Genomic DNA, 144,179 nt, shown 5'->3' on the forward strand with positions numbered 1-144,179 from the left:
AGTGCGTGCTGCACGGACTGGCGGGAGGGAGCCGGGGCGGAGGGGCGGCCCGCGGCCAAGCAGAGCCCCCGAGTCGGGCTGGCAAAAGCGGAGGGGTCGGACGGACTGTGTTCTGACAGCAAGCGCGACTTAGCGTCTGGGAGGTCATAAGTTAACAGCTCTGCTCGGAGAGCGGGAAGGCTGGAGGACAAAGGGAGGGAGAGCTGCTGAGCCCCCAGACGACAGAGTTCAGTTTGGTGGGGAACAAAGACGCTCGCCAGCGCCATTTCCCCTGCCCATCCCCCAGCCAAAATCCCAAAGGGAACCAGTTCCTGCCAGGGAATTTGCTCCCTCCGCACAAACACCCAACTCTGTGCTTCTGCGGATCCAAACCTCCGGCAGCGGATCTGACTCCCTCCCGCTGCCACAGGGCCCCTCCTGAAGTGGATCACCTAAGGAGAAGCGAGCTAAGCCTGCCCCTCCTGCCTCCGTGCACCTTGCCTACCCACCCCAGCTAATACGCAAGATCCCCAGCACCACAAGCCTGGCAGTGTGCAAGTAGCCCAGACGGGCCACGACAACCCACAGGGAATCTCGCACCTAGGAGAGGGGAAGAGAAGGCACACACCAGTCTGACTGTGGCCCCAGCGGTGGGCTGGGGGCAGACATCAGGTCGGACTGCGGCCCCACCCACCAACTCCAGTTATACACCACAGCACAGGGGAAGTGCCCTGCAGGTCCTCACCACTCCAGGGACTATCCAAAATGACCAAAGGGAAGAATTCCCCTCAGAAGAATCTCCAGGAAATAACAACAGCTAATGAACTGATCAAAAAGGATTTAAATAATATAACAGAAAGTGAATTTAGAATAATAGTCATAAAATTAATCGCTGGGCTTGAAAACAGTATAGAGGACAGCAGAGAATCTCTTGCCACAGAGATCAAGGGACTAAGGAACAGTCACGAGGAGCTGAAAAGCGGTTTAAACGAAATGCAAAACAAAATGGAAATGACAAAAGCTCAGATTGAAGAGGCAGAGGAGAGAATAGGTGAACTAGAAGATAAAGTTATGGAAAAAGAGGAAGCTGAGAGAAAGAGAGATAAAAAAATCCAGGAGTATGAGGGAAAAATTAGAGAACTAAGTGATACACTAAAAAGAAATAATATACGCATAATTGGTATCCCAGAGGAGGAAGAGAGAGGGAAAGGTGCTGAAGGGGTACTTGAAGAAATTATAGCTGAGAACTTCCCTGAACTGGGGAAGGAAAAAGGCATTGAAATCCAAGAGGCACAGAGAATTCCCTTCAGACATAACATGAATCGATCTTCTGCACGACATATCATAGTGAAACTGGCAAAATACAAGGATAAAGAGAAAATTCTGAAAGCAGCAAGGGATAAACGTGCCCTCACATATAAAGGGAGACCTATAAGACTCGTGACTGATCTCTCTTTTGAAACTTGGCAGGCCAGAAAGGATTGGCACGATATCTTCAGTGTGCTAAACAGAAAAAAATATGCAGCCGAGAATCCTTTATCCAGCAAGTCTGTCATTTAGAATAGAAGGAGAGATAAAGGTCTTCCCAAACAAACAAAAACTGAAGGAATTCGTCACCACTAAACCAGCCCTACAAGAGATCCTAAGGGGGATCCTGTGAGACAAAGTACCTGAGACATCACTACAAGCATAAAACATACAGACATCACAATGACTCTAAACCCGTATCTTTCTATAATAACACTGAATGTAAATGGATTAAATGCGCCAACCAAAAGACATAGGGTATGAGAATGGATAAAAAAAACAAGACCCATCTATTTGCTGTCTACAAGAGACTCATTTTAGATCTGAGGACACATTTAGATTGAGAGTGAGGGGATGGAGAACTATTTATCATGCTACTGGAAGCCAAAAGAAAGCTGGAGTAGCCATACTTTTATCAGACAAACTAGACTTTAAATTAAAGGCTGGAACAAGAGATGAAGAAGGGCATTATATAATAATTACAGGGTCTATCCATCAGGAAGAGCTAACAATTATAAATGTCTATGCGCCGAATACCGGAGCCCCCAAATATATAAAACAATTACTCATAAACATAAGCAACCTTATTGATAAGAATGTGGTCATTGCAGGGGACTTTAACACACCACTTACAGAAATGGATAGATCATCTAGACACACGGTCAATAAAGAAACAAGGGCCCTGAATGATACATTGGATCAGATGGACTTGACAGATATATTTAGAACTCTGCATCCCAAAGCAACAGAATATACTTTCTTCTCGAGTGCACATGGAACATTCTCCAAGACAGATCACATACTGGGTCACAAAACAACCCTTCATAAGTTTACAAGAATTGAAATTATACCATGCATACTTTCAGACCACAATGCTATGAAGCTTGAAATCAACCACAGGAAAAAGTCTGGAAAACCTCCAAAAGCATGGAGGTTAAAGAACACCCTACTAATGAATAAGTGGGTCAACCAGGCAATTAGAGAAGAAATTAAAAAATATATGGAAACAAACGAAAATGAAAATACAACAATCCAAACGCTTTGGGACGCAGTGAAGGCAGTCCTGAGAGGAAAATACATTGCAATCCAGGCCTATCTCAAGAAACAAGAAAAATCCCAAATACAAAATCTAACAGCACACCTAAAGGAAACAGAAGCAGAACAGCAAACGCAGCCTAAACCCAGCAGAAGAAGAGAAATAATACAGATCAGAGCAGAAATAAACAATATAGAATCTAAAAAACTGTAGAGCAGATCAACGAAACCAAGAGTTGTTTTTTTGAAAAAATAAACAAAATTGACAAACCTCTAGCCAGGCTTCTCAAAAAGAAAAGGGAGATGACCCAAATAGATAAAATCATGAATGAAAATGGAATTATTACAACCAATCCCTCAGAGATACAAACAATTATCAGGGAATACTATGAAAAATTATATGCCAACAAATTGGACAACCTGGAAGAAATGGACAAATTCCTAAACACCCACACTCTTCCAAAACTCAATCAGGAGGAAATAGAAAGCTTGAACAGACCCATAACCAGCGAAGAAATTGAATCGGTTATCAAAAATCTCCCAACAAATAAGAGTCCAGGACCAGATGGCTTCCCAGGGGAGTTCTACCAGACGTTTAAAGCAGAGATAATACCTATCCTTCTCAAGCTATTCCAAGAAATAGAAAGGGAAGAAAAACTTCCAGACTCATTCTATGAAGCCAGCATTCCTTTGATTCCTAAACCAGACAGAGACCCAGTAAAAAAAAGAGAACTACAGGCCAATATCCCTGATGAATATGGATGCAAAAATTCTCAATAAGATAATAGCAAATCGAATTCAACAGCATATAAAAAGAATTATTCACCATGGTCAAGTGGGATTCATTCCTGGGATGCAGGGCTGGTTCAACATTCGCAAAACGATCAACGTGATACATCACAGTAACAAAAAAAAAGAGAAGAACCATATGATCCTGTCAATCGATGCAGAAAAGGCCTTTGACAAAATCCAGCACCCTTTCTTAATAAAAACCCTTGAGAAAGTCGGGATAGAAGGAACATACTTAAAGATCATAAAAGCCATTTATGAAAAGCCCACAGCTAACAGCATCCTCAATGGGGAAAAACTGAGAGATTTTTCCTTGACATCAGGAACACGACAGGGATGCCCACTCTCACCCCTGTTGTTTAACATAATGCTGGAAGTGCTAGCATCAGCAATCAGACAACAAAAGGAAATCAAAGGCATCAAAATTGGCAAAGATGAAGTCAAGCTTTCACTTTTTGCAGATGACATGATACTCTACATGGAAAATCCGATAGACTCCACCAAAAGTCTGCTAGAACTGATACATGAATTCAGCAAAGTTGCAGGATACAAAATCAATGTACAGAAATCAGTTGCATTCTTATACACTAACAAGGAAGCAACAGAAAGACAAATAAAGAAACTGATCCCATTCACAATTGCACCAAGAAGCATAAAATACCGAGGAATGAATCTAACCAAAGATGTAAAAGATCTGTATGCTGAAAACTATAGAAAGCTTATGAAGGTAATTGAAGAAGATATAAAGAAATGGAAAGACATTCCCTGCTCATGGATTGGAAGAATAAATATTGTCAAAATGTCAATACTACCCGAAGCTATCTACACATTCAATGCAATCCCAAGCAAAATTGCACCAGCATTCTTCTCAAAACTAGAACAAGCCATCCTAAAATTCATATGGAACCACAAAAGGCCCCGAATAGCCAAAGTAATTTTGAAGAAGAAGACCAAAGCAGGAGGCATCACAATCCCAGACTTTAGCCTCTACTACAAAGCTGTCATCATCAAGACAGCATGGTATTGGCACAAAAACAGACACATAGACCAATGGAATAGAACAGAAACCCCAGAACTAGACCCACAAACGTATGGCCAACTCATCTTTGACAAAGCAGGAAAGAACATCCAATGGAAAAAAGACAGTCTCTTTAACAAATGGTGCTGGGAGAACTGGACAGCAACATGCAGAAGGTTGAAACTAGACCACTTTCTCACACCATTCACAAAAATAAACTCAAAATGGATAAAGAACCTGAATGTGAGACAGGAAACCATCAAAACCTTAGAGGAGAAAGCAGGAAAAGACCTCTCTGACCTCAGCGGTAGCAATCTCTTACTCGACACGTCCCCAAAGGCAAGGGAATTAAAAGCAAAAGTGAATTACTGGGACCTTATGAAGATAAAAAGCTTCTGCACAGCAAAGGAAACAACCAACAAAACTAAAAGGCAACCAACGGAATGGGAAAAGATATTTGCAAATGACATCTCGGACAAAGGGCTACTATCCAAAATCTATAAAGAGCTCACCAAACTCCACACCCAAAAAACAAATAACCCAGTGAAGAAATGGGCAGAAAACATGAATAGACACTTCTCTAAAGAAGACATCCGGATGGCCAACAGGCACATGAAAAGATGTTCAACGGCGCTCCTCATCAGGGAAATACAAATGAAAACCACACTCAGATATCACCTCACGCCAGTCAGAGTGGCCAAAATGAACAAATCAGGAGACTATAGATGCTGGAGAGGATGTGCAGAAACGGGAACCCTCTTGCACTGTTGGTGGGAATGCAAATTGGTGCAGCCGCTCTGGAAAGCAGTGTGGAGGTTCCTCAGAAAATTAAAAATAGACCTGCCCTATGACCCAGCAATAGCACTGCTAGGAATTTATCCAAGGGATACAGGAGTACTGATGCATAGGGGCACTTGTACCCCAATGTTTATAGCAGCACTCTCAACAATAGGCAAATTATGGAAAGAGCCTAAATGTCCATCAACTGATGAATGGATAAAGAAATTGTGGTTTATATACACAATGGAATACTACGTGGCAATGAGAAAGAATGAAATATGGCCTTTTGTAGCAACGTGGATGGAACTGGAGAGTGTGATGTTAAGTGAAATAAGCCATACAGAGAAAGACAGATACCATATGGTTTCACTCTTATGTGGATCCTGAGAAACGTAACAGAAACCCATGGGGGAGGGGAAGGGAAAAAAAAAAAAAAAGAGGTTAGAGTGGGAGAGAGCCAAAGCATAAGAGACTGTTAAAAACTGAGAACAAACTGAGGGTTGATGGGGGGTGGGAGGGAGGGCAGGGTGGGTGATGGGTATTGAGGAGGGCACCTTTTGGGATGAGCACTGGGTGTTGTATGGAAACCAATTTGACAGTAAATTTCATATATTAAAAAATAAAAAAAAATTAAAAAAAATAAAAAAAAAAATAAAAACTGAGAACAAACTGAGAGTTGACGGGTGGTGGGAGGGAGGGGAGGGTGGGTGATGGGTATTGAGGAGGGCACCTTTTGGGATGAGCACTGGGTGTTGTATGGAAACCAATTTGACAATAAATTTCATATATTAAAAAAAAACAGCAAAAGAAAAAAGAGAGAAACCAAGAAACAGACTCTTAACTATAGAGAACAAACTGATGGTTACCAAAGAGGAGGTAGGTGGGGAGATGGGTGAAAAGGTGATAGGAATTAAATAGTATATTTATCATGATGAGCACTGAGTAATGTATAGAATCGTTGAATTACTATGTTGTGCACCTGAAACAAATATAACACTATATGTTCACTATACTGGAATTAAAACTTAAAATCCTAATAGAAAGAAAAAAGAAAAAGCAAGCATCACTTTAAAACTAAAAAGAGAGAGAAAAAGATAAAGATCTCAAATCAATAAACTAACTTACTTAAAACAGAACTGAAACTGGGGACATAACTATTAACCTTTCAGAAATGGAAAGGATTATAAGAGAATACCAGGCACCATTATATACCAACACATTAGACCTCAAATCAATAACCTAACACATTAGACCTCAAATCAATAACTTAAATTTATACCTTAAGGAACTAGAAAAAAGAGAGTAAATTAAACCAAAGGTTGAAGAAAGGAAGAAATATTAGAGAGGAAATAAATAAAATACAGAATGAAAAAAAAATTAATGAAACTAAAATATCAATAAAATTGACAAACCTTTATCTCACCTAACAGAGAGAGAGAGAGAAGAGTAAAATAACTAAAATAAAAATGAAAGTGGGGACATTACTACCAACCTAACAAATAAAAATGATTATTAAAAAATAATGTAAACAATGGTAGGCCAACAAATTAGATAACATAAATAAAATGGTCCAACTTCTAAAAACACACAAATTAACAAAACTGACTCAACAAGTAATAGAAAATCTGATCAGACCTATAAAAAGTAATAAAATTGCTACGATATGTTGACTATTTTAAATAATACTGCAATAAGCATAGGGGTGAAAAATTCTTTTTGAATTAGTGTTTTCATTTTCTTTGAGTGAATACCCAAAATGGAAATACTGAATCATATGTTTTTCTTTTTCTTTTTTTTTTTTTTTTTTTTTTTTAGGAACCTCCATACTGTCTTTGAGTGTCTGCACCAGCTTACATTCCCACCAACAGTGCATGAGGGTTTCCTTTTCTCCACATCCTCACCAACACTTATTCCTTGTCTTTTTGATACTAGCCATTCTGACTGCTGTGAGATTGTATCTCACTGTGGTTTTAATTTGCATTTTCCTGATTATGATTGAACATCTTTTCATGTGTCTGATGGACATCTATATGTCATCTTTAGAAACATGTCTATTCACGTCCACTGCCAATTTTTTTTAATTTGATTGTTTAGGGGTTTTTTTTTGATGTTGAGTTGTATAAGTTCTTTATATATTTTAGATATTAACCCCTTATTAGATATATCATTTGCAAATATCTTCTCCCATTCAGTATGTTGTGTTTTGTTTTGTTGATGGTTTCCTTTGCTGTGCAAAAGCTTTTTATTTTGGTGTAGTCCCAATAGTTTAATTTTGCTTTTGTTTCCCCTGCTGAGGAGACATACACATATAAATATGTTGCTAAGGCTGATGTCTGAGAGATTACTGCTTATATTTTTGGAGTTTTATGGTTTCACATTTAGATCTTTAATGTATCAATCAATAGATGACTAGATAAAAAAGACGTCATACACACACACACACACACACACACACCACAATGGAATATTAACCATAAAAAAGAATGAAATCTTGCCATTTGTGACAATATGGATGGACCTAGAGGGTATTACACTAAGTGAAATAAGCCAGACAAAGACAAATATCTTAGAACTTCATTAATATGTATAATCTTAAAAAACAAAACAATTGAGCAAACAAACACAAAAACAAACTCAAATGTAGAGAACAAACTGGTGGTTGCTGGAGTGGGGGGTCTAAATGTTAAGGCAGCACACTCCCAGTGAGAATCGGGAGGAGGAGGAGACTACAAGGATAGGCCCAGGAGCAATGGTGTCCAAAGAGGAACAAGCAGTAAAAAATCTCAACATGGAAAATGCCAACCAGGAAAATGAAAAAAGGATGAAAAGAAGCAAGTTGCTAATTAAGGACATCCCATAGCCCTCCCTTTGGAAGCTGGTGAATATTGTGTGCCTAAAGTAAATTGTAAGTGGTTCCGTGTTAGTCAGCCCCTGATTCAGAGGCTTAGGGAGCCACAGGCAAGGAGAGAGAATATGGAAAGGGTTGGGGAGGAGGTGAGACAGTTGATAGAAAGGCTGAGGGAAAAGCAATTCAACATAGTCTGCGGGCAGTTAGCACTGACTCTCCTAACTATGACCATCATGATGAGTTTTGCATTATGCCTTGAATCCTAAATTCAATTCAGTCCTTGAATTCTCTGAAGTTAATAGGAAGATACACCTACTTCCTAAACTTACATGTTCTCAATGTACATTGGTTGTAACCCTTTTGGTGTTACATGTCTCTTGTGGGTCTCCTATTACCAGCTTCTAATTGAATGTTGGATTTTGACCCAATTTGTAAGATTTTGTTAGCAGGGGAGTTTTACCCTATTGAATGGCAAGAAGCTCATTATATATTGTGAATTTAATAAAGCAGTTTAAAAGGAAAAGAAAAGAAAAGAAAGAAAAGAAAAGACTTTCTAACTCATTCTATCAGAACAGTACTACCCTGATACCAAAGCCAGCAACAACACCACAAGGAAAAAAAATTACAAACAAATAAACCTTCTGAGTATAGATACGAAATGCTTCAGCAAGTTCCAACATAGTAATTCCAACAGGATATTAAAAAGAATTACACACAGGGGCACCTGGGTGGCTCAGTCAAAGCATCTGACTTCAGCTCAGGTCATGATCTCACAGTTCATGAGTTCAAGCACCACATCAGGTTCTGCACTGATAGTGCAGAGCCTGCTCGGGATTCTCTCTCTCCCTCTCTCTGCCCCCCCCCCATTCACACCCTCTCCTTCTCAAAAATAAATAAACTTAAAAATATAATTACACACAATAACTAAGATTTATCCCATAAATTCAAGTGTGTTCAATATACAAAAATCAGTCAATGTAACATACCATATGAATAGAACAAAAGAAAAAAATTCATGATCATCTCATATGCAGAAAAGCTTTTGACAAAATTCAACATCCTTGTATTATAAAAACAATCAGAAAACTAAAAATAAAAGATATCATCCTCAATATGATAAATAACATTTACCAAAGTCATATTAATCATACAGCTAACATAATGAATGACTGAAAGCTCTCCAACTCAGTTCAGGAATTAAGACAAGGGTGCTCATTTCTGCTACATTTATTCAACATTATACTAGAATTTCTGGACAGAGCAATTAGGCAAGAAAATTAATAAAAGGTTTGCATAAATTGAGCATAGTTTCAGGGTACAAGATCAGCATACAAAACTGGTTGTATTTCTATAACAGTAGTCATAAACAATCTGAGAGAGAAATTAAGAAAAAATTCCATTTACAGTAGTATCTAAAAAAAAACAAAATACCTAGTAAGGAATATAATTAAGGAAATAAAAATCTTTTACTGGGAAATCAACAAACTTTGCTGAAATAAATTAAAGACCTTGAAATGTAAAGACATCCTGTGTTCATGCATTAAAACATTTGATATTATTAGATGGAAAGATATCTTCTGTTCATTTATTAGAACACTGAATACTTTTAAGATGGCAATAGTACACAAAGCAATGTACAGATTCAATGAAATCTCTAGCAAATTCCTGTAGCCAGTTTTTTTCAGAAATGTAAAAGCCTATTCTCAAATTCATACAGAATTACAAGAGACCCTGAATAGCTAAAACAACTTTGAAAAAAATAAAAGTGACAGGACTCACACTTCCTAGTGTCAAAATTTACTACAAAGTCACAGAAGTAAAAACAGTGTGGTACTGGCATAAGTCAGGCATTTAGACCCATGTAATAGAAGTGCAAGGAGAGGCCAGAAACAAGCAATACATCTGTGACCAATTGGTCTTGGATAAGGGTGCCAAGACCAGGCAATGGAATAGCCTTTTCAATAAATGGTGCTGTTAACAAAGTTGGACCAGTACATCACACCATATTTAAAAGTTAAATAAAAGTGAATCAAAAATATATTTGTAAAAAAAAAAATTTAAACATTTAGAAGAAATATAAGGGTAAATCTTCATGACATTGTATTTGGACTCTTAGATATAATACCTAATCCATGAGCAACAGAAGAAAAAAAATAGATTATTTGGACTTCATCAAAATTACAAAGTTTTTGCATCAAAGAACATTATCAAGAAAGTAAAAGACAACCAATAGAATCTGAAAGAAATATTTGCAAATCCTGTATCTAAGGGTCTAACATGCAGAATATATAAGGAAGTTTTACAGCTCAGTAAGACAAATCACTTAAAACTTGGGCAAAGTACTTGGTTAGACATTCCCCCAAAGAAGACATTCAAATGACCAAGAAGCACATGAAAAGATGCTCAACATCATTAGTCATTAGGAAAATGCAAATCAAAACCAATATCAGGTACCTCTTCACATGCATTTAGGATGGCTATAATCTTAGAAATGGAAAATACAAAGTGTTGGAATGAATATGGAGAAATCAGAATCCTCATACATTGCTGGTGGGAATGTGAAATGGTTCAGCCACCATGGAATAGTTTGGAGGTTTTTAAAACCTAAATGGATAAAAATCAATTTTCAATGTTTATATATTTATGTGTGTAAAAGTCTTACATGATAAATTCAGTCTAACATTCCAATCTTTACCAAGGCAGTTCTACCATTTCTACTTCATTTCTTGTAGGCCACCTTTTGGTACATGGTTCAGCCACCCAACCAATTTGTCAGAGCCCCTTCTAATCCTTCAAGTTAAAACAATGAATCCAGAATATCTGATGAGTGTGTCCATACAAACAGTTTAAGCCTGATAAAACTTTATGTTCATTCCACCATTATTCAGCATCCTAAATATCCATCTCCAAACATATTACTCGGACTTTTGTCTGTAAAAATCAGAAAACCACACAGTTCTCTTGGTGTCTAGTATACCTCCTCCTGGATCATACTTTATTCTTTGGGGACTGGTGAGACCTGACTCTAATTATAGGTTTAAAAGTTAAGAAAGGTGGTAGAGATAGGTCCTGAGAAGAATCAGAAGTGTCTTACCACACAGTTACCTAAGAGGAGGCCTGAGGATCTTCAGGAAACGCAGGATTACTGACTCAGATAAGGTTGGAAAGAATACATTTACTGGCAAGAAGATGCCACAGAATTTAGGGGTTTGATGTTCCCAGTATCATTGGGATTTTCCCCATATGTCTCCATCCCAAATTTCCTGTTTCAATTTCTTCCCAATTAATGTCTTCCCAATTTAAGATACCCTGCAAGACTGCATTGTTATTACAGGATGAAACTTTGGGATTAGTTTTCAGAAATCTCAGCCCTGTGTCTACAGTAGATGAAGATTGCTTTCAGTTATACACAGGTTTTCAGGTTATTTATGAAAAGTTTGACGTGGGAATTTGAAGCCCTGAGCTCATCATGCTTTTTCCACTTACTCCAGTGCCATTAGAAGCAACAAGCCAAACTCACCACGCATATTACTTTGAAAGAAAATGTTTTTAACTATCAATGACACAGTGACTTAGAACCTCACTTTTTACTAGCATTTGATTAAGAGTTTCCCATGGTGATATTTTGCCTATCTCTATTGCCACATCATACCATGGATTTTAGTACCCTCTTTACCACTGAAATAGAGTCATTTCCAGTAAACAAAAAACCAGTTTAGGAAATTCATCTTCAGTTCCTGATCATTTTCAGTACCAAAATATGTGTCAGGGTTTTGCCAGACAACTATAAGGGAAATAGGTAAATGATAGATGGTAGATAGATAGATAGATAGATAGACTATATATATATATGATATATATATATATATATAGTCTATATATATAGTCTATAGACTATATATATATATATCATATATATATGATAAAGAGATAGATATATATAGACAGAGACAAAGAAAGAGTCTGAGAAACACAATGAGAGAGATTATTGCAAAGAATTGGCTTATATGATTTTGGTGATAGGCAAGGCAAATCTGAAATCCATAAGACAGGATGGCAGGCTGGAAATTCTCAAGCAAAAACTGGTACTGCAGTCCACAGAAGAAATTTTCTCACTAAGGAAACCTCAGTTTTTATTCTTAAGACCTAATCTCAAAAGCCTAAAGACATACAAGACTTGTTCACTGAAATTTAAAAAAAAATAATGTTGAAATAAATTTTAAAAGACATAAATCAATGGAAAGAAATCCTGTATTCATGAATTGAAAGCTTTAATGTTGTTAAGATGTCAATATGACCCAAGGCAATCTACAGATTCAATGCAATTTCTAACAAAATTTCAACAGTATTTTTTAAACAAAAATGGAAATGCTAATTCTCAAGTTCATATGAAATGGCAAGGGGGAACAGCCATAATAATCTTGATAAAGAAGAAAGTTGAACTCTTATTTCCTTATTCCAAACTTACTGCAAGGCTACAAGCAATCAAAATAGTGTGGTACTGGCTTAAGGGTAGAAAAAATGTTCTGCCATTAGATAGTGGTGATGGTTGCACAACACTATGAATTCACTGAAGGCCACTGAATTGTACACTTTAAAATACTCAATTTTATGTTATGTGAACCTTATTTTGTGATGGTTAAATTTGTATTAATTTGGCCAGGCCATGGGTGCCCAGATATTTGGTCAAACATTATTCTGGGTGTGTCTGTGAGGGTGTTTTTAGATAAGATTAACATTTGAATAGTTAGACTGAGTAAAGATTGCCCTCCATAATGTGTAGCCCTCATCCAATCAGTTGGAGGACTGAATAGAACAAAGAGCTTGACCCTCCCATGAATAAGAGGAAACTCCTGCCTGCCTACTGTTTTGAGCTGGGACATAGGTTTGTTTCTAACCTTTAGATTTGAACTCAAACATTGACTTTTCTTGGATCTCAACCCTTTTTGCCTTTGGACTGAAACCTATATCATCAGTGCTCTTGGTTCTCCAGCTTGCTGACTATAGATATTGGGACTTCTCAGCCTCCATTATCTCATGAACCAATTCGTTATTAGAAACCCGACTAATATATATTTTGATACTGAGAGTGATTACAGAGGAACAGAATTTTAAGGATGAGTTTTCTGAATTCGTTCTGGGGTTTCTGGAATTGGGTCTCTGAGTCAATTATATTCTGAAGTGCTAATGACTGTATTCCAGTACTAAAGAGAACACTGGTAATCTTATGTTTTAGCAATATAGAGAGGAAAAACATACAATTTGGCATTAATAAACCATCTATCAGAAGGAGCTGGTTGACTGCGTATAAATTTTGAAAATTGTTGGCAAACTAATGAATATGGTGAGACTATCTAATTGCTGTTAATGTCACTGGACAAATTGGGGAAAGAAAATAATGAGCTCAGAAATCAGAATTCCCAACTTAAGTGCTACATAATGACATGAAAGTTTCTATATGTACCCTGAAAGAGACCTTGAATTTCTATAACCACAGGGCTCAGATTACTGAAAATCAAACCTGGAATTTCATCTGGCTAAATTACAACACAAGTTGAACTCCCAACTTCATAGGATGTCTAATGTTAATATGAGGGCATTATTAGGAAGGAATGAGATCCTGAAAGTTGGAATGGAGACGTGTGGGAAGACCCTGATGAAACCAGGAACATTGAGCCCATAAATTCTGATAAGTATTATTGGCAAGTGGAAGAGGCCACTTACCCCCAGTGGAAGCAGTTTCTTTACCTCTGGTTGAGGGGATAAACCTACACTGCCTGAGGAAACATTAATGACCTCCCCTGGGGATGTTTCTGTGCAAAACACTGCTGATTATTCTTAGGACCTACCCCCACCACTTCTCTTTGTTTCTAGACCTATAACTCGATCATGTCCCAGCAGGTTGCAAAGGATGAAGTACAAAGTGTGACCCATACGGAGGTTCACTACACTCCAAAAGAACTACTTGGGTTTCTAATCCACACAGACAGCAATCCAAGGAATATGTGTGGGAATGGATATTAAGTGTGTGGGATAATAGTGGAAGAAACATAAAGCTGGATGAGGCCAAAATTATTGATGTATGCTCCCTAAGTGGAGATATTACTTTTAATGTTGCAGGTCAGGAAGTTATAAAGGGCTCTTATAGGTTTTTTTTTTTGTTGGTTGTCTGAAACACGGACCAAAAAGTGCACCAAAGTGTGAGTTTGTAATAGCAAACCTGCCTTGGTTTTAATGTAGAGGAAAGGATAAAAAGGTTTAGGGAGATTGAAATGTTACAGTAGATTTGTCATTTGAAATCTACTCACCCACCCCTGTTTTTGTTTTGTTTTGTTTTTCTGAATTTCTTTATTTTAGTCCCTAGCATTCATTTCTTTCTATTTTAATTCCAGTATAGTTAACATACAGTGTTATACTAGTTTTGGTATACAATACAGTGATTCAAAATTCTAGACATTACTCAGTGATGAGCAAGATAAGTGTAGTCTTAATCCCCTCATCTTTTTCACTGCCCCCCATCTCTCCTCTGGTAACCATCTGTTTGTTCTCTATAGTTAAATGTGTGGAATTTTTTTGGTTTGCCTCTTTTTTTTTCTTTTTTAATTTGTTTCTTAAATTCCATATATTAGTGAAATCATATGATATTTGTCTTTTTTGACTAGGTTATTTTGCTTAGCATTAAACTCTCTAGCTCCATCCATGTCATTGCAAATGGCAAGATTTTATTCTTTTATATGACTGAATAATATTCCACTATACATACATACACACACAACACACACATACACACATGCATACATCTCACATCTTCTTCACTCATCTATCAATGGACACTTTGGCTGCTTCCATAACTTGGCTATTGTAAATAATGCTGTTATAAGTATAGAGGTTATAAAAGGGGGAATGGGCAAAACAGATGAAGGAGATTAATGGATGGTATGATTAACTGTGACAACCAAGGAGAAATTGGACTACTACTCCACAATGGAGGTAAGGAAGAGGATATATAAAAGCAAAAGATCCCTTAGGGCATCTCTTAGTATTACCATGCCCTGTGATTAAAGGGGTGCAAGGTGGCAGAGTAGGAGGACCCTAAGCTCACCTCTCCTATGTTTACAACTAGACATCTTTCACATTCAAGTAAATAAACTGGAGAGCTATCTGACGACTAGCAGATCAAACTCCATAACTAAATGTAGAGAGGAAGCTGCATCAGAGAGTTTAGGAAGGGCAAAAATGGACGTCAGGAGCTGTGCACAGGAGGGAAGGAGCTGTGGTCATGGAGAGGGAAAACCACCAGGGAGTCCCAAAAGGGAAAATGAATCCTCATAATATCTGGCTTTGAAAACCAGAGGGGCTGAATTCTCTGAGTATGTATAACCAGTGGACTTAGAGCCTGGAGCATCAAAAGTCAGTTGACTCAGCAGTGGGCAAACCAGGAAGGCAAGGGAAAGTTGGGTCTCTGCCCTTAAAGAGACATCAGCCCACAGAAAGGTAATATAGAATTCATAGCTTGCACAACAGGAGGGAGATCTGTTTATACTTATTTCAGAGCATGTTAGGGGATTCTCTGGGAACAAAGGAGCTATCAGTTGCCATTTTCCTCCCCTGCGACTCAGCATAAACACAGAGCCACCTATGGAAGGTGGCACTGCACAGATACTTAACCAGTTAGCAGTGTACCCTGACCATGAGTTCTCCTGAGGACTTGCCTACTCCAAGCCTGCTGGTCTCTGCCCTGGGCTCAACACAACTTTTGTTAATGCCATGAGCACCCAGCACAGCTGCTGCCTCTACACACCATGCCCCCGTGGCCAATGTGCTTTGGGGGATCCCGCCTAGGGCTAGTGGCTCAGTGCAAATTTTACTAGCTCCTCACATTCCACACCCAGACACCACACACACAGATGCCATGGTATGCCTAGCCCCCTTGCACACAGATGCCCTATGTTGTGCCCAGCCACCACATGCACACAAGCTGTAACCCAGGCTGCAGCCGCTGCTGTGTGCCAACTGCCACTGCACTTCAGGGAATCCAGCCTAAGACTAGCAGCTCAGTACAAATTTGATAATGCCCCTTGCATGCCCTGCCCTGATACCACCCACACAGATGTATCATTCTCTAGACCACCACCAACCCCACGACTGCCACCACACTCCATGAACTTGGCAGACACCATGCTGTGGGGAATCCACCCTAGGACTCACAGCTCAGTACAAATTTTCCTAACACTGACACCCGTCAGAAGTGTTAACACTTCTGCTGTCGTGTCCCCTCAGACCCTGCCTGACTGGTCTCACTAACATCACAGAGAGCAAGCAAGAGGATAGAGTATGGAAAGCAGTCAGAGTGAACAGGGACAAAAAAAACACTGCATAATAGAAAGCTCAGTGATATCATCAAGCATAAAAACATTTGCATTATAGGGATCCCAGAAGAAGAGAGAAAGGGGGTAAAAAATGTATTTGAAGAAATAATAGCTGAAAACTTTTTGAATTGGGGAAGGAAATAGAGTTCCAAATTCAGGAGGTACCAAGAATCCCAAACAAATTCAACCCAAGGAGGTCCAACAAGACTCATAGTAATTAAAATGGTAAAAAAATAGTAATAAAGAATTTTAAAGGTTACAAAGGAAGACAGTTACATACAAAGAAATCCCATAAGTATATCAGCTGATTTTTCAGTGGAAATTTTGCAGACCAGAAGGGAGTGGCATGATGTACTCAAAGTGCTGAAAAAGGAGTATCTTCAACCAAGAATACAGTATATCCACCAAGGCAATCATTCAGAATAGGAGAGATAAAGAGTTTCCCATGGGCATCTGGGTGGCTCTGTTGGTTAAGTGGTTTAGCATCTGACTCTTAGTTTTGGCTCAGGTCATGATCTCATGGTTTGTGGGTGTGAGCCCCATGTCAGGCTCTGTGCTGGCAGTGCAGAGTCTGCTTGAGATTTTCTTTCTCCCTCTCTCTCTCTGCCCCTCCTCTGCTTGCTCTCTCTCTCTCTCTCTCGACATAAATAAAACTTTTTAAAAAAGATTCCCAAACAAAAATGTTAAAAGATTTTATGACTACTAAAAGGGAGACATTGGGAATAGAAAATAAAACAATAAATAAGTGTAAGAAAAATAGGGAGCACAAAAGCAAAAGAAAATAAAGTATATCTGTCAAAACTAGTCAAGAGAAGTACAAAGTAAAAGGATGTAAACCATGATATCAAATATCTGAAATGTGGAGAGAAGAGTAAAGAATGAGTTCAAACTTAAGTGAACTACAGCTTAACATAGACTGCTATATGCAGAAGATGCTATATATAAACTGAATTGTTGCCACAAATCAAACAATGTTAGTAGATATGCAAAAAATAAAGAAACTTCAAAAACAACTACCAGACAAGTAACAAAATGGCAATAAATACATATCTATCAATAATTACTTTGAATGTACATGGACTAAATGCTCCAATCAAAAGACATAGGGTGAAACAGTGGATAAAAAGACAAGACCCGCTTATCTGCTGCCTACAAGGAACTCATTTAAGAACTGAAGAAACCTGTAAAGTGAAAGTGAAGAAATGGAAAAACATTTATCATGCAAATGAATGTCAAAAGAAAGCCAGGAGAGCAATATTTATATTGGATAAAATAGACATTAAAACAAATTCCATGAAAGAGACAAAGAAGGACACTATATAATCATAAAGGGAATAATCACTCAAGAAAATATGACAATTGTACATATTTATGCACTCTGTATGGGAGAACCCAAGTACATAAAACAGTTAATAACAAACATAAGGGAACTAATTAATAATAATACAATAATAGTAGGGGACTTTAACACCCCACTTACATCAATGGACACATCATCTAAGCACAAGATCAACAAGAAAAGAATGGCTTTGAATAATACATTGGAACAGATGGATTTAACAGATGTATTTGGAACATTCCATCCTAAAATAAAAGAATACACATTCTTATCAAAAGTACACGGAACATTCTCCAGAATAGATCAAAATTAGGCCAAAATCAAGCCTCAATGAATTAAAATAGATGGAAGACTTAGATGCATCTTTTCTGACCATAGCACAATGAAATTAGAAATCAACCACAAGAAAAAATCTGGAAAGACCAAAAACACATGAAGGTTAAATAACATGCTACTAAACAAAGATTGCGTCAACGAATAAATCACAGAAGACATACAAAAATTCGTGGAAACAAATGAAAATGAAAACACAACAGTCCAAAACCTTTGGGATGCAGCAAAAGGGATTCTAAGAGGGAAGTTTACTACAATACAGGCTTACCTCAAGAAGCAAGAAAAATCTCAAACAACCTAAACTTACACATAAAGGAGTTAGAAAAAGAACAACAAACAAAACGTAAAAACAGGGCAAGAAAGGAAATAACAAAGATTAGAGCAGAAGTAAATAACATAGAAACTAAAAAGATAATAGAACAGATCAATGAAAGCAAGAGCTAGTTCCTTGAAAAGACAAAGAAAATTGATGATCCTTTAGTCAGACACATCAAAAGAGATAGAGAGAGAGAGAGTGAAACGGAGAAAGGACTGAAACAAAACCACAAATGAAAGGAGAAATAACAACCAACATCACAGAAATAAAAACAATTGTAAGAGAGTATTTTGAAAAATTATATGCTAAAAAATTGGACAAACTAGAAATGTATAAATTCCTAGAAAAAGATAACGTATCAAAACTGAAGTAGAAGAAATAGAAAATATGAACAGACTGGTTACCAGTAAGGACATTGAATCAGTAATCAAAACACATCAAAAAAAAAAAAAAAAGAAGGAAGATGGCGGCATAGGAGGACACTGGGCTCACCGCGCGTCCTGCTGATCACTTAGATTCCACCTGCACCTGCCTAAATAACCCAGAAAACCACCAGAAGACTAGCAGAACGGAGTCTCCAGTGCCAAGCACAAACAAGAGGCCCACGGAAGAGGGTAGAAGGGCGGCGAGGTGGTGCGTACTCCACGGACTGGCGGGAGGCAGCCTGGGTGGAAGGGCAGCCTGCCGGCCAAGCAGAGCCCCCAAGTCTGGCTTGCAAAAGCAGAGGGGCCAGATGGAGTGTGTTCCGAGAGCAAGCGGGACTTAGCATCTGGGAGGTCATAAGTTAACAGCTCTGCTAGGAAAGCGGGAAGGCTGGAGGACAAAGGGAAGGAGAGTTGCTGAGCCCTGGGACCACAGAGCTCAGTTTGGCGGGGAATAAAGGTGCTCATCAGCTTCATCTCCCTCGCCCATCCCCCAGCCAAAATCCCGAAGGGAACCAGTTCCTGCAAGGGAACATGCTTGCTCCGCGCGAACACCCAACGCTGTGCTTCTGCAGAGCCACCCCTCCGGCAGCAGGTCTGACTCCCTCCCGCTGCCACAGGGCCCCTCCTGAAGTGGATCACCTAAGGAGAAGTGAGCTAAGCCTGCCCCTCCTGCCCCCATGCACCTTCCCTACCCACCCCAGCCAATACGCCAGATCCCCAGCACCAAGAGCCTGGCAGTGTGCAAGTAGCCCAGATGGGCCACACCACCCCACAGTGAATCCCGCCCCTAGGAGAGGGGAAGAGAAGGCACACACCAGTCTGACTGTGGCCCCAGCGGTGGGCTGGGGGCAGACATCAGGTCGGACTGTGGCCCCACCCACCAACTCCAGTTATACACTACAGCACAGGGGAAGTGCCCTGTGGGTCCCCACCACTCCAGGGACTATCCAAAATGACCAAACGGAAGAATTCCCCTCAGAAGAATCTCCAGGAAATAACAACAGCTAATGAACTGATCAAAAAGGATTTAAATAATATAACAGAAAGTGAATTTAGAATAATAGCCATAAAATTAATCACTGGGCTTGAAAACAGTATAGAGGACACCAGAGAATCTCTTGCTACAGAGATCAAGGGACTAAGGAACAGTCACGAGGAGCTGAAAAATGCTTTAACAAGATGCAAAATAAAATGGAAACGACTACGGCTCGGATTGCAGAGGCAGAGGAGAGAATAGGTGAACTAGAAGATAAAATTATGGAAAAAGAGGAAGCCGAGAAAAAGAGAGATAAAAAAATCCAGGAGTATGAGGGGAAAATTAGAGAATTAAGTGATACACTAAAAAGAAAAAACATACGCATAATTGGTATCCCAGAGGAGGAAGAGAGAGGGAAAGGTGCTGAAGGTGTACTTGAAGAAATTATAGCTGAGAACTTCCCTGAACTGGGGAAGGAAAAAGGCATTGAAATCCAAGAGGCACAGAGAACTCCCTTCAGACGGAACTTGAATCGATCTTCTGCACGAAATATCATAGTCAAACTGGCAAAATACAAGGATAAAGAGAAAATTCTGAAAGCAGCAAGGGATAAACGTGCCCTAACATATAAAGGGAGACCTATAAGACGTGACGGATCTCTCTTTTGAAGCTTGCCAGGCCAGAAAGGATTGGCAGGAGATCTTCACTGTGATGAACAGAAAAATATGCAGCCGAGAATCCTTTATCCAGCAAGTCTGTCATTTAGAATAGAAGGAGAGATAAAGGTCTTCCCAAACAAACAAAAACTGAAGGAATTCGTCACCACTAAACCAGCCCTACAAGAGATCTTAGGGGGGATCCTGTGAGACAAAGTACCTGAGACATCACTACAAGCATAAAACATACAGACATCACAATGACTCTAAACCCGTATCTTTCTATAATAACACTGAATGTAAATGGATTAAATGCGCCAACCAAAAGACATAGGGTATCAGAATGGATAAGAAAACAAGACCCATCTATTTGCTGTCTACAAGAGACTCATTTTAGATCTGAGGACACCTTGAGATTGAGAGTGAGGGGATGGAGAACTATTTATCATGCTACTGGAAGCCAAAAGAAAGCTGGAGTAGCCATACTTCTATCAGACAAACTAGACTTTAAATTAAAGGCTGGAACAAGAGATGAAGAAGGGCATTATATAATAATTACAGGGTCTATCCATCAGGAAGAGCTAACAATTATAAATGTCTATGCGCCGAATACCGGAGCCCCCAAATATATAAAACAATTACTCATAAACATAAGCAACCTTATTGATAAAAATGTGGTAATTGCAGGGGACTTTAACACCCCACTTACAGAAATGGATAGATCATCTAGACACACGGTCAATAAAGAAACAAGGGCCCTGAATGATACATTGAATCAGATGGACTTGACAGATATATTTAGAACTCTGCATCCCAAAGCAACAGAATATACTTTCTTCTCGAGTGCACATGGAACATTCTCCAAGATAGATCATATACTGGGTCACAAAACAACCCTTCATAAGTGTACAAGAAATGAGATCATACTATGCATACTTTCAGAACACAATGCTATGAAGCTTGAAATCAACCACAGGAAAAAGTCTGGAAAACTTCCAAAAGCATGGAGGTTAAAGAACACCCTACTAAAGAATGAATGGGTCAACCAGGCAATTAGAGAAGAAATTTAAAAATATATGGAAACAAACGAAAATGAAAAACAACAATCCAAACGCTTTGGGATGCAGCGAAGGCAGTCCTGAGAGGAAAATACATTGCAATCCAGGCCTATCTCAAGAAACAAGAAAAATCCCAAATACAAAATCTAACAGCACATCTAAAGGAAACAGAAGCAGAACAGCAAAGGCAGCCTAAACCCAGCAGAAGAAGAGAAATAATAAACATCAGAGCAGAAATAAACAATATAGAATCTAAAAAACTGTAGAGCAGATCAACGAAACCAAGAGTTGGTTTTTTGAAAAAATAAACAAAATTGACAAACCTCTAGCCAGGCTTCTCAAAAAGAAAAGGGAGATGACCCAAATAGATAAAATCATGAAGGAAAATGGAATTATTACAACCAATCCCTCAGAGATACAAACAATTATCAGGGAATACTATGAAAAATTATATGCCAACAAATTGGACAACCTGGAAGAAATGGACAAATTCCTAAACACCCACACTCTTCCAAAACTCAATCAGGAGGAATTAGAAAGCTTGAACAGACCCATTACCAGTGAAGAAACTGAATCGGTTATCAAAAATCTCCCAACAAATAAGAGTCCAGGACCAGATGGCTTCCCAGGGAAGTTCTACTAGACGTTTAAAGCAGAGATAATACCTATCTTTCTCAAGCTATTTCAAGAAATAGAAAGGGAAGGAAAACTTCCAGACTCATTCTAGGAAGCCAGTATTCCTTTGATTCCTAAACCAGACAGAGACCCAGTAAAAAAAGAGAACTACAGGCCAATATCCCTGATGAATATGAATGCAAAAATTCTCAGTAAGATACTAGCAAATCGAATTCAACAGCATATAAAAAGAATTATTCACCATGATCAAGTAGGATTCATTCCTGGGATGCAGGGCTGGTTCAACATTCGCAAATCAATCAACGTGATACATCACATTAACAAAAAAAAAGATAAGAACCACATGATCCTGTCAATCGATGCAGAAAAGGCCTTTGACAAAATCCAGCACCCTTTCTTAATAAAAACCCTTGAGAAAGTCGGGATGGAAGGAACATACTTAAAGATCATAAAAGCCATTTATGAAAAGCCCACAGTTAACAGCATCCTCAATGGGGAAAAACTGAGAGCTTTTTCCCTGAGATCAGGAAGACGATAGGGATGCCCACTCTCACCACTGTTGTTTAACGTAGTGTTGGAAGTTTTAGCATCAGCAATCAGACAACAAAAGGAAATCAAAGGCATCAAAATTGGCAAAGATGAAGTCAAGCTTTCACTTTTTGCAGATGACATGATACTCTACATGGAAAATCCGATAGACTCCACCAAAAGTCTGCTAGAACTGATACATGAATTCAGCAAAGTTGCAGGATACAAAATCAATGTACAGAAATCAGTTGCATTTTGGGGCGCCTGGGTGGCGCAGTCGGTTAGGCGTCCGACTTCAGCCAGGTCACGATCTCGCGGTCCGTGAGTTCGAGCCCCGCGTCGGGCTCTGGGCCAATGGCTCGGAGCCTGGAGCCTGTTTCCGATTCTGTGTCTCCCTCTCTCTCTGCCCCTCCCCCGTTCAGGCTCTGTCTCTCTCTGTCCCAAAAATAAATAAAAAAACATTGAAAAAAAAATTAAAAAAAAAAAAAAAAAAAAAAAAAAAGAAATCAGTTGCATTCTTATACACTAACAAGGAAGCAACAGAAAGACAAATAAAGAAACTGATCCCATTCACAATTGCACCAAGAAGCATAAAATACCTAGGAATAAATCTAACCAAAGATGTAAAAGATCTGTATGCTGAAAACTATAGAAAGCTTATGAAGGAAATTGAAGAAGATATAAAGAAATGGAAAGACATTCCCTGCTCATGGATTGGAAGAATAAATATTGTCAAAATGTCAATACTGCCCAAAGCTATCTACACATTCAATGCAATCCCAAGCAAAATTGCACCAGCATTCTTCTCAAAACTAGAACAAGCCATCCTAAAATTCATATGGAACCACAAAAGGCCCCGAATAGCCAAAGTAATTTTGAAGAAGACCAAAGCAGGAGGCATCACAATCCCAGACTTTAGCCTCCACTCCAAAGCTGTCATCATCAAGACAGCATGGTATTGGCACAAAAACAGACACATAGACCAATGGAATAGAATAGAAACCCCAGAACTAGACCCACAAACGTATAGCCAACTAATCTTTGACAAAGCAGGAAAGAACATCCAATGGAAAAAAGACAGTCTCTTTAACAAATGGTGCTGGGAGAACTGGACAGCAACATGCAGAAGGTTGAAACTAGAAACCTTTCTTACACCATTCACAAAAAGAAACTCATAATGGATAAAGGACCTGAATGTGAGACAGGAAACCATCAAAACCCTAGAGGAGAAAGCAGGAAAAGACCTCTCTGACCTCCGTCGTAGCAAACTCATACTCGACACATCCCCAAAGGCAAGGGAATTAAAAGCAAAAATGAACTATTGGGACTTCATGAAGATAAAAAGCTTCTGCACAGCAAAGGAAACAACCAACAAAACTAAAAGGCAACCAACGGAATGGGAAAAGATATTTGCAAATGACATATTGGACAAAGGGCTAGTATCCAAAATCTATAAAGAGCTCACCAAACTCCACACCCAAAAAACAAATAACCCAGTGAAGAAATGGGCAGAAAACATGAATAGACACTTCTCTAAAGAAGACATCCGGATGGCCAACAGGCACATGAAAAGATGCTCAACATCACTCCTCATCAGGGAAATACAAATGAAAACCACACTCAGATATCACCTCACGCCAGTCAGAGTGGCCAAAATGAACAAATCAGGAGACTATAGATGCTGGAGAGGATGTGGAGAAACGGGAACCCTCTTGCACTGTTGGTGGGAATGCAAACTGGTGCAGTTGCTCTGGAAAGCAGTGTGGAGGTTCCTCAAAAAATTAAAAATAGATCTACCCTATGAGCCAGCAATAGCACTGCTAGGAATTTACCCAAGGGATACAGGAGTACTGATGCATAGGGGCACTTGTACCCCAATGTTTATAGCAGCACTCTCAACAATAGCCAAATTATGGAAAGAGCCTAAATGTCCATCAACTGATGAATAGATAAAGAAATTGTGGTTTATATACACAATGGAGTACTATGTGGCAATGAGAAAGAATGAAATAAGGCCCTTTGTAGCAACCTGGATGGAATTGGAGATTGTGATGCTAAGTGAAATAAACCATGCAGAGAAAGATAGATACCATATATTTTTACTGTTATGTGGATCCTGAGAAACTTGACAGAAGACCATGGGGGAGAAGAAGTGGAAAAAAAAAGTTAGAGAGGGAGGGAGGCAAACTATAAAGGACTCTTAAAGACTGAGAATAAACTGAGGGTTGATGGGGCATGGGAGGCAGGTGAAAGTGGGTGATGGGCATTGAGGAGGGCACCTGTTGGGATGAGCACTGGGTGTTGTATGGAAACTAATTTGACAATAAATTTCATATTACAAAAAAGAGTACACTTATCTTACTGAGCACTGAGAAATGTATAAATTGTTGAATCATTATATTGTATACCTAAAATTAATATAACACTCCTGTTAATTATACTTGACTAAAAATTTTAAAAACATATATAGCATGCAAACTGTAACCAAAAGAGGGTGAAGGTGGCTATACCAATAATAAACAAAATAAGCTGTAAGTCAAACATGGTTGCAAAAGACAAAAAGGAAATTATATATTGCCAGTAGTCAATTCGCTTAGAAGTTATAATAATTAAAAACATATATATAGCAACTATCGAGGCTCAAAATATATAATGCAAACATTGACATAATTGAAAGAAAAAATGGACAGCCCTAAGTATAATAGTTGGAGCCTTTAATACACCACATTCAGAATGCATAGAATAATCAGACATTGTGTAAGTAAGGAGATAGAAGGCTTGAAGTGCACAGTAAATCTACTAGACCTGGCATATATATAACACTCCATGAAACAACAGCAGAACACACATTCTTCTCATGTGCACTTGGGACATTTCCCGAATAGATGTCTTCTAAGTCCACAAAACAGTATTAACAAATTTAAAAGGACTGCAATCATGCAAAGTATTTTTCTGGTCACAAAGGAATGATAATAGAATCGATAGCAAAAAAAAAAGTGAAAAATTTTCTAATATATGGAAATTAAATAACACTGAAATAACGGGCAAAAAAAGACAACACAAGAAAACCTTTTAAAATATTTTGAGAGAATCAAAATAAAAGACATGATACAAAAGCTTAGAGGATGTAGTGAAAGCAGTATTCATTCACAGATTATGTAAATTTATATGTAGAAAATCCTAAGAATTTTACAGACACAGGCACAGATACATACAGACACAAAAAAACACATACATTGGAACTAGTAAATGTGCTCAGCAAGTAAGAGGCTACACATCAATATACAAAAACAAATTGTGTTTCCATAAAGTAACAATGTGCAATCCAATAATGAAATTAATTAAATAATTCCATTAACAATAGTATCAAAAATAAGAAAGACACATAGAGATAAATTTAACAAAAGAATTGCAAGATTTGTGCACTGAAAACTATAAAACATTATTGAAGGAAATTTTTAAAGCTTTAAATAAATGGCGAAATATCCCATGTTCAGGATCAGAAGACTTAACATTGTTAAGTTAGCAATATTGCCAAATTTATCTACAGATTCAATGTGATTCCTATCAAAATTCCAGCTGGTTTTTCTAAGAGAAATTGATGATATGATCCTAAAATTTATGTAATAATGTGAAAGATTCAGGGAGGTCAAAATAGTAGTCAAAAGGAGCAAATTTGGTGGATTTACATATTCCAATTTAAAAACTTACTACAAAGCTATAGTATTCCTGATGGTGTGGTACTGACATGAAGATAGACCTAGAGATCAATTAAATAGAATTAAGAGTCCAGGAACAAACCCATAATTCTGGTTAATTGATTTTCAACAGAGGTATCAAGGCAATTCAATTCAGGAAAAGGACAGTCTTCAACAAACGGTGCTGGGACAATTCAACAACCACATGCAAAAATGTGAATTTAGGCCCTTATACATACCATAAACAAAAACGAACTCAAAATGGATCACAGACCTAAAAAATTTTTAGAAGTAAGCATAAGAGCAAATCTTTTTGATATTGTGTTAGGCAAAAATTTCTAAGATACATCATTAAGGGCACAAGAAGGGGTGCCTGGGTGCCTCAGCCAGTTAAGTGTTCAACTTCAGCTCAGGTCCTGTGGTCCATGGGTTCGGCCCCATGTCAGGCTCTGTGCTGACAGCTCAGAGCCTGGAGCCTGCTTTGGATTCTGTGTCTCCCTCTCTCTCTCTGCCCCTCCCCTGCTTGCTAATGCTCTATCTCTCAAAAATACATAAACATTCAAACAAAAGGCACAAGCAATAAAATTTGATGAATTTGATTTCATCAAAATTGAAAACTTTTTCAGTTCAAAAGACACCATGAACAACATAAAAAGGCAAGCCACAGACTGGGAGAAAATGTGTGTACACCATATATCTGATAAAAGACTTCTATCTAGAACATGTAAAAAGCACCTTGTAACTCAATAAGTAGACAATCCACTTTTTTTTTAAGTAAAAAAGCTGTACACAAATGTTCATGGCCATTTTATTTATAAAAGCCAAAAATTAGGAAAAAAACCAGATGCCTGTCAGTGGGTGAATTGCTAAATAAACTGTTGTACATCTGTACTATGAATACTATATGGCAATAAAAAGGAATGAACCATGGATACACCCAGTAATGTAGATGATTCTCAGAAGTATGCTGGGTGAAAAAGGCCAACTCTCAAAGGTTACATACCATATAACACAATTTACATACTATTCATGAAAGTGCAAAAATTATAGATCATAAACAGTTTAATGGTTGTCAGGGATGGAGGGAGAAATTGTTATAAAAAGATAACAGGAGGGGTGCCTGGGTGGCTCACCCGGTTAAGCCTCCAACTCTTGATTTTGGCTCACATCATGATCTCACAATTGAGCCCTGCTTCACTTGGGATTCTCTCTCTCCCTCTCTCTCTTTCTGCCCCTCCCCCAATGGTTCCCCCCCCCTCAGAATAAATAAATATTTTTTTAAAAAGACAACAGGAGCAATCCTTGTGATGATGTAACCATTCTTTATCTTGTCTATAGTGGTAGACATATAAACCTACACCTGTGCTAAATTTGCATAGCACTAAATTCACACACACACAAATGAATACATGTATGACTACAGAACTCTGAGTAAGTTGGGTAGATTCTATCATGTCAGTTTTGTGGTTGTCATAATGTACTAGAGTTATGCAAGATTTTACCATTGAGGAACACTGAATAAAGAGTAAATAGGACATCCCTGTGTTATTTTCTATAATTATATATGAATCTTGAATCTATGTATAATTATCTTGAAAAAAAGCTTAAGTTAATAAATAAGACAAAAGATTTGAATAGACATTTCATCAAAGAAGGTATATAAGTGAAACAAGCACATGAAAAGATGCTCCACATCATTGGTCATTAGGGAAATGCAAAATAAACCTACAATGTGAGATATTTCATACCCAGAAGAATAGCTATAATAAAAATGAAAATAACAAATGTTGGAAAGAATGTGGAGAAAATGGAACTCTCATACATTGCTGGTGGGAATGTAAACCGATTGATCCACCTTGAAAAAGTTTGGCAGTTATCTTAAAATCAACAGTCTTACCGTATGAGTAATTCCACTCATAGATATCTACCCTTGAGAAATTAAAACATATGTTCACACAAGGACATGTATGTGAATTTTCATAGAAGCATTTTCATAATATCCAAACTGTGGAAGCAGCCCAAATATCATCAATTGGTAAATGGGTAAACAAAATGTGATATATCCTTACAATGGCATACTATTTATCAATTAAAAGGAATGAAGTATTCATACAAGACACAACATGGATAAACCTCAAAAATATTATGCTAAGCAAAAGAAATTAAACAAAAGACCCCATATTGTATGATCCACTTTATTTGAAATGTCCAGAAAAGAAATCTATAGAGACAGAAAGTAGATTAATTATTGCCTGGGGCTAGGGGTCAGAATGGGGAATGACTGAAAATGGGACAGTGATTTCTTTTGGGTGTGACAGAAATGTTCTAAAATTAGTTTGTGGTGATAGTTGAACAACTGTAGATTTACGAAAATCACTGAATTGCACACTTAGAAAAGGAAGAAAGGTATCTTTTAAGCTACAGTCCCTTTCAGCTGTTCTAGATTGTAACCCCCTCAGATGGCTAAACCTGTGACCTCTGGCTTCAGATCCCCATTCAGACAGGGTAATTATACCCATGCCCTGCTTACTTCATCAGATGGAAGGTTATATGGCCTGCTTTCTTCTCCACCCACTGCTAGCTTTAGTATTCTTGATGCTTGCTAAAGTATCATTTAAAAAGCATGCTGTTCCTTGTGTTTACTGATAAAACGTGTTTTTCTTGGCTTCCCCGATTCCAAATTCTCCGTTTAGAAAAAAAAAATACTTCTGGAATTATATATGCATTTTCAGCACACTGTATATGCAAGAAAGCAGACAAGCAGATTTGACTAAACTTGTGAGTTTCTTGAAGCATAGCACTCCTTTGTTCTTTTGACATCTGACTAAATGTCAGAGACCTGTTTCCATTTTGACAGTGTAATTTCCCCCTCCCTATCCTTCTCTCCATCCCCCACACCCATCATTTCTTCATTTTTACCATAGTTCCAATATTTCACTTGCACTTATCACAAAGTCCACCCCTTATATTCCTTTCCCTTTCTCCCTTTCAAATATCCCTTCCTAGCCTAATCCTAACTGGTGAAAAAGAGAAAATACCATTTAAGTCGTAATCAGCAAAATACTTCTTTCTAGAAAGTAATTTAGTGGAACTTTATGGATAATATAGTATGTTTGGAAAATTTTTAGTATTTCCTATGGCTTTTTTTGCTGTTGTTTCAATGTTTACTTATTAATTTTTGAGAAAGAGAGAAAAAGAGAGCACACACACAAGCAGGGGAGGGGCAGAGAGAGAGACACACAGAGTCTGAAGCAGACTCCAGGCTCCAAGCTGTCAGTGCAGAGCCTGACACAAGGTTTGAACCCACTAACTATGAGATCATGACTTGAGCTAAAGTTGGACACTTAGCCAACAGAGCTACCCAGGCACCCTAGCTTTTTTTGCTTTTTGAAAGGGAAGAACTGGTGTGAAATACTGATTTGATCTCAAGTCTAAGGTATTTCATTTCCATAAAGGACATATGACATGTTTTTATTAATATCCAAGAAGACAGACATATTTTATCTGTCTTATCAGAAGGCAAAATTATTATAAAAATTTTTAGGCTAGCAGATTAAGTTCTCTATACTATGAAAACTAGATTTTATTGCTTATTGATAGTGTTTCAGCTTATTTTTAAGGTTTCTAAATAAACAAGGTATGGAATACAAAATATTTTCTTCACTTTAGTAACATAAACTTGTTGATAATGATCATGGTTTGATCGGCGCCTCTTACAAACTCATTTCTTTGTCCTTCATACATCCTAAATGCTTTGTTTATATTGCTATACTGCTAATGTAATGCTTATCTTAAAGTGCAGTTACGTCTGTTTCCTCGGTCTCACCATCTGATGGGGATGGAGCTGGGGCATAGCAGTCAGGATTTTATTAATTAGCAGCTATGTGACTTTGCTGTCTTAATGATCCCTGAATTATGACATGGATTTCTGTGCTGCTGCTAAGTATTAAGTAGTTTGGGACATGGATTGCAAACTCAAATATGTGATCTCTGCAACGTTTTAGCAGTTGTGGAGAAGATAGGAAAAATATTTGAATGGAAACTTTTGGACAAAATGTTACCACAGACCTTAACAAATTACTTAAACTTCCTGAGACTCAGTTTTGCCATCTATAAAATGGATATGATAATGCTTACCTCGTAGGAGTGTTTAAGGGTTAACTGAGATATCATCACGTGAAAGAGTCTAGCTCAGTGTCTGGAAGATGGATTATATTAATTAATGTTTCTTTAGGTTGGAATTTTCCCTGCATCTCCTCCATGCCCCTCTCACCTGTAAAACAAACAAACGCCCTCCGAACTTCAAACATCTTTCAAGAAACATCCCCAAATGCACCACACTACAAAGCCTTTGCAAACGACTTCAGGCAGGGTAGCCCTTTGTTTAAGAGCACTGAGCTTTTAAAATCAGAAGAGATTCCCAAGTTTAAAACCAGGTCTGCCAAATATTTAGTAACTCCGTGACCTTGGGCACGTTACTTATCCTCCCTGCTGCTAAGTCTCCCATCTGTCAGGCGAGATCATCCTGGTATGTAACCTCATGCAGTTGTGAAGTATTAAATGAGATATGCCCAAAGAGTGCTTAGCACAGTCTCAGACACTTAGTAAATCCTCTATTTAAAGTATTACATAGTAGGCATAGAAGTAGTAATAGAAAAATTTCCACTTCAGCGAAGTGTTTATAAAAATGCCTCCCAGGGTTGCAAAATTCTGATGCAAAAGTCTTTTAAACTCTAATGCTGAACAAAAGTAAGGGATTGGTATATACCTTGCGATATTTGAGGCAAAGTTCTAACCTCACGTTATGGAATATGCATTCCCTGTACGGGGTGTGGGGAGGGAAATGATAGCTACTACTAATTAATGGGAAATAAAACCAGAAAATGCGTCCCAGGGCACAAGCAACAGAAGCCCAAAGAGCAGTATTAACCACTGCACCCGCAAATCGGGCCTCAATAATTCCCTGGAGTTCACCTCTAACGCCCCCCTTCCTTTGGAGCCGCGCAAGCGTACACAGATTTTGTGCCTTTCCCCCTCATGCCCCCGCCTCCAACCCTCATCGTCTGCCCCAACACGCAGGCGCATCTCTTCAAATCCTGTCCCTTCCCCCGTCCGCTTTCTCTTCATTTCGTTCCCCCTCCTCTTCCAGCACCTCGGTAGGTTCAAACTCTTCTCCGTGAGGGTGGCGGCGTTCGAGAGGTCACGTGATGAGCATCCTGCTGCCCAACATGGCGGAGTTCGACACCATCTCGGAACTAGAGGAGGAGGAAGAAGAAGCGGCAACGTCGTCGTCGTCGCCGTCGTCGTCGTCGTCGGTATCGGGGCCTGACGACGACGAGGAAGATGAGGAGGGGGAGGAAGAAGAGGAGGAGGAGGAAGAAGAGGAGGAGGAAGAGGAGGAGACGCCGCCCCCACCGCGGGTAGTGAGTGAGGAGCATCTGCGGAGATATTCCCCCGATCCTGTATTGGTGCGGGGAGCCGGCCACATCACTGTGTAAGCAAGAGGGGGCCACAGGGTTTGAAAACGTTGAGATTTGTCGACAGAGTAATGAGAAGGTGATCGAGGGGCCTGTGGAGTGGGGGAGGGCCGACTGAGGCATACAGTTAGAAAAGGACACTTCGTCTAAATGGAGAAACCGAGGGTGGTAGGTGCAAAGGGAGTGAGGAGAATGCAAATGTGATGCACTGACATCAGGTAAAGAGTATATATAGGATGGGGAAGTTAGAGGTTTGAGAGCCAGAGGGATAGGAGTAAAGGTGAGTTTACTTCTTTCTGTGTTTGCTGGCAAGTAAATAGTCTTTAAACTGCAGGATGTACCAGAGGATTCTTTACTGCTAAGATTGGTGTGTAGTGGAACACAGTGACTGCTGTGACAAGTGACAAGACCTAGGCTTTCTTCAAAACAGAAACGTGATATGTTTTGTGAATAATATTATAGAATATCCACCTACCCATACATTCATTCATCCATTCTTCCTATCTAATCCGTATATGAATGAATACCATTATCCTTTCGATGTCTTGATAATTCCTCATTCTGACGTTCTGTAAATATCACAGAGGTTCATATTAAGAGGCAGTTGTGAAAAGTAAAAGAGCAATGGATTGAGAGTAGGGACTCTTGGATGTTAGTCCCAGCTTTGCCTCTTACTGGCCCTGTGACCTTGCTCAGATTACTTCTTATTTCTGGGCCTTAATTTCTCCATCTGTAAAATGAAGGGTCGGGATAGGTGGCTTCCGAAGCCTTTCAGCTCTGAGATAATTTAAGATACCTACAGGAGATTTTGTATGCCCAAATATTAAATATGCAGACATTAAATACTTATGGAAATGAGTCCCCCAGGAGCTGAAGTTGATTTTTTGAAAACTTATGCAGAGTGACTTTTTTAAAAAATTGAAATCTTGGATCATATTTAAGAAAATAAAAGGAGGAGCAATCTCATAGCATTGTGGTTGCAAAGCAAAAGAAAATTTTAATGGCTCTCTGGGCTTTGGAGACTGCTTTTTCTTTTTTATGTGCTTGGGCTGTAAATACTTGGAAGTTTGAGTGTGTGTCATGTTCATCCTCTTAATTATGCTGTCTTTTACTGCATTTTCCTATCATTGCCTCTAATTTTGATAATGGTTCACCTGGTCCCTTTGTCTTTCAATTGAGTTCGTATCATCAGAAATCATATAATATGCAACACCTCCCCCCATCATGTTAGCTTTTAATTTTAACATGTCACTTGTTTTGATTATAATATACTTTTATGATATTTGCATAAAATATGTTAAGAAATGTTTTGAAATTGTGGAAGGGGAGATTTTTAGACCTGCTTTTTGGTAGGGAATTATTTTAACACAGTTTTTCTTGGTCCAAGAGTTTTGCAGATAGCCTACAATGATCAGATGCCAGTTTACTGCACTGTTTTACTTTTATTCCTTTCATTACTAGGGAGACAATTCATTACTCAAACTAATTATAATTCTGGCACCAAACATTACTTTCATGCAGATTATTTCACATGACTGAACAGAAAAAGGGTTTTTATTCCAGTCTATAATTTTATATTTCAACATTCCACCCCCTCTTTATTTTCTAACATTCAGAAAACAGAGGAGGGGCAAGAAAACAGAATTTAAGTTACCAGAAACTTATTTGTGGTTCCATTCTATTCTTCACACAATCATGGTGAAGCACTTATCAACCAACTTTCAATTAAAAGCAAAGCACTGACACTTGCCATATCCAAGCCCTTGTGATGGTGTAATGTCCCTCCCAGCTTAAAAATTCTGGAATTGGGAGTGTGAAGTAGTGGTGCTGGTAGTAACTATTGGTATTAATGGAAGCCAAAACCTGAAAAGCAGCAAACCAGTACTTGAATCACTAACCCATGTATATAGTTTGAAAAAATTGTTCAGTTGTATTCTATAAATTCTCTCAACTAAAAAGCACACTTAATGTTAAATGTCTGGGATTCGAAAAAAATTAAATGTTTAGGAGAAAGTTTTGCTGAATCTGAAGAACTGGCCTTTGTATAGTAGTAAACCTTTCCTTATATCAGGTAAATTAAGATCCTTATGAAATAGTTAATCTAATTCTGAAATGTCTAAAATAATCAGCTTCTGTTAAATTTTTTCTGGCATGAGAGAGTTGTCCTGTCTGAATGACACTATCCCACCCCTTTTTTTCCCCCATTTTCTGTGCAGTCGTCTAATCTCTAGAGAACTTTGTTTCTTTTTCAAGGTTCAAATTTGAGAACCATTGCTTCAAACTCAATATATCTTAAGCCATGATTTTCCCTCCCCACATTGGCTGTGCATTCCACTTGCCCCTTTACCACCACTCTAATCTTTTGGGGTAGGTTTTCAAATCCTGGTGTCATTTTAACTCTTCCTTGTCCTGACTTTTCCAGTGCTACTCTGTCCCAGAATTATGTCATATCTTTTAAAATGTCTATTAGATTTTTCATTTTCTCCATTTCTACCGGTACCACTCTAGTTTAGGTTGCCATCATCTCCACAGTCTGCCAACTCTCATCAATTCATCCTGCATGCTTGTGCCAAACTAATTTTCTTAAAACACAGTTTGATCATGTCACTTTCCTGTTGAAAAACCTGCACTAGGTCTTAATTAGGTCTGAATTCTTATTCTGTCTTCTTCCAGCCTCAGAGGTCAAGGAGTTCCTTCACTTGTCCAAAGCTCACCACTCCACTTGTACCTTCTATACCCTTCTCTTCCAGCCTCCTCCCAAATCTTGCTCCATCAGGTAGCCCCATCTCTCTAATATTACCTCTCTCTGCATCAGCCTATAGACATATTCAGAGTCTCTCTCATTCTTTAAAAACAAAATAAAACAAAGCCTTCCTAGACCTATGTTCCCTTTTAGCTACTGTCTTGTCTTTCTTCCTTCCCTCTCCAAATTTCTTAGGAATAGCCACATTCACTATATCTATTTACTTTTCACCCCTCTCTAACCTGAATTTTGCCATCATGACCACAGATGGGGGTAACTATCCTTGTTAAGATCACCACCATGACCCTCTGTTGCTACATTAGTGGGCTTTTCTCATTCCCTGTCTTTCTGGTCCTCTCTGCTGTATATATGACACTTAAAATGACTCCCTCTTTTTTGGAGGCTTCTATTCCAGGGGCCACAAACACACAAGCCTTCAGAGGTAAGACAGGCCACAGAAAATGGTGCAGCATGAGTAATAATGGGGCTTTAGTTGAACTGGAAGATGGTATGTGTTTTGCCTAAAGGTATTCAAATTCTGATTTTGTAAAAACATTTTGCCAAACAAACCTAGGAATTCCTTGGCCACTTGATTCTCCTGGGCTCCCTGTATTTTTCTTGCTATTCTTTAACTCTCTTATTCACGGGCTTCTCTTATTCTGTTGACCCTTGAATACCAGTGGTCTCTGAGGTTTTGTTTTCACCTTACTATTCTTCTCATTCCTCACTGTGCTTAGATGATCTCATCTTGATTCTCATGGTTTCAATTATCTGACATCTCCCAAATATGTATCTCTGTGCCAGACTTTGCTCAGACTTTCACCTGGGCTTTCTCACCTGACAGCCCATCATCATCCTAAGTTCAACATATTCATAACAGAACTCATCCCCCCCCCCAACGCCTCCTTATACCTCCATCCCAACCCTTTAAAAAAATCCCTTCTATATCTGTTTTTTCCATCTCAGTTAAATGTACCTCCACCTATCCCGTTATTTATCCTTGGTTCCTCTTCCTCACTTACACTTATCAGCAAGTAAAATAATATTTGACCTAAATTTTTTTTCTTTTCCTCCCTACTGACACTTCCCTGATTCGGGCCCCTTTCACCACCCTAACTAATCAACTTGCCTTCATTGTCATTACTTCACATCCATTCCGCAGCCTGCTGCTAGATTAAGATACCACTTTACTGCTTAAAACTGTCCTGTGGTTTTCCCCTTACCTGCTGGATAGAATCCAAGCTCCATAACACGGCATATAGAACTGGACCTTGCCTATCTGTCAGCCTAATCTTCTGATATTTTCTCTGTGGCTTGTATTTTCCTCTTTTTAGCATGCTGTTTTTTTTTTAATGTTTATTTATTTTGAGAGAGATAGAGAGAGAGCAAGGGAGGGGCAGAAAGAAAGGGAGAGAGAGAATCCTAAGCAGGCTCCACACTGTCCATACAGAGCTCACCGCATGGCTCAATCTCACCAACCGCGAGATCACAACCCGAGCTGAAATCAAGAATCGGACTCTTAACCGACTGACTGAGCCATCCAGGCGCCCCTGTAGCATGCTGTTTCTTATCTCGTTGCCTCTACTCAATCTAGGACCTCCATCTAGAATTCCAGTACCCACCACCCTTACCTCAGCTCTCCATATGTCACCACCTCCTGCAAGTCTTCCCTGCCCCCACTAAATTGTAAGCTGCAATAGCAGGAACAAGTTTTAGTTCCCTCTGAATCTTCATTGCCTAGCACAGTGCTTGCCCTGAAGTAGGCAATCAATAAAAGTGAGTTGAAGGAATATTGGTTTGCTTTAGTAACACTCAATATGCCTATCATAATGCATGCTGTATTATAGGTCCTCAACAAATACTGGTTACTTGACTCACACTGTAGAGAGTACTTGTGATTCTGAGCAAAGATACATATGGCTACAGTAATGTCACCAGTCCCAGTGATGGGTGTTATGGCATGGCCTTACCTCTGAAATCTTTGTTAAGATGTCAGAATACCCCTGTCTATTTGTATCATCTTAACGTATTGGCTTTCTTATTACTTTAACAAGATACTAATTTTTTAACATGGAATTAATTATAATTTCTTAAGAAATAGAATGAGCTAACCACACTAATTGTAATTCCAATTCTCAGAGGATGATGATGATGAATGGATATTTGGGGATTTTTTTCCCAACTAAAAAATTATATAACAAAATTAACTGCACAGATTTGAGTTTATAGAAACAGACATAATGAAATATCTCTTAGAAATATTAAGCGTTTTAGAAATAATATACATCTGAGGAATATAACTTAGTATCTACCAATTTACTTCTTGATATTCTAGGATAAATGTTTGGATCCAGTATTTTGAAATAACAAGGAAAATTCTATCCCATGAGATCTTTTATTTTTAGGCATTATCACACTGTTTATATTACTTAAAACATAGAGATATTTACCCTTGATAATATATCTGTATAGAATTTAGTAGAGAGTTACCAATTCTCAGGGACTTATAAAATTGTCTCATAAAAGTTAATTTATTAAAGCTAGAGTTGTTGCATATAGAATTGAAAAAAAATGGCCACATTTGCCAAACAGTGCATTTCTGAAAAAAATTAAACAGCACTACAATTATTGATACTTCTCAAATCAGTTAATGGAATGCTTTTTCATAAACAGCTGTCTTTGAGGAATTACAGTGATGCATTGTTAATACGTATTTGTATAAGGTAAATATTTTATAAGATTTTAGGCTTTCAGAATACAGAAATATGGTAACTTGCCATTTTACAGTGTGGCAAGACATGATTCTTTTCATATAAAAGATTAAAGAGATTTAACTATAATGTTTTTGAAAATATCTTTGAATTTTATGGCATAGACTTTTCTTTTTCATGGTATAGTAAATAAAGTTCAATGCACACACTTCAGAATTGTTACTATACATGCAAAGTTTTCTAGTGAAATCATGTTTCTTGTTGGCAGAATTTTACTAGCTTGATCTGTTTCCTTAAATAATCTGAACACATAAACTTTAATTTGTATAGGGTTTTCAAAGGTTGGTATGTAGCCATTTCCAAAAGGATTAAAAACAGTGAGGGTTCTAGAGAGGGAGAGAAGAGGGAAGAGCAACTAAGAGGACCCATCCTTCTTTGCCTCAGTTTCCTTTACTCCAAAGAATCATCCAAGAAATTAAAATTTTGAAGTATTGAAGATGCTTGACAAATAAAATATGATCATTAGAAACCATCAACTAGGACAGCTTCAAACACATAATAGGTTCTATATTTAATGAGGCTGATAAAATGGAAAGTGTGAGAAGTTCCCAAGTGCCTATTTGTCTAATGCTGAAAACCCCACATCTTGACTAATGCCTATCAGTAATCAGTAATGGGTAGATGATCTTGTGGATTCACAGTTCTTAATAGTTTGTTTATGAAATAGAGCTGAGGTGTTTATTCAGCAGCAGCCATTTCAACATTTCCTAGTAGCTATCAAGTGAAATGTTGTGCCTAAGATTATTTGAGTTAAGTATTCTTTTTAAGTGCTGGGCCTCTTAATGAAGAAAGATAAAAGAAATTCCTGGTAGACAGGAATAGGATTGCTACTGCCTTTTAGCCAAAATTATGAGAGTATATCAGGCCTGGTTTGCCTGTCTTTATACATTTTTATATATATGTGTCATAAAGGAGTATTTTAAAAAGTAAAATTATATTTCCTTACCATTTTTAATATACTTTTTATATTTTAGAAAAGACAATCCCTTTATATATTAAAGAAGAAAATTAGTAATGAGAATATAGCAAGTATATATTGAGAACTTGAGCACTGGCCTAAGTACCACAAAAAAAACACAGAAAATAAAAAAATAAAGTACAAGCCATGCTTTACAAAACTAATAGGAAAATTGCTTTTAAGATACTGATATAGAGCAGCAAAGAATAATGGAAAATATTTTATTAGCTGTTGAATTGTATAGTATGGATTTGAAGTGGCTGAGAGTATTCAGAGAAAGGGGGAATCCATGACAGTTTAAACATTCAAGGCATTACAGCAGGGGTTGGGACTTGACTTGAGCCCTGAAGGTTGACTAGGATTTAAACTAGGGAGGGGAAGCAAGGGAAACCACCTGAGCAAAGACAAGAGCCAATATGGCAGTTGCAGTGGAAAGGAAGGAATCATTATGAGAATGATTTCAAAGGAACAAATAACAGGACTTGGAGCCACCTCAGAGCAAGCAAGGTGCAAAAAATAGGAGAAGGAAGGTGCAAAACCAATACCAAGGTCTAGGTTAAAGGGAATCAATGTGCCACTCATAGAGACGAGAAATTTGAAAAGGGGTCTAGTTTCCAATGAAAAGATAACATTTAATTTTAGACATGGTTTACTTGAGGTGGTATTATTTTAGTAAGATATCCAGGTGGAAACTTTCAGTATGCAATTAGAGATGAGGGACCAAAGAATGTTGGAAAATATAGAACTAGAGGTATAGATTTGATGGTCATCAGCATAGAAGTGATGTCAAAGCTATTAAATATAGAAAAATTGTTAAAGCTCCCTTAGAAAGACAAGCAGTTGACTAAAAGGTAAATTTTAAGAAAAGGCAAGAATGTTAGAGAGTGAAAGGATGGGAGAGTATAAAGCTGCAAAGTCAAGGGAAAATTTTCTAAAAAGAGGACATAAAATTGGCAATAAATAATACTTGATGAACTTGTCTTTCTGAATAAATTTACTCAGATTATTTTCAGTAAAGTGACAGCATCATAAGACAAATTCTGAACGGTTAAGAAAGGGAATATTAAAGAAATAAAAACAGGAAAGGAAAATCCACTTGCCTGGTGACAAATGTAACAAGAATAGCAAAACTCAGAAGTTTTAAAATAATAAAAATATTCCATATATTTCAAGGGATACGTCTGTCTATATCCTCTACTTATTTGCCAAGAATGGCAGCTTGGAAAAGCTATAATGGCAGCAATCTCTAATGAGGTAGGAATGTGGTTTTTTTTTTTAATTGACATATAATTACCATACATTGTTATATTAGTTTCAGGCATACAATACAATGATTCAGTTGTTCTGTACATTCTCAGTACTCACCAAGGTAAGTGTACTCTTAATCCCCTTTATTCATTTTACCCATTCCCCGCCCACCTCCCCTCTGATATCCACCAGGTTTTTTTCTGTGTTTAACAGTCTGTTTTGGTTTGTCTCTTTTTTTCCATGTTCACTTGTTACGTTTCTTAAATTCCACATATGAATGAAATCATACGGTATTCTATGACTTATTTCACTTAACATTATATCCTCTAGGTCTTTCCATGTTGTTGCAAATGGCAAGATTTCATTCTTTTTATGGCTGAGTAATATTCCTGAGAGAGAGAGAGAGAGAGAGTGTGAATGAGAGAGAGAGAGAGAGAGAGAGAGAGAGAGAGTGCTTCCTTAGCCATTCATCTATTGCTGGAAATGGGTGCTTCCATATCTTGGCTCTTGTAAATAATGCTACTATAAACAAAGGGTGCATATATCTTTTCAAATTAGTGGTGGTTTTATTTTCTTTGGTCAAATACCTGCTAGTGGAATTACTAGATCATATGGTAATTCTATTTTTAATCTTGTGAGGAACCTCCACACTGTATTCCACAATGGCTGCACCAGTGTGCGTTCCCACCAACAGTGCATAAGGGTTCCTTTTTCTCCATATCCTTGCCAACACTTGTTATTTCTTCTCACTTTGATTTTAGCCACTCTGACAAGTGTAAAGTAATATTTCATTGTGGTTTTAATTTGTATTTCCCTGAAGATTAGTGATGTTAACCATCTTTTCATGTGTCGGTTGACCATCTAATGTCTATTCAGGTCCTCTGCCTATTTTTAATCTGATGATTTGTTTTCCTGGTGTTGAGTTGTAGAAGTTCTTTACATATTTTGGATATTAACCCCTGATTGGATATATCATTTGCAAATATCTTCTCCCATTCAGTAGGTTGACTTTTAGTTTTGTTGACAATGTCCTTCACTGTGTAAAAACTTGTTATTTTGGTATAGTCCCAAAAGTTTAATTTTTCTTTTGTTTCCCTTACCAGAAGAGACATATCTAAAAAGCTGTTTCTATGACCAATGTCAAAGAAATTACTGCCAATGTTTTCTTCTAGGAATTTTAAGGTCTCACATTTAGTTCTTTAATCCATTTCGAGTTTATTTTTATGTATGGTAGAAGTAAGTGGTCTAGTTTCATTCTTTTGCATATAGCTGTCTAGTTTTCCCAGCACCATTTCTCAAAGAGTCTTTTTCCCATTTTATATTCTTGCCTCCTTTGTTGGAGATTAATTGACCATGCAAGCATGGGTTTATTTCTGGACTCTGGTTCTTTTCCATTGATCTATGTGTCTGTTTTTGTGCCAGTACCATACTGTTTTGATTACTAAAACTTTGTAGCATATCTTGAAATCTGGGTTTGTGATGACTCCAGTTTTGTTCTTTTTCAAGATTGCTTTCGCTACTCAGGGTCTTTTGTGGTTCCATACAAATTTTAAAATTATTTGTTCTAGTTCTGTGAAAAATGTTATTGGTATTTTCATAGAGATTGCATTAAATGTGTAGATTGCTTTGGATACTACGGACATTTTAGCCATATTGGTTCTTCAAAGCTGAGCATGAAATATCTTACCATTTGTTTATGTCATCTTCAGATTTCTTTCATCAGTGTATCAGTTTTCTGAGTATAGGTCATTCACCTCTTGGGTTACGTTTATTCCTAGCTATTTTATCCTTTTTGGTGTAATTATAAATGGCATTATTTTCTTAATTTCTCCTTCTGTTACTTTCATTACTAGTGTACACACGCAACAGATTTCTGCTTATTAATTTTGTACCCAGTGACATTATTGAATTCATTGAGCAGTTCTAGTAGTTTTTGGTGAAGTCTTTAGGGTTTCAGTATATATAGTAATGTATCATCTGCAAATAGGGAAAGTTTTAAGTCTTCCTTACCAGTTTGGATGCCTTTTATTTCATATCTGATAGCTGTGTGTAGAACTTCTAGTACTATGTTGAATAAAAGTGATGAGAATGGACCCTCTTGTCTTTCTTGTTCCTGATCATAGAGGAAAAGCTCTTAGCTTTTCACCATTGAGGATGATATTAGCTGTAGACCTTTCATATATGGCCTTTATTATGTTGAGGTATATTTCCTCTAAACCTACTTTGTTGAGAATTTTTATCATGAGGGATGTTCTCCTTTATCAAATGCTTTTTCTGTATTTATTGAGATAATCATATAGTTTTTATCTTTTATCTTGCTGATGTGATGGATCACCTTGAGTGATTTGCAAATATTGAACCACACTTACATCCCTGGAATAAATCCCAATTGATTGTGGTGAATGATTTTTTTAAGGTATTGTTAGATTCAGTTTGCTAATAATTTTTTGAGGATTTTTTGCATAAATTTTCATCAAAGATACTGGTTTCTTTTTGTTTTGTTTTGTTTTGTTTTTTGTAGTGTCATTATCTGGTTTTGGTATCAGGGTAATATTTGCCTTGTAGGATAAATTTGGAAACTTTCCTTCCTCTTCTATCTTTTGTAATACTTTGAGAAGAATAGTATTAGCTCTTCTTTAAATTTTTGGTAGAATTTACCTGTGAATCCATCTGGTCCTAGACTGTAGTGTATTAGAGGTTTGTTGTTTTTTTTTTTTTTTGATTACTGATTCAATTTCATTGCCCATAATTGGTCTGCCAAATTTTCGATTCCTTCCTGCTTAAGTTTTGTAGAGTTATGTGTTTCTAGGAATTTTTCCATTTCTTCTAGGTTGTCCAATTTGTTGGCAAATAATTTTTCATAATATTCTCTTATAATTCTTTGTATTTCTGTGGTTTCAGTTGTTATTTCTTCTCTTCATTTCTGCCTTTATTTAATTATACTCTCTCTCTTCCTTTTTCAATGAATGTGGCTAAAGGTTTATCAATGTTCTCGATATTTTCAAAGAACCAACCCTTGATTTCAATGATCACTTCCATTATTTTTTTAGACTCTATTTTTTTTTCACTTCTCTACTCTTTATTATTTCCTTCCTTCTACTGACTTTGGACTTTGTTCTTGTTTTTCCAGAACGTTTAGGTGTAAGATTATGTTGTTTATTTGAGATTTTCCTTATTTCTTGAAGCAGGCCTATAAGAGCTATAAACTTCCCTCTTAGAACAGCCTTTGCTGCATCCCAAAGATTTTGGACTATTACATTTTCATTTTCATTTCCTCAGTGTATGTTTTTATTTCCTCTTTGATTTCTTGGTTGAACCATTCAGTGTTTAGTAGCATGTTATTTAGCCTCCATGTATTTGTATTATTTCCAGATTTTTTTCTTGTGATTGATTTCTAGTTTCATAACCTGTGATTAGAAAAGTTGCATGATATGATTTTAATCTTTTTTAATTTACTGAGACTACTTTGTAGCCTGCCAAGTAATCTATTCTGGAGAACGTTCCATGTGCACTTGAAAAGAATGTGTTTTCTACTGTTTTGGGATAGAATGTTTTGAATATCTGATAGGTCCATCTGGTCTGATGTGTCATTCAAAGCTATTGTTTCCTTATTGATTTTCTGTCTGGATGATCTATCCATTAATGTAAGGAAGGAGGTGTTATAGTCCCCCACTATTGTATTACTGTCAGTGTCTTCCTTTATGTCTGTTGATTTTTGCTTCATGAATTTAGGTTCCTCCACATTGGGTGCACAAATATTTACAATTGTTATATTATCTTGTGGCATTCCCTTAATCATTATGTAGTTTCCTTTTTTGTCTCTTGTTACAGTCTGTTTTAATATCTATTTTGTTCAATGTAAGTATTACTACTCCACCTTTCTTTTCATTTCCATTTGCATGGTAAATGTTTTTCCATTCCTCCACATCCAATATTCATGTGTCTCTAGGTCTAAAGCGAGTTTCTTGTAGGCAGCATATAGATGGGTCTTGATTTTTTATCCATTCAGAGACCCTGTGTCTTTTGATTGGAGGGGCTAGTCTATTTATATCCAAAGTAATTATTGATAACTATGTACTATTTATATCCAAAGTAATTATTGATAAATGTGTACTTACTGCCATTTTTATTACTTGTTTTATCGTAGTTTTTGTAGTTCTCTGTTTCTTTTCTTGCTTTCTTCCTTTGTGGTTTGGTGGCTATCTTTAGTGATATGCTTGAATTCTTTTCTTTTTGTTTTGTGTGTATCTATTATAGATGTTTGATTTGTGGTTACTGTTAGGTTCATATATAACATACACATAGCAATCTGTATTAAGTTAATGTTTGCTTAAGTTTGAAGCCATTTTATTTATTTTTTTTCAATATATGAAGTTTATTGTCAAATTGGTTTCCATACAACACCCAGTGCTCATCCCAAAAGGTGCTCTCCTCAATACCCATCACCCACCCTCCCCTCCCTCCAACCCCCCATCAACCCTCAGTTTGTTCTCAGTTTTTAAGGGTCTCTTATGCTTTGGCTCTCTTCCACTCTAACCTCTTTTTTTTTTCCTTCTCCCCCATGGGTTTCTGTTAAGTTTCTCAGGATCCACATAAGAGTGGAACTATATGGTATCTGTCTTTCTCTGTATGGCTTATTTCACTTAGCATAACATTCTACAGTTCCATCCATGTTGCTACAAAGGGCCATATTTCATTCTTTCTCATTGCCCTGTAGTACTCCATTGTGTATATAAACCACAATTTCTTTGTCCATTCATCAGTTGATGGACATTTAGGCTCTTTCCATAACTTGGCTATTGTTGAGAGTGCTGCTATAAACATTGGGGTACAAGTGCCCCTATGCATCAGTACTCCTGTATCCCTTGGGTAAATTCCTAGCAGTGCTATTGCTGGGTCATAGGGTAGGTCTATTTTTAATTTTCTGAGGAACCTCCACACTGTTTTCCAGAGTGGCTGCACCAATTTGCATTCCCACCAACAGTGCAAGAGGGTTCCCGTTTCTCCACATCCTCTCCAGCATCTATAGTCTCCTGATTTGTTCATTTTGGCCACTCTGACTGGCATGAGGTGATATCTGAGTGTGGTTTTGATTTGTATTTCCCTGATGAGGAGCGATGTTGAGCATCTTTTGAAGCCATTTTAATAGCAGTAAATTTGTACTCCTCCCCCCATGTTTTATGTATATGATGTCATATTTTACATCTTTTGATTTTGTGAATCCTTTGACTGATTTTTATTGATAATATTGATTTTACTGTTTTTGTCCTTCAACCTCCATAGTGGTTAAAATACTTTTATTGTGTTTGTATTTACCTGTGAAATTTTTTCCATTCACAATTTTCTTACTCCTGATAATGGCCTTTTCTTTCCATTCAAAGAATTCCCTTTAATGTTTCTTGTCAGGCTGGTTTCTTTGTAATGAATGAACATCTTTGAGTTTTGTTTGTCTAAGAAACTGTCTCCTTCTATTCTACATGATATCGTTGCTGGGTAAAGTATTCTTGGTTGCAGATTTTTTCCTTTCAGCACTTTGAATATATCATGCCACTCCCTTCTGGCCTGCAAAGTTTCTGCTGAAAAATCAGCTGATAGCTTTATGGGGTTCCTCTTGTATATAGCTCTTTTCTCTTTCTTTTAAAATTCTCTCTTTGTCACTAGTTTTTATCATTTTAATTATTATGTGTCTTGGTGTGCACCTCCTTTGGTTGATTTTGTTCGGGACTCTCTATGCCTCCTGGATCTGGATATCTGTTTCCTTCCCTAGATTAAGGAAGATTTTAGCTATTATTTCTTCAAAGAAGTTTTCTGCCCCCTTGTCTCTCTTTTCGCCTTCTGGAGTCCCTATAATGTAAATGTTATTATACTTGATGATGTCACTGAGTTCTCTTAACCTATTCTCATTGTTAATTTTTTTTTTCTTTTTGCTGGGCACCTTGGTTGCTTTCCATTATTCTGTCTTCCGGGTCGCTGATAAATTCTTCTGTCTCTAATCTGCTATTGATTCCCTCTAGTGTATTTTTATTTCAGTTATTGAGTTTTTCATTTCTGATTAGTTCTTCTTTTGGTTCTGATTGGTTCATTTCTGATTGGTTCTATCTCTTTGTTGAAGGTCTCACTGAAATCCTCCACTCTTTTCTCAAGTCCAGTAGATATTTTTATGACCATTACTTTTAACTGTTTGTCAGGCTTATTGCTTATCTCCTTTCATTTAGCTCTTTTGTCCTGTTCTTTCATTTGGGACGTATTCCTCTGTCTCCTCATTTTGTCTCTCTGTATTTATTTCTGTGCATTAGGAAAATTAGTTATGTCTCCTGATCTTGAAAGTAGTGGCCTTATGAAGAAGACGTCCTGTTGTGCTTTGTAGCAATGTCCCCTGTTTACCAGAACCAGGTACTTCAAGGATCTCTCCTATGTGGACTGCGTGCAACCTACTGTTGTTTGTGGCTGGATGAGCAGCATTTGCCTTCAATCTACTTGGCCACAGTGGCCCGCTTTGCCTGTTGTGGGCACACAGAGGGCAAGGTTTGGTCCCTATGCTGTTAAAGGACCAGTCTGGAGCTACTCTGGGCTTATAGTTGGTTGGTGTCACCAGTAAAACCAGAAATCTGCCCTCAGCTTGTTTGCTGGTATTGTGATCACACCAAACTTCAGGATACTCTCCCTGTGTTATCCCTGGAGAGGCTTTTGTTGGTAGGAGGAGCCTGCATTCAAACCAAATGCCTGCTCCAGTCCATGTGTTGGGGCTGCAGTGACCACAAACTACAGGACTCTCTCTCTGTGCTACCCCCTGACAGGTTTCTGTTGGTGAGCAGGGCCAGCAGTCAGATCAGATGCCTATTCCTGGTTCATCTGCTGGGGCTGCAGAGGCACTGATCAACAGAGCACTCTTTCTTTCCTGCCAGTTACAAGGTTTGGCTGCTGGGGCTACATTTGAACTGGTGTGTGGTTATCTTTCCCTCTCCTCAAGCAGGAGTCATTTTGGAGTGCAGGTGGTCCCTTCCAGGGCTGCTTACAGGATAAAATGTGGCAGGAGCTGCTTTGGAGAGTAGCCCACCTAGTGGGGCAGGTTGGATGGGGGTAGATCCACAGGAGAACACAGGCGCAGGGTGCGTGGTGTTAGTAAGGTAGGTGGAGGACGTTCTCACTGGTTCCCACAGGTGTCCTGCTATCTAGGCTGGGGATAGGGTGGGGGTGGGGATGGCACCCACCAGCTTTTTTGTTCTTGGAGAAGTCTAAAGATCCCTGCCCCAGATTAGTAAATAAATCTTCTTCCTGTATATCGCAGGTGCTTTTCAAACTTCTGTTTCAATGCTTTATCTCAACAGGGTTTTTTGTTATGCTATGCTTGTCTCTTTAAGGGCAGGAAGTCAGTTTCCTATTGCCTTCTGGTTCCCTCAGAGCTATGCCTGCTGATTTTTAAAGTACCCAGAATTAAGCCCCACTGTGTTTCAAAGCCAAATATTATGGGGGCTTCTTGTCTTACCAGTGTAGTTCCCTGTGTCTGAGGTGTTTAGTATGTGTTCTGCTCCTCTCCCTTCTCTGTGCTTGTGGTGTCCCTTCCATTTGTGGTTAGTTTCACTGGGAGTTTGGTTCCTGACCATGTGTCTGCCCTTCCTACCCTTTCCAGGTGTGACCTCTTCTCTACAGTTAACTGTGGAAAGTTTGTTGTGCCAATCTTCTGGTTGTTTTCTGTGTTCGTTGCACTGATATGGCTGTTATCTAGGTGTATCTGTGCGATGAGGAGGGCTTAGGATCCTCCTACTCCGCCATCCTCCTGGACTCTAAATCAGGAACATATTATTGACATTGCATTACATCTAAAAGTGTTCAGAGAAGATATGGAAATAGAGCTCTAGTTTAAAATGTATAATATCTCCTTTTAAAAATGAAAGTGTCTATTTTTGTGTTAAACAGTAAGAATTTACTCTTTGTGGAATAATGAATTAAATTACATCTTTTTGACTAGTGATGAGGTTACTATTTAGCTAAATGTAACTTAAATGAAGTATGTTCCTTGCTCTATTATATATTTGTCATGTTATTGATTGGTGAGTTAGTAGATAGTTGAAAATATATATTTAATACTAGACTCAGTTTCTCAAACAGCACATGAAATTTGCCATAAAAATTCATGTACAGGGGTATAGCATCTTATTTTCAAGTTTGGCTATATTCTATGTCTATGTATAGATTTAAAGAAAATGTTATTATGAGAATATTATGTTCTCATTACATTATGTACTGATACCTGGAAAAGTAAGTAAGTATTTTTAATAAAATTAAGGCCTTTTTACAGTTGCTAATTAATTTTCTCAACTATTTTAACAATAGAATTTGTTTTAAAATACATTTTAAATACACAAAGTATATGTGCAGATGTATACCTTGCTACTAGCTCCCAAGCATAGAGAATCTTTGTGTTTAAGATGGGCTTGTGTCCCAGAAAAGGAGCTATTAGCATAAATGATACAAGGATTACATGGTATTCCCAGATAGAGTTTTAATAGGACATTGGATTCCTGACATGTCTTTAATGTGACCATAAGACCAAAGTGCCATAAACCTGTTGAAACAGTGTAACAGCTTATTATTCACCAAACTTTCATTAAATACCTACTAGATTACATTATGCTACTAATAAGCAAAATGGAAGATAACAAAATAAATAAGCCATAGTTTCTGTTTTCAAAGAGCTTAATACAATACAGAAAGAACTTAGGGATCAGAATTTGAATTTTGGTCTTCCCCATCTTATTAGATACATGACTTGGGGCAAAGTCATTTAATTAGTTTTTGGAAAAAAAAGTTCTGAGTGTCAGCTTCTTTGTTTATAAGAGGGGGATGACAATACCATTCTTGCAGGGTTATAAACTTTAGAAGTAATGTATTTATGTAGCACAGTGTCTATCTAGCCCATGGTAAGTGGATAGTTAATGGTAACTGTTACCATTATTAGCTACCTCACCAGGAGTTCCCAATAAATATTCCTGTTTTTTTCATTTTTGCTTACAACCCATCATCCACTAATATTCTGTTTCATTCCATTCCATACACTATACTCTACTCTACTATACTATACTATAAAATTGTAGTCACCATGATATATCATCTAAGATGCAGAACGTGACCTTTGTTATCCCTACTGAAATCAATCAGTAGGTGAATGATGGCTCATAAAATTCATCTTGACTTCTTAAAACAGACTTCAGTGGGCTTACTTGAAGAGAGAGCTTTCAAGACTGAGACCTGTTTTTTTGAAAATTAATTGAGCATTTGTTTACATGAAAACCATTCATAAAGATCAAACTTTGAGTATCTGAATACTAACTGATCATAAGTTTTCAAACTATAGTTCCAAAGGTTATTCACTTTTGTTAGGAAAATTCTCATATATACATAAAAGTAGAAAGAATAGTATAATCCACTCCTACATACTACCAATCAGCCAGTTCTAATAGTTATCGACTGAAATGGGGTTTAACAGAAACATTTTAATCAAAAATTTTGGTTCCATGGGGTGCCTGGGTGGCTCAGTTGGTTGAGCTTCCGACTTCGGCTCAGGTCATGATCTCACAGCTCATGAGTTCAAGCCCCGCATCGGGCTCTGTGCTGACAGCTTAGAGCCTGAGCCTGCTTCAGATTCTGTGTCTCCCTCTCTCTCTGCCCCTAACCCACTTTTATTCTGTCTCTGTCTCTCTCAAAAACAAATAAACATTAAAAAAATTTTGGTTCCAGTTTGTGTTATTATTTAATCCCATAATGTGCATGGATCTAGTTAGAATCCTACTTTAAGATTTGCACCTTAAGTTTCTTTTACTATTAATTCAGATTAATAGTTAAACATTTATATTCTGTAAGTATCACAAAGTTATTTTTAGGACACATTTTTAAATCACAGCATCAAAATAGAAGTGCATGGCTTTGTAACTTAAAAAGGGAGGGGGTAAAAAGTTAAATATGCTGGGTAGAATATATTTTTTTCTTTGTTTTTAAGGTTTGGCTTGAGCAACAAGTTTGATACTGAATTTCCCTCCATTCTAACAGGGAAGGTAAGTGGGAGTTTGCTTTGAACTTTTCAATTCTAAAAGCATTGTTTTATAGCTTATTCAGTGTTATGATAAATGCTTTGGCTCACAGGTAATGAAGTCTAATAACGAGGCCAGAGTACCTGGAGACTGTGTCATTAGTGACTGAAAGCTGTCACCATGACTACTAGTCTATCTTGTTCATTGTCCATTAATGCCAGCCATTATTTATTAATTTTTCCCAGTTTTGCCTTTATTCTCAGCACTAGTAGCTATAATTCTTCTCATTTATGTCAGTAATCCCAATGTTTTTAGAGTTAACTAAGTTATCATTGTTTAACTTTGTATCAATCTATTATTTTTAAAGTGTCCTGCAGTATGATTTGTTACTATCAAAAGAATCAGATGTTTGGTTAGACATTTTTCTGCCTTTTAGATAGTTTGAGTTTCTAAAATTGGGCTCACTGCAATAAATTACTACCTTTCGGTTCCCTGGCTTTTCTATATTCAGTAGTATGTTCAAGCTTGAGGCTCAGTATTCAAAGACTTCCTAGGATTTAAAACTATGTTTAGAAAATCCTCTTACAATAGTAATGCTAACTTGTAGGTCCAAAGGAAAAGGCTCTAAGGCAAAAAGTTATTTTCACATTTGTTACTGGAGGGAATGTAGATGAAAGAGAAAGGCAATTATATTACAAAATACTCAATAATTTCCAAATGGTTAATAGCTGAATGCTTGATAGCTAAAATGATGATTTGGGGTTAAAAATAAACTAACTTTTTTGTATTTTGAAGCCTGTGATTTAATACTGTTCTGTTCAGTTTTAGTACTAGAACAGTGCTGTTTGTCAGTGTAGATTTGGGTCAGATTTAAAATCATTCAATTCCCTAAAGGGCTTTTATTGTTAATTTGTGTTTTTATTGTTAATTTTTCTCATATTGTTAACGAGAAGAGCAAGGTGCAAATCAGCGTCTACAGTGTGTGTAATAAAGGAGAGAAATAAACACATTGATAATTGTATAAAGAAATTCTAGAAGGGTACACAAGGAACTAAATAAAAGTGGTTACTTTGATGAGAGAAAGGGAATGAGATGGATGGAGGCAAGAGTAAGGATCAGACTATTTTTCGAGTATCTTTTAGTGTTGTTTTGATTTTTGAACTATGTTACTATATTACCTGTTCAAACCCTAACTTACTTTAATTTGTCCTCTCATTCTAAACTCTCTGAGAACAGGATACAATACATCTAATATTGGCTGCTTTTAATCATGATACGTTTTCCAGCTGCTTACTTTTCACTTTTGGCTGAATCCCAGTCTTCTCCCCAGCCTTATTAGAAGGTGGACGGGGAGAGAAAGACAGCAGACCTACTTCTTTCTTCAAGGGTTATCACTAAAATTATAAGAAATTCTATTTGATTTAACCCTGAAAGGTATTTTATACTTTATTTTCTTCCTTTACCCGCTGAAAAATGGGAGCTAGTGAGAGATGGTATAGACTGGTTAAACTTTGACATCAGATCTGGGTTGGAATACAAGTCTGTCACTTTGTTGCCTTGGGCAAGCCACTTCTCTGAGCTTTAGTTCTTAATGTGAAAAATAGAGATGATGATAATAGTACCTCAGTTCTTGTCGTAAGGAGTAATTGAAAGAGCATATATAAAATTTCTAGTATGTCAGGTACTTATTAGCTTCCCAATGTAAGTTTGTGGTTGTTGTTGACCAGTTTTTAGCAGTGTATCCCAATTTCAAACCTGATTATTTCTCCATTTTTTTTCTTACCAACTTTCAATTTTTAACTGCTTTTGCTACTTTTACATTCTTTATTTGAATAATAGTTTATTCACTGGTCCCACTAATAATCTGCCCTTTTAACTGTTGACTTTTTCTATTTCTCCTGAGGTATCAAAATTAAGCGGGTGGAAATAGTCCCTAGCCAAGTTAACAGAAATTATGTATCCTTTTACCTTTTTAGGATAAAAGAGCCCTTTGGTTTGAGGTTTTGGCCTCACTCTATAGAATGTTCTACCTTCCTATCCTGATCATTTAGAATAATTTGCCAATTGAAGCAGCAGTTCAAACTTAGATTTGTTTTATATGAATTAATCATAAATGTTTTCTCTAAAAAATAGCTGTGGAAAAATCTCTTGAATAATAATATATTTGTGGAAAGATGACAAATTCAATATTAAAAAACTGTGAGTTAAAACATCTCCAATGGAAAACTTGTTCTTTATGTTTCTCTGGTGTTGCTGCATGTGTTGTCTGGGCAGTTACATCCAGTTTTATTACTGGTTTGGTTTTTAAAAGCTTGAATTACAAGTCAAAGGAATTATAGAAGATGAATAATCAAAAATATGTCAGAGAATGGAGTTCCCAGGCACAAAATTAATCCATCTTTGAAACTGGCCAGTTTTATGTGCTCAAGCAATCTTCTGAATATTTCTTCACACTTCATTTTTTTCCAAGCCTTCTAAAACTACAAACTCTGCCATCGCAAAAGATAGTCTAGTTTTTCTTCTTTAAAACTAGAGTAAGAATGTTAAGCTGCTTTTAGTATTCATTTACAAAACCTAAATGATCTGGACATGAGCTGTTCTTAAAGATATCCTCTCTTTTCAGGTGACCGTTTTTGTAGCACATATCAATGATTGGATATTTATTCTAGTGTGCATTATTTAAAACATCCAAGATTTCTCATATATTAGATGAGGTATAAGTGATACTGTGATGTTTTTTTCTTGGTTTAGTTTTTGGTGATGAAAACAACAGTAAAAGAAATTCTGAAAGTCTGATTTTTAAAAGTCACATGGTGATAACATTAGCTGTATTCATTTTCCCTTTAATGAGACCATTTTTGTCCCGTAGGTACTATTGTATTTGTATAGGTTATTATGAATTATCAAAATGCTTCTCTGATAACTGGAGGAAGAGGCAAGAAGAATTATATGAACCAGAAAAAAAAAACTAAAAGGATTATCTGAATTTGAAACTTAGTAGTCTTTGTGTAAAATATTTAAAAATGAATAAATTGCAGTATTTAAAATAGAAAAATAAATCTACCTTTTACAAAATCAGTCTTTTGGGGTGAATGGGATTCTAAATAGCTTTTATGCCTAAACTAAGCAAAATTGCAGTTAATTCTGAAAACCTAAAGAGTCATTTTGACAAGCTTTGTGACTCAGTATTAATTTTGTACTTATGTGTTAATGCTTCTAATACAAATAAAAAGGTAACCTTATATTTTAAGTTCAGAAAAGATTGTTTCCCCTGTTTCATTTAAGATAAGTCTTCCTGTCATGATAGGACATACCAAACAGGTACATACACACAAGATTATGGTGACCAGAAAATGAAAGAACCACAGAACTTTGGAAAAGAAATAAAGCTTCCAGCCCTCAGCTTGAAACAATTAAATGGTACTATGGGGAGATTAGTGTGTGTGTTGGGGGAAACCTAAGCCATAAAATCGACCATTGCCATTGTGATCCAATATGACAAGTGAATGATAGGGTTGTGTTCCCCATGGTTGAAGGAGGCAAAACAGTCTTGCTGGGTTTTGCTTATATTGTCTTCTGTTTGCAGAGTCTCTTGCATCCTGTTATAAAATACTATGACCCTTTCCCCCAACTTTATGATGTGGTTTTCTTTTTTCTTTCCACGAAAGTCAAAAGGAATCAAATATTTCTTTACAACCTGCCGTTCAGCTAGAAAGTAAATGGCTCCCATCTAACCTTCATTACTAAAGGTTCTCAATTATGTAGAAGTAAATGAGTAAAACTCTGATTCCACACAGTTAACTAAACCTTTTTTTCACAATGTTTAAAATTGAGCTAACCAATTCTCATTTCCTATGCCTTTATCATTTGTTTTATGACTTTTACTGTTATTCAAATGCAGATTTTTTTTTCAGAAAGAATCCTAGCATTCTTTTAAAGTCAAAATGCAGATTTTATTTTATTGTTTGAAATTCTGGTAAAAGTTTTCTTTTGAATATATTTATCTTTTGACCTCAAAAACTCTGAATTCTCATTTGTAGTAACTTCAATATTGTAGTTTTTAGTTTGCCCATGGTAACAGAGCACTAATGGATACTATTATGTGTTAAAGGTGGAAACTATTGGCAGGAAAGAAAGAAAATTACTGCATTTTTTAAAAAGTTTTGGTTAATTCGTTTACAGAAGCATGTAGTAAAAGAAAATTTATATAACAAATGTTATATACCTTGGCATATAATTTATTCACAATATTTTAAACAAAAAGCAAGTTTTACATTTTGGACTGAATCATTTCTGGGTTAGGCTTCATGCTTTACTTTTATTTTTTTATCTGTGCTTATACACTTCTAAATAAATATCTTAAGTAAAAATTTTACTTCACTTTTAAATTTATTTTTTAATGTTTATTTATTTTGAGAGAGAGAGAGCATGAGCAGAGGGCAGAGAGAAAGAGACAGAGGACCCGAAGTGGGTTCCACATGCTCTTTCTCTATCTCTAAAATAAAACATTAAAAAAATAAAAATTTTTTAAATAAGGATTTAAAAAATTTGTGACTAGAAAGATCTAATAATTTTGTGATTTACATGAGTTTATATCAAAATTTACCATATTTCAAAAATGTGTTTCTGGATATACAATTTAAAGAGAATTGATAGTAATGTTATATTAGACTAGAGCTAAGTATATAAATATATTTTCCTTATTTTAATTTCTGTTTGGTTGCTCAGTAATTCACTAGGAAAAAAGTTGAGTCTCACTGTCTGAGAGCTAAATCTTTTTTTTTTAATTTTTAATGTTTATTTATTTTTGAGAGAGAGGGAGACAGAGAACACACATGTGAGTAGGGGAGGGGCAGAGAGAGTGAGACACAGAATCCAAAGCAGGCTCCAGGCTCTGAGCTGTCAGCACAGAACCCGACGCGGGGCTTGAACCCAGGAACAGTGAGATTGTGACCTGAGCTGAAGTTGGATGCTTAACCAACTGAACCACCCAGGTGCCCCTGAGAGTTAAATATTAAGATAGCAACTTGGCACCTTGTACTTTAAAAGGACATCTCTTTTTCTTCCTCTAAAGAATTGAAGAACTAAAGAGCATTGAATTTGCATTCAAAATACAGCTAATTGACCATCGAGTGCCATACCTACCCATGGACCTCTCTGGATACCTTCCATTGCCCCTAAGTGCCCACAGGTGTCTTTGTGCACCACACTTAGTCATGTTCCCCTGGCAGCCCTCGCATGCTGTGCCCAACCATGCACCCTCAGCCACTGTTGCACACCATGCCCAGCGTTGTGCCCTTGGCCACCCCTGCAAACAGCCCCCAGCTGTTGCAGTGCTTCAGGGGATCCAGCACAGGACTAGTGGCCCAGACCAAATTTTGGTAACACCGCCCTTCTGCTCCTATCACTGCTTCCCCAGTGATGCCCCCCGACCAGAGCTGGCCTGCTAAGTCCCACTAGCACCACAGAAAGCAAGCACAGCCTACAACATGCAAAGACTCAGTGCAAATATCTGCACTGAAAGGAAAATTGAATCAGACAAAACAGCAGGGCATAACAACACCATAGGATACTCTCCTAAAGTACCAGGTTCTGGTGAACAGGGGACACCACTACATGGACTCCAGGACTTCTTCATAAAATCACTACTTTCAGGAACAGAAGAAACAACTGACTTTCTTAACAAACAGAAAGAGACACAGGGAGGCAGGCAAAATGAGGAGACAAATGGAAGAACAGGACAAGGCCATAGCCAGAGATCTAAGCAAAACAGATGTAAGTAACATGCCTGATGGAGAATATAAGCCGTGATCATAAGGATACTCACTGGACTTGAGAAAAAAAGTGGAAAACGTGAGTGAGACCCTTAACACAGAGATGAGGAATAACATAGCAGAGATAAAGAGCACAATATAAATGAAATGAGAAACATGCTTGATGTAATGAACAGAGGATGGAAGAAGCAAAGAAATGAATTAGTAACCTAGTAGACAGAGTAATGGAAAGTAATCAAGCTGAACAAAAGAGGGAGAAAAGAATTATGCAAAAACAAGAATAGACTTAGGGAATTCAGTCACTACATAAAATAAATAGCATTCATATTATAGGAGTCCCAGAAAAAGAAGAAAGAGAAAGTGGGCAGAAAATTTGTTTGAAGAAATAATAGCTGGAAACTTCCCTAATCCAGGGAAGGAAAGAGATTTCCAGATCCAGAAGGCACAGAGAGCCCCCAGCAGACTCAGCAAAAGCAGATGACACATAGACATATTGTAATTAAATTTGCAAAATATAGTGATAAAGAAAAAAATACTTTAAAAAGCAAGACAAAAGTAGTCATTAAATTACAAGGGAAAACCCATAAGGCTAACAGGAGGTTTTTCAACAGAAACTTGTAAACCAGAAGGGATTAGCATGATATATTCGAAATGCTGAATAAGAAAGGTCTGCAGCCAAGAATATTCTACCCAGGGCAGCTCTTTCTGCCCACAGGTCCTGTCCCCATGCTTTAATAAAATAACCTTTTTTTCACCAAAAAAATATAATAATAAATAATAATAATAATAATAATATCCAGCAAGGCTCATTCAAAATACAAGGAGAAATAAAGAGTTTCCCAGACAAGCAAAAACTAGAGGAGTTCATGACCACTAAACCATCTCTACAAGAAATGTTAAAAAGGACTCTTTGAGTGGAGAGACCAAAAGTGACAGTGTAGAGTAGAGGTAGGAAACACAAAAACAGTAAACAAAATTTTTTCTGTGAAAATTAAAGGAACTCTCAAAAAAAAGGATATAAAATACAATAACATATACCTAAAATGTGGGGAGGAGAGGAGAAAAGAATATGCCCAAACTTAAATAACCATCAACTTAATATAGATGGCTATATCCAGAAGAGGTTATATCCAAACCTAATGGTAAACCATATATCAAAAACCACTAATAAATATGCAAATAATAAAGAGAAAGATATCCAAATATATCATTAAGGAAATCCAGCAAACCATGAAATAGAGAAAGACAAAAAAGGATCAGAGAAAATCTTCAGTAGCAACCACAAAACAAGTAATAAAGTGGCAATAAATATCTATCAATAATTATGTTGAATGTAAATGACTAAATGCTGCAATCAAAAAACATAGGGTGACAGAATGGATTAAAAAAAAAAAAAAAAAAAGACGTGTTTATTTGCTTGCTACGTGCAAGAGACTCATTTTAGACCTGAGGATACCTGCAGGTTGAAAGTGAGATGAGGGAGAAACATTTATCATGCAAATGGATGTCAAAAGAAAGCCAGAGAGCAACATTTTTATCAGATAAAATAGACTTTAGAACAAAGACTGGGGGCACCTAGGTGGCTCAGTCAGTTAAGTGTCCGACTCTTGGTTTGGGTGTGAGCCCCACATCGGGCTCTGCACTGGCAATGTGGAGCCTGCTTGGGATTCTCTCTCACCCTCTCTCTCTGCCCCTTCCCCACTTACACTGTCTTTGTCTCTCTTAAAATAGACTTTTTTTTAAGTAAAATAAATTTTTAAAAAAAGACTGCAACAAGAGACAAAGCAGGACACTATATAATAATAAAGGGGATAATCCAACAAGAAGATATAACAATTGTAAATATTTATGCACCCAACATAGGAGCACCCAAATACATTAAACAATTATGGCCAAACATAAAGGAACTAATTGGTAATATAATAATGTAGTAGGGGACTTGAACACATCACCTACATCAATGGACAGATCATCTAAACAGAACATCAACAAGGAAGCAATGGCTTTGAATGACACACTAGAACAGAGGGATTTAACACTTATATTCAGACATTTTATCCTGAAACAGAGTACATTCTTTTCAAATGCACATTCATGATAAAAACCCTCAACAAAATAGGTTTAGAGGGAACATACCTCATCATAATAAAGGCCATCTATGAAAAACCCACAGTTAACATCATCCTTAATGGGAAAGAAGTGAGAACAAGACAAGGATGTCTGCCCTCACCACTGGTATTCAACATAGTACTGGAAGTTGTAGCTGTAGCAATCAGACAACAGCAAAAACAACAAAAATAAAAGGCATCCAGATTGACAAGGAAAAAGTCAAAGTTTCACTATTTGCACATGACATGATAATATATATAGAAAATCCTAAAGGCTCCACTTTGCTAGAACTGATAAACATAAAGTCACAGGATACAAAATTAATATACAGAAATCTGTTGCATTTCTATATACAGATAATGAGGCAGCAGAAAGAGAAATTAAGAAAACAACCTCTTTTACAATTGCACCCAAAACTATAAGATCCCTAAGAATAAACCTAACTAAAGAGGTAAAGACCTAGACTCTGAAAACCATAAAACACTGATGAAAGAAATTCAAGACGGCACAAAGAAATGGAAAAACATTCCATGCTCGTGGATTGGAAGAACAAATATTGTTAAAATGTCTTTACTATCTAAAGCAATCTACACATTTAATGCAATCCCTATCAAAATACCAACAGCATTTTCACATAGCTAAAACTAACAATCCTAAAATTTGTCTGCAACCACAAAAGACCCTGAATAGCCAAAGCAATCTTGAGAAAGAAAAGCAAAGCTGGAGGCATCACACTTCCAGGCTTCAAGTTATATTTCAAAGCTATAGTAAGCAAAACAGTATGGTAGTGGCATAAAAAGGATGTGGAGAAAAAGAGAACACCCATGTACTATTGGTAGGAATGCAAACTGGTGCAGCCACTGTGGAACACAGTATGGAGGTTCCTCAAAAAAGTTAAAAATAGAAATACTATATGATCCAACAATCGCACTACTGGGTATTTACCCAAACTCTACAAAAACACTAATTCAAAGGGATACATGAACCCCGATGTTTGTTTATAGCAGCATTATTTATAATAGCCAAGGTATGGAAACAGCCCAAGTGTCCATCAACTGATGAATGAATAAAGAAGATGTGATATATATCTGTATCTATAGGAATATCATTCAGGATATTGCCCTTTGTGATGACATGGATGGAGCTTAAGAGTATATATAATGCTAAGTGAAATAAGTCAGATGGAGAAAGACAAACACCATAGGATTTCACTCATATGTGGAATTTTAGAAACAAAACAAGCAAAGGGGAAAAATGAGAGAGAAAAAGCAAGAAACAGACTCTATTATAGAGAACAATCTGGCGATTACCAGAGGGGGTGTGGGGGATGGGTTAAATAGGCAAAGGGGGTTAAGGTGATGATCACTTGCCATGATGAGCACAGGGTGATGTATGGAACTGTTGAATTAACTCTATTGTACACATGAAACTAATACAACACTGTATGTTAATTTACTGGAATTAAAATTAAAAATTAAAAAAAGTGTAGCTAATTATCCTTTTGTTTATAATAAAATGTGTAGCAAGTCTGTGGATTATTAATGGTTGCCAGATCAAACCCCTTGCCTTAAGGTGAGACTCCACGCAAACAAGAGCTTTGCTTTTCTTTCTCCAAATCTAGTCAAGAGATAGGATTCACTGGCTTCCCTTTTCAAAGCATTCTGGTCATGAGGTTCTTTTTAAGTTATGATTTCCATTTCCTGTGAGATATGTAAGACAAAGCGTTTTATTGTCATTTTACTAGGTGGGAAACTAAAACTCAGAAAAATTAAAATGAATTTTCCTAGGATTTTTCATAACTAATAAGTAATTAGAATCCAAATCTTGATTTATTGTCTAATATGCTTAGCCTGTTAGCATGTTCTGTTTTTCAGTCATAAGGCGTGGTTCTCTGAATTTATTTTCATATTTATCCCAAGAAGTTAGTCATTTAATTGGAATTCTTTTTACTCAGTGATTGTCTTTAGGTCATATTGCTGAGAATTTAGGTGGAGAATAGATTAACTTATTTACCCTTTGTAAATACAGTTTTGAGCCTTGCAGTTTTACAGCTGTTGTTGGTTAACATATTAGGAGGAAAATCAAATTTATGGGTTAAGCAATTAATTTTATTGAGTGGCATGAACAATTCTAATAAAGCTAGTATAATTAATGTCTTAATCATAATGGTGCTGAATTCTTTGATCATGTATCTTTATAACATCTGCTAAGGGGTATATGTTTTGTAGTGTTGATTCTAAGACATGTTTATTAAAAGATAAAGTGTAATAAATTGATTCCTCTAGTACAATTTTTACTTGAAAGAGTTGTAAAACTATTTTTTATACCAAACATTCTAAAGGGGTTTTTATTTAATAGCAACTTATTTTTTCTAATATTTTCATAATTTTTGCTTTTACAGCCAGATGCTGGAATTTTTCCCTATAGATTTTACAGTCTAACAGTTTTTTAAATGAAAGGGAATAATTTTTGTGATCCAGAAATGTGATTTCACTGAAAGCAAAATATTTTTAGTATGGCTTTGAATTGTATAACCTTCAAGCAGAATTTTTGGTATTAATCTTATGTCTGTCATGCTCTTTCCTTTGAACTGACTTTATCATTGTTTACAGAGAGGCACAAGCAGCCACTTCCAGGAATGGAGGTAGTGATTTAAAAAATTAAATTTGTATATTTAAAGACCTTTCAAATCTGAAAATTTACAGCAGTTTTGAGTCCATTTTATGCTGAATATTAAGGCCTTTTTTTTAAATATAATCACTCCTCACTGTCTTGTTACTGTAGCTTTTCCCTACAAACAATGGCAAGTGTTAAAATTGTTACATTGCAAATTTGCCAGGGAGAAAAAGTTTCAAGAGTTGCCTTTTTAAAAGTAATCCAGGAGTATTGCCAAAGTCTCATTTTAATTCCATTTCCTCTTGTAGTATTTAGATTTTTATTGTTATATTATGCTTCTAGTCTTACTAGTCAGAATGATTAGAGACCGTAATATTGCCTGAATAATGAGAATATTTGGTAGGAAAACTGCTTGACAGGTATTCTTACCATCAATTTTGTTGTCATTTTATTGTTGGTAATTTCAGAAGATTATTTTTGAATATCAGAATAAATTCTGTAAACACGAAATTATATTGTTTTGCTTTCTAATGTTATCCAGAGTATGTAATATGTATACAGAGGAAATATTTTTAGACATGTAATTCCTTAAAGCCTTTGTCATAATACAGACATTTCCTTTAAGTTTAAAGATAAATAGTGGAAAGCTTCCCACAAACTGTTAAATAAAGACTGTGCCCTTGTTGTAGGTGGCCCCAGAAGAATTTAAGACCAGCATTGGCCGAGTGAATGCATGTTTGAAAAAGGCTCTCCCAGTCAATGTGAAATGGCTGCTCTGTGGTTGTCTCTGCTGCTGTTGCACACTGGGTTGCAGCCTGTGGCCTGTTATTTGTCTCAACAAAAGAGTAAGTAACCATTTTATTGTGTAACCATAGGAGCTAACATTTATTGAACACTTGTATATGCTAAGTACTTTATATGATTTTTTAAATTCTCATAACAGTGCTATCCTGATTCAAGAGGCAGACTTGGGGACAGAGCTAAATTCATTTGCCCAGCCTTTATTAACACTTTGTTAGTTAATATGAGTTCCCACTATTTTAAATAAGTGAAATATAAATGGAGTACAGGAGTAAATACAAATGTAACTAGGCTACTTTCTCCTTTTACAAAACCCAAAGCTGTGATTTGAAGTATTTCTAAGCTACAAATAGGAGATCGTGTCTTCAGATCTAAGGAAAAGCAAAAGTGAGAGTCACTCTACAGAGCTGGGAGGAGATCCTGCTTAGTTTTGAACATGTTGAAATAACATTATAACAAGACATTACTAGTTACATCATGGATTTAAGACTAATATCTTATTTCATCTTCTTTAGAACTTTATTTTTGTCTTCAGAATGTTTTTATTTTCAGTGGAAAGAAGGAAGCCACCCTGTACCACATTGATGACTTCATTTAAACTTTTAAATAATAATTAGCCTACTGAACCATCTTCAAAATTACAGCACCTTGTACAGCTATAATTAATGAATGATACAGTTGTTTCATAAAGGCCAAAAATGTTACCAGTTATTTTTTCTTCTCCATTCTTTCTCCTGCCCTTCTTAATGTGTATTTCAAAAAGGAAAATAATGAAACACTGCCATCCCTATGACTTTTTGAATGGAAAAGTTAAACATTTTATTGATTCTTAAGTACCAGTAGGTCAGAGCTTAACTTTAAGTAAAGCTTAGTTTATTGTTTGTCAAAGCATGTACTGTATTTTCAAATGGCTTTCTAGAAGTTAAAAAAATTGACAACATAAATTTCTTTCCCTAATTGTCATATCTTTTAACAATTACAAAATAGTGATTCCTGTCCATTCCCATTATTTTAAAGCCTCAGTGTGAATTAATTATGATTTAGATTTTCTATCACACAAATACAGCTAATTTTAATTACTTAAGAACAGATTTTTTTGGTTTTAATATTATCCAGGATCTGTCTTTTTTACTGATGACCTTACTCTTGGCCTGTTTATTGATACTTTCGCCACAGGTCCTGAAATAGAAGCATTTTTTTCAGTCATGTGGCTTTACATTGAGAACTTTTGATAGTTCAATGGAAAGTGAGATTAATACTGATGCTGTGATTTCACCCTAGCCCCCATTACTTTGGTTAATTAATTATTCATATTGAAGTTGAGGTGTCAGTGCACAGATCTTCTTCAACTTACAGTGGGGTTACATCCAGATAAATTCATCAGAAGAAAATATCATAAGTGGAAAATGCATTTAATACGCATAATACACATTTAATACACATAACCTACCAACCAACAATCTAGGCTAGATTAACCTAGCCTACTTAAATGTGTTCACAGCACTTACATTAGCCTGTAGTTGGGCAAAATCATCTAATACAAAACATACTTTATAATGAAGTGTTAAATAGCTTATATAATTTATTGAATACTGTACTGAAAGTGAAAACAGAATAGTTGCATGGGTACAGAATGGTGGTAAGGGTATCAGTTGTTTATCCTCGTGATGACATGGCTGACTGGGAGCTGTGGTTTGTTTCCACTGTCCAGCATTACAAGAGAGTATAATATTGCATATTACTAGCCCAGGAAAAGATCAAAATTCAAAATTTGAAGTATGGTTTCTACTGAATGTTTACAGTTTTCACACCTTCAGGAAGTTGAAACATAGTAAGTATAACCATTGTTGGTCAGGGACCATCTGTATTCTTAGACCACTAATCTGTCCGTTTAAAAACATTTATTTAGTACAGATTTTCAAACTGTCATCCTGTGGGCCAAATCTGGACCATTCTGTTTTTTAAACATTTGAATCAGTTGCCAGCATTTAAAAATTGGAATATTTAGGGTCACCTGGGTGGCTCAGTCACTTGAGCGTCCAACTTCAGCTCAGGTCATGATCTCACAGCTCATGGTTTCAAGCCCTGCATCGGGCTCTGTGCGGACAGCTTAGAGCCTGGAGCCTGCTTTGGATTCTGTGTCTCCCCCTCTCTCTGCCCCTAACACACTTGCATTCTGTCTCTGTCTCTCTCAAAAATAAATAAACATTTTAAAAAAAGTTTTTAATTGGAATATTTAGGGGCACCTGGGTGGCTCAGTTGGTTAAGCATCTGACTTTGGCTCAGGTCATGATCTCATGGCTCATGAATTCAAGCCCCCTGTCAGGCTCTCTGCTGTCAGCTCAGAGCCTGGATCCTGCTTCGGATGTGTCTCTGTCTCTCTCTGCCCCTCCCCCGGTGGTGTTCTCTCTCTCTCTCTCTCTCTCTTACCCTCTCTCTCTCTCTTTCAAAAATAAAAAATAAACATTAAAAAAATTAAAATAAAATTTGAGATAGCCAGCCTCTTTTTTTAAGATCTAAAGATCTGACCAATTGGACCCACATGCCTATATTTCAGCAGTTGGCCCTAGCTGAGTGTTGGTTTCTGCCTTTAAATAGGGCATGAGGTCTCCGATTCACCACAGAACCACCTAGCATTTATATTATCTGCCTTGCTCTCTACAGTTTATAGTTACAGCCCTTGATTTTGTACATGCTGTGTTGTTAACACACTAGAAAAAATACTACACATGTGTTGGTAACCTTGTGCAAGATACTGCCCTTTCTAGAGCCTCAGTTTCCTTACCTGCAAAATTGGGATAATATTACTTAATTTTAAGATAGTGTGATGATAAAGAAATTTAAGGTGCCCCACTGCTTTTGTGTCCACAGGGAGAAATTTTTAAAAATAAAATACAATAATTTAAGAACTTTTATGCTTTCACTACTGATTCCTGATCTGTAAACTAAGTTGTATAGACTCTAATAGTTTAATTGTAAAGATGATTAGCATTCATTTGCCCAAATCCCTTATTTTACAGGTGTGGAAGCAGATCCAGAGAGATGAAGTGACTTTCTCAGTGTCACATAGTAAATGGCACACCCATAAAAATATTTTTTTCTGTTTGGTTTCTGTCTCTTGTAACACTGTATTTTCTTGACTACATCATGTTTCCTAGGTCATATTTCCTATTGCTGGGACAAGAAACATTAGGATAAGTGGTATAATAAATAGCCCACTGAGTTTTAATTCTTTAGCAGGGGTTGGCAAACATTTTCTTAAAGGACCAAATAGTAAATACTTTAGGCTTTGTGGGCCAGAAGTCTCTATTGCAATTACCCAGCTCTCCAGTTTTCATATGAAAGCAGCTATAAGCAATATGTAAATGAGTGAGCATTGCTGTATTCCAGTAAAACTTTATTTACAAAAACTTTCAGCAGGCCAGATTTTGTGGGCTAGTTTGCCATCCTGCTCTAGCCAACTCTAATGGGGTATCTAGCTTTATGAAAGTCATGTCTGTGTTTATCCACAAAATAAAATGGAAATACTGTAGTTACATTGCCCTATGTCACAAGGTTGCTTTGTAAACTGATTATAAAATGTTCCCAAGAAAAAGGCCACCTGGATGGCCCAGTCAGTTAAGCGTCCAACTCTTGATTTCAACTCAGGTCATGATCTTACAGTTTTGTGAGTTTGAGCCCCACATCGGGCCCTGTGCTAATTGTGCAGAGTCTATTTGGGATTCTTCCTCTCTTTCTGTCCCTCCCCTGTTCGCACTCTTTGTCTCTCTCAAAATAAATAAATAAACTTAAAAAATGTTTCCAAGAAAAGAACTTTGTAAACTGTCTACCTTAAGGAACATTTTTTTTCAGCCAGTATACTTCATGGATATATTTTCTAGTAAATTAGATGAAAGAAAAGAAATACACATTAGGGTGTCCTGAGTTCTTCCTAGTCACTTTTGGCTCTGATAGGATACTATGAATGGTATATGAACTGAAGGTTTTCATTTACCCATTCTTACATTTAGCACTGAAACAACTGTGATATTATAATCAATAGGCCTATTCATGCCACCATGTTTAAATTTGAAGTTACTTTTTAAATGTTACCTTTTTTTGCTATAATATTTGCTAAGTTGAAGGGGTTGTTCAGATGAAAGGGACTGTTCTCTCAGTCTTGCAACATGAATATGATGTTGTTTTCCTTCTCTTACAATTTCATACTTTGTATGACTTTACTCTTTTTAAATTTATTGTGACTTGTTTAGTGGCATAATATATGGCCCATTCTGGAGAATACTCCATGTACACCTGAGAAGAATTTATATTATATTGTTGTGGAACAGAGTGTTCCATATATATCTGTTAGGTATAGTTGGTTGATAGTGTTGTACAAGCCTTGTATTTCTTTTGAAATTTATATGTTGAAGCTCTCCCGCCTAACCTGATGATATTTGGAGGTGGATGGTATATTGGTCTTTGAGAGGTAATTAGGTTTAGATGGAGTCGTGAGGGTGTGATTCTCATGGTGGAATTAGTGCCCTTATAAGAAAAAACTAGAGCTTGCAGCGCCTGGGTGGCTCAGTCAGTTAAGTGTCTGACTTCGGCTCAGGTCGTGATCTCACGGTTATTGAGTTCAAGCCCCATGTCGGGCTTTGTGCTGACAGCTCAGAGCCTTGAGCCCGTTTCAGATTCTGTGTCTCCCTCTCTCTGCCTGTCCCCCACTCATGCTCTCTCTCTCTCTCTCCCCTGCAAAAATAAATATTAAAAAAAAAAGAAAGAAAAAACCAGAGCTTGCACTTTCTCCACAGTGAAAGGTCACAGCAGTAAGGCAGCTGTCTGCAAGCCAGTGGCCAAGGAAACCAAGGAAGAAGGCTCTCCCCTGAACTCAACAAACTGTGCTAGCCCTCTGATCTAAGATTTCCCATCCATTAGAATTGTGAGAAATAGATTTCTGCTGTTTAAGCAATTGAGTCTATGGTATTTTGTTATAGCAGCCTGAGCATAGTTAAACATATACTGTCTATCTTTTTTCTCTTGTAATACTTTTTTTTACTTAAAATCTATTTTGTCTGATATTATAGCCACCTCAGCTCTTTTTATTGTTGTTGTTGTTACTGTTTACATGGAGTAGCTTTTTCTATCCTCTCACTTTCAAACTATTTTGGTCTTTGAATATAAATGGATTCTTATGTAGACAGGATATAGATGGATTATGTTTTTAAATTCATTCTGCAAATCTCTGCCTTTTAATTGAGAGTTCAGTCTATTTACATTTAAAGTGATTAATGGTAATATTAGTTTGCTAGGACTACCTTAAAGTACCACAGACTAGGTGCCTTAGACAACAAATTTATTTTCTCACAGTTCTAGAGGCCGTAAGTCTGAGATCAGCGTGTTGGGAAAGGTTGTTTTTTTTTTTGGTTTTTTTTTGTTTTTTTTTTTTGGTTTTTTTTCTGAAGTATCTCTCCTTCGTTTGTAGATGGCCATTTTCTCTGAGTCTTCATCTGGTCTTCCCTCTTAACATGTCTGTGTCCTTATCAGAAGTGATCAGTCATAGGGGATTACAGCTCACCCTGATTATCTCATTTCAACTTAATTACCTCTTCAAAAACCCTGTATCCAAATATACTCCCATTCTGAGGTACTGGCAGTTGTGACTTCAATGTATGAATTGGGGGAAAGTAGTTCAGTCCATAACAGATAAGGAAGGACTTCTGCCATTTTGCTATTTGTTTTCCATATATTATACATATTTTTACTCAGTTACTCCATTATTTCCTTATTTTATATTTAATTAATGTTTGTAATGTACCATGTACCTTCTCATTTTATATATATATATAAATATATATATATATATATTTATATATATATATTAGTTATTTTCTTAGTTGTTACCTTGCAGATTATAATTAACATCATAAACTTATACTGGTTTGAATTACTGTTACCTTAGCTTTGGTAATACACAAATTCTGCTTCTATGCATATCCATACCTCCACATATGTTATTTTTTAAGTTTATTTATTTATTCTGAGAGAGAGAGCGTGCGCACAAGCAGGGGAGGGGCAGAAGGAGAGGGAGAGAGAGAGAATGCCAACCAGGCTCTGCATGGAGCCAGATACAGGGCTCAAACTCACAAACCATGAAATCATGACCTGAGCCAAAACAGTCGGGCACTTAACCAGCTGAGCCACCCAGGCCCTCCTCCCCATATGTTATTATCACAAATTATATCTTATATATTTGTGTGTCCATTAACATAGATTTATAATTATTATTTTATGCATTTTTAAATCACATAGGAATAAAAGAGGAGTTCCAAAACAAAAACACAAAAATGTTGTCTTTTACATTTATTTATGCAGTTACTTTTACTGGTGTTATGTCCTCATATGACTTGAGTTATTGTCTAAAGTTCTTTTATTTCAACCTGAAGGACTCTCCTTAGCATTTCTTACAGACAATTCTAGTAGGAATGAACTCCCTTAGGGCTTATTTATCTGGGAATGTCTTAATTTCTCCCTTTTTTTTTGAAGGATAGTTTTGCCAAATCTAGAATTCTTGGATTACAGATTTTCTTCTAGCACTTTAAATACACCATCCCACTGCTTTGCGACCTCATGGTTTCTGATGTGAAAACAGCAGTTAATCTTAGTGGGGATCCCTTGAATATAGCAAGTCACTTCTCTCTTGCTCTTGCTGCTTTTAAGATTTCCCTCCTTGTTTTTGGCCTTCAAGTTTGATTATAATTTCTTTCATAATGGATCTCTTTGAGTTTATCCTGCTCAGAATTCTTTGAGCTTCTTGGAATTTTCCTTTTTTATGTGTGTTATAGACTCAAATTAATATCTGGTGTCCCTTGATTTCAGCCTGAATAATTTCCCATAATATTTCTTGTACACTGGGTCTGCAGGGAACAGATGTTGTCTGTATTTATCTACAAATATCTATTTCATCTTCACTTTAATATATAATATTTTAATTAACTTACTATTTTTGAGCAATTTTAGGTTTACAGAAAAAATTTAAGACAAAGGTACAGAGTTCCCATATACCCTCCTCACCCAACCCCCAACTTACCCAATTAGTAACATCTTGCACTATTGAGGTACAATTGTTAAAACTGATGAGACCAATATTGACACATTGTTATTAACTAAAATTCATGGTTTATATTAGAGTTCACTCTTTGTGTTGTACATTCTATGAATTTTGACAAATTTATAATGACCTGTATCCATTGTTACAGTATCACAGAATAATAATTTCACTGCTTGAAAAAGCTACCTAGGGGCGCCTGGGTGGCTCAGTCGGTTAAGCCTCCGACTTCGGCTCAGGTCACGATCTTGTGGTATGTGGGTTCGAGCCCCGTGTCGGGCTCTGTGCTGACTGCTCAGAGCCTGGAGCCTGTTTCAGATTCTGTGTCTCCCTCTCTCTCTGACCCTCCCCCGTTAATGCTCTGTCTCTCTCTGTCTCAAAAATAAATAAACGTTAAAAAAAAAAGTGTATTTTGGGGCGCCTGGGTGGCGCAGTCGGTTAAGCATCTGACTTCAGCCAGGTCACGATCTCGCAGTCCGTGAGTTCGAGCCCCGCATCAGGCTCTGGGCTGATGGCTCAGAGCCTGGAGCCTGTTTCCGATTCTGTGTCTCCCTCTCTCTCTGCCCCTCCCCCGTTCATGCTCTGTCTCTCTCTGTCCCAAAAATCAATAAAAAAAAAACGTTGAAAAAAAGAAAAAAGAAAAAGCTGCCTATTCATTTCTCTCTCCCACCCCAAAATCCCAAGGAATCCCTGAACTTTAACCTGTTTCCATAATTTTGCCTTTTCTAGAATGTCATATAGTTTAAATCCTACAAGATGTAGTCTTTTCAGATTGGCTTCATTCACTTAGCATATGCATTTAAGGTTTCTCCATGTCTTTTTGTGGCTTGATAGGCCCTTTTTGTGCTAAATAATATTCTGTTGTTTTGTTGCACTACAGTTTACCCCTTCACCTATTGAAGGATGTCTTCATTGTATTCAAGGTTTGGCACTTATAAATTAGGCTGCTGCAAACATTCCATGTACAGGTTTCATGTCAGGAAACTTCAAGTAATTTAGGTAAAAAAAAAAACAACAACAACAAGGAGTATAATTTCTGGATCATATAGTAAGATTATGTTTAATTTTATAAGAAACTGCCAAATTCTCTTCTAAAGTGGCTATACTATTTTATATTCCCCACCATCAGTGAATAAGACTTTGTGTTGCTCCATGTTCCTGTCAACAGCTGGTGTTGTCAATATTTTGAATTTTGACCATTCTGAGAAGTGTGTAGTGGTATCACTGTTTTTTTTAATTTGCAATTCTCTAAGGTTATATGATACTGAGCATCTTTCTATGTATTGATTTGTCATCTATACATCTTCTCTGGAGATTTTTCTGTTCATACATAGTCCCATTTCTTAATTGGGTTTTTGTATTATTATTGTGGAGTTTTAAGCACTATTTATATATTTTGGGTACCAGTCCTTTATCGGATATTTGTTTTGAAAATATTTTCTTCTAGGGGCGCCTGGGTGGCTCAGTTGGCTGAGCGACCAACTTCAGCTCAGGTCATGATCTCATGGTTTGTGAGTTCGAGCCCCGTGTCAGGCTCTGCACTGACAGCTCAGAGCCTGGAGCCTGCTTTTGATTCTATGTCTCCCTCTCTCTTTCTGCCCCTCCCCCACTCCTGCTCTGTCTCTCTCTGCCTCAGAAATAAATAAACATTAAAAACAATTTTTTTAAATAAAAAAATATTTTCTTCCAGTGTGTGTCTTAGCTTTTCATTTTCTTAATAACATCTTTTGCAGAGTAGAAGTTTTTAATTTTAATGGAGTCCAGCTTATCAAGTTTTTTCTTTTATTCCTTGTGCTTTGGGTTGTATCTAAGAATTCATTACCAAAGCCAAGGTCACTTAGATTTTTCTCATATTATCTTCTAGGAGTTTTATAATTTTGGATTTTACATTTAGGTCTGTGATCCACATTGAGTAATTTTTGTGAAAAGCCTAAGTCTGTCTCTAGATTCATATTTTTGCATATAGTTGTCTAGTTCTAGCATAATTTATTTTCCTTTTTTATGAATATAATTTGTCAAATTGGCTTACATACCACACCCAGCGCTCATCCCAACAAATGTCCTCCTCAATGCCCGTCACCCATTTTCCTTCTCCCCCACCCCCCATCCACCCTCTGTTTGTTCTCTGTATTTAAGAGTCTCTTGTGGTTTGCCTCCCTCCCTCTCTGTAACTATTTTTCCCCCTTCCCTTCCCCCATGGTCTTCCATTAAGTTTCTCAAGATCCATATATGAGTGAAAGCATATGATATCTGTCCTTCTCTGACTGATTTATTTCACTCAGCATAATACCTTCCAGTTCCATCCACATTGCTGCAAATGGCATGATTTCATTCTTCTCATTGCCAAGTAGTATTCCATTTTATATATAAACCACATCTTCTTTGTCAATTCATCAGTTGATGGACATTTAGGCTCTTTCCATAATTTGGCTATTGTTGAAAGCGCTGCTATAAACATTGGGGTACACGTAGCATGATTTGTTAAAAAGACTACTCTTTTCACATTAAATTGCTTTAATCATATGTCAAAGATCAGATGACTATATTTGTGTGGGTCTATTTCTGTGCTTCTTATTCTGTTTTATATTCTTTGGCCAATTCAAAACTGTCTAGAATATTGCACCTTTACAGTAAGTCTTAAGATTGGGTGGTGTCAGTCCTCTGACTTTGTTCACCTTCAGTATTGTTTTGGCTATTCTGGGTCTTATGCATATCCATAAATATTGTAGAATTTGTCAGTATCCACAAAATAACTTGCTGGAACTTTGAATGGAATTGTTTTGTATCTGTAGATTAAGTTTGTAAACAATGACACCTTGACAACATTGAGTCTTTGTACCCAAATTCATGGATTATCTCAATCATTTAGGTATTCTTTGATTTCTTTTATCAGAGTTTTGTAGTTTTCTTCATATAGATTTTGTATATATCTTATTAGATTTATGCCTGGGTATTTCAGCTTTCTGGACACTAAATGGTGTTATATTTTTCATCTCAAATTCCATTTGTTCTTTGCCCATATAAGAAAGCAAATTACTTTGGCATATTAACATCGTATCCTGCAACCTTGCCATAATCTCTTATTAGTTTCAAGGGTTTTGTTGTTTATTCTTTGGGATTTTCTACTTATGCAATCATGTCATCTATGAAGTAAGACAGTTTTATTTCTTCTTTCTCAGTGGATATACCTTTTATTTCCTTTTCTTGTCTTAGTGCATTAGGTAGGACCTCATGATGTCAAAAAGCAATGGTGAGAAGAAAGAAATATCCTTGCCTTGCTCTTCTGATCTTAACAGGAAAGCTTTGAGTTTCTTACCATTAAGGATGATATTAGCTGTAGTTTTTTAGTAAGATGTTCTTCAGGAAGTTCCTTTGTTCCTAGTTTACAGGAAATGAATGGGTGTTGGATTTTGTCAAATGCTTTTTCTGCATCTATTGATATGACCATGTGATTTTTCTTTTTTTAGCCTGTTGATGTGATGAATTACGTTAATTGATTCTCAAATGTTGGACTAGTTTTGTATAAATCCCACTTATTGTGGTATATACATTGTTGTATTTGTTATGTCCTATTCAGGATTTTTGCATCTATGTTCATGAGGAATATTGATCTGAAGTTTTCCTTTCATATAATATCTTTGTCTAGTTTTGGCATTAGGGCAATACTGGCCTTGTAGAATGAGTTCCACTTCTATTCTGTGGAAGAGATGGTAAAGAAATGGTATAAGTTCTTCTTTAAATGTTTGGTAGAATTCATCCATGAACCCATCTGGGCATGAGAATTTCTGCTTGGGGAGGTTGTTAATTATTGATTCCATTTCTTTAATAAATATAATCCTTTTCAGATTGTCTATTTCTCCTTTTGTGAGTTTTAGTAGATTGTGTCTTTCAAGTAATTGGTTCATTTCATCTTGCTTATCAAATTCATGGGCATAAAGTTGTTAATAATATTCCTTTATTATCCTTTAATGTTCATGTAGTCATTAATGATAACCCCTATTTCATTTCTTGTATTAGTAACTTTTGTCTTTTTTTCCTAGCTAACCTGGCTAGATATTGACTAATTTTACTGATCTTTGCAAAGAACCAGTGTTTAATTTTGTCAATTTTCCCTATTGAAGTCGTATTATCAATTTCACTGATTTCTGCTCTAATTTGCATTAGATTTCTTTTTAATTTGGATTTAATTTGTTCTTTTTCTGTTTTCCTGAGGTGTAAGCTTATATGATTGATTTTAGATCTTCTTTTCTACTGTATGCATTCAATGCTGCAAATTTCCCTCTAATCACTGCTTTCACTGCGTCCCACAAAATTTGATAAGACGCATTTTCATTTTCATTTAGTTTTAAATATTTTTAAGTTTCTCTTGAGATTTCTTCTTGACCTATGTATTATTTAGAAATGTGCTGGGGATGCCTGGGTGGCTCATTCAGTTGGGAGTCTGACTCTTGATTTCAGCTCAGGTCATGATCTTGAATTTCGTGGGTTTGAGCCCCTCGTTGGGCTGTGTGCTGCCAGGGTCCTGCGCTGTTGGTGCTTGAGAATCTCCCTTACCCTCTCTCTCTGTCCCTCCTCTTTCCTCCTCCTCCCCCACAATAAATAAATAAACTTAAAAAAAAAAGAAATGTGCTGTTTAATCTAAGTGTTTGGGTATTTCCCAACTACCTTTCTGTTGTTGATTTCTAATTTAATTCCACTGTGGTCTAAGAGCATGCATTGTATGATTTCTAATTTTTGAAATAAGTTAAGATGTTGTAGGACCCAGAATGTGGTCTGTTTTGGTCAGTGTTCCATGTGAACTTGACAGTAATGTGTAGTTTGCTGTTATTTGATAAAGTAACCTGTAGATGTCAGTTATATCCAGTTGATCAATGGCGCTGTTGAGTTTAGTTATATCTTTACTGACTTTCTGCCTACTTGATCTATTCATTTCTGATAGTGGGCTATTGAAGTCTCCAACTATAATCGTGGACTCCTCTATTTTTCCTTGCAGTTCTAACAGTTTTTGACCCACATAGTTTGATGCTCTTTTGATATACCCATACATATCAAGAATTGTTATGTCTTGGAAGATTGACCTTTTTATCATTGTGTAATACCTCTCTTTGTATTTGATAATTTTCCCTACTCTGAAGTCTGCTTTGTCTGAAATTACTAAAGTAACTCTGGCTTTCCTTTGATTAGTGTTACTATGGTATATCTTTCTCTATCCCTTTACTTTTAGTTTCTTTAAATAAGTGGATTTCTTACAGACAATACATAGGTGAATCTTTTTTTGATCCACTCTGACAATCTCTAATTGATACATTTAGACCATTGATGTTTAAAGTGATTATTGATATAGTTGAATTAATATTTACCATGTTCATTAGTTTTCTATTAATTGCTCTTGTTTTTTGCTCCTGTTTTTGTCTCCCAGTCTTTTTCTGCCTTGTGTCATTTAAACTGAGTATTTTGTATGATATCATTTTTATCTTCCCTTAGCATATCAATAATCCTACTTTTTAATATTTACTGATTGCCCACAAAAGTGAGTTTGTAGTATATATATAACCAGTCCAAGACCACTTTCAAATAACACAATACCATTTCCCAGGTAGTGTGAGTACCTTATTACAGAGTATTTCCAATTCCTCCATCCCCTCCCTTATACCATTGCTGCCATTCATTTTACTTTTCCATAGGCTATAATCATTGAATACATTGTTGTTATTATTTTGAACAAGTTGTTGCCTGCTAGATCAATTAAGAATAAGAGAAGTACCCCAATTTAACCCTCAAATTGGGCAGCATGAAAACTTTTACTGAAAAAATAAAATAAAATAAATAAACTCTTACTGTGCCTGTAGTTTTTCCTTCTCTAATGCTTCTCTAAGATCTAAGTGTCTTATATATAGCATTTTTCTTCTCTCTTAAGAACTTCTGTTAACATTTATTGCAAGACAGTTCTACTGGTGACAAGTTCCCTCAAATTTTTGTGTGAGAAAGTCTGTTTCTCCTTCATCTTTGAAGGACAGTTTTACTCAGTATGGAATTCCAGGTTGGTGGTACTTTTATCACTTTAAATATTTCATTCCACTCTCTTCTTGACTTGCATGGTTTCTAAAGAGCTGTCCGATGTAACTCTTATTTTCTCCTTTATACATAAGGTATTTTTCCCCTCTGGCTTTGTTCAAGATTTTTCCTTGATTTTCTGCAGTTTAAATATGAGATTATTAGGTATAGATTTTTGAGTATCTAGCTTTGTATTCTCTGAGCTTCTTCAACCTATGGTTTGATGGCTTTCATTAATTTTGGAAAATTATTTTATCACCATTACTTTATTTTTTAAATATAATTTATTGTCAAATTGGCTTCCATACAACCCCCAGTGTTCATCCCAGCAAGTGCCCTTCTCATTTCCCATCACCCATGGGTATCACTATTACTTTAAATACTTCCTCTGTTCCTTTCCCTCCTTACCTTCTGGTATTTCTATTATGTGTCTATTGCTCCTTTTATAATTGGCCCCTAATTCTGAGATATTCTATTCATTTTTCTTTTTTTTCCTTTTATTTTCATTTTGAAAGTTGCTGTTGATATATCTTCAATCTTCACTGATTACTTACCTCAGCCATGTCCAGTCTGTTGATGAGCACATCAAAGGCATTCTTTATTTCTGTTATGGTATTTTGGCTTTCTACCATTTCCTTTTGATTTTTTTCTTACATTTTCCATTTCTCTGCTAACATTATCCATATCTGTTCTTTCATGTTCGTTTTTTGCATTTCAGTATGTGGCATATTAGTTTTATTTGATTAATAGTCCCAGTCTGATAATTTCAACATCTCTGCCATTTCTGAGTCTGGTTCTGATGTTTGCTATTTCTTGTAGTATGATTTCTACTTTTTGTTTGAAAGCTACACATAGATGAAAGAAACTGAGGTAAATAGGCCTTTAAATAAGATTTTATGTTGTCAGGCTAGGCATTTGGCTTTACTTACTATTTGCTATAGCTGTCAGTGTTGGAGGCTAAACTTTCCCCAGTGTCCTTGTTTTTGTCTGGCCTGTTTTTAGATTTCCCTAGAGATTTCTTTTTTGTTTTTTTTAATCTAATATAATTTATTTAACAAATTGCCTGGTGTAGGGGACCATAAGTAAATTATCTTCATTTTTTTGCTTGTTTTTATTCTTTATTTTTTGAAGTATAGTTGGTATACAGTATTATATTAATTTCAAGTGTACAGCATAGTGATTCAACAGTTCTCTACATTGCACAGTGCTTACCACAGTAAATATAAAAGTATAATTACCATCTGTCATCATACACAATTATTACAATATTATTAACTATATTCCCTATGCTGTACTTTTATCCACATGATTTATTTATTTTGGATATTGTCTGAGATGCAATTCTTTCAGTTGTATTCCCATATTGTAAGAAGCCTTATTGATGTAGTGGTAAGGTGTTGGAGGACGGGAAGTGTTCTGTAGTACTATGATTTGGCTTGAGTTCTTTAGCAACCCTGTGCCCCTGAGCTGTGTCCTTCACAAGTGCTTCTCAATTTGTTTTGTTTTGTTTTGTTTTTCCTTTTAGGTGGGACAGGAACGCTAGAGGGTACTGGTGTTGTATATTTCCCTTCCCCGAGATTGGTTAGGCTCTAGCACAATAGTTTCTCTTAAGAGCAGACTTTAAGAACAGAATGTTCTGAGCATATTTAAAAGTATCTGTTTTTTCCCTTTCCTTCCTAGAAGGATGAGAGGAGTTTTCTCCAATCACTGTGAGAACCTGATAGGGCTCCTTGTAATAAAACTCAAAAGTGTGAGTCTTCCCTGGGACTGGAGCCCTTTGGAATTTTTAACTCTCAAACTTGTCCCCACTGAGCTTCCAGAAATTCGTCAAGTTCAGGTCCTGCTACCCTAGTCCTGGTTCCCAGAGTTTTCCCCTCCTGGGTTTCTACTCCGGTAAATTGTGCTTATATGTATTCATTTGTATCTCTGCCCAGTCTTGGAGGCACTGATATGTCTTATGACCTCACTTCTCTGATGAATCTGTAAGGAGTTGGTTTTCAGGTTGTTCTGGGTCTTTTTTTCTTCTTCATTATGTGGGCAGGAGAGACAACTTCCAAGCTCTTTACATGCCTAAATGGATTACCTTCATTTTTTTAAGTTAATTTTGATGCATATGAGATTCTTGGTTGACAGTCTTTTTTTTTCTTTCATCACTTTTGATTTGTTATCCTACTGACTTCTGCCCTACATTGTTTCTAATCAGAAGTCAGCTATTTATCTTATTGTAGTTTCCTTGAAGTAATCAGTCAATAAGTAATCTCAGTGAGAGCAATCAGTCAGTCTCACTGCTTTCATGATTGTCTATTTTTCTGTGGCTTTCAACATTATACTGTTATGTATCTGCTATGGATCTCCTTGTGGTTTATTCCTGGTTGGACTTCTTGAGCTTCCTAGGTGTGTAGATAAACATTTTTCATTGAATTTAGAGGTTTTCACCATTATTTCATTAAATATTTCTTCTGTTTTGCTCTTGTCTTTTTCTGGTACTCCCAGTGTATGTATGTTGGTGCCCTTAATGATGTCTAACATTTCTCTGAGGCTGTTTTCATTTTCCTTTATTCTGGGTTTTTTTTTTGTTTTTTGTTTTGTTTTTTTTTGCTTTTGAGATTGCATATTACCTTTTGATCTTTCTTCGGGTTCACTGATTATTGTAGCTCACATCTACTTTGTGTTCTTTTACTGAATTGTTCATTTCAGTTTTGTACTCCCCAACTCCAGCATTCCATTTGATTCTTTTTAATAATTTATATCTCCTTGTAGTCTTCACTTAATGAGCCATTGACATAATTTCAGTTTTTTAATTTATGGTCATAACATGGCATATTTTATTCCTTTATGTGAGAATCTTTATTCCATTTTTGGTCCATATATCCTCCTTGCTGCACACATTTAAAGTTACTTCAGGGGCACCTGGGTGGCTCAGTTCATTAAGAATCCAACTCTTAATGTTGGCTCAAGTCATGATCTTACCATTTGTGAGATCGAGCCCTACATCAGGCTCTGCACTGACAGCATGGAGACTGTTTGGGATTCTGTCTCTCCCTCTCTCTATGCCCCTCTCCTATATGTGCACGCTCTCTCTCTCTTTCTCTCTCTCAAAATAAATAAATGAAAACATTTAAAAAATAAAGTTACTTTGGGTCGTCTGAGTAACTCAGTCAGTTAAGCCTCCAACTTCAGCTCAGGTCATGATCTCATAGCTTGTGAGTTCGAGCCCCACATCGGGCTTTGCTGACAGCTCAGAGCCTGGCACCTGCTTTGGATTCTGTGTCTCCCTCTCTCTCTACCCCTCTCCTGTTTGCACTCTGTCTCACTCTCAAAAATAACTAATAAACATTTAAAAAAAAAAATAAATAAATAAATAAATAAATAAATAAATAAATAAAGTTACTTCAAATTCATCTCTGCTTCTTTTTCAGGCTCCTACACCTTCTTAACAAGATGTCTGCAGTCTATAATTTTTTAAAGTTCCGTTTTTTCATTTGAGGGTAGGGTCATCTATCATAAAGAAATTCCTTATATTTTGGTCAGCTAATGACATGCTTTCTTGGTTTCTAATGTGTTCGCTGGATTTTTCTGAAAAATTTTTATAGTAGTAAAATACATATAACATAAAATTTACCATTTTAAGCATTTGGGGAGGGAGTAGGGGGGAGGGGGAGACGGAGATAGAGAATCTTAAGCAGGCTTCACACCCAACACAGATCCCAATGCAAGGCTCAATCTCACGACTGTGAGTTCATAACCTGAACCAAAATCAAGAGTCAGACACTTAACTGACTGAGCCACCCAGGTGCCTCCATTTTAAGTGTTTTTAACCATTCAGTAACATTAATTACATTCACAGTGTTATATAACCATTACCATTACCTATATTCAAATCTTTTTCATTACCCTTTCAGAAACTCTGTAACCATTAGATAATAATTCCTCATTCGCCTTCCCTGTAGACCCTGGTAACCTCTAATCTATTTTCTGTGTCTACACATTTGCCTAGCCTAGATACTCCATATAAATAAAATGATTCCATATTTGTTCTGGTATTATTTCACTTAGTTTATTTCACTTAGCATAATGTCTTCAAGGTTCACCCATGTCATAGCATGTTTAAGAACTTCATTCCTTTTGGGGCACCTGGGTGGCTGAGTCAGTTGAGTGTCTGACTCTTGATCCCATGCAGGTTATGATCTCATGGTTCATGAGATGGAGCCCTGTGTCAGACAACATGGAGCCTGCCTGGGACTGACTCTCTCCCTCACTCTCTGCCCTTCTGCCACTTGCATGTGAGCTCTTTCAAAATAAACTTTTTTTAAAAAAGAACTTCATTCCTTTTTATGGATGAATAACAGTATATTATTATATATATTCCACATTGTTACTCCACTCATCATTTTTTTTTTAATTTTTTTAACGTTTTTATTTTTGAGACAGAGAGAGACAGAGCATGAACGGGGGAGGGTCAGAGAGAGAGGGAGACACAGAATCTGAAACAGGCTCCAGGCTCTGAGCTGTCAGCACAGAGCCCGACGTGGGGCTCGAACTCACGGACCGCGAGATCATGACCTGAGCCAAAGTCGGACGCTCAACCAATTGAGCCACCCAGGCGCCCCTCCACTCATCATTTGATGGATGCCTGAATTCTTTTCACCTTTGTCTATTGTAAATAGTACTGTATTTTCGACATTGCCATACAAATATCTGTTCAAGTCCATGCTTTCAATTCTTTTGGAAGTATACCTAGGAGTAGAATTGCTGATAATTGTTTAGCTTTTTGAGAAACTGCCAAAATTTTCCATTGGAGCTACACCATTTTACATTCCCATCAGTAATGCACAATTCCAATTTCTGCAGGTCCTCACCAACATTTGCTACTTTCTATTTTATTGCTAATAGCCACTCTAATATGCATGAAGTAGTATCTTACTGTGGTTTTGATTTGTATTTCTATAATGGCTAGTTTTGAGCATTTTTACATTTGCTATTGGCCATTTCTAATATTAAGTACTTTGCTCATTTTGCAACTTAAGTTGTTTATTTGTTGTTGAGTTGTGGGAGTTTTTATATATTCTGCTTATTAATCCCTTATCAGATGTGTGATTTGGAAATATGTTCTCCCATTCTGTACATTATCTTTTCACTCTCTTGATAGTGTCATTTGATGCATAAAAGATGAAAATTTTGATGAAGTCCAGTTAAACTATTTCCCCCTTTTTTGCCTGTCCTTTCAGTGTCATATCCAAGAAAATATTGCAAAATCCAATGTCATGAAAATGGTCTCCTATGTTTTCTTCACAGGCTTTTATAGTTTTCACTCTTATGTTTGGTTCTTTGATTCATTTTGAGTTAATTTTTATATATTGTGTAAGTTTAGAGTCAAACTTAATACTTTTGCATGTGGATATATAGTTTTCCTTGTAGCATTTATTGAAGACCATTCTTTTTCCCCATTGAATAGTTAGCACTCTTGTCAAAAAATAGTTGACCATATATGTTTGGAGATTTATTTCTGGGCTCCATTGGTCTCTATATCTGTCTTTATTCCAGTACCATATTTTTTTTGGTTGCCATTGCTTTGTAATAAATTATGAAATCAGGAAATGTGAGTCCTTCATATTTGTTCTTCATTTTTAATTGTTGCCTAATAATGGTCTCTTGATTCCATATGAATTTTAGGATGGGTTTTTCTATATCTACAAAAAAGTCACTGGGATTCTGATAAGGATTACATTGAATCTGTAGATCATTTTGGATAATATTGTCATCTTGGCAATACTAAGTTTCCTAATCCATGGACACAGAATGTCTTTACATTTACTTAGGTCTTTAAATTCTTTTAACAATGTTTTGTAGTTTTCTGTGTAACAAGTCTTTCACTTCTTTGCTTAAGTCTATTGTTTATTAAGTATTTTACTCTTTTTGGTGCTATTGTAAACATAATTATTTTCTTAATTTCTTTTTTGAATTATTTACTATTGTATAGAATGCAACTGAATTTTGCATGTTGATTTTGTATCCTGAAATATTGCTGAATTTGTTAGCTCTAACAGATTTTGTATACATTCTTTTGGGTTTTTTACATATAAGATAATATCACCTGCAAACAGAGATAATTTTACTTCTTCCTTTCCAATTTAGATGCCTTTTACTGTTTTTCTTGTATAATTGACCTGTCTAGAATTTCTAGTAGTATACTGAATAGACATGGCAAATGTAGGCATCGTTGTCTTTTTCCTGTCTTAGAGGAAAAGCTTTCAGTCTTTGGTATAATTTTATGATTTATGATTTCGTATTATTTGGTATGATGTTAGCTGTGGATTTATTTATTTTTTTTTTTTGCCCAGAGCCAGGAAAGGTGACGTCTGGTAATATTCACCATCTATCAAATCTACCCAGAATATTTCTGCCCTAGGAAGCTGGGAAGATGGGAACTGCTACTCAGTTGTCAAGCCAAGTATATCAGCTTTCCCACAATTCAGATATGTGCCAGAAAGGGGAATTGAACTTTTTACCAGTTGTTTTGCCTATTTCGCAGAATTTGGGGGTAGAGAAGTGGGTGGTGCCCTGCTACCACAACCCACATGATGCAGACTTTCTGTAGCACAGAGTTTTGGAAAAATGGGATTTGCCTATTTTCACCATGCCAAACCTACCCAGGAAAGCAGTTCCACTCCAGGTGTTGGAGAAGTAAATAAAGTACACCAAAGATGGCTGATGGGGCTAAAAACAGACTCGGGTCTCTAGCTTAGAGACCCCTCCTCCGGGTTCTTCTTCCTTTGCTGCGCCGCGAAAAACCCCCACAGATATGGAAGCTGACGTCTATAAATTACCCTCCCCACTTGCATTCGGCGCTCAGATCTTTGGAGAAACAGTCTCCTCTGAGCCCGCCGATGTTAAATAAGTCTCTGATCCACCAAGATCTCCGAGTGCTGCTTGGTTTTTCCACCAGCGTTCCAGCCTGGATCTGTAACATACCTGGTTCCCTGACCAGGAAACCCAACCATGCTGGCCCATTGTTGCCACCGTTTTGGCAGAACGGCGAGGCGGTGACGGAGCAAGAGATCGCAAGGGAGAAGGCATGTGCCCTGCCTAAATTTCGGCAGTCTCCTTCTCGGTTGCCTCGGGCCGGCCCCGCTCCGTTGTTCCCGCTAGACTCAAAGAGACCTGGTAGGTGAGGACCTGGACCCGACGTCGGAACCGGTAAGGCCAGGGCCCCAAAGAAGTTAGGCCCACCCAAAAGGGTGGAAGGAGGACCTGATCAATCCCCGGAGGCCTTAATAGGTCTCACAGGTAGAAAATCTTCCGGGAGGGAATGTAATAGACTCTGGAGTGTGTGTGTGTGTGAATGTGTGGCTCAGCCAGGCTTGCCAGTTGAGTTGGAGTTTGTGGCTCCACAGACGGGCATCCTTAAGGTCCCCAAAAGTCTACGAAGTCTGGGCTCTCCTGTGTCATGGTGAGAGTGTAAGGTCTAGAGTAGTATCGGATCAGATTCCGATCACAAGTCACAAAGCTGAGTCTGCTACGGCCAAACCTCACCTAAAGTTTCCCTTGGGAACGTGACCAGAGGAGTATCTGATTGTCCTCTCATCCAAGGGGATACCCTCTCTTTGGCTGTCTTTGCGATATGGAACATGAGAAAGAAATGAATAGTGGGATCAAAACAGAGTAAGCCTATGATTTTAGAGGTCATGCTCAAAAATTTTAAAAAGGGATTTTCAGGTGATTGTGGGGTGAAAATGATGCCCAGGAAGTTAAGGACCTTTTGTGAACTAGAATGGCCCATATTCAATGTAAGATGGCCCCCAGAAGGGACATTAGATGCTCAAATAGTGCAGCGGGTTTGGCTCATAGTCACTGGGAACCCAGGCCACCCTGATCAATTTCCATACATCTACTCCTGGCTTGAAATTGCCCGAAATACCCTGCCTTGGGTGCGATTCATCGTTACCAAACAGAGCCAGGCAAAGGTTTTAGTCACTTTATCTGGAGGCTCACCCAGGGAGCCAAAGAAGCGACCCACAGCTCCTCTAATATTGAAAGGAGACACAGAGAAGATTTTGTCTTTCTGCCTTCTTATGACTCGCCAACCTCCTCCCCGCTCCCCCTGAGCTTGAAACTCCTCCCCCATCTGTCTCTCCGCTGGCGGCCGCAGCAGCCACAGTCGCCACTGCCACTGCCGCTGGGCGCTGCCCATATCCCTGCCCCTCTCAGCCCAGAGAACCCTCCCCAAGAGGGGCCAGCCACCAGACTGTGCCCCAGACCCAGACCTAATGCTCTACAAATGTCTGTAAGGGAGACGAAGGAGCCTGAAAGGCAGAATGAGGATGGAACAGTCCAGCCCAGCCATTCCATGATATATTATCAACCTTTCTCTACAACCAACCTCCTCAATTGAAAACACAACACTCCATCATACTCTGAAAAGCCACAAGCAATGGTCGACTTGATGGAGTCCCTCTTCCAGACCCACCAACCCACTTGGGAAGATTGTCAACAGTTACTCCCTACTCTGTTTAATACAGAAGAAAGAAGAGGAATGAGAGAAACATGACAGTACCTAGAAGATCACACACCTCCAGGGATCAATGACCCTGCTGTCTGGGCTCAAGCTGCTGCACCTGTAGAATTCCCAACATGGGATTTCACCACAGAAGAAAGACAGGCCCACATCCAATGATACCAGGAAGCCCTCCTTCAGGGTGTCTGAGCTGGAGCCAAAAAGCCCATGGACGTGACTAAAATACTGTCAGTCACTCCGCACCCTGGGGAGTCTCCTGGAGACTACTATGAAAAATTATGTGAAGCATACCGAGTATACACCCAGTTTAACCCCGAGGCACCAGAAAGCCAACAGATGGTAAACACCTCTTTTGTGGCACAGGCTGCCCCAGATATCAGAAGAAAACTCCAGAAGTTGGAGGGCTTTGCCGGGATGAATATCACTCAGCTGATAGAGGTCGCCAATAAAGTTTTCATGAACAGAGAAGTCGCAGCCAAAAGAGAGGCAGAGAGAAGACTGAGAAAGAAGGCCACCCTTCTCACAGCAGCACTAAAAGAAACAGACGCTGAGAAGACGGGAAGACTCCAACCACCAAAACGGGGGAAGCCCAGAGCCCCCCAATGTCTATACTGCAAAGAGTAGGAACACTGGAAAAATGAATGTCTGAATTGGAAGGGGCCCTCAAAACCCAGCCAATATCGGGAGGAACCTCGAGGTGAGAACCTCGTTGGTCTGGCCGGGGTACAATCGGACTGAGGGGGGCCAGGCCCTTTCTCTCTTGGCCCCCATGAGCCCACAGTCGAAAAGAAGGTAGGGAGCTGAACAATAACTTTCATGGTTAACACTGGGGCTGAATACTCCGTTGTTACTTCCCCAGTGGCGCCCTTAAGCCAGAAGACAGCAACCATACTTGGGGCTACTGGTACATGGGCGGTGCAGCAGCCCTTCTGTCCAGCTCAACAATGTGAACTTGGGGATCACAAGGACCGGCATGAGTTCCTCTACTTACCTGACTGGCCGATTCCTCTCCTGGGCCGGGATCTGCTCTCCAAACTTGGGGCCCAGATAACTTTTGAACCCACTGGACACACTAGCCTCCAATTAAACCCAAGGCAGAAGGAAACCCTGGTCTTGGCGATTACCCTGCCAAGGGAAGAAGAATGGAGACTATTCTGTGCCCAGGCCCTACCCTGTAGCCCCTCAGAATCCAGGCTTACATTCCCCTCCGTGGGGCTGAAGATAACCCACCTGGACTAGCTTGGAGTTGGGCCCCCATCATTGTTGACCTGATCCCTGGAGCCCAACCTCAGAGACAAAGGCAGTACCCCCTTCCACTTGAGGCTAGAATGGGTATACAAGAGCACCTGACCAAGCTCAGAGAAGCAGGTATTCTAATTGAGTGCCAATCGGCTTGGAATACCCCACTCTTGCCAGTCAAGAAGCCAGGAGGAGGATACCAACCAGTACAGGATTTGAGGGCCATTAACAAAGTGACTGTTTCCTTACACCCAGTGGTTCCAAACCTGTATACTCTCCTCAGCCAAATTCCAGGGTCAGCCAGATGGTTTACATGCCTTGACCTAAAGGACGCTTTCTTCTGCCTCCACCTGGCTCCTCAAAGTCAACCACTGTTTGCCTTTGAATGGACTGAGCCCGTTACAGGGCACTAGATGCAGCTGACCTGGACACGACTTCCCCAAGGTTTCAAGAACTCACCCACTCTTTTTGGGGAAACACTAGCTGCAGACCTCGCTGACGTTCCGAGGGAAAGCACAGGGTGTGCCCTCCAATATGTAGATGACCTCATCCTTGCCAGTGACACCCAAGAAGACTATATGAAAGGTACCAAGGCCCTCCTGCAGCTCCTATCCTACTCGGGGTACCGGGCCTCTTGGAAAAAGCCACAGATTTGTCAGCAGCAGGTCTGATACTTAGGCTTCCTCCTCACAAAAGAAAAAAGAGAACTAGGACTGGAAAGGAAGAAAGTTATCACCACACTGCCACAGCCCCAAACAAAACAAGGCTTCCGTGAATTTTTAGGGGCTGCAGGGTTTTGTCCCATTTGGATTCCCGGATTTTCAGCCATAGCGAGGCCCTCTATGACCTGTTGGGAGGGCCAGACCGGGAACCCCTTGCATAGACTGAGGAGGCAGGGGCCGCTTTCACAGAAATAAAGCTGGCTCTGGGATGAGCCCCAGCCCTGGGTTTGCCAGACATAGAAAGGCCCTTTAACCTCTTTGTACATGAAAAGGACAAAATAGCCCTTGGAGTGCTCACTCAGAGTATGGGGCCTTGGCAATAGCCAGTGTCCCACCTGTCAAAAAAACTTGATCCTGTGGCTACAGGATGGCCACTGTGCCTCAGAACGCTGGCAGCCACAGTCCTGCTCATCAAGGAGGCAGACAAACTCACACTGGGACAAACACTTAAATGTTAAGGTCCCACACGCGGTCATGTCCCTCATGAGCACCCAAGGATATTGTTTCCTCTCCAATTCTCTGCTGACACAATACCAAGGCCTTCTCTGTGAAAATCCAGTGGTCATTCTCGAAACAGTAAGAACACTAAACCCGGCCACCTTCCTTCCCATGGAGGAGGGAGAACCTGACCATGACCATTCCGAAGTAGTGGATGAAGTCTACGCCAGCCGCCCAGACCTCTAAAACCAGGCTATTAAGCCTGGAGATCACCCTGTTCAGCGATGGGAGCAGCTATTTACAAGAGGGCAACTGAAGAGCAGGATATGTGGTAACCACAACCACCAAAGTTCTGGAAGCCAAGGCCTTGCCAGAAGGATGGTCGGCACAATGAGCCCTCATCCTTAGCAAAGGTAAACGAGTTAACATCTACACTGATTCCTGGTATGCATTCGCTACTGTGTATATACATGGGGCCATTTATAAAGAAAGGGGTCTCCTTACTGCTGCAGGGAAAACTGTCAAAAACAAGGAAGAAATACTAAAGCTTCTTGAGACCGTATGGCTGCCAGACAAGGTAGCTATGCTACACTGTAAGGGACATCAGAAAGGAGATGACCCCATAACTCAAGGAAATTGCCTGGCCAACAAAACAGCCAGAGCGGCCACCTGTGGTGAACCAGGCGAAGCTCCTACCTACACTATGACTCTTACACCCCAGAGGGAAGCCTCCCCGCCCCTGTACACAAAGGAAGAAAGAAGTTGGGCCTCGACAGAAGGGGGCACACTAAGCAAAGAGGGATGGTGGGTCATGCCAAATGAACACATCTTTGTCACATCGTCTATGGGAAAACATCTAGCGAAGGAATATCACCAACTCATGCACCTAGGAAAAACTGCACTAGAGGCCCTCTTCAAAAAGAACTACTATATCAGCCAGCTGCCCACATTATGCCGAGCTGTCCGTGAACAATGTGTAACGTGTAAAAAACAATGCTTGGTCTGCCTCACGGCCCCCAGCCAGCACACATAGGATGGGGCTGCACCTTTTGAAGACTTAGAGGTGGACTTTACCGACATACAACCAAATAAAGGGTTTAGATACCTTCTTGTAATAATCTGCACATATTCGGGATGGGTCGAAGCATTCCCGACCAGAACGGAAAGAAGTTGCAAGGTGGCCAAAGCTCTTCTACAGGAGATTGTGCCTCGGTTTGGTCTACCCTTAACCAGACACAGTGATAATGGACCTACATTTGTGGCAGACATTATACAAACCCTGACGAAGTCCCTCAGCATTACCTGGAAACTGCACTCTGCTTACCGACCACAGAGCTTAGGGAAAGTAGAGCGGATGAATTTCACCCTCAAGGAAACCCTGGCTAAGTTCCACCAAGAGACTAATCTCCCATGGCCAGATTTACTACTGCTGGCCCTCCTGCGTGCCCAATGCATGCCTGGGGCACTAGGATTCTCCCCTTTTGAGTTATTATATGGGCGACCCCCACCCCCATGTTTAGGAAAACTCCCAGGAGACCTACACCAGATTGGAGACAAGGGAATAAGAGAACAGCTCCAGACCTTGGGGGCTGGAGTCCTAATAAGTTATAGAGATACACCATAGAGAGGGCCCCAATTTCCTTAGGGACCCCCGTTCACCCCTTTCAGCCAGGAGACTCTGTGTGAGTCAAAGATTGGAAGAGGGAACCTCTTAGACCACGGTGGACTGGGCCTCATACTGCTATTCTAACAACTCCTACAGCCCTTAAAGTTTCAGGTTATCACCCCATGGGTCCATCACTCCAGAGTTAAGAAGGCCAACTCAGAAGAGCCCACAACCTGGCAAAGTGATCCAGATCCAGTCAACCTGCTTAAACTGACCCTCAAAAGGGAAACTGGCCCCTGAGACCTCCAGCCCTGCTCCAGCCACACCCCAGAAGCTGGCTGGCCTGTGCACGGCAGAAGCTTAAGGAATCAACGCGTGAACATAGCCCAGAGGTTTGGATGCAACTCCGCCAGCCCTTGCCCCTTACTGGTATCTGCCAGCCCATACTGTTGGGCTGATAGAGACTGCACCAACAAGCTGGAGATGGGACAAAAGATGCATGCTGGGCCTCATATACCTCCTCTGGATGGGAGGATTATTATGTATTGCCTGTATATTATGATAACCTCTCTCACCCTCTCAACTGCCACTACCCACTTTGCCCCCAGGATTGTTATATGACAATAAGAGGGTCAAGGGCATTCAGCGCCTTCACCTCCCTCCACAAAGATTGCTACAAGGGAAAAACACCCACTCTCTGTCAGTCACCCGGTGCCCCAAGGACCGGGTATTGTTACAGTATTGGACTGTAGAGATAACCCAAAATATCAGGAATCCATGTCACAACAAGGGCCTCCAGAGTGGGGAGTGAGTTTGCTACACTTACCTTCCTCAATGGGGGATCTCGGACAGGGGAGGGGTGCAAGACAGGGCCCTTCAAAAAGTTATAAAGGATACCCAAGATAGGGTAATACAAGCCATAAAGGTGACCACTACCCCGGCAGCCTACCAAGGTTTGAACCTTTGAGCCCTCAGTCAGATGCTTACCAATTCCCCACTCCAGTGTTGGGCCAACACTACTCTACAAGTCCTCCATAAAATAGTTAATCACACCCAAACCTGCTGGATGTGCTTGCCCCTCAGCTGGAGGGCTTACTTAGCCACTCCCATCCCTTTCACCTGGGAAGCTCCTGAAAATCTGAAAACCAACACCTGTCTTAATTGGACCCCTGGCCACTGGGGTCCATCTCACAAATGCCAACAATCTAATCTGTACAGTCCCTGAAGGTATGAACGGTACCTCTCTATGCAGAAGAAATATAACCTTAAAGAGGAATACAACCCTATGTTCAACCCCTGGGGTGTTCTATCTGTGTTCTAATTTGGCCTACTGATGCTTAGAGGCCAACTGGACTCAGATATCAGATATGTTATTCCATCTTTCTAACCCCAGAGATATCCGAATACACTGAAGATCAGCTCCTAACAGCCTTTAGCCCCAAGTCCCAGGCTAAACAAGCAGTCCTGCTACCTGTTCTGATAGGAGCAGGAATTGCAACAGGAATAGGAACTGGAATAGGGGGCATAGGTTCATCCGTAGGACTATACCATAGACTATCTCAAGAGATAAATGAAGATTTGGAACGGGTGGAAGATTCTCTGGTAACCTTACAAAACCAAATAAACTCTCTGGTGGCAGTGACCCTCCAAAATTGGCAAGCCCTTCACCTCCTCACTTCAGAAAAAGGAGGGACATGCATCTTTCTGGGGGAGCAATGTTGCTATTTTGTAAACCAGTCAGGAATAGTTACAACTAAGGTTAAGGAACCCATCTGCTCACAGATTGGGCATCCTGGCTTCCTGCCCTGGTGGGGCCCCTCCTCTTCATAATTTTACTTGTATCCATTGGCCCCTGTATACTGAATGCCATGGTATGTTTTATTGAAAACACTGTTACTCACCAAATTACGGCACGTGTCTTAGCCTTCCTATAGTACCAGCCTGTAAAACTGAAATGTGATGCCTACTAAAAGTTTTTTTAAAAGGCGTCAAAAGGGGGAATGTTGGAGAAGTGAATAAAATATGTCAAAGATGGCCGGTGGGGCTAAAACAGACTCTAGTCTCCAGCTTAGCGACCCCTCCTCTGGGTTCTTCTTCCTTTGCTGCGCGCGTGAAAACCCCCACAGATATGGAAGCTGATGACTATAAATTACCCTCCCCACTTGCGTTTGGCGCTCAGATCTTTGGAGAAATGGTCTCCTCTGAGCCCACCAGTGTTAAATAAATCTCCGATCCACCAAGATCTCCGAGTGCCGTTTGGTTTTTCCACCAGCGTTCCAGCCTGGGTCCGTAACACAGGGAGCTGAGAGATATGGAGAACTGCCTGTCACTCAGCTCCCAAGCTTGCTAAAATAGTTCCTCCACAAAGCAGAGCAGTGGAGATATGACTAATACTGCCTAGCTTCATTACCAAGGCTTCCCAGTGTTCTTACCTATTGTCCATAAATGCTGTTGAATAAATACTTCTCAATCTGTTGTAATCCTTTGTTCAATCTTTGGAACATTTGACTGATTATCCTTGCTAATACTGATCAGGTTAATAGTTCTCTCTCTACAAGGAAAAGATTTCCATAAGGTCCTCACTTGGCCATTCTGGAAGGGCTCTCACTTTCATGATGGTATCTTTGATGCACAATTTTTTTTTAATTTTGATTAGGTCATATTTATCACATTTAAATTTTTCTTGCTTGTACTTTTTGCATCATATCTAAGAGGACTTGGCCTAACTCAAGATCACAAAGATTTATCTCTATGTTTTCTTATAGTTGTTTTAAAGTTCCACCTCTTATGGTCAGGACTTTGATCTATTTTGAATTAATTTTTGTGCATGGTGTGAGACAGGTGTTTGAGTTCATATTTTTTTCTCTTGGATATCCAATTGTCCCAGCCCCATTGTTGTAAATGCTATCACATGAGTCTTCTGATTCATGAACATAGAATATCTCTCCATTTATTTACCTCTTCTTTAATTTAACAGTGTTTTTAGTTTTCAATTTACAAGTCTTATATTTCTTTTGTTGAATTTATTTCTACATATTTTGTTCTTAATTCTACTGTAAATGGTCTGTTACTCTCATTTTCAGATTGTTCATCGCTAGTAAATACAATTGATTTTTATATGTAGATCCTCATATTACTTTTCTGTCTAGTGTAACAAATTTCCACAAAATTAATGGATTAAAACAACACCTTTTATTATCTCAGTGAAAAGTCCGGGCGTACATAGCTCAATTGGGTTCTCCTATTAGGGTCTAACAAGGCCAAAATCAAGGTGCTGGCAGAACTACATTCCTTTCTAGAGATTCTGGGAAAGAAGTTTCTTCCAAACTCATTCAGATTTTGGCAAAAATTGTTTCCTTCTTAGACTTTCTCTGTGTTCCTTTCTGTCTGAAAGCTAGCAATGATTGTTTGAGTTCTTGTGCTTCAAACCCCTCCGGATGTCCTTCCATCTGCCAGAAAATGTCCTCTACTTTTAAGGGCCCTTGAGATTACATTGGGTCCACCAAAATAACCCAGGGTGATCTCCCTATTTTAAAGCCACATAATTAGTAACTTTAATTATATCTGCATCATCCCTTTTGCAATGTAATGTAACATGGTCACCAGTGTAACTCCAGGAGGTAAAGATCTTGGAGGCCAGAATTCTACCTACCAAAATCTCATTTCCTGCAAACTTGCTGCACTTACTTATTCTAGTAATGTTTTAGTAGATTTGTAATCTAATAACTAACATGAATTCTCCCCTTGGTGAGTTACAGATAGAGACTACACCAGGTGGAGCTGTCACACAAAGAAAACTTTACTTCAGCAAATGAGATCACCAAGGGGAATAACTTCCAAAGCCATGACTCCTAAGTGGGGGTAAATGGGTTTCTTTTATTTAGTGTTATAGTGAATATTCAGAAAGGGAGGTTTTGTCATCACATGTAGAGGTATAACATCACCTGCATATATTTAGGAAACTTGCCTATACATGCATCATATGTTGTTAATGAGGTTTGTACTCCTCCTTGGCAGAGATTATAATGAGGTAGAAGTTACTGTCAGACACTCCATGGTCTATCTGCGCAGATGTGAGCTTTGGTCAAGCTCAAACTGGTCTAAGCCTACCTGAGCTCTTTTGTTGTTTGCCTCTAAAAGATAAGGTTAACATTCTTGTGAAGAAGAGTGGAGTCAGTGAGGGTCTTGCTGGTGGCAGTTTTGACTTCATTAACTCTGTGGGGCACGTTTTCAGATTCCTTAGGGTTTTCTCTATACAAGATCATGTCTGCAAATGAAGATGGTTTCACCTTTTCTATTCCAATCTGGATACCTTTTCTTATTTTTGTCTATTCTTGTATACTTATGAAGGGCTGTTTTGTGACCCAATATGTGATCTATCTTGGAGAATGTTCCATGTGCACTCGAGAAGAAAGTATATTCTGTTACTTTGGGATGCAGAGTTCCAAATATATCTGCCAAGTCCATCTAATCCAATGTATCATTCAGGACCCTTGTTTCTTTATTGACTGTGTGTCTAGATGATCTATCCATTTCTGTAAGTGGGGTGATAAAGTCCCCTGCAATTACCACATTCTTATCAATAAGGTTGCTTATGTTTGTAATTGTTTTATATATTTGGGGGCTCCCGTATTCAGCACATAGACATTTATAATTGTTAGCACTTCCTGATGGATAGACCCTGTAATTATTATATAATGCCCTTCTTCATCTCTTGTTCCAGCCTTTAATTTAAAGTCTAGTTTGTCTGATATAAGTATGGCTACTCCAGCTTTCTTTTGGCTTCCAGTAGCATGATAAATAGTTCTCCATCCCCTCACTCTCAATCTAAATGTGTCCTCAGATCTAAAATGAGTCTCTTGTAGACAGCAAATAGATGGGTCTTGTTTTTTTTATCCATTCTCATACCCTATGTCTTTTGGTTGGCGCATTTAATCCATTTACATTCAGTGTTATTATAGAAAGATACGGGTTTAGAGTCATTGTGATGTCTGTATGTTTTATGCTTGTAGCGATGTCTCTGGTACTTTGTCTCACAGGATCCCCCGTAGGATCTCTTGTAGGGCTGGTTTAGTGGTGATGAATTCCTTCAGTTTTTGTTTGTTTGGGAAGACCTTTATCTCTCCTTCTATTCTAAATGACAGATTTGCTGGATAAAGGATTCTCGGCTGCATATTTTTTTCTGTTCATCACATTGAAGATTTCCTGCCATTCCTTTCTGGCCTGCCAAGTTTCAGTAGAGAGATCCGTCATGCGTCTGATCCGTCTCCCTTTATATGTTAGAGCACGTTTATCCCTAGCTGCTTTCAGAATTTTCTCTTTATCCTTGTATTTTGCCAGTTTCACTGATATGTCGTGCAGAAGATCGATTCAAGTTACGTCTGAAGGGAGTTCTCTGTGCCTCTTGGATTTCAATGCCTTTTTCCTTCCCCAGATCAGGAAGTTCTCAGCTATTATTTCTTCAAGTACACCTTCAGCACCTTTCCTTCTCTCTTCCTCCTCTGGAATACCAATTATGCATAGATTATTTCTCTTTAGTGCATCACTTAGTTCTCTAATTTTCCCTCATACTCCTGGATTTTTTTTTATCTCTCTTTTCTCAGCTTCCTCTTTTTCCATAACTTTATCTTCTAGTTCACCTATTCTCTCCTCTGCCTCTTTAATCCGAGCTGTGGTTGTCTCCATTTTATTTTGCAGCTCATTTATAGCATTTTTTAGCTCCCCCTGGCTGTTCCTTAGTCCCTTGATCTCTGTAGCAATAGATTTTCTGCTGTCCTTTATACTGTTTTCAAGCCCAGCGATTAATTTTATGACTATTATTCTAAATTCACTTTCTGTTATATTGTTTAAATCCTTTTTGATCAGCTCATTAGCTGTCGTTATTTCCTGGAGATTCTTTTGAGGGGAATTCTTCTGCTTCGTCCTTTTGGGCAGTCCCTGGAGTGGTGAGGAACTGCGGGGCACTTCCCCTGTGCTGTCTTGAATAACTTGCGTTGGTGGGCGGGGCCACAGTCAGACTTGATGTCTGCCCCCAGCCCACAGCTGGGGCCACAGTCAGACTGGTGTGTACCTTCTCTTCCCCTCTCCTAGGGGCGGGATTCACTGTGGGGTGGCATGGCCCATCTGGGCTACTTGCACACTGCCAGGCTTATGGTGCTGGGGATCTGGTGTGTTAGCTGTGGTGGATCGGCAAGGTGCACAGGAGTGGGAGGGGCAGGCTCAGCTCACTTTTCCTTTGGTGATCTGCTTCAGGAGGGGCCCTGCAGCACTGGGAGGGAGTCAGACCCGCCGGAGGAATGGATCCGCAGAAGCACAGCGTTGGGTGTTTGCGCGGTGCAAGCAAGTTCCCTGGTAGGAACTGGTTCCCTTTGGGATTTTGGCTGGGGGATGGGCGAGGGAGATGGCGCTTGCAAGCACCTTTGTACCCCGCCAAGCTGCGCTCTGTTGTCCGGGGCTCAACAACTCTCCCTCCTGTTGTCTTCCAGCCCTCCCGTTCTCTGAGCAGAGTTGTTAACTTATAACCTTCCAGATGTTAAGTCCCACTTGCTGTCAGAACACACTCCGTCCAGCCCCTCTGCTTTTGCAAGCCAGACTCAGGGGCTCTGCTTTGCCGGCAGGCTGCCCCTCTGCCCCGGCTCCCTCCCGCCAGTCCGTGTAGCGCGCACCTCCTCTCCGCCCTTCCTACCCTCTTCCATGGGCCTCTTGTCTGCGCTTGGCTCCAGAGAATCCATTCTGCTAGTCTTCTGGTGGTTTTCTGGGTTATTTAAACAGGTGTGGGTGGAATCTAAGTGATCAGCAGGACACGGTGAGCCCAGCATCATCCTACGCCACCATCTTCCCACCACCACCTCTTATTGTTGTCTATACCTTCTAGTACAACATTGAATAAAACTAGTGGGAGGAGACATTCTTGTCTTTTTCTGATCTTAAGAGGAAAAGAGTCTCTCTCCATTAAGTATATTAACTGTAGTTTTTTGTAGGTGCTCTTTATCAGGTTGAGGAAGTTCACATTAATTCCTAGGGTTTTTTAGGATTTTTATCATGAATGAATATTGGATTTTGTCCAATGCTTTTTCTAAATCTATGAAGATGATGATGTCATTTTTGTCCTTTATTCTACTAATACAATGTATTGCACCAATTTATTTTTATGTTCCTGAAATAAATTCCACTTGGTTATGATGTATAATCTTTTTCATATGTTGTTAAATTCAGTTTGCTAGTATTTTGTTGAGAATTTTGTGTTTATGTTCATGGTATTATTTCCTCTATGACTGTTTGGTAGAATTCATCATTAAAACCATCTGGGCCTGGATTTTTCTTTGTGGAAAGATTTATAATTACTAATTCAATCTCTTTATTTGTTACCCATCTGATTTTGTTTACAGAGATTCTATCAAGTATAGTAGCTCCAAGGTATACTCTAGCTGGCATTGTTGCTGATCTGACCCACTGTGAATTAGCTGAATACAATTGCCATTGATTGATAACCTACATAGTTGAATGAATAGAAGTTTCTTATGTGTTGGTGCTTTGGAAATCATTTCAGATACTGGTTTGTAAATCATTTAATTTTTGGAAGTAATTTTAAATTTTAACAGTGCCTTTTATCAGAAACCTAATAAAAGTCTTCCAATTAAGAGTTGAAAATGTGGGGGTGCCTCGGTGGCTCAGTCGGTTAAGCGTCCAACTTTGGCTCGGGTCATGATCTCATGGTTTGTGGGTTCAAGCCCTGTGTCAGGATCTGTGCTGACAGCTCAGACATCTGGAGCCTACTTCAGATTCTGTGTCTCCCCCTCTCTCTGCCCCTCCCATGCTCATGCTCTGTCTCTCTCTGTCTCTCAATAATAAGTAAAAGTTAAAAAAATAATAAAAATAATAGAGTTGAAATGTGTAATATTGTTCTATTTTAATTATCTTGAAGGTTTTATAAACTTTTCTTCCTCTCTACAAAATACATACAACTCCAAATAGAGAAATTCAGCCTCTGTCCCCTTGTTTAGGACAGTGCTACTTCTCATTCATATTTTTTCCTCTAAGTACAAGTTTTCTGACTGGCTCTTTGTTGTTTTATTTTTAAAATTAATTAATTAGGGGCGCCTGGGTGGCGCAGTCGGTTGGGCGTCCGACTTCAGCCAGGTCACGATCTCGCAGTCCGTGAGTTCGAGCCCCGCGTCAGGCTCTGGGCTGATGGCTCAGAGCCTGGAGCCTGTTTCCGATTCTGTGTCTCCCTCTCTCTCTGCCCCTCCCCCGTTCATGCTCTGTCTCTCTCTGTCCCAAAAATAAATAAATGAAAAAAAAATAAATAAATAAAATAAAATAAAATAAATTAATTAATTAATTTTGAGAGAGATAGAGCATGAGCAGGGGAGGGGCAGAGAAAGAGGGAGAGAGGGAGAATCCCAAGCAGGCTCTACACCATCAACATGGAGCTTAACACAGGGCTTGAACCCATGAACGATGAGATCATGACCTGAGCTGAAACCAAGAGTCAGATGCTTAACCAACTGAGCCACCCAGGCAACCCCTGACTGGCTGTTTTTAATATGTTCTTTTCAATGGAAATTCTGATATATGTTGACTTGCTTTATTCTACTTGTAGACCTCTAGTGACTAATGTATCCCAGGCATTGTGCTAGGAGCTCTGATAGGAAAACTCTGTAAAGACTCAGATTAGCTTGGTATATTACATGTATATTGAAAAAGTAACCCTATAAAAAGGTATATGAAAGTCAAAATTAGATCCATAAATGGACTGCTAGCAACATTGGTAATGATTTCACAATAGTCCAGTGAATGGACTCACCACACAGAACAATTTGTACATATTTCATTTTGAAAAGCATATATTAAAAATCCATATACACGGATGTGGGTGTGTGAAGAGGTGGGGAAAGAAAGAGACCTCATAATAGCAGTATAATAATTGCTCAAAATATTACTCTTCTTTTGGAAGTTTCTGTTACTTTGTTTTTTTTCTGATTCCAATAGAAAAACAAAAGGATAAAATAATGGGATTTTACAAACAAGCAGAAAAATACAGATACACATAGTTTACAAAGTTCTTCAGTTCATCTTGTAACAAAGTCTTCATTCTTTCTCTTAGACCAGAAGATCAATTCAGAAGTTATTAGAATGGGAAAATAACAGATTATATCACAAGGTAAGAAAGTTTAAACAAATAAGTGCCCCATTTATATATTTGCATTATTAAGTTGAAAAAAATGGGATTTTTTCAGGCCACAAAAGAATGAATTAGAGAATTAATATTCAATTTTAATATATATTCTTTACAAGTTATTTTTAAATGCTATGTTATACATCTTATGCTTATACCTGGATGGTTTTCAGTGATTTATTCAAATGTTATAGGTAATATAAATTGATATAGAAATTCTTAACAAACTGTACTTTCTTAGCTTGCTTTGCACTGGAAGTTGACTAAAAGGAAATGCGAAACTAGCAATATGATGGAGTATGTAAGTATGCAGTTGTTTTTAGTTACTTTCTTTTGGATTCCATTCTAAATTTTTTTAATGTCTTTATTTATTTTTGAGAGATAGAGTGTGCGCATGAGCCAGGGAGGGGCAGAATGAGAGGGAGACAGAATCCAAAGTAGGTTCCAGGCTCTGAACTGTCAGCACAGACCTGGATTCAGGGCTCGAGCTCACAAACCTTGAGATCATGACCTGAGCCAAACAAAGTCAGACGCTTAACCAACTGAAGTCACCCAGGCGCCCCTGGATTCCATTCTAAATGTTACATTTCACTATGCTTATCATTTGTCAGTTCTTCTTTCTACCTTTTTCTCCTCAGCCTGAACTTTTGTCAGTTGAAACATGGAGGTTTCCTTCCATCTTCTTTAGATCTGTAGGCAACATAAAATATCTTGAAACCTAGGAATTACTTAGATCTTAGAAAAATTTCAGTTTGTATGCTCCAGTGAAAACATTGCACAGCCTTAATCTTCTTTTAATATAAGTGCAGACCATTACATGATGATGGACACAGCTGCTGTTGAACAAAATATTTCTAAATGTTATCTTGTCAAAACTTGCATAAAATAGGAATTGACTTCTGAATTCTGGATTCATGTTCCTGGCTTTTTTTCTAAGCTGACATTTAATTTTTAACAAAGAAATTATAGGTTCTATTTTTTTTAATGAAAGCTATGCAGTCTTAATCACAAAACACAAATTCACACATGGCCAAAGTGACAACTACAACATCATTAACACTCAAAAGAATATGAAATTTATCTAAGCTTCAAGTTGCTGACATGTAGTCTGTGTTTAATACATAAACGTTCCATTTCCGTTTCATAAATAACGATAATTACATTATCTTTCTCCACTTTGAATAGTTTAGGGGAGAAAATGTGCAGATGACTGACCACAAATCTCAAATCCACTATAGGCAAAAACCTTATATAAAATATTACAAATTTATACATTAAATTTATAAGTAAAATATTAAATATAAATTTAACATATACATTTATACAAGTTTATAAATATCTTAGGTTTTTATTACTGTGTTTTCAACCTTTAATTAAAATATTTTAATCAATCCACTTGGATATTTCATTATTTTTTATAAACAACTTATAAAAGATAGTAAGAACCAATATCAGTTGCTTTAATTGAAAATATGTACATGTAATATATAGAAAAGGTATTTTTTCCAATCTATATACGTTTTAACCTCTTCTACTTTGTTAAAAAAAAAAAAGAAGGTAGGAGGTGAAGAAGGACATAATAATGTAAGAGGGTTTGTTTATCTGCAGTTAAACAAATAGTTATTGTAAATTAAGTCATAGAAACTGTTAGCTACAATAAGTAGTTATGTTTGCCAGTTTAATTTAATTGCCACTGTAATGATAACTTGTAGTAAATCCTTTTTATAACTGTTTTATATATTTAACTTACTTTATACTAGAGGACCAAAACACAGTCCTGTGAAAAATGATTATAAACTTTCTGGGTTATATATGTTATAGTAAATGCAAATTATTTTATCAATATATTCTTTTTTGTTTTTATTTTACAGGTTATACTAATAGAATTCTTACCAAAATATCCCATATTCCGACCTGACTGAGGAATTTTATTCAGTCACTTCTGTGTTACTTGTCATTTCCTACCCTTAGTGCCTTGTAGATGATTTTGGAATGAAGATGGTCTCCTTTGCTCTGTTCAACTTATTCTTTATTTCTTATTCTTATTCTTTAGAATATTCTCCTTACTCTTTTATTTATGTTGGTTTTAGAAGAAAATTTGCACATCTTTTTTTGTTGTTGTTAAATGAGGCTTGTGTTTTGCACTTTCAATTTTTAAATAAATACACAGAGACTTATATGTATATATATAGTTGCCACTAAAGATAAAAAACATCAGTGCCGGTGTTTCAAAAAAACAAAAATTTGTTCTGAGCATGCTGCCTTATAATTTTCATACTCACTGTTTCTTAAATATGCATCATTTTTCTAGGCTATTTAATGCTCTGTAATCCCTTACTGGACATAAGTAAATAAGCTTTTGGTAGCTTTTAGAAATGGTTTTACTCTTACTTGCTTTTAAAGGACATGCGATTAATAGCACTGGTTTTGTCCTGCACTTTGCTAAATTATCACTTATGTTAGTAGATAAAATATTTAAACTCTTAAAAGACTTGTAAATATTGTCTCTTTGCATAACAAAATGTAATATGCCATGGTTTACAGAATGTAATATTACTCTTACTGTATTGCCAACAAATCTGCATAGATTTTAATATGAATGAAGTTTGCAAGCATCCTTTTGAATGTATAGACTGTTAACGTGTTTTATGGCAGAGCCATGAGTTTGTTAAAATTTCAGGTGTAGGGCAGGATTGCCCTTTCTAATGAGTGGATTAAAATTGAAGTTGTTGTCTGAGATATTCTGCATTGCACCTGAAACCAAGAACCTTACTTTTTCCATTTAATTTAATAATATCCATTTTGTCCTCCACTCCCACCCCCCAAAAAATTCATTTGATATCCAACACATTTCACAGCCTCACTGTACTTATTTCCTGTTATGTATCCTTTCCCCCTTTTGAAAATACACACAGTTATCTTTAAGGAGTATTTCAAGATTTCAGATATCTTGGGAGGTGTCTAGATCTTCATGAAAGCCACTGCTAATCCCTTTTTGGAGTTCTGATATTCTGCTTTGGGAAAGAGGGAGAGGTAATTGAGAAGCTGTACCTAAAGAATACATAGTGGCTGATTCATAATTGATAACATATTCTTTATATTTTTGATGATTTTTTTTAAACATTTAGATATTATTAATGAGGAAAGACAAGTACTTATACAAAAAGTATTTTAGTTTATAAATTCACCACACATGTAGCCTTTTCACTGACGTGTACATATTTCTCTTTCTCCTCCCAAGTAAGATGAGTGAGAACACCACACTTAATTTGAATTTTTAACATAATTAAAGCTTTATATTGTGTTAATTCAACTGCAAATGTATGCCTGTATATAGGCATTATTTGTAATTCCTATTGCTAAAAAGAAATTAAAAGTATCTGAGACTGAATAATATCCTATTTGTCATCTTACTAGTTTTAGTAAAACTTTTTAGACAAACGTTTATCCCAGTGAAGAGAACAGTCATTTCTTCATAAAAGGTCAAGTCTTTAAAGCCATTTTTAAAATTTATGCCTAATTTGAAATCCACGGTCCTGGACCAATAAAAGAAGAGGGGGAAAAAGCGACACTGTTTGATCTATGACTGTAATTGCACACTTTTCCACCTCCCTCTGTAGAACCCCATTACCCCCATGCCACCAAGCCATCCAGAATCTTTAACTTTTAATATGTGTGCCTGTAAATATCATTTGTCTGTCTGCTGCAAAATTAAATATGTATTTTTATAGACAAGGTGGAAACCTCTAAAAATGCATACCAAATGTCTTGTTTTATAGCTAAGGTCAGGGAAAAATTGTATCTGTGGTTTATGCTCCAGCTAATATTATCAGGTTTATGCTTCAAACTGTGTGTAATACCAAATTGATTTCCAGAATACAACATTTCTAATTACCAATGATAGAATAATTTTAAGTGTCAATCCTTAAAAATTTATTTTTTTCTGTACACTTAGAATCTGGCCATGTGATGGTCATAATGACTTTTCTGCCATGTATAAATCACACTTCGTTTTGCTCAAAGAACAGCACGAAGTGGTGAACTGTTTCCATGAAACAAATATTGAGACAGAAATTGAGTGCATCTGGAGGTGACAGAATATAACTTTAGTTACAGTAACATTTGTCATAAAAAATCATTTCCCAGCATTTGTAAACTTTTTTTTAATACCTCCTCTAGTTGCTTTTAAATGTATTATTTTATTGTTCATTATGCTGGTTGACTCATTTTCTTGAACTACTCAGAAAATACACAATTTTCTTTCTTCTTTCTTATATGACTGCTTTTTCAAACTATTTTCCTATGAAGCAGGCTGATTAGCAGTTGGGGATTTTGGAGTGCTTTGGTGGAGGGTGTTTTCTTTTCAATGAAATTGGCAGCAGTGAATGGTGAAATGGCAAAGCACAACATGTGGTCATTAATTACTCCCCCATTGACCTTTTTTTTCTTTTATCCTCAGGATAGAGCATACTTGGATATTTCTGTCAAGTTAGCAGAATATTTTTGTGAAAGCTGTTTTTAGGTTGAATAAAGTAATTGGGAATTTCTTTGTTACATGATATTCTTTTATGAAACCTGCTGTGGTAGTTTCCAGAGAAAATAACATCTAGTTGCCAAAGTATATAAATCTCGCAAAGCTTTGAAGTTGTAAGCTAAAACCATTGCTTCTTTGACTTCTGTTATGCATCTCCATCCCAATGCCCCTTTAAACAACTAAATTATGTAGAAAATGAAATTAGGCCCTAACCTTCTTCAGCTACTCTCTGTTCCCTCCTACCCACTCTATTAATTTAGGAAAGACACCATTGTAGTTGAACATTAGAAGTAGATGGAGAAGTGCCTTGTCTTTTTTGAACAAAGATAACATTTTATGTTGAAGGAACCAGAATGAATGAATTGGTAGATCATTAGATTTAAAACCATCCTTTTCAAGTATTAGAATATTTCACTAGCATATTATATTTCTTCTATTTATTATTTAAAGCATGTTTCTTTGTTTTCCCCTAATCATATTATGTTAGTGTTAAAATATTACAGGACTATCAATCACTTACAAAACTGGTATAATTCTAATGTTAGTAAATATGTAATTCAACATGGTTCTGAAAAAACAATGGTCTTTGAAGCCCTACAAAAACCCCCTTAAGTATTCAATATACATACTATTTATATTATGATCTATAAACACTAATGTCTGATCAGTTAATCTGTGTTAGCATTTAGCACTCTGCCATTTTTAATGAAATTCTTATTTTTTCATAATTTGACTAACATTACATAACATTTGTAAGGCATAGAACAAATAAGGTTTTTCCAAGTGTATGAGAGCTTTTAAAAATTATTAGCATTTTAATTTTGTTTACAAATAAACTACCACTTAAAAAAATCAAACCTCACTACTTGAACATAATGCCCCAAACAATATTTCATTAAAATGAACTATGTTGACCTAGGGGGATGTAGAAATTATATACACTCATTTAATTGGAGTAGTTTCACATATGGAAATACTTTTTGCTAATTGGATTATAAGATGCCCAAATTCATTGAAGCTAAGTCCTCTTATGCCTGTAAAATTCTGCTTTAAAAAAATTCATTTTGCAACAATTGTCAAATTGTTCAGGTCCCTTTAAATGATGAACTATTGGGAAATTTTCCACAGAAAAGGAATATATTTTGTTAATAATACTTGTTCATGTAATATGGAGACTGAAAAAAGGGATATGTATATCCTTAGCTTGCCCCAAATTTCTCTTTTGTGATTCTGAGCCAGGCTTTTCATTTTGATGATGGCAACATGAGAATATATTCCATTATATGTGGACTTCATCAGATTCATACTATATGAGGAAATTATCTATTATGGGCTTTGGACAAGTCACTTAAATTACATGTCAGTCTCTTTATCTATAAAGTCATGGGGTTGAACTTAGAGCTGGACAGAAAATTAGAGATGACCTAACATTCTGTGATTCTAGGAATCCTTAGGAAAATTTTATTCTACAGAATCTCAGAATGATTTTTCTCAGAACTACTACCCTTGGTGGAAATTCTCACAGTGCCTTGCACACAATAAATGTTTGATTTGCCAACTGGCTCCCAGCTCATATGTGTTCATGTCACACAGACTCAAAGAACTGATGCCTGCTAGACCTCAGCCCCTCTATGGTGATAAAAATAAGTGTAGTTTCCCTAGGAACCGAGGACTAAAGCCTGTGAGCTTTGCATATGTGGAATCTGATTATGCATTTGGTATCCAGGCAAGAATTATAACTGTGACAATAATGGAGATAAGGGAGGACCTATTTTGACAATGATGTGAAAAGTTTCATATCATATCCAATATTTGCTTCAGTGTCTTAACCAATTTCCACATCCTCAAAAAGATTTATTGGAACAAATTGTTGTTAGATGGAAAGAAAAGTAGTATGGAATTCAAACCCAAATCACTTCTGGTTTAATTCTTAGCTCTGCTGCTTAATTCCTCTGTACCTCATGTCCTCATTGTGGAAGTGGGGACAATAATCTGGACCTACCTCACAGGGGAATTGAGGATTTTTTTCATATATTAATGTGCTTTTGAAGTTGACTGAAAGATATACTGAATATCATAATTTTGTAATTTCTAAACACATTCCTTTAAATCTATGTTGTTATGTTTTCTTTCTCAGTCAAACCCTATAGAACGAGTGTTGCAGTTAATCTATTTTATCAGTAGTAAATTTTGTTATTAATCCCCTATATGTTAACACGAGTAATTGTGTTATGTTAATTAATACTTGACTTAGGGAGGAAAAGCAGGTGGATGTAAACCAATGGTTCCCAACTTGGGAAAGATAAAGATAGGAGTGAGGACATCCTTGAACCTTTTTTATATTTCAAATAGTATACCAGGAATCATACATTTATCCATAATATTTCTGCTGCACAAGCCAACTAAGTCATTGAATTTCCATGCATTTTGTTTATATTTTTTCAATCCTGCCTAACATACTACTGGTTATCCCACACTAATCAGAAGTTGTGAATGACAATTCTTTTGATTAGTAAAAGAATGAAAAAGTCTATTATTACATGCAGTTTAGTAAATAAAATACTTGAAAACATGGGGAAGGAATAATAAAGGGATCCCTATGGTAAAAATATTGGAAGCCACTTTTATAAAGGAACTAAGATTATTTGGCCCTCTCCACCAGGTTACTACCCAGTCCCTAAATAATGAAATGCTAGACGTGTGTGTGTGTGTGTGTGTGTGTGTGTGTGTGTCTGTGTGTGTTGGCTAGATTGAGCTACATAATTTCACGTTAGAATCTGCCTTCTGTTTTCTTCTGTTTCAGGATGATAACTGAGCTAATTTATTTGGATTGCAAATGTGGAAAGTGTTATAATATGTTCTAGCATTGGAGTAAATATCAACTTCTGAGTCTCAAAGTAGTTCTGTATATAAACTCAACATTATGAGTCTAGGCAATAATTTCTCAAATATCCCTTTTATTCCTTCTTATTTGTTTGCTTTTATCTTGGCTTAATTTTCTTAATTTTCTATTTTTCTAGTAAGCAAATAGTGTAAAATTGTTTTAATGCCTGAACTTTGAACAAATTACAGATGTTTGAAATTATATAATCTACAAGCTAGTTCACCCTCCTTGGATTAACCACATACAAATATGAATATCAGCTACAAAAACAGGAAATTCTGATAGCTGGAAGGTGGGCATTGATCCAAAACATCTGTTTGAAAAGCCTAAGATTTCTTTTTGGCAGAGGATTCCTATGGAGACAGCTTTATCAGAAAAGAATACAAGTGGATATGTCCATTCAAACCAAGAACATTTGTGCATCTTGTATTGTTACATAGCCTGTGGAATGAATTTATTTTTCTTCCAAGTTTGAGAGTGACTCCCCTGAAAGAACTCAACCTATATACATACAGCTGTGCCAAAATGAAGGACACCTGCCTCTCTGAAACTTTCACTGCTGCTTCTGTTGTTCACTTGTCAGATATAAAATTTTATTATCTCAGGATGCAAAATTACAATAAAGCGCAAATCTATGTTAATGAATTGTGTGTTCTTTGGTGCATCCTTCCTTTCTTCCTACTCTTCCCTGTTTTCACCATTCTAAGGCTTCTTTTTTTTTTTTTAATTTTTTTTCAACGTTTTTTTTTTTTTTTTAATTTTTGGGACAGAGAGAGACAGAGCATGAACGGGGGAGGGGCAAAGAGAGAGGGAGACACAGAATCGGAAACAGGCTCCAGGCTCCGAGCCATCAGCCCAGAGCCCGACGCGGGGCTCAAACTCACGGACCGCGAGATCGTGACCTGGCTGAAGTCGGACGCTTAACCGACTGCGCCACCCAGGCGCCCCTCTAAGGCTTCTTTTTCAAAGCCTTACTTAAGGCTTCCTTTTAAAAATTGTATTTTGCATATTGCCTCTTCCTGCATTTGCTAGTATTATGTCTGACCCTGTAAGTACTTCATGCTATCTATTGGCTTTGGGGGCCTTTATTGTGCCCAGTGCTTGGTATTTAGGTAAGTAGGAATTCATTTCTAAACTACTTTGCATGCCTAGCTGTGAACTACAAAATTAAAAGTAAAGTGAAGTGGTATTCCACCTTAGCATAATTTTTAGTGTAAGAAATGTTGACATGTGTCAGTACTTGGCAAAAATTTTGACTCCTCTTGTCATCAGATTGTTATACAAAATTCAAGTGTTAACATCTTCTACTTGAGTTACTACTCAAGCTATCATGCAACATTAGCTTTTTTTTAAACTATCCCAAACTTTTGCAAATTCAGCAAAGCACCAAAATGTAACATAACAAGAAAAACTTAATGTTTCCCATCATCTTTGATAATTATACTGAATATTTTTTAAAAGACTTTAAATTTTAATATGTTAAAGTAGAGATGACACACTTAAACCTACAGGGAAGTTTCATGTTTTGTTTTAAAGTTCTTTTTTTAGGGGGGCGCCTGGGTGGCTCAGGTTGGAGCCCCACATCGGGCTTTATGCTGGCAACGTGGAGCCTGCTTGGGATTCTGTCTTTCCCTCTCTCTGCTCTTCCCCTGCTCACTCGCTTGCTCTCTAAATAAATAAATATACTTAAAATTCTTTTCTCAAACTTTATGAATGGAGCAAAAATCTATACTTCTTATTCATAACTTCTTGGGTGTGGTGTAGGATGCACTCTATGGGAAATACTTTCACATTACATTTTCTATTATTTAAGGCAGAAGCCACACATGTCATTAAATAATATTTAATACGTGGGATATTTACCTACCTAAATGTAGGAAATTCTCTGGGGGATACTAGAATTCTCCAGTTGTAATTACCATAAATCGGAGTTGTGATCCTTTTTCTGTCATCTGAGTGACCTCTAGCAGAAATCAGGACACTCAGTGAGTTTAATTTTATCCATCATCCCCAAGGTCGGTTGTTAGATCAAGGTTGCAAACTAAAATGTAGCCAGTCCTCTGACAGATATGACTTGCAGAATTTTTTCACACATTTTGAATTAGTTGCCAGCACTTAAAATTAAAAGACTTCACATAGAAATCCAGATTTCTGACTTCTTTTGAGAAATTTCATATGTGAACAATTAGCTAGCACTGAGTAGCAGCAACCTGCCCTTTTTGGAAGGAGCATTTACTTTTTGTTTTACCATGGTCATTACTGTTTTCTCTTGTCTCCCTGAAACTCAGGTTGTGTTCTTCTTATGGTATAGTTAAAAAGAAAGCAAAATACTCCATGTCTCTTTCAAAATTGAGGAAAAAAATACTGACCATGATAGCTACATATATTCTTTCTAAAAATTGGTAAGGAGGGGATGGAGAGTAGGGTTATTTTTTTTGTTTTGTTTTGTGTTTTTTTGGTGGAAGGGAGCTGTTTTCTTACAAATGACCGGCTGATTTCATGATTCCTGAACTAGACAATCTCTAAAGCCTCATTTAATTCTGACATTGCAAGTTTCCATGAGATGATTTTATAACAATGATGTATTTCAAATTATTATGCCTTTGAAGATCAGTGTATGATAAATGGATAGTCGTTATAAATCTAGTCAGGCTTCCAAATGGAATAGGGGCATCAAAGACCCCCTAGTGAAACAGCCACAAGCAGGGAGGACACACACATTATTTTATTTTATTTTTTTGAATAAGTTTTTTTTAATATAATTGATTGTCAGATTGGTTTCCATACAACACCCAGTACTCATCCCAACAAGTGCCCTCAACACACATTATTTCAGAACTAATTTTTGCTCAAAAGCTTTTCAATGAAGGTTTGGTCAAGCACCCAAAGCAGTGCCTACCTTATTTCCCAAAGGTGATACTGCCCAAGGTGACACTACCATGATAAAACCTCTAGGTAGGAATCCATAAAACCTATCCTATGTTTTGTTATTTAGATAGGACTACTGATTGCTTCTCTTTTTTATGCTATGTTGAACCAAGATGATATTAATCTAAAAGAAAATTTAGACTTATTTAAAAATTAGGCTATTGTTTTTTCCCTTCTGTAAAAAAATACTCAAAAAATAGATTAGTATTGTTTCACTCCTATGTGGAATCTAAAAAAAATGAATAAACAAAAAGAATCAGAACTATAAATACAGAGAACAAACTGATGGTTGCCAGAGGGAAGGGGTTTAGGGAATTGAGAAAAATGGGTGAAGGGGAATGTGAGATATAGGCTTCCAGTAATGGAATGAACAAGTCACTAGAATAAAAGGCACAACATGGGGAAGATAGTCAATATTGTAATAGTGTTGTATGATGACAGATGGTAGGTACACTTATGCTAAGCACAGTATAACATATAAAAAAGTTGAATCGGTATGTTGTACACCTGAAACTAATGTAACATTTTGTGCTAACTATACTAAAATAAAACATTTTAGAAAAATAGGTTAGAGACTCAATATGTTTAGATTCTGCAACCAGAACTAACTCAGGTTTTGCTTTAATGGGACCTGTATTATGGTCTGATGGATGAAAAATATGGCCATTAAGATTTTTTCTTTATTATAAAAATATTGTCTTCCACTAGAAAGTAAAAGAAGCATGAAGAAGAGAATAAAAGTTTCCCATAACCCCATCATCCACGACTTTTTTAACATGTTTTAAATATTACTACATAACATTTTTATGTGTATGTGTAGATTTTTAAAAAGAAAAATTTTAATTATATTGTATGCCATGTGCTGCTTTTACAGTTTCATATTTTCCCATATCAATACATAATCTTTGAAACTAAATCATGTTTATATAAAAGTACGATGGTTGCATATGCCATAACTTCCCATTGTTTGTATTTAGTTTGTTTTCAGTGTTTTGCTATTATAAATAATGACTTCATGAGCATTTTTATACATAAATCTTCACTTGAATCTGGTAATTTCCTTCAGAAAGATTCCTATAAATTATTAGGTGAAAGCATATGAAGTCTTTATAGCTCTTGATGTATATTGCAAAATTGCTTTAAGAGAGGCATGGGAGATGTGACACCCATAAACAGTATTTCTGTCTTCCTCTGAATAGATGGGGAAAATTAAGAGCAAGAATTAATATAGACACAATACTTAGAGGTGCTGAGGTGCAGTACTGCGAAAATTGGAAGGATCAAACTGGCATCCCCAGCAGCTAAGAGTAGAACAGAGGGTCTTTGCTCTTCCACTTAAGGGCATGTGGGACACCATCCTCAGCCCTGCAGATCTGTCCCTACAAGTCAGTGCTACAGTCCTGATCCCTTGAAAACCCCTGGCTCTCATATTCTATAATTTATAGAGCTCTGATAGCTCAGTAAAAAAACACCAGCAAGTACGATTTGTGGCTGTCCATAATTATACCCATCTTCCTATATTTCAGCAATCAGATATACTACTTCCCTTGGTGGCTTTTTAAATTTGACTTTATGAAAGAGACCCTTCCTCACATATTATTTGTCATATTCTGTGTCCCTACATGGTTATTTTTCACTCTCCTAAAATGGCTGCCTCTTACCTGATTTACCAGTTCTGTAAAGGCACTCATGATTCAGGGAAAGAAGCACTGGATTTATATTACATTTATTGTAAACCTGGCTTTATACTTTCCTGCCTTCTATTTTCCTGTAGACAATCTTGAGAAAGTAGCTTAACTCTTTTAGCCTTTGTTTCTTTGGTAAAACAAATAATTACACCTAACAGAATTGTTACGATTAAGTAAGGTAATGTGAAAGGGCTGGGAAGCTATCAAATCACAGTATTTTTGTTCTAGGGAAGAATAATTTCATAATCTATGCCTTCTGGGAGGGAAATAAATTAATCAGATTCTTTCACCAGGATTGTCTACTACTGCTTATGTTAAAAATATTGATCATTCAAAACTCTGTCAAGGTAGAAGTAGTGGGTCCTTTCTCAGTTCTTTTTACTTAGGGTCACGCCTCAAGTTGTTTTGGCAATCTTTGTACACCCATTATGTGTGTGGCCCCTGCCACTTCTCATTTCTCTTATCTGAGAAAACATTCTGGAATACAGTTGACCCTTGAACAACACAGGGGTTAGGGGCACCAATCTCCCATGCAGTCAAAAATCCATGTATAAATTTGACTCCCTAAAAGCTTTACTAGTAACCTACTGTTGACTGAAAGCCCTACTGATAGCATAAATAGTCAGTTATTACACTTATTTTGTAGGTTACATGTATTATATTCCGTATTCTTACAATAAGGTAAACTAGAGATGTTATAAAAATCATAAGGAAAATACATTTATAGTACTGTACTTAAAAAAATCTATGTAGGGACACCTGGGTGGCTCAGTCGGTTAAGCGTCCGACTTTGGCTCAGGTCATGATTTCACGGTCCGTGAGTTCGAGCCCCGTGTTGGGTTCTGTGCTGACAGCTCAGAGCCTGGAGCCTGTTTCAGATTCTGTGTCTCCCTCTTTCTCTCTCCTCCCCTGTTCATGCTCTGTATCTCCTCAAAAATAAATAAACGTTAAAAAATATTTTAAAAATCTATGTATAAATAGACCCATGCAGTTCAAACCCATGTTGTTCAAGGATCAACTGTACTTAGAGTTTGATGAGGGGTTTCACAGATTAAAAGTAGGCAACAATGCAGATATTCAGACTGGCATAGATGATCAGAATGAAAGGTAGAGGAAGATCAAAGGAGACCTCCAAATGCTTTCAAGAGAGAAATCTCCCATGATTAGTGATTTTTCAATGAGCTCAGATAGGATATACATAAAGGGGCCAAGGAGCAAGCATGACGAATCACAAACAAGGACTTGATACTTTTGGATGTTGAAGAAAAACTCTGGGACCCTTTTTCCTCCACCTGATTATTTGAGGTGACTAGAGAAGGGGAAAATTCAAATAAACAAACTTTTCAACTGGATGCTCTTAACATCCATACTGAAGGGAAACACATCTGCCCTCTGAGCCCTGTGTTCCATGATATCTGTAATGCCAGTCTTCTACTCTATAAGAGCTTAATGAGTAATCAATTATAGTATTGTGTTATACAATCCTTAATTTTATTTGTCTTTCTGTTTGGCTTTTATCTCTATCTCAGCCTTGGCTTTTATTCATCTCTGTCTCAAACTTTTGTTTGTTCAAAGTGATGGAAGCAGTCAACAAATAAATCTGTGCTTGAAAATGACAATGGGAACTCTACTGGCCACCCCACTGAGTTCATCTGAGTCATGTTAGTGTTGGCTTGGCCTCTAGGCATATTTCAGGCACCAAGTCAGAGTTAAGTCTCAGTTGGGAAGAATGAGTACCTGGTTAAAAGATACCAGAATGCCATACCATAAGATTAAGAAAAAATGGTTTGATCACTCAGAACAGGACTATACTGGCTCCAGAAGTTGAATGAAGAGAGAAATGGGGTCAAGACCTACCATAAAGAACAGAGCAATGGGAGGGATGTGTGCTGTTGGATCCAAATAAGTCTGACACTGTCATCCAAAGACTATGTTCCACTTTCTCCTCAGATCAGTAATAATCAGCTGACAGAGACAATTTATGCTTATATTGTCAAGATGTTTAAAAGGAAAGATAGGCAATGGGACATGGCTTGTAAAGAGGTTTTGAGATGTTCTCTCTTGGAAAAAAATGATTTATAACTTGTGAAAATGAATAGTTCCTCAAGACATGTGAGCAACTAAGTCTATAACACACTCACAGTATACTTTAAAATTTCTGTTTTCTAGGTATGCAATGGGTCTTTTCCACTTTCTAGTCTGTTGAGCCACAACAGAATGGAAAGCAAAACTAAAGACAAAGATTAAAAGAGACCATGGACCAATGGGTAGAAAAAGAAAGATTAGGTGGCCTTTGGAGACTGCTGTGAGGCCTCACACCTGAGGTAGAGGAAAAGCGATTTTGTGGAAAGAGCACTGAACTTGGAATCAGATTATTTGGATTCAAATGCTGGCTCTCCTTTTTTCTAGCTTTGAGATCACTTAAAGTCTTTGGTATACTTGTGAAATGGGGAGAATATAACAATCCTTGCCTCATAGGGCTATTGTGAGGATCAAAAGAGATCATGGATGTGGAAGAGCTTTCTAAACTGCAAGTGAAGGAGAGAATTGCTGTTGTCCAGGACATCTCCACACATACTGGCTACCAGAGCACAGATGAAAAAGAAAGGAACTCCCCCTTAGGGGAGATGTGGCCAGTGAACTCCTACAGCTGTCAGCTGTATTCCCTTCAGATATTCAAAGTTTGTGTGAAAACTTAGTGGCATATAGTACTAAAGATTACTAATCTTTCTATTTGCTTTTCTCTTCAAACATAGTCTCTTAAAGATGCTTTGCTTCCTTTTTATCTTTTCAACTGACTTCCAACACACTAACATAATGGTTTTAAGCAGATCATGCACTGTTTTCTCCAAGTTCAGGTTAACATTACCTTAGTACTTTTTATACTAGTTTTGAGAATGTAGCACAAATACTCTTGTTCAGGCCTCTCCATAATCAGTAGCACATATTTGTGAGACTACTGGCTAGGGTTGAGGAGGTAATCTGTGACAATAGAACAAGGGGATCTAAATTTATTGGCTTAGCCTCAAGAACATGATGTTTTCAACCCAGATTTGCATTTAAATTTTAAGCTTCCAGGACACACAGAATGGTAAAGTGTTAGATGTGAAAAAGATCTCTGAGGGGATCTACTCCAATAAAAATGAGAAATCAAAGTTTTAAATTGGGGACAGAGAATTGTTTTTAGTGACAGTGCTGGAACTGAAGCTAAGGTTGCCTGATTCCCTTTGCAGTATTATTTATTCTGTTTTCTTTGGATTCTCTTTACATTGCTAACAACAGGAGCACTTGCTTTCTCTCCTCCCATCTCTAGATAAATGATCTCTGAATCAGGCAAATGCATGATGCAAGCAGCATGATGCAAACTTCAATAATTTAGAGATATCAGACGGCTGTCAAGGATTGGGCCTAAAAATTTGACTTTTCACTGGCTTTTTTCTTAAACTATTCGTTACATTTTCATGCGAAGCTATGACTACAATATTTTATTTATATATTTTCCTATATTTTATGGTCTTTATCAGGCTTGATGGTGGTAAAATATCATTCCAGTTGATACCAGAGTTTACTTGAGTTCAATTGCTTCATATGAAAATTAAGGTGGGGTGACAAAGAAATGGCATTTGAATAAAATGACCTCAAATATTCTAGTTTTAGCATTCTACGATTATGAAATTTAAACATTTCCCCACTGGGGACTTTTGAACAATTCCTCAATTTTCCACTAATAGAAATATCAATGGTATTACACAAATTTCTTTTAACTTATTCTTAAGTATTTCCCTAGGATACATCCCAGAAGTGGAATTGCTAGTTTAAAGGGCAGGCTAACTTTGCAACTTTTGATGCATAATGCCAGATTGCTCGCTATAAAGATTTAAACTGACAAAGTATATCACTATCAGCAATGTGTAAGTGCAGCCTCTTTATCATTGAGATCCTTTATTATTATTATTAACTTAAGGGGAGTAAAATGTATCTAATAATTCAGTTTGCACCTATTTCTAGTGAGGCTGAGTATTCTTCAAAGTATGGCTTACTATTTTTATACAGAGGAGCATAATTATAAAGACAATGAGCTTCAGTGCTAGAAAGAACTCAATTAAACTACCTTGTAGCTCTTTGACTTAGGACAAATTAACCTCTCAAAGCCTCAGTTTCCTCATTAATATCACCATATTAATAGTACCAGATTCTTAGTGTTCTTGTGCAGATTCAGTAAGACAGTGCATATAAAGTACTTAACCCAGAGTCTGGCATAAAGCAAAAATTCAATAAATGTAAGACATTCTTATATGATTTGTGGGTGACAACATAGTATGATGGAGAGAACACTGGACCAGGTTTTTTTGTTTTGTTTTGTTTTTTTAAAGCCAAGATTCTAGTCTTGCCTTTGCCATTCACTAACTATGAGATCTTAGGCAATCTGGGCTTCAATGTCTCTGCTGTCAAATAAGAGACTTCAAGGATCTATCATGGTTATTCCAGTTCTAAAATCTTATCCCAATATTGTTTTATCATGCATACATTGTAGGACCACCCCATACATCTTTGTAAGTTCTTTATGTGAAACTTTCATTTGTTATTTATCAAATAAATTCACTATTCTATGAGATAAAAAAATCTCTTGGCTTTCTCTTGATTGAACTTAGCATCTTGAGCCACTTATTGTGCAGTTGTCAGTTGCATAGAAAAAAAAAACTGATCTCTGTAAACACAGAGAATTCCTTGGAGAAACAATCAGGAACAAAACTGAGAAATGAAGTTTATCTGACCTTAGTAAGCTACTATCTGTCAGGATCTGGCATTTTGATTCATCTATACACTTTGTAGATATTGTTAAGTTAATGTATTTCCATACAAGTTGAGATATTTCTGGCATTTCCATATCTACTTCATTAGTTGGAGGTTTGCTTTCATTCCATTTGATACCTACCTCTGATGAAGACCCAAAGGGTAATTTGCTGCTCAGGGTAAAATGGAGTCAGATTACAACTTTGAGTTAAGTGGACTTTGGTTTGTTACTTAGGTCACACCAGAATTTTTTTTTTTTTAGTTGTGATAACAACAGCTACCCAATACTGAATTCTCTCCAATATGAAAAGTTTTGCTATTCTGACAATCATCATGTTCATGTTTAGAATGCCTTTTCCCTCCTTTTCATAAGCTTATACATCTTGCCTCTTCAGTGAAGGTTTTCTTGACCACCTCATATCAAAGAAATCTTCCTTTTGGCATACTGTCTCTGTCACTCCTTTAACACTTAACTAGCAATTGTATATAGTATATGTTATTTCTGCATGTATGTGTATTTCCTATTATAACCAAACATCCTGATCCCTTTAGTACAGTACAGATTTTAAAAAGTTGTTCCAATATCTCCATAAGAACATGTGTACTTACACCACAAATCTAAATTTTTGATATGGAACATAGGAATAGAGTATCTTGCCCCAAAAGTTAAGATATGGTGTCATCAAGGGAAGAAGATACATTTCAGAATTTTAAATTCTTCTATCTTGCTGAAGGTCCCTAGTACAGAATTAGAAACAAAGTAGGCATTAAGTAAGAGAGGTTGATCAAGAGTTGGGTCAGTATGAGCCAATTGAACATATACAATTCCTGCAAGTAAGCAGACTTCCAGTTGTGGAGTATGCTAAAGTTCCATGAATCCAAGAATGCTCCTCAACAGATGACTTATATATAGTGTATAAACAGTACATACATAATTCACTGCAAAAATGCTTTGTAATCCCTTTTCCTTTCATTCCTTTCCCTTCACTAAACTGATCTAACCAGTTTTTATATATCTAACCACCACTTTCATATATACAGGACTTTTAACACTTACAAAGATTTTTCACTTCTGTCAATTCTCACAAAAAAAAATATGCTAGATAAGTCAATCAGACATTATTGTCTCCAGTTTAAAGATAAGAAAATCAGGAGAGGGAGGATGGCAGCTGAGTAGGAGGATCCTAGGCCCATCTCATTCCATGAACACAACTAGATAATATGAAATAATCCTAAATACCCCAGAAATCTACCTGAAGACTGACAGAATAAACTCCACAACTAAAGGGAGAGAAGAGGCCACATTGAGGAAGGTAGGAAGTGCAGAAGTGCAAAGATGTGGTACAAGGGAGAAACAGATCACAGGTGCTGTGGAAGGGAGGAATCCCTGGTTGCAGAGAGGAGCAAAAGAGAAAGGAGGACACAAGAAGGTTTCCACAAAGCCATTGGCTTGGAAAATAGGGGCTGTATTTTGTGACTTCTTGCAACCAACAAAACTTAAAGCCTGGAGTTTTAAAGGTCAGCAGACTTAGCTGGGAGAGAGCCTGGAGGACACTGCTCTGTTCCTGGACAGAAGGGGAAGAAACAGCCTAGGGGCAGACAACATGGAAATAGCCTTCTGAAGAATGCCTCAGACACACAAAGAAGAGATTATTTGCTCTTCTCAGAGTGTATCCTTGAGAGGCAGTATTCCCAAAGACACTTCTCTGCGAACAAAGAAGGTGGTTGGTGTCATTTTCCTCCTCTACCCCTCAACATAAGCACAGAGGAACCTGCAGGAAGCAGCAGACTGCTGAAACTGGCTGCCTAACATGCTTATACCAGGACTCACCCCTCTGCCCCCTGGCAAACCTGCCCATCTCAATCAAGTTTGCCTCAGTCCCACCATGGCAGTCCCCTTCCCCAAGAGACAAGCACACTAGCTGACACCATGTTTACCAACCAGAGTTCTGCAGGAAAGTGCTGACAGGTCTAATTTCACAAGCAGACCAGAACACAACCAGTTACAACTTGTCACATTCAGGCCAGGGACCAAACACTGCTCACTGCAGGCAAAAGGAGCCTCTGCAGACAAGTGGGATGAAGGACAGGGCAGCTAAAACACAACACCAGAGCACATGCAGCACACAATGGAGACACTCCCTGAAGTGCCAGGCAATGGGCACTACATAATCACTTCTTCATAACGCCATTATTTTCAGGAGTAGTAGACATAACTGGCATTTCTGACATCCAGAAAAAAATCAAAGACTTGAACAAAATGCAAGATGGAGGAATTAATCCCAAATGAAAGAACAAGATAAGGCCATGGCCAGAGATCTAAGGGAAACAGATATAGCTAACATGCCTGATGGAGTATTTAAAGCAACAATCATAAGGATACTCACTGGACTTCAGAAAAAAATAGAAGACATCAAAAAAGAATAGAAGACAACGGTGAGACCCTTACAGAGATAAAAGAGCTAAAAGAGAATCAGAGATAAAGAACGCAAAAAAAAAAAAAGAGATTGGAAACAGGCTTGATGCAATGAATAGCAGTCTGGAAGAAGTAAATGAATGTATTAGTGACATAGAAGACAAAATACTGGAAAACAATGAAGTTGAACAAAAGAGAAAAAGAATAATTATGCAACATAAGAATAGATTTAGGAAACTCAGTGAGTCCAAAAAACGTAATAACATTCATATTATAGGAGTCCCAGAAGAAGAAGAGAGAAAATGGGGCAGAGAATATATTTGAGGAACATAGCTGAAAACTTCCTAATCTGGGGGAAAAAATAGATCCAGATCCAGGAAGTACAGAGAATTCCTATCAAAATGAACAAAAACAGGGGGCGCCTGGGTGGCCCACTCGGTTAAGTGTCTGACTTCGGCTCACGTCATGATTTCACAGCTTGTGAGTTCAAGCCTCACATTGGGCTCTGTGTTAACAGCCCGGAGCCTGGAGTCTGCTTCGGATTCTGTGTTTCCCTCTCTCTCTGCCCCCCACCCCCGCTCACACTCTGTCTCTCTCAAAAATAAATAAACATTAAAAACAATTTTAAAAAGAACAAAAACAGGCCGATACCAAGACATATCATAATCAAATTTGCAAACTATACTGGTAAAGAACAAGTCTTAAGGTCAGAAAGAAAAAAAGAAGTTCTTAATGTACAAGAGAAGACCCATAAGGCTAGCTAGGGATTTCTCAACAGAAACATGGCAAGCCAGAAGGTACTAGCATGATATATACAATATGCTGAATAGACAAGTCTGCAACCAAGAATACTCTATACAGCAAGGCTATCATTCAGAATATAAAAAGAGATAGTTTCCCAAACAGAAACTAAAGGAGACTGTGACTACTAAACCGGCCCTGCAAGAAATATGAAAAGGGACCCTTTGAGTGCAAAGAAGAGACCAAAAGCGACAAAGAAAGGAAAGCAATTGTGAAAATATCCAGAAACAATGGCAAGTAATAACATGGCACTAAATACATAGCTATCAGTAACTACTTTGAAAGTAAATGCACTAACGGTCCAACCAAACCACAGAGGGTGTCAGAATGGATAAAGAAACAAGACTCATACAGTCTACAATAGACTGATGTTAGACCTAAAGACACCTGCAGATTGAAAATGAGAAGATAGAGGACATGCTCGGAAGGTGTTAAGATGATGGAGTAGTATGGGGACCCTGAGCTTGTCTCATCCTTGAAAGGCAGCTAGATCGGCATCAAACCACTTTGAACACCTAGGAAACTGATCTGAGGATTAATTCAACAACCTGCAAAATTTGAGCCACAGACTTGGCAGGTATGTGGTGTGGAGAGGTGAATTGGGGGAGAGAAAAGCTGCGGAGCCACGAAGGGTAGGGAGATATTTATGCAGAGAGAGGACAGAGAGAGAAAGAGAAAGGGGGAGAGTGCAACACTTCAGGACTGCACAAGAAAGCACACTCCCCAAAAGTACTTGGAAAGAAAGAGAGAGAGAAAGAGTAAAAACACTCACAGGGGACTAGACAAGAAATCTGTTCCTAAAAATCATTGATGGGGAGAAAGGACAGGGTTTCAATACTACCAGAATTCTATAAACAGTGGAGGGCAGAGTCTGAAGGTTCCGAGCTTAGTGCCTGGTGGTGTTCTGGTGAGAAAATAGGGCAAATCCCCAGAAGCAAGCAGTGTGGTCTTAGGGGTCCAAGGGCCATACAGGGAGAAGTGGTTCCCATGCTTGGAGGGCATTTGGCAGAAGCCATACAGCCTTCCCACAGACAAAAGTCCCAGTGGACCTTGGAGAGTGGCCATGTTTGCTGGTATTGGGAAAAAATGCCAGAGTGTGGTAAAACCTGTTGCTGGCTGTGTGTTATAATTTGCCATAATCTCTGAACCTCTGCCACTGCATGATCACACGAAGGTTCTCTGGAGCAAGCTGGTATCCAGCCGTTGCTCAGTGAGACCCTCCCCCAGAGAGTCAGCACAGGTCTAAGCCAAGGCGGCTCTGAAGTGTGGGATTTTGAAACAGAGCCCCATATGAGATAAACCTCTGGAGGGAGGTGCCACCTGGCAGGTGGACAGCTTGGACACAGACAGGGTAGAGGCTGGGAATGGACAGAGGCTTGAGGGCGGCAAAGTAAGGGTGCTTGATCACTGGTTGGTGAAAGCACAAAGTTCCTGTGCCAGAGACTAGGGAGATGGGTGAAGCCTTTTACATCTCTCCCACACACTCACATGGGCGCACACATGCTGATCCACCCTGATAAGCTAATCACTGCCACTTAATAGAGAATGGAGGCTTTATAACCAGACCCACCCAACTGCATCCTACAAGCACATATTCCAGAAGACCAGCACAAGTCAGTCCACCTGCATAGTGTAGGGACTATAGAGTACTTCATAGTTTCAGTTGTGGTGTAAACTGAATATAACTGCATATGGGTTTCATTCTGTTTGCTGGTTCATTTATTTGTTCATTTTCTTTGCTTCTGTTTTTGCTTAAATTGTTTTCTTTTTTCTTTTTCTTTCTCTTTGAATACAGAAAGAGAAATTTTTATTTTTTTACATTATTTTTAATTTTTAAAATGTTATTCTATTTCATTTTATTTATTTCATTTTATTCTATGTTATAACTTACTTAAGTTTTTAAAAATTTTTACTGTTTTTTTTATTCCTTCCCCTTTATTCTCCATTGTATCAAGCTTCTTTCAACAAACAGATGGGAACACACCTAGGATCTAGCTTACTTTATTTGATTTTTTGTGTTGTTTTTAATTTTTTAATTTTTATTTTTGTTTTAGTATTATTTTTCTTCTTCCAAAATGAAAAAATGAAGGAACTGACCCCAAAAGGAAAAACAGGTAGACATGACAGCCAGAGACTTAACACAGATATAAGTAAGATGTCTGAGCTACAATTTAGAACCACAATAATAAGAATATTAGCTGAGGTTGAAAAAAGCATAGAGGACACCAAAGAATCCCTTTCTGTGGAGATAAGAAATAAAATCTAGTCAGGCCAAAATTAAAAATTCTATACATGAGATGCAATCTTTAATAGATGCCACAATGGCAAGGATGGACAAAGCACAGCAGCATAACAGCAATAAAGAAGATAAAACTATAGAGAATGATGAAGCAGGAAAAAAAAAAGACGGAAATAAAGGCAAACAAATGCATACAAGACTTAGAGAACTCAGTGACATAAAAAAAGAATAACATCTGAACGATAGGAGTCCCAGAAGATAAAGAGAGCGAAAAGGGGGTAGAAGGTTTATGTGAGCAAATTAGAGCAGAAAACATTCCTAATCTGGGGAAAGACACAGACATCAAAATCCAAGAAACCCAGAGAATTCCCATCAGATTCAACAAAAACCAACCATCACCAAGGCATATAATAGTCAAATTCACAAAATACACAGACAAGGAAAGAATTATGAAAGCAGCAAGGGAATAAAAGTCCTTAACCTACAAGGGAAGACAGATCAGGTTCACAGCAGACTTATCCACATAAACTTGGCAGACCAAAAAGGAGTGGCAGGATATATTCAACATGCTGAATCAGAAAAATACGCAGCCAGGAATTCTTTATAAAGGCTGTGATTCAAAACAGGAGAGATAGTTTCCCAGACAAACAAAAACTAAAGGAGTTTGTAACCACTAAACCAGCCCTGTAAGAAATCTTAAGGGGGACTTTTTGAGTGGAGAAAAGACAAAAAAAAAAAAAGCAACAAAGACTAGAAAGGACCAGACAACATCACCAAAACCACCAATACTATAGTCAACACAAAGGCAGTAAATTCATATCTTTCAGTACTCACTCTAAATGTTAATGGACTAAATGCTCCAATAAAAAGACATAGGGTATCAGAATTGATAATAAAACAAGACCCATCTATATTCTGCTTGTAAGAGACTCATTTTAGACCTAAAGATCCCTGCAGTTTGAAAGTAAGGGGATGGAGAACTATCTATCATGCTAATGATCATCAAAAGAAAGTTGGAGTAGCCATACTTACATCGGACAAACTAGATTTTAAAATAAAGACTGTAGCAAGAGATGAAGAAGGGCATGATATCATAATCAAGGGGTCTATTCACGAAGAAGATCTAACAATTGTAAATATTTACACTCCCAACATACAGCACCCAAATATATAAATCAATTAATCACAAACATAAAGAAACTCAATGATAATAATACTGTGATAGTAAGGGACTTCAACACCCACTTACAACAATGAACAGATCATGTAAGGAGAAAATAAACAAGGAAAAGGGGGTTTGAATGGCATACTGGACCAGAAGAACTTAACAGATGTATTTAGACATTTCACCCTAAAACAGACCACTCATTTTAGTCGAGTGCACATGGAACATTCTCCAGAATAGATCACATAGTGGGTCACAAAACAGCCCACAACAAGGACAAAAAGATCAAGTTCATACCATACATATCTTCATATCACAACACTGTGAAACTTGAAGCCAATCACAAGAAAAAGTTTGGAAATCCTCAAATACATGGAAATTAAAGAGCATCCTCCTAATGAATGAATGGGCTAACCGAGAAATTAAAGAGAAAATTTTAAAGTACATGAAAGTCAAGGAAAATAGAAACATGACAGCCCAAAACCTCTGGGATGCAGCAAAGGTGGTCATAAGAGGGAAGTGGATAGCAATCCAGGCCTTCCTTAAGAAGGAAGAAAGTTATCAAATACACAACCTAACATGACATTAAAGGAGCTGTAAAAGAACAGCAAATAAAGCCCAAAACCAGCAGGAGAAGGAAATAATAAATATTAGAGCAGAAATCAATGATAGATTAAAAAAAAAACAGGGGCACTTGGGTGGCTCAGTGGGTAAACCTCTGACTTTGGCTCAGGTCATGATCTCACAGTTCATGAGTTCAAGCCCCACGTCTGGCTCTGTGCCAACATCTCAGAGCCTAGAGCCTACTTCAGATTCTGTGTGTGTGTCTCTCTTTCTCTGCCCCTCCTCCAACTCACACTCTGTCTCTCTCACTCTCAAAAATAAACATTTTAAAAAACACATTAAAACAGATCAATGAAACCAGGAGCTAGTTCCTTAAAGAAATTAACAAAATGGATAAACCCCTGGTCATTTTGATCAAAATGAAAAAGGACCCAAATAAATACAGTCACAAATGTAAGACAAGACATCACAATCAACACCACAGAAATACAAACAATAATAAGAGAATATTATGAGCAATTACATGCCAACAAATTGGGCAATCTGGAAGAAATGGACAAATTCCAAGAAACATATAAACTACCAAAACTGAAATAGGAAGAAATAGAAAATTTGAACAAACCCATAGCCAGTAAAGAAATCTCATCAGTCATCAAATATCTCCCAAAAAACAAAAATGCAGGGCCAGATGACTTTCTGGGGGAATTCTAACAAACATTTAAAGAAGAGTTAACACCTCTTCTTTTGAAGCTGTTCCAAAAAATAGAAATGGAAGGAAAACTTCCAAACTCATTCTACGAAGCCAGCATTACCTTGATTCCAAAACCAGGCAACGACCCCACTAAAAAGGAGAATTAAAGACCAATAATCCTGATGAACATGGATGCAAAAATCCTCAACAAGATACTATCAAACCATATCCAACAACACATTAAAAGAATAGTTCACCATGATCATGTGGGATTTATACCTGGGATGCACGGCTGGTTCAATACCCACAAATCAATCAAGGTGATACATCACATTAATAAAAGAAAGGATAAGAAACACACTATCTTCTTAATGGATGCATAAAAAGCATTTGACAAAATACACCATCCTTCTTAACAAAACCCTCAAAATAGTAAGGAAAGAAGGAATATACTTCAATATCATAAAGGCTATATATGAAAGACCCACAGCTAATATCATCCTCAATAAGGAAAAGCTGAAAGCTTTCCCCCTAACATCTGGAACATGACAGGGATGTCCACTCTCACCACTGTTGTTCAACATAGTGTTGGAGTCCTAGCCTCAGCAATCAGACAACAAAAAGAAATAAAAGGCATCAGTAAAGAAGTCAAATCAGCAAAGAAGAAGTCAGCAAATCAGCAAAGAAGAAGTCAAACTTTCACTCTTTGCAAATGACATGATACTCTATATGGAAAACCTAAAAGACTCCACCAGAAAAAACCCGCTAGAACTGATAAAATCAACATACAGAAATCAGTTGCATTTCTATACACCTCTATAGAAGTTGGTTGCATTTCTATCATGAAGCATCAGAAAGAGAAATCAAGGAATTGATGCCATTTACAATTGTACTGAATACCATAAAATGCCTAGGAATAAGCCTAATCAAAGGGGTAAAAGATCTGTATGCTTAAAACTATAGAAAACTAACGAAAGAGGATGGTGGAACAGCATGGAAGTTTTTTGTGTGTCTCGCATCCATGAAATACATCCAGACCAACACTAAACCATCCTGCACACCTAGAAAACTGATCTGAGGATTAACACAACAATCTGCACAGCCTGAACCACAGAATTCAACAGGTATGTGGTGTGGAGAGGTAAACTTGGGGAGAGAGAAGCCACAGAGTCTGCAACTCCGCAGCTTGATAACTGGCAGTGCTCTGGTGGGAAGGGAGAATCCCCAGGAGCAGAGTGGGGTCCAGGAGGTTCTTGGGCCACACGGGGAAAAACAGTTCCACTGCTGGAAGGATATTTGTTAGAGACTGTTGAGGCCACCTGGTCCCAGCAGACCCCAGAGAATGGCAACATTCTCTGGTGCTGGAACAAGGTCGTTAAGGGTGAAGCCTGGTGCCAGATGTGTGTTGTGATTTTCCATAATCCCTGAAACGCTGTTGCTACATTATCTCACAAACATTTACTGGGGCAGGCCTGCAACTGGCCACAGTCTCTGGGCACCAGCAGCAGCACGGTCTCGCAAACTTTCCTGGGTGCAGCCACCATTCGGCCATTACTCAGTGAGACCCTCCACAGAGGGGCAAAACGGGTCAAAGTCGCAGTCCCTCAGAAGTAAGGGGCCAGGGAAAACAGCCACATCTGAGACAAAACTAGGGAGAGAGGTACTGCCTGGGGCTTGGTCATGGACAGTAAAAAACCAGGGAGTGGACAAAAGCTGAAGACAGAGGATGGGGGTACAATTGCTGACCGGTGAGAGCAGAGTTCTGATACTAGACACTGGGTAGCTGGGGGACGCCATTTTCACCACTCCTGCGCATGTGCATACGCACCTATGAGCTACAAAAGAATCCACCCCAGTAGGCTAGCAGTGCCATCTAGTTAAAAATGGAGCCATTACACTAAGTCCTGCGCAACTGGGCCGACCTTGCTCTTCAAGAACATAAGACTCACTGCTTGCTTGGTTTATGGACTATAAAGTGCTTCATAGCTTGATTTCTACGGGGAAACATACTAATTTCAGTCATATTTCAATCTCTTAGCAGGTCCATCTATTCAATTTTCTTTCTTTCTTCCCCTATTTTTCACTTCTTTTCTTTTTCTTGACTACAGAAAGAGAAAAAATTCATTTTTATTTTCAATTTTTATTAAAAATATTTTTCTTTAATTTTTTTTACTATATTTATTACTTTTGTGTAAATTTTACATTCTATTTTACTTCCATCATTTTATTTTAGTCTACTTCAGTGTATTCACTGTTTCAAATTTTCAAAAAATTTCCTTTTTTTCTTTTTTCTCTTTTTCATTTCTTTTCTTTATCTTGAATACAAAAAGAGAAAAATCCATTTTCATTTTTAATTTTTATTAAAAATATTTTTCTTCAATTTTTTCTACTATATTCTTTACTTCTGTGTAATTTTTTTCAAATTCTATTTTACTTCCATAATTTCATTTTAGTCTACTTCAGTGTATTCATTTTTTTCAAATTTTCAAATGATTTTCTCTTTTTTCTTTCCCCCTTTTTTCTCTAATCTAAGCCACTTTCAACACCCAACCAAAACACACTTAGGATCTAGCATCATTTATTCAATTTTTGTGCATGAGTTTTTAATTTTTAATTTTAATATATTTTTAATTTTAATTTTTTCTACTGCTTTAATTCCTTTTCTCCATTCAAAATGATGAAACGAAGGAATTCACCCCAAAAGAAAGAGCACAAAGAAATGACAGCCAGGGATTTAACCAACACAGACACAAGCAAGATGTCTGAACCAAAATTTAGAGTCACGATAATAAAAATATCAGCTGGAGTCGAAAAAAAATTAGAATCCCTTTCTGCAGAGATAAAAGAAGTAAAAACTAGTCAGAATGAAATTAAAAATTCTATAACTGAGCTGCAATCACAGATGGATGCTGCAACAGCAAGGATGGATGAGGCAGAACAGAGAATCAGTGATATAGGGGACAAACTTATGGAGAATAATGAAGCAGAAAAAAAAGAGGGAGATTAAGGCAAAAGAGCACAATTTAAGAATTAGAGAAATCAGTGACTCATTAAAAAGGAACAACATCAGAACATAGGGGTCCCAGAAAAGGAAGAGAGAGAGATGGGGTAGAAGAGTTATGTGAGCAAATCATAGCAGAAAACTTTCTTAACCTGGGGAAAGACAAAGACATCCAAATCCAGGAAGCACAGAGGACTCCCATTATATTCAACAAAAACCAACCATCAACAAGGCATATCATAGTCAAATTCACAAACTATTCAGGCAAGGAGAGAATCATGAAAGCAGCAAGGGAGAAAAAGTCCTTAACCTACAAGGGAAGACAGATCAGGTTTGCAGCAGACCTATCCACAGAAACTTGGCAGGCCAGAAAAGACTGGCAGGATATATTCAATGTGCTGAATCAGAAAAATATGCAGCCACAAATTCTTTATCCAGCAAAGCTGTCATTCAAAATAGAAGGAGAGATAAAAATTTTCCCAAACAAAAATAAAATAGTTTGTGACCACTAAACCAGTCCTGCAAGAAATTTTAAGGGGGACTTTCTGAGGAGAGAAAATATGAAAATTTAAATAAATAAATAAATAAATAAATACCAAAACCAACAAAGATTAGAAAGGGCCAGAGAACACCACTAGAAACTCCAACTCTACAAGCAACATAATGGCAATAAATTCATATCTTTCACTACTTACTCTAAACGTCAATGGACTCAATGCTCCAATCAAAAGACATAAGATAACAGAATGGATAAGAAAACAAGATCCATCTATATGCTGTTTACAAGAGACCCACCTTAGACCTAAAGACACCTTCAGATTGAAAGTAAGGGGATGGAGAACCATTTATCATGCTAATGGTCAACAAAAGAAAGCCAGAGTAGCTATACTTATATCAGACTATCTAGACTTTAAAATAAAAACTGTATCAAGAGATGCAGAAGGGCATTACATCATAATCAAGGGGTCTATCCACCAAGAAGACCTAACAATTGTAAACATTTATGCGCCAAATGTGGCAGCAGAAATATATATATATACATATATATATACCAATTAATCACAAACATAAAATCATTGATAGTAAAACCATAATAGTAGGATACTTCAACATCCCACTCACAGCAATGGACAGATCATCTAATCAAATAATCAACAAGGAAACAAGGGCTTTGAATGACACCCTGGATCAGATGGACTTAACAGATATATTCAGAACATTTCATCCTAAAGAAGCAGAATATACATTCTTCTCCAGTGCACATGGAACGTTCTCCCAATAGACGACATATTGGGACACAAATCAGCCCTCAGCAAGTACAAAAAGATCGAGATCATACTGTGCATATTTTCAGACCACCATGCTATGAAACTCGAAATCAACCACAAGAAAAAATTTGGAAAGGTAACAAATACTTGGAGACTGAAGAACATCCTACTAAAAAATGAATGAGCTAACCAAGCAGTTAAAGAGGAAATTGAAAAGTATATGGAAGCCAATGAAAATGATAACACAACAACCCAAAACCTCTGGGACGCAGCAAAGGCAGTCATCAGAGGAAAGCATATAGCAATCCAGGCCTTCCTAAAAAAGGAAGAAAGATCTCAGATACAAAACCTAACCTTATGCCTTAAAGAGCTGGAAAAATAACAGCAAATAAAACCGAAAAACAGCAGAATACAGGAAATAATAAAGATTAGAGTAAAAATTAATGCTATTGAAACCAAAAAAACAGTAGAACAGATCAATGAAACCACAAGCTGGTTCTTTGAAAGAATTAACAAAATTAATAAACCACTAGCCAGTATTATCAAAAAGAAAAAGGAAAGGACCCAAATAAATAAAATCAAGAATGAAAGAGGAAAGATCACAACCAACACAGCAGAAATAAAAACAATAATAAGAGAATATTATGAGCGATTATATGCCAATAAAATGGGCAATCTGGAAGAAATGGACAAATTCCTAGAAACATATACACTACCAAAACTGAAACAGGAATAAATAGAAAATGTGAACAGACCCATAAACAGAAAAGAAATCAAATTAATAATCAGTAATCTCCCAAAACACAAGAGGCCAGGGCCAGATGGCTTTCCAGGGGAATTCTAAGAAACATTTAAGGAAGAGTTAACACCTATTCTCTTGAAGCTGTTCCAAAATATAGAAATTGAAGGAAAACTTTCAAACTCATTCTATGAAGCCAGCATTACCTTGATTCCAAAACCAGACAGAGACCCACTACAAAGGAGAACTATAGACCAATTTCCCTGATGAACATGGATGCAAAAATCCTCAACAAGATGTTAGCCAACCAGCTCCAACAATACATTAAAAAATTATTTACCATGACCAAGTGGGAATTACACCTGGGATGCAGGGCTGGTTCAATATCCACCAAACAATTAACATAATTCATCACATCAATAAAAGAAAGGACAAGAACCATATTATCCTCTCAATAGATGCAGAGAAAGCATTCAACAAAATACCGCATCCTTTCTTGATAAAAACCCTCAAGAAAGTAGGGATAGAAGGAGCATACCTCGAGATCATAAAAGCCATATATGAATGACCCAACGCTACTATCATCCTCAATGGGGAAAAACTGAGAGCTTTACCTCTAAGGTCAGGAACAAGACAGGGATATTCACTGTTGCCACTGTTATCCAAAATAGTATTGGAAGTCTTAGCCCCTGCAATCAGACAACACAAAGAAATAAAAGGCAAAATAAAAAATCAGCCAGCAGGAGGTCAAACTTTCACTCTTCACAGATGACATGATACCCTATATGGAAAACCCTAATGATTCCACCAATAAAACTGCTAGAACTGATTCATGAATTCAGCAAAGTTGCAGGATATAAAATAAATGCACAGAAAAAGGTTGCATTCCTATACACCAACAATGAAGTGACAGAGAAATCAAGGAATCGATACCATTTACAATTGCACCAAAAACCATAAAATACCTAGGAATAAATTTAATCAAAGAGGTGAAAAATCTATACACTGAAAACTATAGAAAGCTCATGAATTAAATTGAAGAAGACACAAAAAAATGGAAAAAGATTCCATGCTCTGGGATAGGAAGAACAAATATTGTTAAAATGTCAATACTACCCAAAGCAATCTACACATTCAATGCAGTCTCTATCAAAATAGCATCAGCTTTCTTCACAGAGCTAGAACAAATAATCCTAAGATCTGTATGGAACCAGAAAAGACCCCGAATAGCCAAAGCAATCTTAAAAAAGGAAACCAAAGCAGGACATCACAATCCCAGTCTTCAAGCTATACTACAAAGCTGTAATCATCAAGACAGTATGGTACTGGCATAAGAACAGACACTCAGATCAATGGAATAGAATAGAGAACCCAGAAATGGGCCCACAAACGTATGGCCAACTCATCTTTGACAAAGCAGGAAAGAATATCCAACAGAATAAAGACAGTCTCTTCAGCAAGTGGTGCTGGGAAAACTGGACAGCAACATGCAGAAGAATGAACCTGGCCCACTTTCTTACACCATACACAAAAATAAACTCAAAATGGATGAAAGACCTAAATGTAAGACAGGAAGCCATCAAAATCCTTGAGGAGAAAGCAGGCAAAAACCTCTTTGATCTTGGCCACAGCAACTTCTTACTCAACACGTTTCTGGAGGCAAGGGAAACAAAAGCAAAAATGAATGACTGGGACCTCATCAAGATAAAAGCTTCTGCACAGCAAAAGAAACAATCAGAAAAACTAAAAGGCAACCAATAGAATAGGAGGAGATATTTGTAAATGACATATCAGATAAAGGGTTAGTATCCAAAATCTATAAAGAACTTATCAAACTCAACACCCAAAAACCAAATAACCCACTGAAGAAATGGGCAAAAGACATGAATAAACACTTCTCCAAAGAAGATATCCAGATGGCCAACCGATACATGAAAAAATGCTCAACTTCACTCATCATCAGGGAAACACAAATCAAACCCAAAATGAGATACCACCTTACACCTGTCAGAATGGCTAACATTAACAACTCAGGCAACAAGAGATGTTGGTGAGGATGCGGAGAAAGAGGATCTCTTTTGCACTGTTGGTGGAAATGCAAGCTGGCACAGCCACTGTGGAAAACAGTATGGAGGTTCCTCAAAAAACTAAAAATAGTACTACCCTACTACCGAGCAATTGCACTACTAGGTATTTATCCAAGGGATACAGGTATGCTGTTTTGAAGGGACACATGAATCCTGATGTTTATAACCGCACTATCAACAGTAGCCAAAGTATGGAAAAAGCCCAAATGTCCATCGGTGGATGAATGGATAAAGATGTGGTATATATATATACAATGGAGTTTTACTCAGCAATCAAAAAGAATGAAATCTTGCCATTTGCAACTACGTGGGTGGAACTGGAGGGTATTATGCTAAGTGAAATTAGTCAGTCAGAGAAAGACAAAAATCATATGACTTCACTCATATGAGGACTTTAAGAGACAAAACAGATGAACAAAAGGGAAGGGAAACAAAAATAATATGAAAACAGGGAGGGGGACAAAACAAAAGAGACTCATAAATATGGAGAAAAAACTGAGGGTTGTTGGAGGGTTTGTGGGAGGGGGGACGGGCTAAATGGGTAAGGGGCACTAAGGAATCTACTCCTGAAATCACTGTTGCACTATATGTTAACTAATTTGGATGTAAATTTTTTTAAAAATAATAAAAATAAAATTTTTAAAAAAATTAAAAGAAACGAAAACTTATGAAAGAAATTGAAGATGACACAAAAAAATGGAAAAACATTCCATGCTCATGGATTACAAGAACAAATATTTTTAAAATGTTGATACTACCCAAAACAATCTCATATCCCATGCAATACCTATCAAAAACAATACCAGCATTACTAGAATTCTTCACAGATCTAAATTTTTTTTTCAACGTTTTTAATTTATTTTTGGGACAGAGAGAGACAGAGCATGAACGGGGGAGGGGCAGAGAGAGAGGGAGACACAGAATCGGAAACAGGCTCCAGGCTCCGAGCCATCAGCCCAGAGCCCGACGCAGGGCTCGAACTCACGGACCGCGAGATCGTGACCTGGCTGAAGTCGGACGCTTAACCGACGGCGCCACCCAGGCGCCCCTCTTCACAGATCTAGAACAAACAATTCTAAAATTTGTATGGAACCAGAAAAAGACTCCATATAACCAAAGTAATTTTGAAAAAGAAGAATAAAGCTGGAAGCATCACAATTCTGGACTCCAAGCTGTATTCCAAAGTTGTAATTATCAAGACAGTATGTACCTGGCACAAAAACAGACACATAAATCAATGGAACAAAATAGAAAATCCCGAAATTGATCCACAATTATATGGCCAACTAATCTTCAACAAAGCAGGAAAGAGTATCCAATGGAAAAAAGACAGTCTCTTCAGCAAATGGTGTTGGGAAAACTGGACAGTGACATGTAGAAGAATGAGCCTGGGACATTTTTTTACACTATACACAAAAATAAACTCAAAATAGGTAAAAGACCTAAATGTAAGACAGGAAACCAACAAAATCTGAAGGAGAAAACAGAGAACAACCTCTTTGACCTCGGCCACAGAAACTTCTTACTAGACATGTCTCCCCAGGCAAGGGAAACAAAAGCAAAAAATGAACTATTGGGACCTCATGAAGATAAAAATCTTCTGCACAGCAAAGGAAACAATCAACAAATCTAAAAGGCAGCTGTCAGAATTGGGAAAGATATATTCAAATGAAATAATGGATAAATGATTAGTATCCAAAATCTATAAAGAAGTTACCAAACTCTACAACTAAAAATCAACTAATCCAGTGAAGAAATGGGTAGAAGACAAGAATGAACACTTTTCCAAAGAAGACATCCAGATGGCTAACAGATGCATGAAAAGATGCTCAACATCACTCATCATCAGGGAAATACAAATCAAAACACAATAAGATATCAGCTCACATCTGTCAGAATGGCTAAAATTAACAACTCAGGAAACAACAGATGTTAGCAAGCATGTGGAGAAGGGGAACAGTTTTGCACTGCTGGTGGGAATGCAAACTGGTTTATCCACTCTGGAATATAGTATGGAGGTTCTTCAAAAAATTAAAAATAGAGCGTCCCTATGACCCAACAATTGCACTACTAGGTATTTATCCAAAGGATACAAAAATGCTTATTTGAAGGGGAACATGCACCCCAATGTTTATAGTAGCACTATAAATAATAACCAAATTATGGAAAGAACCCAAACGTCCATCAAATGACGAATGGATAAAGAAGGTGTGGTATATATATACAATGGAATATTACTCAGTGATCAAAAAGAATGAAATCTTGCCATTTGCAACAATGTGAATGGAACTAGAGTGTATTATGCTAAGCAAAATAAGTCAGTCAGAGAAAGATAAATATCATATTATTTCACCTATATGTGTAATTTAAGAAACAAAACAGATAAATATAGGGGAATAGAAGGAAAAATAAGATAAAAACTTAGAATTAAGCAAGCCATAAGAGACTCTTAACAACAGAGAACTGAGGGATGTTGGAGGGGTGTTGGGAGGGAGGATGGGCTAAATGGGTGATGGCCATTAAGGAGGGCACTTGTTGGGATGAACCCTGGGCATCATATGTAAATGATGAATCACTCACTGAATTCTACTCCTGAAACCATTATTACACTATATGTTAACTAACTTGTATTTAAATAAAAATTAAAAATATAAATAAATGACTAAGACCTGCTAAAACTGATAAACAAATTCAGTAAAGTTACAGAATACAAAATGAATGTACAGAAATCAGTTTCATTCTATACACTAATAATGAAGCGACAGAGAAATTAAGGAATCAACGCTATTTACTATTTGACCAAAAACAATAACATACATAGGAATAAACCTGGAGCACCTGGGTAGATCAGTCAGTTAAGTGTCTAACTTCAGTTCATGTCATGATCTCACAGTTCATGAGTTCAAGCCCTGCATCAGGCTCTGTGCTGACAGCTCAGAGCCTGGAGCCTGCTTCAAATTCTGTGTCTCCCTCTCTCTCTCTCTCTGCCCGCCCCCAACTCATACTCTGTCTCTCTCTCATAAATAAATAAACATTAAAAAATTTTTAAAAGGAAGAGCAAATATTGTTAAAATGTCTATACCACCCAAAGCCATCTGCACATTTAATGAAATCCCTATCAAAACACCAACAGCATTTTCCATGGAGTTAGAACAAACAATCCTAAAATAGGTATGGAACCACAAAAGACCTCGAATATCCAAAGCAAATTTTTATTTATTTATTTATTTATTTATTTATTTATATTTTGTGGAGAGTGACAGTGGGGGAGGGGCAAAGGGAGGGGGACAGAGGATCCTAAACAAGCTCTGTGCTGCCAGGCTGACAGCAGTGATCCCAATGTGGGGCTTGAACTCACGAACCACGAGATCATGACCTGAGCTGAAGCCAGACAGTCAACTGACTGAGCTACCCAGGTACCCCTCCAAATCAACCTTGTAAAAGAAAAGCAAAAGTGGAAGCATCACAATTCTGGACTTCAAATTATATTACAAAACTGTAGTGATCAAAATAGTATGGTACTGGCACAAAAATAGACACATAGATCAATGGAATAGAAGAGAAAACCCAGAAATGAACTCACAGTGATATGGTCAGTTAATCTTTGACAAAAAAAGAAAATATATCCAGTGGAAAAAGAAGGTCTCTTCAACAAACTGTGTCAGGAAAACTGGACAGCAACATGCGGAAGAATGAAACTGGACCACTTTCTTACACCATACACAAAAAATAAATTAAAAATTGATGAAATGGGAGACCTGGAACTATAAAAATCCAAGAGGAGAATAAGGCAGTAACCTCTTTGATGTCAGCCATATCCACTTCTTTCTAGATATGTACCCTAAGCAAGGGAAACAAAAGGAAAAATAAACTATTGAGACTTCATCAAGGTAAAACGCTTCTGCACAGCAAAGGAAATAATCAACAAAACTAAAGGGCAACCTACAGAATGGGATGAAATAATTACAAATAACATATCTGAGGGGCACCTGGGTGGCTCAGTCAATTAGGCATCTGACTTCAACTCAGGTCACGGTCTCACAACTCCTGAGTTCAAGCCCCATGTCAGGCTCTGTGCTGGCAGCTCAGAGTCTGGAGCCTGCTTTGGATTCTGTGTCTCCCTCTCTCTCTACCTCTCCCCCACTCATGCTCTCTGTCTCTCTCTCCTTCAAAAATAAATAAACTTTAAAAAATTTAAAAAAAAAACAAATAACATGTTTGATAAAGGATTAGTATCCAAAATATATAAAGAACTTCTACATCTCAACACCCAAAAAATAAATAATCCAATTAAAATGGGCAGAAGACATGAAGAGACATATTACCAAAGAAGACATAAACATGGCCAACAGACACAGGAAAAGATGCTCAACAACACTCATCATCAGTTAAATACAAATCAAAACTATAATGAGATAGCACCTCATACCTGTCAGAATATCTAAAATCAACAACACATGAAACAACAGGTGTTTGCAAGGATGTGGAGAAAGGGGAACTCTCTGCACTATTGGTGAGAATGAAAACTGGTGTGACCACTCTGAAAAACAGTATACAGGCTCCTCAAAAAGTTAAAAATAAGAATGGCTGGATGGTTCAGTCAGTTGGGCTTCCGACTTTGGCTCAGGTCATGATCTTACCATTCATGAGTTCAAGCCCCACACTGGGCTCTGTGCTGACAGCTCAGAGCCTGAAGCCTGCTTTGGATTCTGTGTCTCTTTCTTTCTTTGCCCCTCTCCTGCTCTCACTCTGTCTCTCTCTCTCTCTCTCTCTCTCAAAAATAAATTAAAAAAAATTTTTAAGTTAAAAAAAATAAAAGTTAAAAATAGTACTGTCCTAGGATCTAGCAATTGTGCTACTAGTTATTTATCCAAAGAGTATAAAAATACTAATTTAAAGGGATACATGCACCCCAATGTTTATAGCAGCATTTCTACAATAACCAAATCATGCCAACAGCCCAGCCCATGTGTTCATTGACTGATGAATGGATAAAGAAGATGCGGTGTGTGTGTGTGTGTGTGTGTGTGTGTACGTGTACAGGAATATTATATATACACACTATATATATATATATACATATATAAATACACACACAATGGAATATTATATATAATATAATATAAATAATATATATTAATACATAATATATATTATATGCAATGGAATATATTATATATAATGGAATATTAATATATATTATATATATAATGGAATATTACTTAGTCATGAAAAAGAATGAAATCTTGCCATTTGCAATGAGATGGATGGGGCCAGAGAATGTTTTGCTTGCTAAGTGCAATCAGTCAGTCGGGGAAAGACAAATATCATGTCATTTCACCCATGTGTGAAATTTAATAAAAAAAAAAGAAATGCATAAAGGGAAAAAAAGGAGAGAGAGAGGAAAACAGAAACAGACTCTTAACTATAGAGAATATAATCTTGGTTACCAGAAGGGAAGTGGGTGGGGGGATGGGTTCAATAGGTGATGGGGATTAAGGAGTGCATTTGTGATGTACACTAAGCATTGTATGGAAGTATTGAATTGTTATATTGTACATCTGAATCTAATATTACACTGTATTTTACCTAACTGGATTTTAACGAAAACTTACAAAAAATAAAAATCAAGATGAAGAAATCATCCCTGAAAGGAAAAGTGATTCACCCAAGGTCACACACCACAATCATGATCTTCCTACTAATGTTGACCTCACTTTGGTGTACTTGTTCTGAATTGCCCATTCTCAGTGCTTTCTATCGTCCCTATTTTGAAGCTCTGATTTTTATAAGGCAGAAATATCCTGGTTTATCTTTACAATGGGAATTAGAGTATCAGAGCTAGGAGGAAATTTAGAGGTTCTGTAGTCCTGCTGTCTCATTCTACAAGCAAAAACACCTAAAGATTAAGACGGTGAAGCCACATTCGCAGGGTAAAAAATTTAGGCAACCTTTAACCTGCAAAGGGGCTTTTTGAACTGGCCAGTCAGCTGCTTTCCTCTTCCTTACCCATCTCTATTCACCTAAAGTCTTTGTAAGCAATCTCAGATTTGTTTCAGCCTTCTCAGGCTCTAAAATTGACACAACATAAATTCAGATCAGATAAGGGTAAAGGTCATGTTAGTGTTGATATACCATTGTTTATCCTGGGCTAAAACATATCAGAAGCAAGAGAGCCTGAAGGGGAGAAAAAGGAAACTGGTAAATTTCTGCACACTTTTCACAATGTGTACATATTCATAAAATGATGTGCCAATTAGTTCCTATTACTTTATATTACACAGATATCTCAGATCTCTTTCACAGTCTGGCATAGAATCTAGAACCTGAGAGAGATTGTAATGAATTTTCAGAAGGGCTGATTGAGACTGGAAATGCTGAGCCATAAGTGGTAATATTCTGTAGACTGTTAAAAGGTGAGCTAACCATCCCCCACTTTATCTCTAGAGTCTGGTCCGCTCTTTATCTCTAGAGTCTGCTCTGCTGATAACTTTCAAGTTTTAGAGATCTAGCATTTTACAAACATGGAAAGTAGAGCTACAGAGTTTAGAAAATGAAGTATTACATTCAAGGCGAGTTGAAGGAGGAATGAGGTATGTCACACAGTGGATAACAAGAAGGAAAAATGGAGAACCACTGATGTAATACACACGTTATTTTCATTCTATTCTCTGCCCTACAATCTGTTCCTAGTGTTTCTTTCAGAAACACTTTTGAACATATTTTGTTTGTCTTTGTAACTTTTTTTGGAAGAGTCAATTCATAGAAACACATTTAGTGCAGTGGCTCTCAACCACAGCTTTTTAGATTTACATGGGAAATATAATAAACACCAATGCTTTAGCCCACCTTCCAAAAGTCAGAATTTCTTGAAAGTAGTCATCTAGCATTTGTATTTTTTTCACTTGTATTTTAAAGTCAGGTGATTCTGGAGACGGTTGGGTGGCTCAGTTGATTGAGCATCCAACTTTTAAGTTTGGCTCAGGTCATGATCCCAGGGTCATGAGATTGAGCCCCATGTTGGCTTCACATTGAGTGTGTAGCCTATTTAAGATTCTCCCTCTTTTATCCTTCTGCCCCTCTCCCACCCCTGCTCATGCACTTTGTCTCTAAAATAGATGATTGATAGATAGATATATAGATAGATACATACATAGATACATAGATACATACATAGATACATAGATACATAGATGATAGATAAAAATAAAGTCAGGGGATTCTGATTTATAGAAGGTTGATAACCATTGATCTTGTCCAATCTCCTCTTTTTGCAGGTAAGAAAACAGGCCCAGAGAGGGTCAGGTGTCAAGCCCAAGGTGATAACATTAGTTAATGAATGGAGTAGTAACATACTCGAGATTTCCTGACATCTAGTCTAGTGGTCTTTCCATTAGACCATGCTAAAGGAAGCAAGGTATATGAGATCAAGTGACATAACTCTAAGCCCATGAGGTGTCCCAAAATATGATAAAGAGTCTGTATCATTCTTTATTCTTCATGTACCTCCATATTTGAAGAGAGAGAAGGGCTGGTAAGGTTGGAGAATTATGTGACTCTATCAACTGTAAAGATCTTTTTCCTTTACCTCATAGTTCTGGACCTGAATGTAATACCTTAAGAGACCACTCACACAGTATGACTTGAGAACATTACAAGGTAGCATTATCCCTAAATATCCCTCTTGCTGACCTTTCACAGTGCCTGAAGCTTATACTAGTAACAATTCTTCTAGTTTAGGTCACTTCTGCCAGAAGACTAATTATAAATACAGAGATAGAGGGTTGGAGTGCTGTTAACTAAACCTCTGTCACCTGGAAAAGCAGCAAACAGAACTCTAAAAAGCTGATCCCAGAGTAAAGACATATTAATGAATGATGGGAGGAAAGGGAAACCCCAGAATATAGGGTAAGTACCAAGTAAGAGTCTCGAACAGTGCCAAAATCAGGCTCTCCTTTTTCAAAATGGAAGCTAGATACTTTTCATGTGTATATTTGATAAATATAAGCAATATAATGAAAACAGAACTGGGTTGGGAGACAGAAGACCGGAGTTCTATTAGTAGCCCAGATTTTGTGGCCTGGGGCAGAATACTTTCCCTTATTTTTCTCATAAGTCAAAAGTGAAAATTAAATAAAATGGTATCAAAGATCTTAACTAGTTCTAAATCTTTGATTCTTACAATGGATCATTCAATTACTTTGATGCCTACTGCAGATGACATAAGCTAATGCTTTTATTCCTCTCCCTTATGACTGTGGCTAGTAGTGTTGAAAAACATCCAAGAACCTTTTGGCCAAGTAAGAACCAAAGCAGTTGGAGCTGCCAAACTTTAAAGAGAGACACAGAGGCTCCTGGGTAGCTCAGTCAGTCAAGTATATGACTCTTGATTTTGGCTCAGGTCATGATCTACAGTTCATGAGATCGTCTGCCCTGTGTTGGGCTCTGCACTGACAAAGCAGAGCCTGCTTGGGTTTCTCTCTCTCCCTCTCCTCCCTCTCTGCTCCTTCTGTTTGTGCTCTCTTTCTCTCTCTCAAAATAAATAAACATTAAAAATAAAGAGAAACACAAAGAAATCACATAGGATTAAATAAAGTCCATCAAGGTAATTTAAAGGGAAGGATCTTGGAGTGACATCAGGAAGATGGCTAAATAAGATGTCTCTCGCTTGTATATCTCCCTCAACACAGCAATTTGGTGTCCGTTCATGAAGAAAAATGCCTTTGTAGGACCTGTGGGATCCAGCACCAGATGCCAAGGGGCTCAGGAGGAGTCTTGCCCAACTTTATGTCAGGTAATAAGCATACAGACTTCAGTCCCAGCTGTGGACCCTGAAATGCACCGTGAACCAGCTCAGGTGTTCCAGGTCATGGTCTGTGAACCTCTGGAGAACAGAGTTATACAATCATCTGCACATGAGAGAGCCTTTGTGGAAGACCAGGAATCCAGCAGAGAAGTTCTAGCACATTGTTGGAGAAAAAAAGAAAAACATAGATGGGATGCATTGAAGAAGGTGAAATTAACTCCTTGATTTTACCTGCATTGACATAGGTAGGCAAGGTCTGAGGACCCAGAGGGGTTCTCACAGGCCCAACCAAGAAGATCTTTGGCTTCATACAGGATAGAAGTCAAACACAAGCTAGGAGGAAGTGAAAGAAGAGTTTATTGACTAGCATAGGTGATCGAGTATAGGAGATGGAGAGGCTTGGAGTTTGGGAAAGGAAAAATGAGTCTCCTCATAACTTGGGGTTAGGGGTTATATTGAAAAGAGGTCCAGGGTACATGTTCCTTCAGGAATAGAGGGGAGAATCTGATCAAAGGTGAGTGTCTGGTAAATGATAAGTGTGTTATTCCATGAATCACCAAAAGTAGTGAGTACTGATGCAGTTTTGACTATGGTTTGTTCAAAGCTAATGTCCTGAAACATGTTTGGGTTCTGGCTCTTTTAGATATTATCAGGTGTTTGAAGCACTAGGACAAAATTGGAGAATGATTAATTTTCTTGTCTCTTCTTGCAGTGGGAACACAGATTCTTGGTTTACTTGAATGAAAAATATACAACATGAGTAAATGGGACTTAGCAGAGAATGAGTATAACTAGAGTATTTCTAAAATGGAGTCTCTTCAGACAACAGAATTAGGACCTGGGAAGATGTCAGCGTAGGACACTGGGCTCACCGCATCCTGCTGACCGCTTAGATTCCACCCACATCTCCCTAAAGAACCCAGAAAACCACCACAAGCCTAGGAGAACAGATTCTCCAGAGCCAAGCGTAGATGAGAGGCCCACGGAAGAGGTTAGGAAGGGTGGAGAGGTGGTGCCCACTACATGGACTGGTGGGAGGGAGGTGGGGCAATGGAGGGGCAGCCTGCCCAGCAAGACAGAGCCCCTGGGTCTGGCTTGCAAAGTGGAGGGGTCGGACGGAGTGTGTTCTAACAACCAGCGGGACTTAACATCTGGAATGTTATAAGTCAAAAGCTCTGCTCCGAGAGCGGGAGGGCTAGAGGACAACGGGAGGGACAGTTGTTGAGCCCCGGAGGACAGATCTCAGCTTGGCGTGGAACAAAGGCACTAGCCAGCGCCATCTCCTTGCCCATCCCCCAGCAAAAATACCAAAGGGAACCAGTTCCTGTCACAGAACTTACTTGCACTGCACAAACACCCAACACTGTGCTTCTGTGGATCCCTCCTCTGATGGGTCTGCCTCCCTCCCAGTGCCACAGGTCCCCTCCCGAAGCAGACCACCAAAGGCAAAGCAAGCTGAGACTGCCCCTCCTGCCCTAGTGCACCTTGCAGATCCACCCTGGGTAATACTCCAGATCTCATCAAAGCAGCACCACAAGCCTGGCAGTGTGCAAGTAGCCCAGACAGGGGCCACACCACTCCACAGTGAGTCCTGCCCCTGGGAGAGGGGAAGATGAGGTGCAGACCAGGCTGACTGTGGCCCCAGCGGTGGGCTGGGGGCAGACATAATGTCTGACTGCGGCCCCGCCCACCACTGCAAGTTACTCCAGACAGCACAGAGGAAGAGCCCTGCAGTTCCGCACCACTCCAGGGACTATACAAAATGATGAAATGGAAGAATTCTCCTCAAAAAGAAACTCCAGTTGTAGCGACAGCTAATGAGCTGATCAAAAACGATTTAAGCAATGTAACAGAAAATGAATTTAAAATAATAGCCAAAATCAATTGCTGGGCTTGAAAAAAGTATAGAGGACAGCAGAGAATCTATTACTACAGAGATCAAGGGACTAAGAAACAGGAGGAGCTAAAAAATGCTATAAATGAGCTGCAAGATAAAATGGAGACAACCACAGCTCGGATTGAAGAGACAGAGGAGAGAATAGGTGAATTAGAAGATAAAATTACAGAAAAAGAGGAAGCTGAGAAAAAGAGAGATAAAAAAATCCAGGAGTATGAGGGGAGAATTAGAGAACTAAGTGACACAATTAAACACAATAATATATGCATAATTGGGATTCCAGAGGAGGAAGAGAGAGGGAAATGTGCTGAAGGTGTACTTGAAGAAATCATACCTGAGAACTTCCCTGAACTGGGAAAGGAAAAAGGCATTGAGATCCAAGAGACACAGAGAACTCCCTTCAGACGTAACTTGAATCGATCTTCTGCACGACATATCATAGTCAAACTGGCAAAATACAAGGATAAAGAGAAAATTCTGAAAGCAGCTAGGGATAAACATGCTCTAACAAATACAGGGAGAACAATAAGACTCGTGACGGATCTCCCTACTGAAACTTGGCAGGCCAGAAAGGAATGGCAGGAAATCTTCAATGTGATGAACAGAAAAAAATATGCAGCTGAGAATCCTTTACCCAGCAAGTCTGTCATTTAGAATAGAAGGAGAGATAAAGGTCTTCCCAAACAAACAAAAATTGAAGGAATTCATCACCACTAAACCAGCCTACAAGAGATCCTACGGGGGATCCTGTGAGACACAGTACCAGAGACAACACTAGAGCATGAAACCTACAGACATCACTAGGACTCTAAGCCCATATCTTTCTATAAAACACTGAATGTAAATGGACTAAATGCTCCAACCAAAAGACATAGGCTATCAGAATGGACCAAAAAAACAAGACCCATCTATTTGCTGTCTACAAGAAACTCATAGACCTGAGGACACCTTCAGATTGAAAGTGAGGGGATGGAGAACTATTTATCATGCTACTGGAAGTCAAAAGAAAGCTGGAGTAGCCATACTTATATCAGACAAACTAGACGTTGAATGAAAGGTTGTAACAATAGATGAAGAAGGGCATTATATAATAATTACAGGGTCTATCCATCAGGAAGAGCTAACAATTATAAATGTCTATGTGCCGAACACGGAAGCCCCCAAATATATAAAATAATTAATCACAAACAGAAGCAACCTTATTGGTAAGAATGTGGTAATTGCAAGGGACTTTAATACTCCACTTACAACAGTGGATAGATCATCTAGACACAGGATCAATAAAGAAACAAGGGACCTGAATGATACATTGGATCAGATGGACTTGACAGATATATTTAGAACTCTGCATCTCAGCAACAGAATATGCTTTCTTCTCGAGTGCACATGGAACATTCTCCAAGATAGATCACATACTGGGTCACAAGACAGCCCTTCATAAGTATACAAGAGTTGAGATCATACCATGCGCACTTTCAGACCACAATGCTATGAAGCTTGAAATCAACCACAGGAAAAAGTCTGGAAAACCTCCAAAAACATGGAGGTTAAAGAACACCCTACTAAAGAATGAATGGGTCAACCAGGCAATTAGAGAAGAAATTAAGAAATATATGGAAACAAATGAAAATGAAAATACAACAATCCAAATGCTTTGGGATGCAGCGAAGGCAGTCCTGAGAGGAAAATGCATTGCAATCCAGGTCTATCTCAAGAAACAAGAAAAATCCCAAATACAAAATCTAACAGCACACCTAAAGGAAACAGAAGCAGAACAGCAAAGACACCCCAAACCCAGCAAAAGGAGAGAATTAATAAAGATCAGAGCAGAAATAAACAATATAGAATCTAAAAAAAACTGTAGAGCAGATCAATGAAACCAAGAGTTGGTTTTATGAAAAAATAAACAAAATTGACAAACCTCTAGCCAGGCTTCTCAAAAAGAAAAGGGAGATGACCCAAATAGATAAAATCATGAATGAAAATGGAATTATTACAACCAATCTCTCAGAAATACAAGCAACTATCAGGGAATACTATGAAAAATTATATGCCAACAAACTGGACAACCTGGAAGAAATGGACAAGTTCCTAAGCACCCACACACTTCCAAAATGCAAACAGGAAGAAATAGAAAACATGAACAGACCCATAATCAGAGAAGAAATTGAATCAGTTGTCAAAAATCTCCCAACAAATAAGAGTCCAGGACCAGGTGGCTTCCCTGGAGAATTCTACCAAACATTTAAAGCAGAGACAATACCTATCCTTCTCAAGCTATTCCAAAAAATAGAAAGGGAAGGAAAACTTCCAGACTCATTCTATGAAGCCAGCATTCCTTTGATTCCAAAACCAGACAGAGAACCAGCAAATAAAGAGAACTACAGGCCAATAGCCCTGATGAATATGGATGCAAAAAATTCTCAACAAGATACTAGCAAATCGAATTCAACAGCATATAAAAAGAATTATTCACCATGATCAAGTGGGATTCATTCCTGTGCTGCAGCGCTGGTTCAACATTCACAAATAGTCAATGTGATGCATTGCATTAATAAAAGAAAAGATAAGAACCATATGATCCTGTCAATGGATGCAGAAAAAGAATTTGACAAAATTCAGCAACCTTTCTTAAAAAAAAAAAAACCCTCGAGAAAGTCTGGATAGAAGAAACATACTTAAACATCATAAAAGCCATTTATGCAAAGCCCACAGCTAACATCATCCTCAATGGGGAAAAACTGAAAGCTTTCCCCCTGACATCAGGGACACGACAGGGATGTCCACTCTCACCGCTGTTGTTTCACATAGGGTTGGAAGTGCTAGCATCAGCAATCAGACAACAAAAGGAAATCAAAGGCATCAAAATTGGCAAAGATGAAGTTAAGCTGTCACTTTTTGCAGATGACATGATATTATACGTGGAAAACCTGATAGATTCCACCAAAAGTCTGCTAGAACTGATACATGAATTCAACAAAGTCGCAGGATACAAAATCAATGTACAGAAATCAGTTGCATTCTTCTACACTAATAATGAAGCAACAGAAAGACAAATAAAGAAACGGATCCCATTCACAATTGCACCAAGAAGCATAAAATACCGAGGAATAAATCTAACCAAAGATGTAAAAGATCTGTATGCTGAAAACTATAGAAAGCTCATGAAGGAAATTGACAAAGATATACAGAAATGGGAAAACATTCCATGCTCATGGATTGGAAGAATAAATATTATTAAAATGTCAATACTACCCAAAGCTATCTACACATTCAATGCAATCACAATCAGAATTGCACCAGCATTCTTCTCGAAGCCAGAACAAGCAATCCTAAAATTTGTATGGAACCACAAAAGGCCCGAATTGCCAAAGTAATTTTGAAGAAGAAGACCAAAGCAGGAGGCATCAAATTTCAGACTTTAGCCTCTACTACAAAGCTGTAGTCATCAAGACAGCATGGTATTGGTACAAAACAGACACATAGACCAATGGAATAGAATAGAAACCCCAGAACTAGACCCACAAAAGTATGGCCAACTAATCTTTGGCAAAACAGGAAAGAATATCCAATGGAAAAAAGACAGTCTCTTTAACAAGTGGTGCTGGGAGAACTGGACAGCAACATGCAGAAGGATGAAACTAGACACCTTTCTTACACCATTCACAAAAAGAAACTCAAAATGGGTAAAGGACCTGAACATGAGACAGGAAACTATCCAAACCCTAGAGGAGAAAGCAGGAAAAAATCTCTCTGACCTCAGCTGCAGCAATTTCTTACTTGACACATCCCCAAAGGCAAGGGAATTAAAAGCAAAAATGAACTATTGGGACCTCATGAAGATAAAAATCTTCTGCACAGCAAGGAAACAATCAACAAAACTAAAAGGCAGCCAACAGAATGGGAAAGGATATTCGCAAATGACATATTGGACAAAGGGCTAGCATACAAAATGTATAAAGAGCTCACCAAACTCCACACCCGAAAAACAAATAATCCAGTGAAGAAATGGGCAGAAAACATGAATAGACACTTTCTCTAAAGAAGACCTCCAGATGGCCAACAGACACATGAAAAGATGGTCAACATCGCTCCTCATCAGGGAAATACAAATCAAAACCACACTCAGATATCACCTCACGCCAGTCAGAGTGGCCAAAATGAACAAATCAGGAGACTATAGATGCTGGAGAGGATGTGCAGAAACGGGAACCCTCCTGCACTGTTGGTGGGAATGCAAACTGGTGCAGCCACTCTGGCAAACAGTGTGGAGGTTCCTCAAAAAAGTAAAAATAGACCTACCCTATGACCCAGCAGTAGCACTGCTAGGAATTTACCCAAGGGATATAGGAGTGCTGATGCATAGGGGCACTTGTACCCCAATGTTTATAGCAACACTTTCAACAATAGCCAAATTATGGAAAGAGCCTAAATGTCCATCAACTGATGAGTGGAAGAAATTGTGGTTTATATACACAATGGAATACTACGTGGCAAAGAGAAAGAATGAAATATGGCCTTTTGTAGCAACGTGGATGGAATTGGAGAGTGTTATGCTAAGTGAAATATGTCATACAGAGAAAGACAGATACCATCTGTTTTCACTCTTATGTGGATCCTGAGAAACTTAACAGAAGACTATGGGGAAGGGGAAGAAAAAAAAAGAGGTTAGAGAGGGAGGGAGCCAAAGCATAAGAGACTCTTAAAAACTGACAACAAAGTGAGGGTTGATGGGAGGTGGGACGGAGGGGGGGGTTGGTGATGGGTACTGAGGAGGGCACCTTTTGGGATGAGCACTGGGTGTTGTATGGAAACCAATTTGACAATAAATTTCATATTAAAAAAATGTTTTATTTATTTTGAGAGAGAGAGACAGAGTGCAAGCGAGGAAAGGTCAGAGAGAGAGGGAGACACAGAATCTGAAGCAGGCTCCAGTCTCTGAGCTGTCAGCACCGAGCCGGATGCAGTGCTTGAACTCACACACCACAAGATGACCTGAGCTGAAGTCTGACGTTGAACCGACTAAGCCACCCAGGAGCCCAAAATTCTTTTTTAAATTATCTTAAATATTTCTTCTACATTTATTTAGGACTACACTGACAGTGGTACAATTTTTGCATCAGCCATCAAACATGACCTAGAAAACTCAAGGAGACATAGAAAGTCTGTTGTATTTACCCACATATTTTTTCTTTCCATTGTTTTTCTTCCTTTATGTCCCAAGATTCCTTCTTTTATCATTTCTCTTTGTTTCAAGAATTCCCTTTTGCCATTGCTGTGATGCTTCCTCTGGCTCTAAAGAATTTTGATGAGAAATCCACTATCATTACAATTGTTTTCACCAGTAACTGTTTTGTTTGTTGCATTTTTTCTTTTCTTTTTCCTTTTTTCTTTCTTTCTTTCTTTTTTTTTTTTTTGTCTTTAGTTTTCAGAAGTTTGACTATGATGTGTTTCAGCATGGATTTTGTTTTAGTTTGTTCTGTTTGGGCTTTACTTGGCTTTTGAATCTCTGTTTTTATGTCTTTTGCTAATTTTTTTAATTTGCCATTATTTCTTCAAACACTTATTCAGCAGTACACACATTCTCTTTTCTTTCTACAACACCAATGACTTGAACGTTACATTTTTGTTATAATTGTACTGATTTCTGAGACTCTGACTCTTGTTTTGTTTTGTTTAGTCTATTTTTCCTCTGTTGTTCAGTTTGGGTAATTTTGGTGATGGTAACTTGAGGTTCATTAATTATTTTATATGTCCACTCCATACTATGTCTAGCTCCATTCATTGAAGGTTTATATCAGTTATTTAATTTTTTCTAAAATGTTTACCATGGTTCTATTCACAGTTCTTACATATTGTAATTCTTTACTGAAATTTACTATTTTTAACTTGTTTCAAACAAGATAATTGGTGTCCACTCAAGATTTTTATCATTTTTGTAAATGTCCTATATTTTATTTTAATTTTGTATGTATCAGCTAAACTACTCCAAACTATTTTTTA

The 144,179-nt window shown here is 37.7% G+C and overlaps 1 protein-coding gene and 1 pseudogene across 4 annotated transcripts; both read left to right on the forward strand.

The window, feature by feature from the left end:
* The first annotated feature begins 7,877 nt into the window (after positions 1 to 7,877).
* LOC131503029 (protein BEX1-like) lies at positions 7,878 to 8,235 on the forward strand (annotated as a pseudogene).
* Positions 8,236 to 31,366: 23,131 nt separating this feature from the next.
* Positions 31,367 to 103,737, forward strand: CHIC1 (cysteine rich hydrophobic domain 1). 4 transcript variants are annotated; one of them, XM_058714766.1, is made up of 6 exons: positions 31,368 to 31,804; positions 49,505 to 49,559; positions 60,724 to 60,879; positions 95,603 to 95,659; positions 95,916 to 95,975; positions 97,546 to 103,737. In XM_058714766.1, exons 1-6 carry the CDS (start codon positions 31,518 to 31,520, stop codon positions 97,594 to 97,596), a joined length of 666 nt encoding a protein of 221 aa, XP_058570749.1. In that variant the 5' UTR covers positions 31,368 to 31,517; the 3' UTR covers positions 97,597 to 103,737. The 4 variants fall into 4 exon arrangements, with proteins under 4 accessions (XP_058570751.1, XP_058570749.1, XP_058570752.1 ...); XM_058714768.1 differs by lacking the exon at positions 95,916 to 95,975 and having other exon boundaries at positions 31,367 to 31,804; XM_058714769.1 differs by lacking the exons at positions 95,603 to 95,659; positions 95,916 to 95,975; positions 97,546 to 103,737 and adding an exon at positions 66,300 to 66,622.
* The last annotated feature ends 40,442 nt before the right edge of the window (positions 103,738 to 144,179 follow it).

The sequence above is a fragment of the Neofelis nebulosa genome, chromosome X, assembly GCF_028018385.1.
Source record: "Neofelis nebulosa isolate mNeoNeb1 chromosome X, mNeoNeb1.pri, whole genome shotgun sequence".
NCBI lineage: Eukaryota > Metazoa > Chordata > Mammalia > Carnivora > Felidae > Neofelis > Neofelis nebulosa.

Excerpts from the sequence above, each read along its gene's own strand:
- CHIC1 (XM_058714766.1), top strand. The coding sequence starts at position 31,518 with ATGAGCATCCTGCTGCCCAACATGGCGGAGTTCGACACCATCTCGGAA. Across the intron at positions 60,880-95,602 it reads TTATTTGTCTCAACAAAAGA|ACCAGAAGATCAATTCAGAA; the intron begins GTAAGTAACCAT and ends TCTTTCTCTTAG. Across the intron at positions 95,660-95,915 it reads ATAACAGATTATATCACAAG|CTTGCTTTGCACTGGAAGTT; the intron begins GTAAGAAAGTTT and ends GTACTTTCTTAG.